This window comes from Equus caballus, chromosome 11 (assembly GCF_041296265.1).
Source record: "Equus caballus isolate H_3958 breed thoroughbred chromosome 11, TB-T2T, whole genome shotgun sequence".
Lineage (NCBI taxonomy): Eukaryota > Metazoa > Chordata > Mammalia > Perissodactyla > Equidae > Equus > Equus caballus.
This window is the reverse complement of record NC_091694.1, coordinates 57580170-57702065: the sequence shown is the minus strand read 5'-3', so window position 1 is coordinate 57702065 and position 121896 is coordinate 57580170. Positions and strand designations below refer to the sequence as shown.

Here is a 121896-nt window from a genome sequence, read left to right as displayed (position 1 = left end):
TGTGTGACAGGGAGGGATGAATGGCTGCCCTATGGCTGGAGTCGGTACATTTTGGATCCCTTTAAAAAATGGAAACAAAAAATTTAGCCTGTCAAACCACAGAAAGCAATACAGGCTTTTTACAGCACAGCTCAGGCATCTCCAGTCCTTTTCAGCACAGCCAGACACACGTGGTCTCTGGCTGAGCCTATGGGGGACGGATGATTTACATAAGAATAGAAGTTTCGGGCTGGACTCAAGGAGGGGCCTGTGCCAGTGGGGAGACATCCTGAGCAGCTATGCAGAGCCTGAGTAATCGAGCTGCCTTGTCACAGCAGCTGGCCGCTGACCAAGCCCTGGGCGGAGCAATGACTAACTGAGCCTCCTCTGGGAGGGAGGAGACAGTTAAAATCTTGTGGCAGCTGTAATCACCGAGGCGTGGTTCTCCTGTCTGACTTGGGCTGCACAGAGCCTGGGCTAAGGGGCAGAGGAAGGACGGCTTAGGCGGCGGAGACTTCCAGATGGCTGAGTTGGATCTGATGGCTCCGGGGCCACTGCCCGGGGTCACTGCTCACTCTCTGGTCACTCTCAGCCCAGACCTTGGGTCAGCCAACCCGGCAGAAGAAGAGGACATGGGCTCCCTGGGGAGTCCCCATGGGGAGGCTGAGGGACAGGGCAGCAGCTCTGCATCGCACGGGGGTCCTGGTGTCGAGGGGGAGGGGGAGATCCTGTGTGACTTCTGCCTTGGGGCCAGCAGGGTGAGGGCAGTGAAGTCCTGCCTGACCTGCATGGTGAATTACTGCGAGGAGCACCTGCGGCCACACCAGGAGAACAGCAAACTGCACAGCCACCAGCTGACGGAGCCGGTGAAGGAGCGGGATCTGCGCACCTGTCCTGCCCACCACAGCCCGCTGGTCGCCTTCTGCCACCACGATCAGCAGTGCATCTGCCAGGATTGTGGCCAGAGTGAGCACAGGGGCCACCCCTCAGTTTCCCTGGATGCTGCCCGCAGGGACAAAGAGGTGAGTGCTGGGGTCCACCTGGGAGACGGAGATGAGGAGACGATGAGCCCAAGGAGAGGCCGGGCCACCACTGCTCCTGGGGCTGCCTCTTTCACTTCAGGGCTCTGAGTTCACCTGAAAAAGAGTTTAGCCGTAGCACCTGGCTGTTGGTCCAGCATAAATATCTGTTGCACTTGGTTCTGGAAGCTAAAGAAGGTCACTCTGTCCCCATCTCGGTCCACTGTCCCTATTCTCCTTCTACCTTGGTCTGTGTCTCCTCAGGACTGCTAGTTTCCTGCTATTTCTTACTCACCTTTCAGGCATTGATACGTGTTTGGGTGTGGCGTGCAGAAGTTGTGGGACTTAGGATGGTGGGTTTTCCCTCCAGCTGGATCTGGGTGTCAATTAATGAAATGTAAGCCTTAGCAGAAATTCAAGAGTAAAGAATCTAACCCTTCCCCTAATTTCTCTTTTTGTCTTTACCCCAAAACAAAAGATCAGTAGAAAGTGCTCCTCTAAAGTTACTGAGAGTGAAATCCAAGAGCTTGAAAAGTGCTAAGATAGCATAGAATTGGAAACTTACATTCAGACACGACCTCAAGGACGGTTTACCTCAGGGAAAATAAATGTTCCTCATCAGATATCGGGTCAGGAGAGACTGAGAAAGACCATGCTCATAGCCTGTAATTTTATTCCCATCAGATAAGGGAAACTATTTCTAGAACAACTAGCTTTTCTTTGCCCGAAAGCTGAGAGCCTAGAGAATTTCTTGGGAATGGACTTAGCTGCTTTATCTGCTTTCTTTCTCACACCTTGACTTTCCAGGAGCACTCTGTTTCTCAGTAGGGAAATGCAGTTGGCTTTTGCCCCACATTCCTTATATTCATACTCCTGGCAGCCCCGTGTCTGCACTGCGTGTGGCCGCAGGCCCTTGGCAACTTCTTGGCCCTGTCGTCCTGGGCAGCAAAGGAAAGAGGTGTCTGGGAAGGGCAGTTTACTTGCCAGGGTCTTTCTTCCACGCCCTTTTTTAGGCATACATTTTATCCAGTGTTAGTGAGAATTGTTCTGGAAAGCTGTGTGTTCCAGATGTCAATGACTCAACGTTTCCAGCTCTAAAACCCACTTGTTAACTGTTTCCAGTGTTTCCTGTGTCAGGGAATGTCCTGGGAATGTCAGGAGAGCAGTTCCTACTCAATTCCCTACTCTCATAACCACAGAGGGGCTCCATATTGACAGATAGACAGATCAAAGAAAAAGCTCCATGCAGTGGAAGAAGTTAGTCTTTCTTGAGCATTGCCACGTGCTAAATGCTTAGCATGGATTTTCCCATCCAGCCCTCAAATAACTCTGTGAAGTGGCTACTCTTTTTATCTCCACCACATTTGTCCAAACTCATCCAGATGACTAAGTGATGCGGTAAGGAACTGGAGCTTCTGGAAAGCTACCCTACTGAAGGAACACAAGGGAAGGACCCCAAGATCACGATATTTTCACCTTGCTTTTTTTGCACCAAAACCCTGCCACATGTGTAATAGACATATTAAGACAAAGTGTACTGCTTTTCCTTTTGGGCATAATATCTGAATTTCATTATAACTGACTGGTCAAGTGATGCGTATCTATGCTGAAAAACGGTCTCCACCAAATACCGCAACAGATTATGCCAGGGAGAGGTCTCCTTCCCATCCCGGATCCCCCGTCTTCCTCCTGAGAGACAAACAGCACCACCTACACTTCCTTCTGTTTCCTTTCAGAGACGTTCTATGCGTGTAGCAGCATAGATACAATATGAGTTTTAAACGTAGTGTAAATGGATGTATTACAGAGACTTAGGGGAACTGTATTTCTGAGCAGGAAAGCCCGTGTAGAGCATGTTCTGAAGCCCAAGGTCAGACGTCCTGGGAGGGAGCTGTGTGAGGTGAAGTAGGGACAAGGGGGTCAGGGGCTCTGGGGCAGGTTGTGGTGCTGGAACGCAATCATGGTTATAGGTACAATGCACCAGCCCCATACCCCAGAATTTTAGTGATGGCCCCCGTTCACAAGCTCTGCTTTCTGGTCTGCATGAGAGAGCTCTTGTCCTTTCCATCCTGTGTCCTTGTTTTCGGCTCAGAGAGCAAATTTACTCTGTAAATGCAGCCACACTCTAGGTGGCTCTGCCAAAGCTTAGGAGCCTAAAACGTTTCTTGCAAGGAGCCCGAAGAGACCAGCCCAGAAGACATAGTACTTGAAGAGGCTGAAACAGCCACCAGGATTATTCTGAAAGTTTTATGAGACACGTTAAGGCTCCAGAAGCTCACTATTGCCTTCAGCCAGCCCAAGCCTGCTGGAGTCATTTGCTGAAGGTCACTTTGGGTCATGTTAAGGACTAATTACTCAGGCAGGCGTGTTGTGCATAGGAAACTGCAAATGGCAGGTCAGCCATGAGGACAAGAGCAGTCAGGATCCTGCATTGGGTCCGCAGAGCAGCCGATCGCTCAGTTAACCCATGAGCCTTTTTGGCAGCTCCCGTGGTCTCTAGCTGTGCCAGTGGGCAAAAACTCTGTTTGGGTTTTGGGAGTTCTGGGTGTTCTTTGATTATTTGTTCTACTCTACTGGGCTTCCAGAGCCTGGCTCTTCCTAACGGGGACCTCGGCACTTCCCTTTGCTCCAGGCCAACTTCCTGAGACCCCCTTCATTTTTAAGAGCAGAAGAGCAGCTGGTCTTAACTCCCCTTGCCTTCTCTGAATCTCAAGCTTGCTGTCGTGGAAACGAGACCACGTGCGTGCATGCCTGTGTAGGTTGTAAAATTGGTACTCCTGTGACTGCTTCCTGTTTGTTCTGATCCACAAAGTGTACGTGGTTCTTTTCTGTTCTTCCTCAAGTTATCACGCGTTATTGAGTGCTTCTCTTGGGCTAAATGTGAGGCTACACTGTCTGTCCTCGGGCAGCGTGCACTCGAATCAGGAGTCCAGGTGTGTCCCATAGCTCCTTGGAGGGCCAGAGGGCCCAGGCATGTCCCATAGCTCCCTGGAGGGCCAGAGGGCCCAGGCAGTGCAACTGCAGCATGTTCCAAGGAGGGAGCGGTCACTGGAAGTGAGGGCAGGGTGCCATGTTTGAAGGAGGGAGGATGTGAGCTGGGCCCTTTCTTAGATCCTGAAGTCCTTTACTGACAGGTCATTACATTCAACTTCAGCATTGGTTCCAGGAGGCTCAGGACTGGGTGCTGCCCCTGGACGTAATTTCCATGTAGAGCAGGAGCCAGGTTTCTGAGAGCCACAAGTGTCCATGCTTCTCTGGGGAGCTGCTAATAGCATTGTTCATAGCCCATTTGCTGGTAGCCAAAAGGCAGATGATTTGAGGCCACTCAGGAAAAGAATTTCCTCTAGAGGTTCTGAGGAATGCCTTGGGCTCAGTGTTATATAACTTGTTTTTCTTAAACACTCTAGCAGGCTGCATGTCTTTCAAGAGCAGGGAGGGTGTCTTATTTGACTGGACTGGTATGTGGTGGGTTCTCACCAGTTGACTGAGGAATGAAGTCAGGGGCCAGGTGGAACCCTGCTGCTACCACGCTCTAGAAGGGCCAACAGCACGTGGTTGGAAATACAGAGGAGCTGACACTATCTGGAATGTTCTTCTCTCTTCTCACTCCCTCTGCTATTCCTATTTGCATCTCTAACCCGACCTTTGGCCACCAAGCTCTGGTGCCACCTTTGCCCTGTAGATAGAAGCAAGAACAATTGTGTTAACATTTTCTTGTGGCCTTGCAGCAGAGGAGACACTAAATCATCTGACTAAGATTATACAGCCAGCAAGTGGCAGGTCTTAGGACTCCAAATATTGTGCCCTTTACACGACATTCGTCATTACCCTGCGGAAGTAGGTTGGATCTCTGTGCCCTGCAGTGTAGGGCTGTCTACACATGTTGACACCACTGTCCTGCTTTTGTGTAGGGCCCACCCTGACCTGAGACATGTGTATGGATGACATCTTGGGAAACCTTGGAGCCAGAGTCTGAGGCACCGTGTTATTTTCTAGTAACAAGAATATCTGGAGATACTGGTCTCCCAAAGTGGCCCCACCTTTTTGGTAATTGGGAGTGCCTTCCCTCGGGGTGACTCACTTGAAGAGAGGTCCCCATTAGGTACTTCAGAGTCCTTTTCTCCTTTTATGGCAGTGTGCAGACTTCGGAGTAAAGCCCCCTCGCCGGATGCTCTCGGGTGTCTCCCTATGGCTCTGGATCATGCTGGGGTCAACTGCTTTAATACATTCTCATGTCCATGCCTGTTGCTAGGGTGTGTTCAGTTGTCTCTTCCACCGCCTTTGAACAAGCGGCTCGTGTTTCCCCCCTCGCCTGGAACAGGTCACTGTATAAGCCTGTTAGATAGATCAGGGTTCCATAATTGCCAGATCCTCAGCCCCTCCCACTCTCCCTCCTCACTCCTGGGCCTCAGGTCTCAGGTCTCAGTCGTAGGAGGTCCCTGGGGCTCCCTCAGCCCCAAGTCAGTGCCCTACAGCCTGAGCGAATGTTACCTGCCCTCTGCAGATTGAGGCAAATGCCCTTCCTGCCTCGGCTTCCCTCACTGGGAGTCCCGGAAGTGCCCCAGGCTTCCGTGGGAGAAAGGAGAGATACTGCATTCGTGTTCTCTGAGTTCTGTTAGGGCATAATGATTCACGGCTTCCACTGCAGACATAACCTATTAAAAGCAGTGAAAACTATTTTTTTTTTTTCTGTCTCATGCCCTTGTGGAAGTAGGAAAGTGACAGGGCCTTTGAAGTTTGCCAAGGTTTAGGTTTTATGCCTCAGCACACTTGGCAGAAAGCACTTAGGGAGCCCCAGGAACGAGAGTGAAGCGGGGCCATGGGGTCAAAGCAGGCAAACCCGAGGTTCTCAGGCCAGCACTTGCCTCAGCTGAGAGGGCTCACTCTGCCTGCCTCCAGGAGAGAGTAAGAGCATGTGATGGAAAGTGGCCGTGGCAGCAATAATAATAAGAAGAAGAATAGTGATGGCAACACTGACACTGATGGAGCACTCACGATGTGCCAGCTACTGTACAAAGTTCTTGTTAACACACTCCATCTCCTTTGACCCTCACAATAACCCTATGAATTAGGCACTATAGTTATCCCCATTTCACAGGTGAAGGAACGGAAGTCTGGAGATGTTAAGTAGATTTTTCCGAAGTCTCAGCTGCTAAGCAGACAAACTGGAATCCCCGTCACCAGCTCCAAGCCTGTACTCCTTGTTAGGCTATTCTGGGGTTGGACTGCCTGGGCTCACCTCCACTGAGGGAGTGTGTGACCATGGCTAGGTGGCTCCATTTTATCATCTGTAAAATGGAGATAATGATATTTTCCTAATATGGGGGTGGCCAGGGTGATATGAAGTAATCCATATAAATGCTTGAAATGATGACCAACACAGCACAATGTACGTGCTCACCACATTTTAGCTGATCTGTGCTGAGAGCAGCCCCAGGAGGAGGCTGGTACACGGCTGACCCTTTGCGCCTCCACTTAGGGTGCTCTAGGCTGGTTTCTGAGAGCAGCTTCCAAGGTCAAACTTCCCTTCCGTGGCAGAAGGGCAGATAGTGCCATTGCTCTTGGGGACCTCATGTGTGCACTGGGCTCCTTCCTCCTTAATGCTGTCCTTTCCTCTTCCTAGGCTGAGCTTCGGCACACCCAGTTAGACCTGGAGCGGAAGCTGGAGCTGAATGAAAATGCCATCGCCAGGCTCCAAGCCAACCAGAAATCTGTTTTGGTAAGGCTGTTCTGGGTCACGTGTGAGGCTTCGGCACACCTGGCTGCTCCTGCAGGCTCAGCCAGGCCCATCCAGGGCTGTGGGATGGGGGCTGCAGGCCCAGCCTCCTTATCCGTGGGCTTCTTGGGGTATCTCAGCAAATGAGCATTGTAGGTACAGATATGATCAGCTATGCCATGGGGTAGCCTCACCTTGCTGTCGGAATTTGCTATGAAATTAGTTTAAGTTTCAAAATTGACAAGTGATTTACTTTTTAATAGTACAGAGTAGAAGCAAGTCTGGTCCTGTAATAACAGCATTCTTATCCTTGCATTTGCATGTGCTCTTTTGACCTGGACAAAAGGATGCGTGGAGGAGTGACGGGGTGTTTAGCTAGAGCTCCAGGAAGTATGCATAATCTTGGCTTCTTCCAACCTGAGAGGATGTTCTACATGTGAATTTCACCAGTCCTATGTCCTGGCAGCCAGAGAAGAGAGTTGAGAATTGCTGGATTAGTGGATGGTACTTGAGAACACCAATGGTGTGCCAAGCTGCTTAGTTTTAGTCTGTCTGGTTTATGGCCACTTTCCACATAAACTCTAAGTAGACCCAAATGGTTTCACAAATGCTTCTGATTAGTGGCAAGCCAATAACCACCACGGAGAAGAGAACACAAAACACCTACCCTATGGCGGTGGGTCAGCAGCATCATTTTTGCATACCAAGAATGATTCCATCCATCTACCCACCCATCCATCCATATCTAATACGTGTATCCATTTCAACTTAATTTCCTGCTCCTCAGTGTTTACAACTAATTAGCTGCTGAAGGATGAACACCTCTTTTCTACCCACATAATCTTATGAAAAGAAGAAAAATAATTGTCCCTTGAAAGCTTATAAACCTACAGAGAGTGTTGACTTCCAGGCTCAAGATAACTGGAAGAAGCACGTGGAGCATCTTGTCTTTTTCCAGATCTTTAATTTTCAGACACTTTGATCCCTACTCAGTTCGTCTCGTGATTGCATGGTAACTGGGGAAGGTAGTCATCACAATGGCCACCATATACAAGGGACCTGAAGACACAGAGAGAGATGACAAGACTTATCTGGGTCCTTAGATTGATGGAACAGGACAACCCGGGATTGTTGCGTTGACAGACATGTGCACCATCCGTCACCTCTTTAGACCATTAATTTTGGTGACTTTAATATCTTTGTGGCCTGTCCTTTCTGTATTTTTATTTGTCATCATTTGGGCAATAAATGATATCCTTCATACATTTCATTTATATGCAAGGAAAAAGTGTTTCTCCATAAGAAGGTCTGGGAATGAGAGGCCACCTATGAAAGCAGAAGAGTCAATCCAGCAACATCATTTGAGGCCTCCTTTCCACTACCCTCCCTCTGGAGGCCTCAGTTCTGGAGGGGAGTTTGGACCTGAAGTTTGTCTGTAGACTCTCGCCTTTTCAGCCTCATGGCATTCTGCTTCCATGAAGAACCTACATGTCATAATTATAGAGAGCAAATGGACTCCAGTCCTTTCCCACAACACCCTCACACTGGGTCCCATGCCTCGTCCTGCTCCTGCTTTCTGGCAGTGATCAGGAGTGGGCAGTGGGTACCCGGTGACCCCATGGCTCATGGAGCCTGGCCACCTGGAGCCTCACCGGGCAGGGGAGGGTGGGTTAGTGAGGGAGCTAGAATGTGTTACTTAGGTCAGAACCTGGCTAAAACACCAACAGCAATACTTCCCCCAAATTCACTTATAAGCAAAACTGACCTGTCTCCTGAGAGATTTCTCAATCTTGACTTCTTTGCAATATTGAAATATAATTTGACATTTAGATTTAAATCCAGCTATGATTAATTTTCTCAGAATTCACAGAATTTACAGTATAAGAAGGCAACACTTGTCAGTTGACTCAGAAGTTGCTAGGAAGACTTGCCCTCTTTCTCTTTTGGTCGCCTGCTCAGCAGCATCCTGTGTATTTAGTCCATCATGGCTGGAGGTGGTGCCCCTTGACCAGTGCCTGCAGTGACCAGGGGCTAACTGTCCCTTCTGTGGTCCTGGAAGGGCTTCAGTTTAAAGGGCTGAGCTGTAAGGTCTTGCCTGGCGACCCCCACAGTGCTGCAAGCTCCGCTGAACCACCCTGCTTGTCCTAATGAGCGTTCCAGTGTCCACAGCCAGAGGTCTGGCTGTGCCTGCTACACTGCCATGCGGCCGCCACGGGCATCCCCGCCCCCCCCCCCCCCTCCCGCCCCACTGAGTGGCCCTGGAGAATGGTGATTAAAGGAGCAGGCTCTGGAGGCAGACTGTCTGGGTTCAAGCCTTCACTGTGTCATCTTGGCAAATCACTTAATTTGGCGGTGCCTTGGTGTCCTTATCTAAGAAATGGGGACCATAGCAGTACCTACCTTTTAAGTGTTGCTATGAGGGAATCTGTGTGAAGTGCTCAGAACAGTGCCTGCACATGATAAGTACTTACTAAGTGTTGGCCATTATTATATTACTATTTTATTAAATTAAAAAAATGTGACCAGACAGGCAACAAGACCTCAGGAGGAACAGAAAACAGTCCCTGGAGGGGCTGCTTAGAGAGCTCTCAGAGGGGATGGGCATGGGTGGGGACAATGGGGAAACTGAGGCAGACAGAGAATGGGCTCTGGGCCGTGCAGTGGGGGAGAAGGGAGAATGAACAAAGGAAATTGTATCCAAGACCATTCTGTGAAGTTTAACAACGTAATGAGTGTCTGCACAACGAGATGAAACCGGACGCCATCAGAGGGAGCTGTTGGCACCAATACTTAAGAACCCCTGAAGAGAAGAAGAAACCATCTACATCTTGGATTGATGTCAATGTGCTCTCCACTGAAGACATTTATAAAGCCTGTTCACCCTGTGAAACGATAGAGTCCACATGTGCAAGTGCTTTCATGCAAATCCTTGATATTGAGCCCACAGATTTAGTTTTCTGTTTTATTTGACTGTTCTGCACAGGTAGGTTCATCCTGCTGCTCGGGTGCCGAGGGCACCTGCACCACCCCAAACACTTGCTGCCTGCAGGAGACACCGTAAGCTCAGAGGTGCTTTCGGCCCCAATGGACTCAGTGGGCAGTTTAACCGGACATAATGAAATGCTGAAAAAGCTATTTCATCCTACTGATTTGTACAAAGAAGCTGAATTATTAATTTACCACAAGAAATACACCTATCAAATATACAGAATACGTGCATTGTCCTGGTAGGAAAACTGATTTCAGAAATTTGTACAGCTGCTCCAGACTGTCAGAGCTGGAAGGGGTCTCAGAGATCACAAAATTCACTCTCTCCTCAGATGGACCAGGAGCTAAGTGAATGACTGGTAAATAAATACTTACACCCTGGAGAGTAAATCCTTTTTTCCAGGAACTCAGGGTTCATATGAGAATAAAAGCTTCCTTTTAAAATAGAAAATTGCTCCCTAATTTATGGGTTTCTCAGGTTTACATTTTTGTGTGTCGAGCTTTGATAAAGTTGGATGTCTCGGTAACGGGTTCTTCGCTGCCCCCCACCAGGTGTCAGTGTCAGAGGTGAAGGTGGTGGTCGAGGAGCAGTTTGGGGAACTCCTTGCGGCCATGAGGAAGGCCCAGGCTGACGTGATGCTCTTCTTGGAGGAGAAGGAGCAAGCTGCTCTGAGCCAGGCCAACGGCATCAAGACCCACCTGGAGTACAGGAGTGTAGAGATGGGGAAGAGCAAGCAGGAGCTGGAGAGGATTGCTGCCATCAGCAACACTGTCCTGTTCCTGGAGGTACCGGAGGAGGGAGGGGGCGGGAGAGGGTGTGTGGGGGAGTTTTGGGGTTGGGGGGGTGGAGGCAGAGGTGTCCACAGGACTAACGCCAGGGAGCACCCTCACTTTGCTAGGCCTGTGGCAGATGTGGGAATGGAAGTGTTCTTTGATAAATGGGGTGCGTAGGGAGCTGTGGGGACAGAGAGGAGCAGGTCTGGATTCATAGGAGCACAGCAGTGCAGGATGGGTAGGGAAGACTTCCCAGAAAGGGAGGCTGGAACCACGTCGTGGAAGATGAGAAATGTTCAAGGAGAAGTTTAGTCCAGGAGAGGGAACAGCATGTGCGCAGGCAGAGAGGTTTGAGAAAGCATGGCTGATTTGGGGAACTGAGGCACCTTCACAAGGATGGGGTGAGGGATGCTGGGCGCATAGTGATGGGAGATGAGGCTGGGCCAGGCAGGCAACTGGCTGTGAGAGAAGTTCTTCATCATGAAGTCACAGAAGCCAGTGGAGGACTTCAGGTGGAGAGTGATGAGATCAGATCAGTGTGCTTTATACACCCCTCCAACAGCGTACGGAGGCTTGCCTGGCGGAGGGGAGACTGGAGACCTGCTGCCTTGCTGAGAGGGCTGCGTGTGCAGGGGTGACTGAGGGGGGTCCAGCAGGGGAAATGGGACTTTTCATTACGATGTGCCATCAGGCATTAAGCCACAGGCCATGAGAGCTGGACCCGAGAACATGAAATCTTGTGGGGAAGGCACACTGGGTTGGGCATAAATTCTGTCATCTGTCACTAAATAGTTGTGTAGTTTTTAGCAAGTTGCTTAACCTCTCTGGGTCTCAAATTCCTCATTTATCAAACAATCAGGTCAGAGTAAGTAATTTCAAAGCTCATTCAGATCTATATTCCTAAATACAAATAATTTTTCTTGGTTGCATTTTTGAAAAAAATTCCTTTCTAGTTGCAACAAACATAAATGTTTACTGGGGGGCAAAAAAGCTTGGAAAATACAGAAAAATAGAATGGGAAATAATCACCCCTACTGCCACCACCCAGAGACAACCGTAGTCCACCTTGTGAGGAGTGGGCGAAAGAGGAGGAGAGGATGAGGAGACAGGAAGACAAAAATACGGACAGCATGTCTCTCTCTCCATCAGTTCCTTTGCTTTTCAACATCAAAACAGGAAGAAAATATGAATAAAAATTTGGCTTTCCATGTCATGAGTTTCCCCAAAGAGTATATAAATTTCTCTCTATTTTTGTTTCTCCTTTTATAACTTTAACATTAAAACTTTAATCTGTATAAAATATATTTTAGTTTAAGATAACATTTATTTTGGTTAAAGATAATTTCTTTCTCCCCAAATCATTAGCCAGCTGAAATGACAACGCCCATCCTTTTTCCCTCCACTGGTTTAAAATGCTGCTTTTATCATGTATGGTACTAAATCTACATATGGCATTAAAAAATGTTTATCTAGCTTTCTTTCTACGAACTCTCTGGTTTGGGCTTTTCTTCTCTTTCTCTGATCTATCTAATCATTTTGCTGCAACTGTTTTCCTCACTAAGATTCCCTCTCTACCCAGCCTGCTCTCTAATGCTTCAGCTGCGCTAGGATTTTGATAACGTGTTCCATCTGAAAGCAGCCTTTCCCGATCACCACGTGGCTTTGAAGTGTAAGGGACTTATTGTGATCATCTATGTGAAGACACTTTTCAAACTCTGAAGCACACTATGAGAATTAGAGAAAAGTGTGTATTGGATGGAACCGATAAGGAAAAGGCGGCGCTCCTGCCTGAGGACTTGTTTGTGGATCTTCTGGGTGCTGTACCAGGTCCTCCATTCCCTATGGTGGCTTGTGTTTAAATTATTAAAAAAAAAGTCCTGAGGGAATGACTGTAGCAGGAATGTCACCTCTGTTTGGGCTGTTGGCATAAAATGTGTTTTTGTTCTTTGGTTCCCAGTCTGGGCTGTGTATTTGAACATGGCCATCTAGTATCTCTTGATTTTTAAAAGCCCACTTTCCCAGTTTAAAAAATAAATAGTTTCTCTGTTGTTAGACTCTGAGCTGGATACTCACATTACCATCTTTCTCTGTGAAGTGCACATCACCACTGATGAGGATTATTTTAGGCTGGTTACTTTTAAAACTGCAGATGAGAAGGAGGCTCTGAGGAGTGGAATTCGCTTGCCCTTTGATGAGAGACATTGGAATTTGTGAAGGAAGTCTCCATCTGTGGGGGGTGTCTCCCTCTTTGCACCAGGAGGAAGGTGGGATGGCCTTATCTCTGGGAACTCTTAATAGGGAAGGCAAGGACTTAAGTTGTTTACTGTCTGGCAACCTCATGTAACTGACCCCCCCCCCCCCAACATCCTCCTTTGTCTTTAGCTGAAGATAATATTTAAGCGGTGGCTTCTGCCATTTACTTAATCCGGTTTGATTCTTATCTAAAAGTTATAGGACCACCCAATAACCAGACCCTACCGGCACTGATACCATTTTAACAACTTTGTTTTACATATTCTTTCCTTTGTCTTGCAAAGAGATAACTCACATACCTATGCCTTAAATTTAGCCCTACCCTCAACCCATGTTTGCAGCAGCAGCGGCAGCAGCAGCTGCTCCTGCCCGTGGGTCCTGTCCCCACGCAGCAGCTCTGACTGCCCATGGGTCCTGTCCCCATGCTATTCCACACTATTCTCTGAATAAAAGAGCACTACTGCCAGACCTTGAGAGTCCAAGAAATCTTTCTTTCGACTCTTTGGCTCACTGACCCTGCATCAACCATCAACCCCTTTTACAGACGCAGAATGTGACATAATGAGGAGGGCAGCCCAGTTTAAGAAATACAGAAACCAAGGCAACAAGTTCTGCTGTTTCCTTTCGTGCAGGAGTACTGCAAGTTCAAGAACACCGAGGACAGCGCCTTCCCTAGTGTTTACATAAGACTCAAGGATAAGCTCTCGGGCATCCGCAGGGTCATCACAGACTCCACTGCGCACTTAGTCCAGTTGCTGCAGAACTACAAGGAAAAGCTCCAGGAGTTTGCCAAGGAAGGTGAGGAGCTTTCTGGGCTGTGGAATGTGGTATCTCAGAGTGAGTGATGGGGAAGGAGAGAGAGCCAGGGGAGGGAGGGTGAAATCAGGGGAGAGTCTCATTTTCAAAGCTATGCTTTGGCTAGACCACGTTGCTAATGGGTGCATCTCGATGATGTTATTTTACGATTGAGACCCACAGAAGCTGAGTTAGTTACCTTGTGCAATTGGTTGGTATTTCTATGACTAGTTTCTGAGGTTGCTAATGCCTATACTTTTGAGTGAAATTCAAGTCAGTCTGGGATCTCTTTCCAGCATATTTTCCTTCATCCAGGAGGCAGTGAGGTCCTTCGAGCATGGTTCTCTGAGAAGTGACTAGGCTCCAGCCCCAGCTTCCCCCAGGGAGCCCAAGGAAGAGGGGCTGGGAAGTTCTGCTTCTTCAGTTCCCCTGACCTCCTGGACAGATGTGCATTCACAACTCTTTGATTTTCTAGAGGAGTATGACATCGGAACTCAAGTGTCTGCCATTGTCGAGCGAAAATATCGGACCTCAAAGCCGGAGCCCAGCACCAGGCAACAGTTCCTTCAGTGTAAGTTGTGAAGCACTCCCCTTCCCCAGGTGTTGGCGTCAGTGTAATGCTTTGCTGAAGTAAGAACTCCATCTCTCACGTAAGTTTCAGGTTCTAGCAACCTCGAGTCTATCCCTAAAGGCCACATTTTTAAATTTTAATTTTTTTACTTTCTAACTTTTCATTTTGAAACAATTTCAAACTTACAGAAACTTTGCAAAAACAGAACAAAGATTCCCATATACCTTTCATTCAGTGTCTCCTAACACATTACATAACTACAGCACATTGATCAAAACCAGGAAATGAACGTTGCTACAATTCTATGAACTAATCTACAGAATTTACTCAAGTGTCACCAAGTCTTCCAACCAATCTCCTTTTTCTGGCCCAAAGTCTGATCTGGGATCACAGAGTTTCCATGTCTCCTTAGTCTCCAATCTGGGTCCAGGCCCCTTAGTCTTTCTTTGTCCTTCGTGACCTTCCTGACTTTTGAGGATCCTGGCTAGCCACCAAATGGTTCCCTTTTAAGTCTGACTTGGCTAGAATTGCATAACCCATTGTCCTGTCCTTAAGCGGTATTGTTCTGGTCTGTTAGCATTTTAAAAACACTATTTCCAATCAACACATCATTACGGTTAACGAGCGGGTGGGGTTCCATCTCCTAGTAGGGAAGGACTATGGCTGTGTAGTCACGGCTCATTTTTCTGACATTTTTGGAACATGTCATTGAACCCTGCTTCTGCTTGTTTTCTGGGGGTAACCAGTGGCTAACTCCCGGACCCCCTTTTCTCCTGTTGTTTTGTGGAGCCTCAGGTTCTGATGATTATCTCCTGTTCTTGCCACAACCCCTACTTCTTCCCAGGACCTCTTGGCTTCCACACAATTTCTTTTATTTATTCTTTCCTGCTTCCTGACAGAAGTACATCTCTATTTTCCAAACAGATATAATTAGTACAAGAAGCCAAACACCTTTTATTCTTAACATTAAAATAAAAATGAAACATATCCTATGATAACGTCGACTGAAATAAAGAGTCTAGGTGACATTAGTGAACGAGTTTTCTCAATAATCAGCTTGAGGAGTTCGAACCCTGGGAAAACAGTCACGCAGAGCGCTCTGATGGAACTGCTCCGAGGGGTGTGAGGTTAAGTGCAGATGATATCTCTTTCAAAAACAGTGTATGTGCAGAGAAGAGGACCAGAGAAAAACCTTACAACTAGATTTAAAAAAGAGAGAGAGAGAGTACATCTGGGCTTTTCTCTAGGTGACACATTGAAGGTAACGTAAACAAGAATTCCTTGGTTGTGCATCAAACAAGTTCCGAGATGCTGACGTCCTCTGTGTTCTCTATGTGTAGAGGGGGCAAGGACCAGGGTCCCTCATTATTCCCTCAATCTCTAAGAAGTGCAGCTGGGAAACGGGAGAGCGAGGTGCCCTCTGTCTCTGCTGCTGTGGATCTGTCCAGCTGCCGTCCTCGGTCGTGAGGTGTGGGGCTGCAAGGACGCTTGACACAGGCTGAAGATGGCCTGCGCGGCAGCTCCACAGGACAGCGTGGATTCTATTGTACTGACTTAAAGCCTGTGCAGTTTGCTTGTTAGATTCGCCTGTTAGACCAGGGAGAGGGGTCCCAAAAATCTGTCCTCAATCATCTATCCTCTTTTGCATTACAAATGTCTTTTTTCACACACTATATTAACTTTTTCTCTTTGAATATTGTTATAAACTTTTAGCCTTTTCTACACTCAGATTGTTTCACTGGTCAAAGTTCTGCGGCTCAAATTGCCTGCTTGACCAGTGGAAGCCACTTGTAAGCTAGCCTCTTTCTCCTTTAAGCATTGACATTCTGCCCTTGACACTCTTAAAAGTATCATTGCTTTCTGGCACTAGCAGAATGCTCCAGGACCATTCTGGTTCTCTTGTCCCGAGACATAGTATCACCTGTCCTCCTAGGTGTCCTGGGTCCCCTTAGATGAGAAGAATCCTATTGTTTAACATCTGGATGCTGAGGATTCCCGAGGACTTGGCGGTGGCTGCGGCGCCGCTGCTGCTCTTGGGGCCACTTTTAGTAATGGAGCCGCAGTCTGTCTGCCCTGATGGTCCTCAGTTCACACTCATTTTTCCTTTGAACTATTGTAAGCTTGTTTTCTTCTAGGATGTGGTTTCATTGACTAGTAAGAATTTCTCTTACCAAAAGAGTTTGGAAAAGTCTGGGTTAGAATAAGATACTTTTTAAATTTAATGGATCTTTAAATAGCCTTTAATATGCTAATTCATTTGGCAAGTGTATACTGATCATCTCCTCTGAGCTAGAACTCCGGGGTAGAGTCCTACATAAAATGTGGAACTTACAGACTGGAAGGAGGACAGGCGTGAAACAAACACACAACTAAATAGATTACCACGGTGGTGAGTCCCATGAAGGTTAGGAAGCCACGTGCTCTGAGAGGCAGTGATGGGAAGGCATCTGATTCAGATTGGGCAGCTGTGGAGGGCCTCTCTGAGGACATGGACTCAGCCACAACCGGAAAGATCGGTGGGAATGACCCAGACTCAGATTAGGGTCACGATCATGTTGCGGAGTGTGTCTGTGCTGAAGTCCTGAAGTGGGTCTGAGGTCAGAGTGGCTGGAGTGTGGCGACCAAAGGGGAGAGGATAGGAGACGAGGCTGGAGACACAGGCAAGGCCAGTCATGCAGGCAGTTCAGGTCGGAGTGAGGGGTCACTGCTTTATCGTACGAGCAAGGGGCACCATTGTAGGGCTTTAAGCTGAGGCGACATGATTCACCTTAGCCCACACCTTGAAACAAGCACTGTGGCTCTGTCGTGGAGAAGGTATGGAAGGGGGGCAAGGAGAAACACAACCAGGGAGGAGCCTATTGCACTAGTCTGGGCGAGATTTGGTGGTGGCTTAGATGAAGCAGTGGGCCAGAGAGAAGCAGGTGGATCTACTGGGCTTGCTGCTGCCTTTGTGTGTGTGTGGGACAAGTCAGGTGGGGAGGATGAGGGCAAAGAAGTGTCAAAAATAATGTTAGTGTGCCTTGAACAACTGGGTGCATGGAGGTGCTAATAATCTCTTGACTGGGAAGAGAATACGTGTGGGGACTGTTTGAGAGTTCAACATGCTAAATATACGTCCAATAAAAAAAGGAAAAACCAATGAATGAATCAAATGTGGATATATTAGTGCCTATTTCCCCGAGCCCTCGCCAACACTAGGTACAATAGCGTTTCAGTACGTATTTGTTGAATGAATGAATGAATGAATGAATGAGTGAATAAATGGATTTTAGTTCTCAATTCAGTTCAGCAAATAATACATTAATGCCAAGCAATTTGATCTTCAGAAAGGAGGAAAGTGGAGTGACTTGTTAAAAGGAGTGTGAGACCGTTCAAAATGTATGTGTCTGGGTTTCCCCACCAACCAATTCTCTGCGACACTGGTTGGGTGTCCTACAGTGCAACTCAATCTGACACTACCTGGAGACAGCGTCAGATCCCACAGGTTAAGGGCTCAGTCCCACAAGACCGCCCGTTACTTCAGATGCCATTCACAAGTAGTGGGTCCCCAGATCACCCACAACTTCTGTCCAGTTTGGCTACAAATTGGAGGTTCCCGTGATCCCCTCCTCAGGTTCAATTAATTTGCTAGATCGGCTCACAGAACTCAGGGAAACACTTAGGTTTACTAGTTTATTTCTTTATTACTTTTTATTTTTATTTATTTATTTTTGAGGAAGATTACCCCTGAGCTAACAGCTGCTGCCAATCCTCCTCTTTTTGCTGGGGAAGACTGGCCCTGAGATAACATTCATGCCCATCTTCCTCTACTTGATATGTGGGATGCCTACCACAGCATGGCTTGCCAAGTGGTGCCATGTCCGCACCCAGGATCTGAACCGGTGAACCCTGGGCCACTGAAGCGGAACGTGTGCACTTAACCGCTGCGCCACCAGGCCAGCCCCTAGGTTTACTAGTTTGTTAAAGGATATGATAAAGGATACAGATGAATAGCCAGATGAAGAGAAACACAGGGTGAAGTCTGAGAGGGTCCCGAGCACAGGAGCTTCTGTCCCCATGGAGTTGGGGTGTGCCGTCCTCCTGGTGTGGATGTGTTCACCTGCCTAGAAGCTCTCCGGACCCCCTACTACTGGGATGTTTACGGAGGCTTCATCGCATGGGCATGACCAATCATTAACTTCATTTTCAGCCTTTCTAACTTCTCAAGAGAATAGAGAGTGGGACTGAAAATTCCAAGCTTCTCATCATGGCTTGGTCTTTCTGGTGACCAGTGCCCATTCAGGAGTCATCCGGGAGACTCCCCCGCCCCCCCCGAGTCACCTCATTAGAACAAAAGACACTCCTATCCCCAGGAAATTTCAAGGGTTTTCAGGAGCCCTGTGTCGGAAACTGGGGGACAGAGATGAAACATTAGAACAAAGATGCTCCTAGTGCTCTTATCACTTAGGAAATTCCAAGAGTTTTAGGAGCTCTGTGCCAGGAACTGGGGGCAGAGACCAAATATATATTTCTTATTATAAATCACAATGTCACACTTGTGTTCTCTGTTTTCTGGTTTTCACCCACCTCTTTCCCAGGCTAACAGTGGCCTGGGTAAACAGAGAACAGGAGATGGATGTTTTCTCACACTTTGGAGGGTGGCCAGGTTTGAAGTGTTCTGTCTGAATCAGATGTTTGTTCATAACCCGCTCTTCCTGCCTTCTGTATCTCCTCAGATGCGTGTGACATCGTGTTCGACCCCGACACAGCACACAGGTACCTCCGGCTGCAGGAGGACAATCGCAAGGTCACCAACACCACGCCCTGGGAGCACCCCTACCCGGACCTCCCCAGCAGGTTCGTGTACTGGCGGCAGGTGCTGTCCCAACAGAGCCTGTACCTGCACAGGTACTATTTTGAGGTAGAGATCTCCGGGGCAGGCACCTACATTGGCCTGACCTACAAAGGCATTGACCGGAAAGGGGAGGAGCGCAACAGTTGCATTTCTGGGAACAACTTCTCCTGGAGCCTCCACTGGAATGGGAAGGAGTTCACTGCCTGGCACAGTGACACGGAGACCCCGCTCAAAGCCGGCCCTTTCCGGAGGCTGGGGGTCTACGTCGACTTCCCGGGAGGGATCCTCTCCTTCTATGGTGTAGAGCCTGATGCCATGACTCTGGTTCACAAGTTTGACTGCAAGTTTTCGGAGCCGGTCTACCCTGCCTTCTGGCTTTCCAAGAAGGAAAACTCCATCTGGATTGTGGATCTGGGAGAGGAACCTGAGAAGCCAGCGCCAACTTCAGCGGAGGCTGCTCCCTAGACTCCAGGATCTGTATCTGAGACTTTTGCTAACCACAAAGATGGGGCAGCAATTTGGATTTTAACAGCAACTTGGAGGCAGAAATCTCTGCCAGTGGTGGGTGGCTTAGAAATCGTATGGGTCCCCGAGTGAGGAGAAGTGTCTTCAGCTTCTCCCTGTTGCCCCATGCTGCACTGTTCTCCATATATTTGTAGTAATCCTCAGGCGCCTGAGTCTCTTTCATCATCTTTGAGTGATATTCTGCTGTTCGGTAACCAGGAATCTTCAGAGCGATCAGAAAGATTTCAGAGAAATCATAATAAATTCCTAACTGATTGTGCATTTCCTTTGTCCCGGACACTGATCTGAGGGCTTCCCGTGCATTGACTCAACCCTCACAGAGGCCCTGTGGGGTAGATGCTCTTATCATCTCCATTTTGCAGATGGGAAAATAGTGGTCTGGGGGGTTAGTTAGCTTGCTCAAAGCCATTGTGGTGACATGGTGAGTGAGTGGCAGAGCTGGGAGTCAAACCTGGTCAGGCTGATGCCGGGATTTTAAGACCACACCGTGCTGCCTTCCTCATTAGATCATGGGTGCTGTGTGTAAGGGAAGAAACTACACGGTGAACTACATGGCCTGGAAAGTGAGTGTCTTAAACACTCAGTCTCTTTGTATCCCCACATCTGACTGGCCCATGCAGCTGTGCAGCGGCAGAGAGCTCACTCCCTCACACAGCTGCTCCTCCTGTGTTTGGACAGTGAGGATTATAAGAAATGTCTTAACAGAGTCCAAGTCTCAGTCCCTGTGACCTGTGGGGAGGGGTCTCATTTCTCTCTTCTGAAGTCACGTGGACTTGCCTAATTTCTCATTCAAAGGACAGTTCTTCAAATATTTGAATGCAGTTCTCACACACGTCCTCCTGGGATGTATTCTTGTTTCCACACTCTGTTTCCCACTTTCCTTCATGGTTTCCAGACCTTCCACTCCCCTGATCATTTCATCCTTCTCTCGGCAGATGTGCTGAGATTAATGGTGAATATTCATCAAGCCGTTAGGTAAATGATAAGCATATTTAAATGGGTTTCTGAGGACATAACCTGAAGCCCTGTCAGGCCGCACCAGAAAAATAACTCTGGGTCTTTTCCTGTGACCTGTGTCAAGGCAAGTCTCTTCCTCTTTGACCAGTCTGATGGGCCTGTCTCGAGAGTACTTCAGCATTACTCGTCTTGTGTCCAGAGGCTGTGCCTTTTATTTGTATGAGGACTTATACAGTGTAAGATTTGCATTTTTAATTGAATTTTTTACTTTTTAATTTTGTAATTTGAATTTCATTGAATTTATTTTTTATTTGAATTTTTAATTTCATCACATCATTGCTGCTTGCTGAGAACGTTTTGACTCATGATTCCACATCCAATATATTTGCTCTCCTTCCTAGCCTAGTGTCACCTACAGAATTGGTAACCTTTTCTTCTTACGTCTTAACCTTGTTAAGACGTATCATGATTAGGGTAGGGCCAAATATAGACTCTCTCAGCTCTCCGTCAATACCCTTTGGGTTTAGTTACTCTCTAAGTTGCGCATCTGTAGAACTGTGCAATAATGTAGCCCACCTCTTCCCCTTTTCCACTGGATGTAATGAAGGACTGTTCAGTGGCAGAGATCAAGATATGTTACGTCTGCTTTTCCTTGCTCTGCCTGTCTAACAATCCTCTCGAAAGAGAAACTGAGGTCAGCTTGGCCTGCCTGATTTTTATCGAACCCTTGTGGGTCATTGGTGCTTGTTACTTTCTTTTCTAAATGCTCCCAAAATATCTGATACACCATTTTAGAATTCTGTTGTGGATGAACACCAAGTTGACTAGTCTGTTGTTTCTAGAATCTACCTTATTTTTCTTTTAAAAATCAAGACAGTTCTGCCTGCCCTCATCCTTTACTGTTCTCCCTAATTTCTTGGAGGTTACTGCCTGGACTGGAGTCTCGTTGGTAATTGTGGCAGTGCCGTGAGACGAAATTTGTTTATGCCGGAATACTTGACTCATGTACAAGGAACCCTTACCTGTCTTGAACTTCATTTCCTTGTCCGCCCTTTTTGTCCACTTGTTTTCAGTTTCAAGACCTTCCTTCTTGATAGAAAAGATCAGAGCGAAATTGAGAGTAGGGAATGTTTGCTTTCTTTCTGTCATTGCCTCAAGTGCTAGGCACATCTTTTTTACTTTTTCTTGGTCTAAAAACTGAAAATTGCCTAAAACAAAGAAATAAAGAAATTAAACAAACAAAAAAAGAACAAAGGCTTATTTTATATTCTCTGTCATTTCCCCCAAGCTGTGTGTGTCACTCTCCTGTATTTACCCACTTCTATTTCCTCTCCCATTGTGCAGACTCATTTTGAAAAAAAAAAAAAAATCTGAACTCATCCAGAGCTCTTCTTGGTGCCGGACTGTTTTTTTCTATTACTAGACCATTTGTGACTGTAGAGTCAGAGTGTAATTTTAGCCATGACATAATTTATTCTTGTCTCAATTTTTTGAAGTCCCAGGGCATATGGCAATGTCCTCTAGGAATCCTATGAATTCTGAGTCAATTCCCACATTCTCCTGGGATCAGTGTTGAAGTGATGAGGTGTGAGTACTGGCACAGTCACGGGGCCCTTACGTCTTCAACCTGGTTCAGCATGTTTTTGGAATGACTGTCCTCAAATCAAATCGATTCAATCTATGTGACATTTATAACGTGCGAGCCACTGTGCTAGGTACTAAGATAGAGTCACCCGGAAGATAACAAGCTGCGTCTCTTGATCACAAAATGCTCATTTAAATTGAAAATTGTTCGTACGTGAAGAGCTAAATAGGAATCTACTATTCAAGAGGATAACAGATGAGGTAGTATACGAAATGCATTCCTCGTTTCCATGTCCCGGTGCCCTGCTTCTAATTTAACATTTTCTCAGGTCATCTTCAGTGACTGCAGTGTCATTGACCGACCTACTCCCTGATTGCTTCTCATCTCTACAACCCGCTGCTGCCATTCCAGGGGCTCCCACACCAGTCCCATTGGCCTCAGACAGAGGCCGGAAGGAAAGGCAGTGCCTACACTTCCTGTTTCTCCGAGTTCCCTGGGATTTGGCACTGAGTCCCCTCCCTCCACACCCGTGATGAGAACGGGGAGCAGATGGCCTTCGCAGGGAGGGTCCCTGTGCCATGTGGGGTACACGTGCAGGGCAGCCACTGTGTACGGCTCAGGAGAGTGACTGGCCGGCCAGGCTTTGCTGGGATATGCGTAGTCTTTATCTCTATTTCTGGTTTGCTCTGTCGTCTTGTCGAGAAAATATCACCATGTCCTGGAAGGAAGGAGGCCAGGTACTGGAAAAGAAGAGGTGGAACAGGTCATCTAACAAGGACTGAGGGTCAGCACAGCAGTGGACAGCCATTTGGGGTTAAAATCTTTTCCTCCAAATTAATAACTTGTGTGGTGGCCCTGATGATTACCTGAAAAGAGGTATGCATGTGTATATATGTGTGTGTCCCATATAAAAAATATAATCTTCAGGGGCTGGCCCCGTGGTGGAGTGGTTAAGTTTGCACATTCCACTTCAGTGGCCCAGGGTTTCGCCGGTTTGGATCCTGGGCACAGACATGCCACCGCTCATCCTGACATGCTGAGGTGGCAGCTCACATAGCACAACCAGAGGCCCTCACAACTAGAATATACAACTATGTACTGGGGGGCTTTGGGGAGAAGAAGGAAAAAAGAAAGCAGATTGGCAACAGAAGTTAGCTCAGGTGCCAATCTTTAAAAAAAAAAAAGAAACTTCAAAAATGCTACCAAGCTGCGTAAACTGGGATTAACCCCTTATACTATCTCAGCCACTTTGAGCTAAAGCAATTCAGTCTTTGCAGCCTTTTCAATTATAACGTGCTCTCCAGAAGCTTACATGAAAACCCATCATCTTCTCTTCTGTTCCAGCCATGCCTCTCAGCCCCTCCTCTCCTCCTCCTGCTCTTCCTTCTCCTCCATCTTTGCTCCAGTCAGTTTAAAGCTTAACTTTGAAATTAAATTTTATTTCCTCCGGGATGCTCCGGGCTTTATGCTGTGATCCTGAGACAATGTGACTGGCTTGGGTGTCAGGTTGCTAACCCTGCCCTGGCACACCGGGCCTCACAGCTGGAAGCTCAGAGAAGCCCAGGTGGGGCGGCAGGTGTGGTGGGAGATGGGGATTGCCCTAGGGGTCCCCATGCAGAGGTCCACGCAGAGGCGGGCTCCTGGTTTGTTGTATCCATCTTTCTCTGGGGGAAAACTAGGATACTTGGTTCTGTGCAATCAGCTTATTTGTCATATTAGTTGGTTAAATAAATTTAGAGTGGAACAACAACCCAAAAAGTAAGAGATCTGCTCATTAGTAATTTCGTTTACTCTTGAGCAACCAGTGTTTCCATTCGGCAATATTGTGCATTTCATTGTTCTCGTCCTTCCTTCAATTTCCTTTTCCTTTTTCTTTTTGTCAAATAAATTCTGTGCTTACCTCAGTAGCCACGGCTAATACTGGTCGGGGTCAGGATCCCACGCTGCATCCCATTTGGAGGGATGGAGACAAGGCTGCCAGGGGAAGACTACCCTTCTTAATCTTTTTTTTGCATTTTCTCTCCATCTCCTCTTCTACCACTCTTTCTCTCTCTCTTTTCTTTCTCATTTCTTCTACTTATGCTGTTCTTGACCTGCTCCTCAAATTGGCCTCTAGGACTCTAGGGTTTCTTGGTCCCCGTCTCAGAGAAGTGAATATCCAGCTTCACCCCAGACCACCGAGTCCTGCTCCCACTGGAGTGTATTATTTGTCACTGTAGTTTCCATCAGTGCAGCCTTCAACGTGGGCATTCTGCCAGTGGTATTTGGCTATCTCACGTAACCATTCTGGGCCTCAGTTTCCTCGTCCATAAAATGAGGGGCGTGGGACTCCCCACGTGTCTCTCAGAGCGCGTCCAACCCTGAAACCTAGACCTGTTCTTATTTACAGAACACCGGCGGTCACTTGTTGCACCCTTCACCAACAGATCATGTGTTCATCAATGACAAATGCATGGCTCGAGCCTATAAAAGCTACTAAAGCTACTGTAGCAGAATTTTTAGGACCTATGCAAACATAAAGCAGACAACTGTCACACAGGAGTCATCACTAGCCCTGGCAAGTCCCTGAGCACAAATAAGAACGGAGAGTAGCAGATTCAGCTGGTCAGACACAGCCGACGTTCTAATTCTCCCTCTCTCTCCTAATCCCCCTCTGCCTACCATATTTGCTAAAGTTTTGCTGAGGTCGTCAGATTCCTCTCCAAAGCTTAGATTTTTTAAGATTAATGAGAAGTAGAAAGGGCTTTAGCATTTTGAGTACTAGTTTTAAACGTCATTTCTTATCTCACTTCATCTTTGCAGCCCTGTGAGATGGATAATATTTTCCCTATTTCATAGACAAAGATGAAAAACTGGCGGCTCAGAGAGGTTTAAGTTACTTGGTAAAAGACACTCAAAAATAAGTTTTGAAAGAATTAAGTATTAGTGTTTATTTCTAAAATGGAGTTATGTTCATAAATTGTGAGACCAGAGCACAGCTTACATCAGCGGTTCTCAAAGTGTGGTTTCCTGACCAGCATCAGCACCGCCTGGGAGCTCATCAACCTAGACCTCGAATCAGAAACTCTGGGGGTGGGGCCCAGCAATCTGTGTTAACAAGGCCTTCAGGGGATTCTGACACACACACACACACACATGCACACACACACAGAGACACACAAACACACATTCTTAAGTTTGAGAACCACTGGTTTACATCTGTCTATTCTCTTTAACCTGTTCTGTTCTTCAACTACCAATAGCAAGTGACTGTGAGTTTTAGGACAAGTAGGAAGACGTTTTGGCCACCAGAGGAGCATTCTATCTCCTTGGAGATTCAGCTATTTTAGCTAAGTTTAGAATTTTTCTGTGCTCTCCTGGTTCTCCCCCTTCTGGAGAATAAAACATTTCTAGCCCATGCCCTTGCTTCCCCACCTGCTTCTTTTAAAGTCAAAGAGCAAACTGGCAACCTGGAAATTCATGGGTTTCTTGTGACCAAAGACTTTTCCTGTTTAACTTTGCCAACAAGTGTAATACCACATAATGGGAAGGTGATGGATAAAACATGACAGTTTTCCCACTTTCCCCAATGATAACAATACTTGTATAGCTTTTGACATGTTATAAAATGGGTTTTCAAATACATTCATTCATTTGACCTGTAGGGGAGGAAGACGTTTCCTCTACCCACTCTGGGTTCTTCTGGCCGGGGAACGAATTAAATTCACATGAGACAGAATAACAGGAGAAAATTAAATAAAGCTTTATAATATGTATACATGGGAGAGGCTCAGGCAACCTGAGCTACTCAACTTGCCAAAATGGCCAAAGCCACCACCTTAAATATCATCTTCAGCTAAAGACAAAGGAGGATGTTGGGGGTAGCGGAGTCAGTTGCAGGAAGTTACCAGACAAGTACAGTCAACAGGAGTAAGATTATTATGCAGATTTAAGTCCTTGCCTTCTGCATTGATTAAGAGTTTCTAGAGATAAGGTCATCCCCCCTTCTTCCTGGTATAGAAAGGGAGACACCTTTACAGATGGAGATTTCCCTTACAAATGTAAATGTCTCTTGACAAAGGGTAAGTAAATTCTACTTTTCAGTTTCTTTCCTGTCTGCAGTTTTTACAAGTAACCAGCCCAAAATAATCCTCATGCCAAAGAGACATATCTTGGGGTGGCCAATTCCAGTGCCCCACAGACCCTGACACCCACCTGTGACCTAGGTGGAATTATGATTTCATTCACAGAAGGGGAGCAGGCCGAGAGCAGCAGGCACATTGTCCAGGGGCAATACTGGCTCTACCGCAGAGCCCAGCTTCACTCCACACCCTCCCACTCCAGAACCTCAGCCCTCTTCTGACTTCTGCTGGCTGAGCCAGGGCAAGGTGGCTGTGGGTGGGAATCAGCCAAACCTCACGTGCAACGTCAGGCAGGACAGCAGGGCCAGGTGCGGGTGTCTGGCCTTCCTGATCAGATGCTCCTCTGCTCTTGCCTTTTCTCTAGATAGCTCTTCAGATAGAAGAGGTTGAGCTGTTAGAACTGCTCTCCTTCCCAGCTCTCCTGTCCCCACCTGACCCTTGTAGGAGACTGCCATTGCTGACCAACTCCAGCCGTGATTTCCATTGCCTTTCTCTAACTGCCAGGTCTCTGGACACAGGCACTAGATGCGGTCACAGTACTGCAAACCTTTTAGTTTAACCTAGGGCAATGACAATAACCATAACAACAACAGTGGCAGTGACAACTGGTCTCACACATTTGGTCTAATCCTAGAAGGTAGCTGTAATTTTTATTACCTGCCTTCGTCTCTACCATCGTCATCAATAAGTGGAGACACTGAGGCTCAGAGAGGCCAGGGAGCTTACTCAAGATCATCCGGCTCCTAAGTATCAGTGTTTGAATCCTGTCTTGTCTGATGTAGAATCGTCTCAGTGTGCCTTCGAAACTCTTTTCTGGGCTGCCCAACATTTCCAAGGGCATTTTGGCTACAGTGGTGAGCTGGTGGCTATTGCTAGATAGTAGTCTATTATAATAATTTTTTTCCAACTTAGCAGTATATCTTTATTAGTTATTTGAAATATTTATTTATTTATTTATTTGAGGAACACTAGCCCTGAGCTAACTACTGCCAGTCCTCCTCTTTTTTGCTGAGGAAGCCTGGCCCTGAGCTAACATCCGTGCCCATCTTCCTCTACTTCATATGTGGGACGCCTACCACAGTATGGCGTGCCAAGCAGTGCCATGTCCGCATCCGGGATCCGAACCGGTGAACCCCGGGCCACCGAGAAGCGGAACGTGTGAACTTAACCGCTGCGTCACCGGGCCAGCCTTGAAAAATTTCAAACCTGTGAAAAGCTGAAAGATTAGAACAATGAACACTCATACACTCTTCACCCACATTCACCAATTATTGGCATTTTGATACATTTGCTCTTTCTGTGTGTGTGTATATATACACACACACACACACATATATATATATATACACAGTATATGTGTGTGTATTGTTTGTGTATTGTTTTTGGTGGAGCCTTTTGAGAATTATTTGCAGACATTCATTCTGAACATATCAGCACTTAGTGATTTTTCAAACTGTTTTTTGAGCACTCTAGGTTCCTGGAGCAGCTGCTAATTTAAATTTTGTGGCTTTTGAAGCTGATATAAAACAGTATCTGTCATCTTTAACTTCAGCTTTAAAGGTGTTGCCTTCATCAGAATAGCTCCATTGTTCTCAATAATTGCCTTGCTAGCAAGCAGACTTTTGAACTTATAAATTTGTACTAATGTAATATCACTGTCTATGTTACATAATAAGATTTTATAGAAGATATGGTTTGCAAACAGGATTTTTCTACTGAAAATGTTTGAGAAGCCCAATGAGCCCCTGTCTCTTTCTGGTCATAACTGACAGCAGAAGCCTTCTGCTTGGGACCCTCCCGGGGGCCACAAGCGCTCACAGAGTTGGTTCTCATGGCCCAAGTCATTACTCCTAAATGGGTCATAAGCCAGGGCTAACTGGTAAAGAAAGACCTTATGTAATAACTAAGTCAGTTTCATGTCACTTTTCTTTTGAAAACTATGTGTACACACCTTCATTATTATTATTTTCAAACATTGGCTCCTGAGCCATCATCTGTTGCCAATCTTTATCTTCTTCTTCTCCCCAAAGCCCCCCAGTACATAGTTGTATATTCTAGTTGTAGGTCCTTCTGTTTGTGCTATGTGGGATGCCACCACAGCATGGCCTGATGAACCATGCCATGTCGGTGCCCAGGATCTGAACTGGTGAAACCCTGGGCCACAGAAGCAGAGCGCACTAACTTAACCAGTTGGCCATGGGGCTGGCCCCTCATTATTTTTTTACATGCATTTCAATGTATGTACATATGCACATATAGCCATTGTAGTGGACGTTGTTTGGCTGCCCAGAACAATAATCCTAACAACAGTGGTGATAATGACAACAATAGGACAATGGTTAGTGTTTACTGAAGGTTAAATATGTGCCGTACAATCTTCTAAGTGTTTTTCATAAAGTATCTCATTTAATCCTCACAACAACACTACAAGTAGGAACTATTGTCTCCATTTTACAGATGAGGACACTGAAGCACAGAGGATTAAGCCAGGTGCCTGTGTTCACAGAGCTAGTAACAGCTGGGCTGAGGTCCAAACCCAGGAGTCTGACCCCGACCCCACACTCTTCACCGCTAAGGTACTGACTCCCAGACACATGAGTGGGCATGTGACAGAGGTTTGAAGTCCCCAAATATATTCTTAGGCCCAGTGAAATTTTTTCCACTAAGGAGTGGCTCCCTGCAGAGGTTCTGGTTAGCATTCTGAAGCAGTTAAATAACTTAAATTTATGTTAAATATTTGGGTTTTTACTTCGATGATGAGTTAAGAAAATGAATATAAACATATTCAGGATCATTGAGACAGCCACCTTACAACCAAACAGCTATAAACATAAGTTTACGTCTAATTTTATTTTCACGAATATTTAAAAGTCATTAATAACAACAACAATTGAAGCTCAACATCTGGCTTCACAATATTTTTTTTCCTTTGGAAGGGGCCCACATATTACTCAAGTTTAACTAACACTATTCTTGTTCTAGAAATGAGATGACCAGCTCTTTCAGAATATACAGCAACTGCCTCCAGATAAGCAGTGCTGGGTTTAGGAGATTTACGGTAAAGTCATGTTTCCTAGGAGGTCAGTACAAAAAGTCAGACTTCTACCGGCAGTTTCTGGGGGAGAGAAGCTTTCCATCCATCGCAAAGGTTTACTTTTCCCCTGGGAGATGTTTGTAATAGAAAGGGCTCAGCTGGGGTCTCTGTCAGCTTCTCATGTTCCTCTGGTGTTTGGTGGAGTTGACAACGGACAAGGATAAAATGAGCTGGTCGTCTCAGGATCATGGAGAACCTGGAATCAAGGCTCAAGAATGCCCTCTATTTTCGTTGTGAGAGGGGAAGCGATTTTGTCCCCGTGTGCCAAAAGTGTGAAACGTGTGTCTTGGCTTGGAAGGTCTTCTCTACCAAAGAGTGGTTCCGAAGGATTGGGGAGATGTCCCAGAGGAGGTTTCTAGTTAGCATCCTGGAGCAGTTAGACAGCCTGTATTTGTTACACTATTTTCAAAACATCCTTCAGGCCACACAGGGGAAGGATTTCATCTGTAACAGGTCCCGGATCAACCTCAACAAGGAGGGTAAAATCGTGAAGTCCTCCCTGAACCAAATGTTGGATAAAACAGTAGAAGAGAAGATGAGGGAGATTTTGTGCTGGTTTGAGAACAGCACCCACCGGACTAAGGCCAATTACACACTCCTGCTGCTTCAGATGTGTGACCCCAAGTTACTGCTTGCTGCTGCCGATGTCATCAGAGTCCTGTTTCTGAGAGAGCAGAACAGCATCTCAGGTAAACAAGGCCACAGGTAGAGACCAGAGGGCCCCCAAGACCAGCCAGACTTCAGGAGCCTGTAAAGGGACCAGAGGTGTGGACAAGCTTAGGTAGATGGGGATTTTCCAGAGCGCAAGATAGAGTTCTTTGTCCTGACACCTGATCCTGTTTACCAAAGGAGAAATTGCTGAATGTGACTTCCTTCTAGAAAATTATAAAACAACAAATGCAGAAGGAAGTAGTGCAGAACTTTTAACTGTCAGGCCTTTAAAATGGATTTCTGCATCCCCTAGGCCCAGAAATGGTCCGTACCTTTACTGCTTCATGCTGGTGTGGCTCCTGCGTTCACGGGTTAGGGATTGGACTGGGTTTGGGAGGGATGTAAGGGGAAGCTACAGAATTGCTTTACCTTTCAGCTTGCACTGTACAAAACCCAGGCCAAGAGGTCAAAACTTAGGGCTTTTTTTTCATTTATTCCATCATATCCCTTGCTTGTGCATAAAATCCAACCTTGGAGTGGAGTTTATCCAAGCCTGGAGATAGTGAAAGGGCCCAATAAGGCTGGGGTGGTCGTTCTCAAAGTGCAGCTTGTGTCCCAATCACCAGGAGCGCCTATTAAAACGCAGAAGGCTGGGGTCCTCCCCCTGCGCTGCTGACTCAGCAGGTCTGCTGTGGGCTCGAGATTCTGCATTTCAAGCAGGTTCCCAGGTGATGCTGATGTTGCTGATCCGAGGACCTCACCTTGAGAGTCATTGGTGTAGGGTGTCAGTGAGAAGATCTTGGAAATGTTTGACCAGCTGGATCAGGGAAGCAAAAGAAACCAGAAGGGAGGAAAGAGACAAGAGATGACAGAGGGGTCTGGGAGTGGAAGGTCCAGCGTGGGGAAGCACAGGTTTCATGAGGGGTGGAGAGGGCTGGTCGGGTGGAGGAATTCAGAGTTTGAGCTCTTGAAGGTAGGGAATTCTCAATGTCTCTGAGACCTGATTTGTAGTCATATTTTGCACTAACAGAATCCAAAAGAATTTTAAAGCTAGACGACCTATGGAGCAGTGGATCCCGATATATGCCGCTTGGTATGTCATGGAAATAATAGAATGATATTCTGGAATGAAGAAGAGATGAAAAAAATCAGAGAATCCTATAAGTTAGATTAGAGACCAACCAGTCCAGCTCCTTAATTTTATATTGAGCCAAAGTTCACAGAATCGGAGTGACATGGCCTAGGTCACCCAACAAGGTGACCTCTCCTGAGCAGGCCTCCCATCCCGAACATCTCCCACTGTGCGGCGCTACCCCTCAGACAGGGGCGGGGAACTATGATAGATCCGGCATGTACACGCACACGCCGTGTTGTGTGGGCTCTCTCAAAGGCTTCCATCACCCACTGTGGGCATCGACTCCTTGGACTGGGGTTGTGTAAGTCCAGTTACAGGTTGATCCTACATTCCCGTCTTCCTAGAGGAGCTCCTGTCTTAAAAAACTCAATTTTCTAATTTGGCTCAAGGGCAGTTATTCATATTGTTGAAGAAAATTAGGCAAGAGCTCAGACAAACAGTCCCTCTTCCAGCTCCTGCCCACAGCGCTCTCTCTCCCTCCTTGTAGATAGAGCTCTGATAAATTTTGTGTTGTAGGTGGGCTGGCAAAACCTAACAGGGGGCTTTCTTTGATTTTTGTGTAGAAACTCAGAGTCCCCAAATGAAAACAGTTGTAACTGGCCTGGTCCATTTTGTGTAGATTTAAAGAAGCAAGTAGAAATAAAATCGTTTCTCTCCACCTCTTTCTCATTGCTTACGGAGAAACCTTGTCTTGGTCTTTTGTTTTTCAGGCCTCAATCAAGACTTCAACAATGTGCTTTTCTTCCCCGAGAAAGACTACAACCTCCAGTCTGAGACCTCACGTGTCTACTGGGCAGCCAGAACCAGGCACACATCCTTCCCTTTGTCCAAAGCTTCAGGGAAAAAAAGCTCGCCTGAAAATGTGGTGGGAGGTGCAACTAAGACTGGTGAGTCAGCTTGTAGCAAGAAAGTCAATAGATAGGAGATTAGAAAGTCTCAATGGAGTTGGAGGGGCTGGCAGGGCAGCAGCATCTGAGGATGGCAGCTTTGCGGAACTAACATTCACTTGACACCCACAGTGTGTGTGTTGGGCTCCCTGAAATTTATTCTCTCAGTTAATCCCACATCTGGTAGGGGAGAAGTAACCCTCAAGTCTATATTGCCACCTCTCCACCGGGGTTCCCTGGAAAGACACCTGAAAAGAGAGATCAGGAAGGAAACTATCAAGAGTGCCCTTTGAAGTCCCCTCTGCTCCAGGCCGCAGTCCCTTGCCCCGCCCTGACCTCTGGCACGGTGGGCTCCTCTGGGATTCCACCCCTCAGCGCCTACTTTCGCAGCCCTGGATTTACTCTTTAGGAGGAAACAAAGTAGTGGGAAATTTGGGCCTGACCTCAAGGCCCAGATAAGTTGGTTTTTGAAGCAAGACGTATACATGAACTAATTACAGGAAACACAAAGCAAAGATTCTAAAACATTTTTTATATGGAAAATTTCAAATTTCAAAAGCAGCTAGAACATTGCAATAACCACCCACATAACCATCACCAACTTCAAAAATTATCAACATTTATCAATATTTCATTCATTCCTCCTTTCAAAACATGTTTAAAACTTTTTCTTGTTGGGGTAATTTAAAAGAAATTCCAGACACAACGCCATTCACCAGAGCAGGGCAGGTGTTTTTATAGACATCTCTTCGAGCTGAGAAAGTTGAAAAGGATTTGTGTGCTTGGTTTGGGAGGTTCTACTTTCATTTTGACAGAAGAAATGATGGAAACCCTGGGGCCTAAGGGTAGACTCTGCTGAGCTCTATTTTGGGGGAAAGCTTTTTTTGTTTGTTTGTTGGAGGAAGATTAGCCCTGAGCTAACTGCTGCCAATCCTCCTCTTTTTGCTAAGGAAGACTGGCCCTGAGTTCATATCCGTGCCCATCTTCCTCTACTTTATATGTGGGACGCCTACCACAGCACGGCTTGGCAAGCCTGATGGGCAAGCTTGACCCTGGATCTGAACCGGCGAACCCCAGGCTGCCAAAGTGGGACATGCGAACTTAACTGCTGTGCCACGGGGCCGGCCCCTGGGGGAGAGCTTTTGGCGAGGACTTTCTCTTGACATGGACTTAGCACAGAGACAACCCAACCATGCACCTTTCTCTGGCTTCACTCTAGGACAATGGAAGAATTCCATCCAGTTTATTTCCGAGATGAATAGGCTGTTTTCTGGAAAAGCAGACATGCCCAAGGCAGAGTGCGCCTCCGCCGAACTGTTGGTTGACCTGGATGCTGTCAGAGACCTGTGTTCTGGGGTCAGCAAATATCGGGACTTCATCCGTCACCTGCCCATCCACCTTTCCAAGTATATTCTAAGTATGCTGGGGTGTATTGGGGGATTTCTCAGGAGACCTCCCATTGCGGCCCAGTTCGAAGGTTCCCAGGTCTATCTTTTTTTTTTTTCAGGTATACTGGATAAAAACACCTTAAACAGGTGTGCCTCTGTGAGCCAGCACTGGGCTGCACTGGTACAGCAGGTCAAGATGGACCTGTCGATGCACACATTCATTCAGAACCAGATTACCTTTTTGCAGGTATTTTCTCTTTAGGGGCGGGGGTGGTCTGGAGACCCGACTGTGGGCCTTTCTGTCTACTCAGCAGACCCTTCCCTGGCTTCCTGCTCCACATTTGCCACCTCCCAGGCTTCAGCAGTCACTTCCTTTTTGTCTGAACTCCTCACTAATCACCATTTACACTTCCTTTGTTAGTGTATCCAGCAGGGACAACATGTATGGAAACCTCTCAGGAAGAGAGAGGCAGGGCCTTTCCAAAATCTCACAAAGCAGGGAATTTTTTCCCAGATTCTGGATCAGCCTCATAGGGTACATAGATGTTTACAAGGCCACAAAGTACATATATATTTATTAATTTATTTTTAGTGAGGAAGATTGGCCCTGAGCTAACATCTGTGCCATTCCTCCTCTGTTTTGTATGTAGGATGCCACCACAGCATGGCTTGACGAGCTGTGTGTCAGTCCATGCCTGGGATCCAAACCCATGAACTGCGGGCCACTGAAGTGGAGCTTAAAATGTAATTTCCCCCCGATAGTAACCATCTCTGGCATTTTTACTTCTGTTTCTTGCTTGAATCCTAACCCTAAATCATGGCTTCTTGGTAGCTTGGATGTTTCCCACCAGAGATAGATGACAGAAGATGAGAAGAAGCAGGCATTGTAAGATAGACCAGACTCTGGAAAGCTGGGAACTGCTGACCATCTCCTGCTGGTCTTGCTCCATATGTTTGGTTTTCCTTATCCTCCTTAAACCAGTCTGCACACACAACTGGCCTAACTGACCAGGCCTAGGCCTCCCTTAGCCAGAGCGCACCCATCTTTCCGATCTTGCCAAGCACTAGATTTCCCCCTCCTCTTGAACAGTAGGAACCAAGAGTAGCCATTTTCTGTTATTTTTTTCCCCAGGGGTCCTACACAAAGGGAATAGATCCTAATTATGCCAACAAAGTTTCTATCCCGGTTCCTAAAGAGGCAGAAGACGGAAAGCGCACGCGTGTGAAAAATCCAAAATTGAAACTGAGAACAAAGGTGGGTTCCCATGGCATCTGGGACAAGGAACTGTCAATGTCACATTCTTATTGGCCATTGAAGGCTGAAGTCCAGACTCAGCTCTCACACAAGGATATAGGAAATGGGAAGATATAGGATATAGCATATGGATATAGGATATGGGAGGCAACATTTCCTAAAGAAGACCAGAGTTCTGAGCTGTGTGTCCTTAAGCGGGTCACTTCCTCTCCTTAAGCCTTAAATTCCTTATCTGTTAAATGAGTGAATTAATTTGGCTTTTCACTTCAAATCCCATGGCCATATCTTCTGTCTATTGTACCAAGTCATCTAGTGGAGAGCTCAGAGCCAGGAGCAATGTCAGTGATAGCTGGGATTTTCCTTGACATCTATCAGTCCATGCCTCTTGAGGCTGCAAGACTCCAGCTCGGGAATGAGAAGGATATGAGGGGAGGGCCTGGGCTGGTCCAGAATGTCCAGGGTCAAGAATGAATTAAGCTTCCTCACCTCTGACTTCAAGTTCATCCTGATTCTACGATGGAAGAGGAGAATTACTTAACCATAGACCTCCCTAGCGAATCTTGGGCAATAATAGAGAAGAGTAAACGGGAGACTCTGAGCTCTGTGTTCTGCCTATCCAGGCAATGGTGGTCATTCCTAAAACCATTAGATTCCTGACCCCTCTTCTCTGCTCAAGGCCTTTCTATTTTGAAATCTATTCAATGGGCCCAAAAAGAAGGATACTTAACAAGGGGTCGTCAGACTGAAGCTTCCCATAAGGAAACCGCAATGTAAATTAGAATCTGAGAAACAGAAGTGTCCAGAGGGATCATCTAGTTTATATGTCTGTAGAGGTCAGATAGGTCACATGAAGGAGGGAGATGGGAGGTGTGGGCAGTAAAGGACAATGCGACTGTGATAAATTGGAGCGTTCACTCCCCATCTGAAGGGGCTAGTTGCCACTCAGCTCCTGATAATTATTGCCATGGGAGGCTGTGGACCTCAACCTTCCAGACCATGTGAGCTTTCAAGAGAAGATAGAAATATGAATTATCGTGTGACATCTCTTGCTTTTCTTAAACGCTGGCAACCATTAAAAGTATTTTTAGAAATTATGTGGGCCAAAGAAAACACATTTGTGGACCTCATTTGACCTGCAATTTTTTATCTTTGAACTGACACATTCACTCATTGTATAGATGAAGAAACTGAGGCACAGAGAGTTTCAGGTCTCCCAGCCAGTGGAGTGAGAGAGATACAAGCTGAATGTTGACCTGCTCTTTCCAAGCCTGTCGCTCTGTTAAGTATAACAAAACTAACACCCTACTTCCTTAGGTGATGTAGTTAGTAACTGCCTGTCAAAAAAGGACTACCTGGACAGTGTTTGATATTTTAGAAATATATAACTTAAGAGAAGAGAGAGAAACAGCTAAAGCAGTACGGAGACCAGAAGAGAACAAGTGAAGTATCAAGAATAAGCAGTTAAGGGGTCTGGCAGGAAAAGGTGGAGGTGCGTGCTTCTGAGGGGTGGTGATCACAATGGGTGCTCTCTACCGAGCTGAGCAATGTGCCAGGCACTGTGCCAAGGGCTCTGTATACATCATTTACTTGATCTTCACCATAGTTGGGTAGATATCATTGCTTCCACTTTATGGATGTGGAATGAAGACTATGATCTTAGAAACTTGCTCAAGGTCTCATAGCTTGTCAGTGGCAGAGCTGGGATTTGAACCCGTCTTTTTCCTCCCACTGTCTCCACCATGTGGCTCCCAGGCTTTCAAAACTTAGTTGATGAGCAAGAGCCAAGGAATTCCATCCTGGGCTGTGAGAAGCCAAGGAAGCCTCATTTAATTCAAGGCAGGTTATCAAAGCTGCCTGGACACTGGAGGGGAAGCAGGTTGAGAGATTTTTCTGGAGAGACGTCTCGAGGGACATTAGTGCTTGGTTACAGATAATGAAGGAGAGTGAGCTGAGGAAAGTGGGCATCCTGAGGAAGAGTACAGGCATGGAGGAGAAGGCTAAGGTTTGGAAGGAGACTTAGGAAGAGATGTCCCTGGGAGGACTCCCAGATGCAGACGTGATGATATGGTCTTCTTTGCTTTCACAATAAACGCACCCTGGTTTTTGGTTTCCTGCTAGGGTGATTGGTATTCGTGCTGTGTGAGGGTGGAGACTATTGCTGGAAAGAAGAGTGGAACTGGGAACCCAGTTGAATCATCTATGCCCAAATTTGGCAACTGTTCAGAAAGTGTGTGATGGAGCGGGGAGAGGGATGGAAGGAGGGCAGGAAGGAAGAGAGGGAGGGAGGGAATGATTGGAAAGGAAAGAGAAGCACCCCTGCTGAGACTTGATAAAACTGATCTCCCCTCTCTGAGGCTCACGTGCCTCATCTGTAAAATGATGAGAATAATTCACGGGGCAAATGATGTACTTGGTGAGGCAGCTGTAAGGAAAAATCAGGGTTGCGTATGTATGCAAACTTTGAAGCATAGAGTGTGTAACAGTAATTTCACATACAGCTTGAGTTTCCATGAGTATGCTTTGTACGGTCAGGAATATGCGATATAAACATGAAACCTCAGCTTCCATGAAGTGGCCCATCAAAGGGCGCCTATGACTTTATTTTGTGAGCTTGTTTTTGGGAAAGTTGCGCTGTCAGCAACATCAAAAGTTCGTGGAATCAGAACACATAGAAAACACAAAGAGATAGAAGGAGAGTTAGCACCCTTCACTCAATATTTTCTAACTCACAGATTACGTCAGTGCCTGCTCACTGTCCCCTCGCCCCCACCACGTAGCAGCAGCTGCAGCCTGAAGAGGAAGAATCCACGGGCCCTTGTGCCCTTGCAAGGGGAGACTCCAGAGGAGGTGTGCCTGGGACCCTGGGTAAAGTTCCACCGTACTTTGACTCCATGTGTTCCTTTCTTAGAATGACTACAACCTGTGGGCTGCATACCAGAACCAGGAAACCCAGCAGGTCCTGATGGAGGAGAGAAATGTCTTCTGTGGAACTTACAATATCCGTATTCTCTCTGACACGTAGGTACCGGGGTCAGAATCCAGGTCTTCAGGGACTCTTGAATTATCCACACTGGCATCTTAGGATTCCCATGACCCGTGTTCACTTCCTCACCTCAAGCTCCAGCCCCAACGTGAGATCCCATTTGGAGAATAGGTGCTTGATTTTTGCTCCTTTCTCACTGGTGGGTGGAGGATATTTTCCCCTTACAAATTTTGGGTACACTGCCCAACAGCCTTTTGTTGATATTTTGAAATATCTTTATTGTTTTATTCTAATTGTAGAAGTAATGTATGCTTATGGGAAAAACTCCACCAGATGCCAGGAAATATATAGAGAAAACCAAAGATCACCTATAATCTTGTCACCTAAAGATAACTACTAATGCGGCTGGCACAGCGGCTAAGTTCGCACCTCCCGCTTTGGCGGCCCAGGGTTCGCCAGTTCGGATCCAGGGTGAGGACATGGCTCCGCTTGCCAAGCCATGCTGTGGTAGGCGTCCCACATATAAAGTAGAGGAAGATGGGCACGGATGTTAGCTCAGGGCCAGTCTTCCTCAGCAAAAACAGGAGGATTGGCAGCAGATGTTAGCTCAGGGCTAATCTTCCTAAAAAAAAAAGATAACTACCATTAATACTGATGTCTGTCCTAGAATTTTTTTCTTTGCACGTGTAAATACATATTTTACATAGAAATCGGGTTAATCTATACATATTTCTGTAACTCACTCCAGCAAAATACTGTGGAATCTTTCCATGTTAGATATGAAAATGGTGTTTATTTATTTAATTAATTTATTTTTATTTTTTTAAATTTTTCTCACTAAATCCTAAGTATTTTTATTTCCTCATTATTTTCCTTGGTGTTCCAAAAAGCAAACTTGGGGTTGAAAGCCCCCAGTCTTAAATGTAAATATTAGCTTCTCTTGGCATAATCTCCTTCAGCATTTTGGCTTTATATGCTGTTTCAGTGCCTCTCTCTTATCTAATAGAGATAATATATGAAGCCTAAATTGTTCCAAATTGTTTTGTTTTGTTTTGTTTTTTTTGAGGAAGATTAACCCACCGGGCTGGCCCCTGAAGCCCAAATTGTTGAAAGGTGGAAGAAGAGAAAAAGAATTGTTTTCTTGCTATAGCTTTTCTGACTTTCTATCTATTAGGCATATAAAGAAGGAAATAAATCATTTAGGTGAAAATTTGTGCTGAGAATATGAAGAAATACAAAATTGATGGGCTTTTTTTTTTTTTATAGTATAACATGCTTGAAATTTCTTCATAAATCCATGTGTGCAAAATGTTCATTTTAAAATTTTCATTAAATCAACTTGAATTTAGCCTTGACCCCTGTTCCACCAGATTGGCTTGTACTTCAACCTCAGGCATTCCTGGGGCCACCAGAATACAGGAGGTTTATATGAATTCTGGATAAATGGGAAAGAATCTCTAATCTTCAATTCATCAGGACCATTTTGTTTCGTTTATTTATTTGTTTGTTGAAAAAAATTTTTTAATGCAAACTTTTATTTAATTTTTAGTAATTTCCTTTTAATCTATTCAGAGACATGCATTATTTCTTATCTTTTGTTTTTACATTTTATTTATTTATTTATGTTTTTAAATTTTAAATTTTTCTTTTTAGAGCAGTAACATTGGATTATAACATTATATAACTTTCAGATGTATATCATAATATATTTCGAATTCTGTGTAGATTCCATCGTGTTCGCCACCGAAAGACTGATTACAATCCATCACCGCACACATGTGCCTAATCACCCCTTTCACCCTCCCCCTCCCCCCCTTGCCCTCTGGTAACCATCAATCCAATCTCTGCTGCTATGTGTTTGTTTGTCGTTGTTTTTGTCTTCTACTTATGAATGAGATCATATGGTATTTGACTCTCTCCCTCTGACTTATTTCACTTAACATAATATCCTCAAGGTCTATCCATGTTGTCATAAATGGTTGGATTTCATCATTTCTTATGGCTGAGTAGTATTCCATTGTGTATATACCACATCTTTATCCATTCGTCCCTTGATGGGCACCTAGGTTGCTTCCAAGTCTTGGCTATTGTGAATAATGTTGTGATGAACACAGGGCTGCATCTTTATGTATTTGTGTTTTCGAGTTTTTTGGATAGATACCCACCAGTGGAGTAGCTGGATCATATGGTCGATCTATTCTTAATTTTCTGAGGAAACTCCATACTGTTTTCCATAGTGGCTGAACCAGTTTACACTCCTACCAGCACTGTACGATGGTTCCCTTTTCTCCAACACTTGTTGTTTCCTGTCTAGTTAATTACAGCCATTCTGACTGGAGTGAGGTGATATCTCATTGTAGTAATGATGTTGAGCATGTTTTCATGTGCCTGTTGGCCATCTGTATATCTTCTTTGGAGAAATCTCTGTTCAGATCTCTTGCCCGTTTTTTAATTGGGTTGTTGAGTTTTTTGCTGTTGAGAAACGATGTTATTTAGGATAATTGCAGTGTGACATCATTTGGATATGCCATAGGAAGACCCTTTAATAGTCAACTTCCTGCCATCCTTTAGGACTTCACTCTTTACTCACAGAGGTTTGTGAAGGTCATCTCTGTTTTCTTTTTGGCCGTGAATCCTGCTAACAGATCACATCTTGACCAGTCAGTAGGGGGAAGACAGAGCACACAGGGAAAGGCAAAGTTGAGTTTTTATGGATGGCACGGTGATAAGTGCTCTTTAGAAGAGATGAGGACTGGTTGAACTCTAGATATGACAAGTGGAATGAGGACCAAAAGATCAAGAATTGCTCTCCATATTTAGAGTGACTGTTAACTGAAAGAATCCCACTTTCCTCTGTGGTCCTCAAGTAATTATAGTGTCCCCTTTCACAATAAAAAATGTCTCAGTTTGGACAATGAACTATTTGGTCATCCTGCTCATATTTTATCTACTTGTTAATAATCTTATGATTGGAAAATTAGTTCAACTCACCCTGTTTTTTTGGACTGCAAGCTCACTGAGGGCAAGGTCTGTATCTTATTCATCTTTGCCACGGTACCTGTTAGCACAGGACTTTGAACCTAACATCACTCGTAGGATATTGGTTAGGAAAAAAAAAAAAGAACAGAGGGATATACAGTGGGTATGGGGCTTCCCACCTGTGTTCCTCTGAGGTTTTCCATGATCAAATAAATTTGGGAAATCCTGCATACTCTATTCTCTCTCTTGGGGATTTATCAGACATTAGCAGATTTTTTTCTTTATAGTTTTGCCTTTTATCTTTAGGTTTTAAATCTACCTGAAATGGATTTTTGTTATGGTAACAAAATCTGCTTAATGCCACCAGGGCCCATTAATACTAGGCCTTGCTTTCTGCTACATCCCTTGTTGGAAGGCCCTGGATTTTTCACTATACCATTGCTGCAGGTGAAAGCCACCGTGCTAAGTGAGTTTCAGGAAGGACACTAACTCTTCTTTCATGGGTCATCCTTTTCCCCCTGCAACTCAGGTGGGACCGAAGCAGAGTCATTCACTATTCTGGGAGAGATTTGGTAGCTGTGTCATCCAATCGGAAGATCCACCTTCTGGACATCATACAAGTAAAGGAGATGCCCGTTGAGTTCCGAGGCCATGCTGGGAGTATCCACGCCCTCTTCTTGTGTGAGGAGGAAAACTTTCTTCTGAGCGGGAGTTATGACCTGAGCATCCGGTAAGTGGTCCACGGAAGCTGTGGTCCCCTCCCAGGGCCTGCAGTCAGCTTGTGGAAGAAACACGAATGCTTTTTCCTTTTTGTCTTTATTGAAAAGTTATCCTAAATGATACTGACTTCTAGAATAACCCACAACATTTTTTCTTTCTTTTGGCAAGGTAAAAACCAAGAATTTGTCTATTGTTTAAACTTTGAATGAGATAGATTTCTAACAATTCTCAGATCTATTTTCTAGTTGAAGACTATGAATCAGAAAATATCTTTCTTAGAATTCTTAGATGAAGGCATAATTTATATTTCTTTCTATAGACTCCTTCGGGGGAAAGATTTTTGTGGGTATGAAATATGGTATAGAAGCAAAATAGTGTTTAACGATGCATTTATACATATATTTTTAAACAATGTAATAAACACCCATGTGCTCATTACTCAGGCCGAGAGATAGAGCGTGATCATTCCCCAGATCCCACTGTGTGCCTTTCCCTTATTGCTTCTCCCTTCCTCCCAACCAGAGGTAATGTTATCCTAAATTTTAGACTAATTATTCCCTTGTATTTCTTTATAGATTTCTTTATAGTTTTGCTACCTATTTATGTATCTCCAAACATATTGATTACTTTTGTCCATTTTTTAACTTAACATAAATGGAATTGTATTTTAAAAATTCATCCATAGTTGATTCTTAACACTGAACTATGATTTTGAGATTCATGCCTATGATGTAGGTAGCAGTAATTAATTTATTTTCACTGAGATATTGTATTTTATTGGATGAATATATCATAACTCATTCCTTTATTCTTCTATTGATGGGTATTTGCATTGTGTCTCATTTTTTATCCTTTTGAAAAGTGCTACCATAGATGTTCTTAGATGTGTTTCCTGGTGCCTATGTGCATGAGTTAAAAAAAATTTTATTGAGATATAATTGATATATAATGTATTAGTTTTAGGTGTACAACATACTGATTTGATGCATGTATGTAGTGCAAAATGATCACCACAATAAGTTTAGTTATATCCATCACCACACGTAGTTACAAATTTTTTTTTCTTGTGATGAGAACTTTTAAGATGTACTCTCTTAGCAGCTTTCAAATATATGACACAATATTGTTGACTATAGTGCGTGAGTTTATTTTAAGGTATATTCTTGGTAGTGGAATTTCTAGGTAGAAGTACTAAACTATTTTCCAAAGTTCTTGTATTAAATTACACTCCCACTGGCAGGGTATGAGAAGATCCATTCTTATACATATGTGTGTGTAAAGAGATTTATTATAAGGAATTGACTCATGTGATCATGCAACCTGGAAAGTCTAAGGTCTGCAGCATGGGTCAGCGGGCTGGCGACCCAGGAGAGCTGAGGGTGAGAGACAGTCTGCAGGCAGTCTGCTGGAGAAGTCTCTCTTGCTAGGGGAAGCTGGTCTTTCTGTTCTATTTATGCCTTCAGCTGATTGGATGAGGCCCACCACGTTACAGAGGGCAACCTGCTCTACTCCAGTTTACCCACTTAAATGTTACCTCATCCAGAAACACTCTCAGGGTTGACACTGAAATTATCCATCACAGTATGTTTTGTAGCCATTTGTGCTTCATCTTCTCTAAAACTTGTGTTCAGTTTTTCTTTATTTGGCCCATTTTTCTGTTGGTTTATTTATCCTTTTCTTATTGATTCATAGGAGTTCTTTATATTCTCTGGATTCTAATTCTTTGTTTATTTTTGTACTGCAAATTTCTTCTTTGATTTTCAGACTCATCTTTTCACTGTCTGTGGTGTCCTTTGATGACAGAAATCTTTAACTTTAGTGTAGTAGATTTTGTTGATTTGACATGTTTAAGAAATCCTTCCCTACTTTAAAGTTGTAAAGGAATTCTCCCTGGTGTCTTTTTTAAAGTTTTTTTTTTTTATTTTTTAAATAATAGTTTGCCTTTCATTTTAGGTCTTAAATCTACCTGAAACTGATTTTTGTTAACATATCGGTAAGGGGTCCAATTCCTTTATTTTTTTCTCTCCGCATTTGGATATCCAATCACCTAAGTACCATTTATAAAAAAGAATGTCCTTTCTGCCATCGGTCTGTACTACGTGCCTTGTCATAAGACAAGTGTCCATATATTTCTATTTCTGGACTCACTATTCTATTTCATTATCTGTTTGACTATCATTTGTCAATACCACACTGTCTTAATTACTTTTTTTGGAGTCTTTGTATCTGGTAGGGCAAGTCTCCCTCATTCTTCCTCAGAAGAAGGAGTTCAGTTTCTTTCAGCTACTCTTGGACTTCTGCGCTTCCACCTGAATCTTCCACCTGAATCTTCCGTCTGAATCTTCCACCTGAATCTTTTTGGTGGGTTGGGGTAGGAGGTTTCTTTTCGTTCTTTCTCAGATCTCAGGTGCAGAGGATTGATTTGGTTATGCTTCTCTGTTCATATCATATTATTATTATTGGTCTGTACAAGCCTCCATTCCTGTTTTATTTATTTGTTCATTCTTTTTTCTCTCTATTCTTCATTCCTATTCTCTTCTTCCAAGGGCTACCGTCTAATCTTTTTTTTTTTTTGAGGAAGATTAGCGCTGAGCTAACATCTGCCACCAATCCTCCTGTTTTTGCTGAGGAAGACTGGCCCTGAGCTAACATTCATGCCCATCTTCCTCCATTTTATGTGGAATGCCTGCCACAGCGTGGCTTGACAAGTGGTGCATAGGTCTGCACCCAGGATCTGAACCAGGGAACCCCGGGCTGCTGAAGCAGAATGTGCACACTTAACCACTACATCACCAGGCTGGCCCCCTTTTTTTGTGTGTGTGAGGAAGATTGGCCGTGAGCTAACATTTGCTGCCAATCTTCCTCTTTTTGCTTGAGGAAAATTGTCACTGAGCTAACATCTGTGCCAGACTTCCTCTATTTTGTGTGTGGGATGCCACCACAGCATGGCTGGATGAGTGGTGTGTAAGCCCACGCCTGGGATCCAAACCTGCAAAGCCTGGACTGCTGAAGCAGAGTGCGCAAACTCAACCACTATGCCACTGGGCTGGCCCCCATCTAATCTTTCTTAATGTGTATCTTTTTATTTATATGTATTCTTTTAAAACCAATTGATATATTTTGATATGTTTTATACATGTGTTTATCATTCTCATCCATGGTATTATTTTAAACTTCTCTTGGTTTCTAACTTTTGCACCCTACCCTATGTTTCAAAGATTCATCCATGTTACCATCTAGTCAGTTGTTTTTAACTGTTGTGTGGTACTCTAAGGTCCGCATATACATTTTACCTACTTGCTGTCTCAGTGATGGACACTACTTTGCCTCCAAATAATGCTGCCTTGAGTATCTTTGTCCCTTCTCAGACACTGTGAGATTTCTTAGGGATATATACCCAGGAGTGGACTTGCTGAGACAGAGGGTAGGCAGTTCTAAATTTGACTAAGAAGTACCAGATTGAAGTCCAGAATGACTGTATGGGTCTACACTCTTACCAGTAGTGACCCTGTATCTCTATTTTCCTACCAATATAAGGCATTGCCCAGCTTTCAAGTTTTTGCTAGGTGGATACATGTATGTACAACCATTTCCATTTATGTTACTGTGGTTACTAACAAGTTTGTTTATTAACTTTTGGGGTGTAGTGGAGGAAGACAGTTCCTCTACCCTCTAGGTCCTTCTAGCTGTCATAAGATTAAATTGGTATGAGACAGAATAACAGGAGAAAATCTAACAAAGCTTTATAGCATGTATAACATGGGAGAAACACAGGAAAGCTGAGTAACTCGCCAGAATGGCTGAGGTTTCCACCTTAAATACCATCTTCAGCTAAAGACAAAGGAGAGTGCTGGCGGTGAGGGGAGTCAGTTATGGGAGATTACCAGAAAAAGCACAGTAAACAAGAGTAAGGTTTTTATGCAGATTTAAGTCCTTGCCTTCTGTGTTGGTAAGAGTTTGTAGAGGTAAGGTCATCCCCGCCTCTTCCTGGTACAGAGAGGGAGACACCTTTACAGAAGGAGATTTCCCTTGCAAATGTAAATGTCTCTTACAAAGGGTAACTTCTACTTGTTTTTCAGAGCTTCTCCCCTGTCTGCAGTTTCTTAAAAGTAACCAGCCCAAAATAATCCTCATGCCAAAGGGACACATCTTGAGGTGGCAAATTCTGCTCCCCTACCAGGGCTTCCTCTTTTGTGAATTGCCTGATTATGTCCTTTACTCATTTTTCTCTTTAGATTACTCTAATTTTCTTATTAATTTGCACTTCCATGTATTTTCTTCTATATTAGTCCCTTGTCAGTTTTAAAATTGCAAGTGTCATCTCCTATTCTTTCACCAATCTATTAGCTTTGTTCATAGTGTCCTTTGTTGAAAAAAAATTCTTGATATTGATGTAATAAAATGTATCAGTTTATCAGTTTTTGGGGGCCTTTGTCTCTGATTCTTCCCACCTCCAGGTCACAAAGATATTTTTGAATATTTTCTTCTGTTAATTTTATAGTTTTACCTTTTGCATTTTGTTCTTTAACCTATTTGCAGTCCAACTTTGTATGTGGTATTAGGAAGAGTTTCCATTTTATTTATTTATTTTTAAGTAAAGTGAGCAGTTTCCCCCACAGCAACTACTAAATAACCTATTTCCCCCATTGATTTGTGGTGTCATCTTTATAACATGGTAATTTCCTCATATATATATGAGAGTGTCTCTGTGAGCTTGTTTTTTCTGTTCTTGCATCAAAACAAAACTATCTTTTTTTTTTTTTAAGAAAAAGGCAATTTTTATTGAACAGTTTTTGGTTCACAGCAAAATTAAGAGGAAGGTACCAAGATTTCCCATATACTCCCTGCCCCCACACATGTGCAGCCTCCCCATTATCGACATCCCTCACCAGACTGGGACATTTGTTACAACTGATAAATCTATATTGACACATCATAACCACCCAAAGTCCATAGCTTACCTTAGGGTTCACTCTTGGTGTGGTACATTCTATGAATTTGAACAAATGTATAATGACATGTATCCATCATTATAGTATCATATGGAATATTTTCACTGCCCTATAAAAATACTCTGTGCTGTGCCTATTCATCCTTCCCTCTTATCCTAACATCTAGCAACCACTGATCTTTTTACTGTTTGCATAGTTTTACTTTTTCCTGAATGTCATATAGTTGGACTCATACAGTGTGTAGCCTTTTCAGACTGGCTTCTTTCACTGAGTAATATACATTTAAGTTCCTCCACGTCTTTTCATGGCTTGATAGCTCATTTCTTTTTCATACTGAATAATACTCCATGTTCTGGATGTACACATTCATTTCCTGAAGGACGTCTTGGTTGCTTCCAAGTTTTGGTGATTATGAATAAAGCTGCTATAAACATCTGTTTGCCAGATTTTTTGTGGACATAGTTTTCAGCTCCTTTGGGTAAATACTGAGGAGCACTGTTGCTGGATCATATGGTAAAAGTATGTTTAGTTTTGTAAGAAACCACCAAACTGTCTTCCAGTCTGGCTGTAGCATTTTGTGTCCCCACCAGCCATGAATGAGAGTACCTGTTGCTCCCCATCCTCACCAGCATTTGGTGCTGTCGGTCTTCTGGATTTTGGCTCCTCTAATAGGTGTGCAGTAATAGCTTGTTGTTGTTTAACTTGAGTTTCCCTGATGATCTTTTCATATGCTTATTTTCCGTCTGCTTATCTTCTTTGGAGAGGTGTCTGCTCAGATCTTTGGTCCATTTTTGAATTGGGTTGTTTGTTTTCTTATTGTGGAGTTTTAAATGTTCATGGTATAATTTGGGTAGTAGTCCTTTACCAGATGTGTCTTTTGTAAATATTTTCTTCCAGTCTGTGCCTTGTCTTCTCATTTTCTTGACATTGTCTTTTGCAGACCAGACAGTTTTTATTTTAATGAAGTCCAACCTATCAATGATTTCTTTCATAGATCATACCTTTGGTACCATATCTAAAAAGTCATTGCCACATGCTCCACTTTGGCAGCCAGGGTTTGGTTCCTGGGTGTGGAACCACACCACTTGTCTGTCAGTAGCCATGCTGTGGCAGAGGCTCACATAGAAAAACTAGAAGGACTTAAAACTAAAATATACAACTACGTACTGGGGCTTTGGGGAGGGGAAAAAAAAGAGAGGAAGATTGGTAACAGATGTTAGCTCAGGGTGAATCTTTCTCAGGAAAAAAAAAAAGAATATATGTATATATAAATATATATTAAAATATATATAAAATAAAAAGTCACTGCCATATCCAAGGTCATCTAGTTTTCTCCTATGTTATCTTCTAGGAGTTGTATAGTTTTGTGTTTTACATTTAAGTCTGTGATCCATTTTGAGTTGATTTTTGTTAAACGCGTAAGGTCTGTGTCTAAATTCATTTTTTTACATGTAGATGTCCAGTTATTCCAGCTCCATTTGTTGAAAAGACTAGCTTTGCTCCATTGTGTTGCCTTTGCAATCAGTTGACGTCACTTATGTGCATCTATTTCTGGGCTCTCTATTCTGTTCCATTCATCTATTTGTCTATTTTTTCACCAATATCACACCATGTTAACTACTGTAGCTTTATAGTAAGTCTTGAAGTTGGGTAGTGTCAGTCCTCCAATTTGCCCCCCTCCTTCAATATAATTGTGTTGGTGACTCTGGGTCTTATGACTCTCCATATAAACTTTAGAATAAGTTTGTCAATGTCTACAAAATAACTTGCTGGGATTTTGATTGGGACTACCCTGTTTTTAAAATTATTTTCAATTTGTTTTGTGTTTAGCTATGCATTTGGAGAATGTTTTAATATATGATGGTAGGGCAACTTCTACTCTTCATTTTCCTTTTTTATGTAACTTAGCTATGGTATATTTTTTTGAGTTTTTAGTTTATTGGCTTTAAAAAAATCTAACTAGACTTTTGACAGGGGTTACATTGAATTTATACAATAATTTGGGCAACACATTCATTTCTTTTTTCTTTTTTCGAGCTGGAAAATTTTCTTTATAAAAGTCTTGGGTATTCTTACTTAATAGCTACAAACTTTATAATTTTATTGCTATTGTAAATGATATCTTATTTTCATCTATATTTTCATACTGGTTATTGCTGGTATAGAGAAATGGTATTGATTTTTGTAGGTTGATCTTGTATCCAGCAACCTTGCTAACCTCTCTTATTAGTTCTAAAAGAATGTGTGTTGATTTGGTTTTTCTATGTAGACGATCTTGCCAACCGGAAATAATGCCAATATATCATCTTCTTTTCTAAGACTTACACTCCCTTTTCTTTCCTTTCATCCCGGCTTTGCCTGGGCCTTCCGGTTAAGCGGTCCCAGTAAGACGGGCGTCTTTCTCTTGTTCCTCTTTTCGAAGGGAGTGTCCATCTACAGCTTCTCCATTAAGCATAATGATGCTGTCATGACTTTGGTTTATAAGTTTACTAAGTCAAGGAGATTCCTTCTATGCCTATTTTTCTAAAAGTTTTTATCAAATAAATTTTCTGCATAAATTAAGAAAAACAACCTAGACACATGGTTGGCCCTGTTTCTAGAAACAGAAATTCAAAACATGCTTTTTTCAGATGACTGGGACATCGTTAAATGCACTGTGAATGCACAGTAGGCTCTAACAAACAGGTAAGGCTGTAGGACCTTTGGGAATATTAGAAGCAAAAGCTTAACACAGCCAAAGAAAAACAAAAGAAACATTTATTAATTGTTTATGTGCCAAGTCTCATAATAACTCTGTGAGGAAAGTACCATTTTTATCCCCAATTTACAGATAAGGAAACTGAGGGACAGAGTGCTTCAGTAACTTATCCAAGATCCCACAGCTAGTAAGTGATGGACTTGGGATCAGATCTCAGGCAGCCTGGCTCTAGAGCCCACTATCTTAACAGTACACCTCGCCCTGTCACAAAAGCAATCTGGCTGAAGTGGAAGTCTGTATCTGTGATAGTTGAGAGATCTCAGGCAAGTTTGCTTGTTAAAAAACAGTGTAAATCCTACATATTTCCATATATCTCTTAGATATGCTTTTGATATATGCATGAAATATTTTGGATTTAAGCGGCTGTGGTAAATTTTTTTGTTGTTCTGGTTTGAAGGTCAGCTCTACAACTAAATCAGTGCCATGGATTCTGAGCCTGGTGATCATTCCAGGGACCCATCCACCAACTAACATTTACCAAGCATTTTCCACTGTTCTAATGTTACATGCAGTAATGCAGAGTTCCTCAACCTCAGCACTATTGACATTTGGGGCTAGAAAATTCTTCATGTGGGGGCTGTGCTGTGCCTTATAGGATGTTCAGCAGTATCCTTGGACTGTATGCGCTAGAAACCAGTAGCACCTCCCTCCCCACTTGTGACAACCAAAAATGTCTCCAGACGTTGTCAAATGTCCCCTGGGGTTGAAATCACCCCTGGTTGACGATCACTGCATTAGCGTCTTTAATTCTTCACAAAAACCCTATGAAGTAACTACTATTTTTATCATTTCCATTTTATCAATGAGAAAATGAAATTTACACAGAAATTAAGTGGCTTTCCCTAAGTTACACCTAATTGGTGCTGCATCTGGGCTTTGGTTCCAGGCCTCTGAATCCAAGCTTAACCGTGAAAGTCTTCTGCCTTCCACTGACCTATTGCTCTAAAGAAACTCTATACAATGTGATCCCTTGATCTTCAGAAAATCTCAAAAAATCCTTTTTGGCTTGCTTCCTGCAGATACTGGGATCTGAAAAGTGGGGCTTGCCTACGAATCTTCAATGGTCACCAGGGGACAATCACTTGCATAGATTTATATAAGAACAGGCTCGTATCTGGAGCAAGAGATTGCCAGGTGAAAGGTGAGGAAGAAATGCCTTAAACTTTCTAAGAAGTTTCCCCAAATCCGTGGGTTGCTGAAATACTTGTTTTACTCATTTCTATAGGCAGTCATTTATTCTTTTATTCATCCTTCCATCCATTATATCTATTGATCCATTCAATCAACAACTATTTGCTGAAAACCTACATTATGCTAGACACTATACTAGATGCTAAAGAAAAAAAATGAATATGATATGGACCTTTTGAGGTGGCTTTTTATATTTTCAAGAGTCTTGTAGTCTCCTAATGGAGATAATATGCAAATACATGATGGGGGATATAATAAATATGTGAAAGACAACAGCTGCCATTTATTGAATACTAAGTTGGTGACAGGCACTGTGATAGGTGCTTTGCATATAGTGTCTTATTTAACCCTCACAAGAACCCTATGGGGTTTGACGCAGATGAAGAATCTAAAACCCAGAGAGAAAAACAGCTTGCCCAAGATCAAAGCTGCTAAGTGTTAGAGTGGGGATTTGAACCCAGGGCTGTCTGGCTCTAAATCACGTGCTCCTGACCAACATGTGCAATTCTAAGGGACTGTAGAAATAAGAGTAAAAGGGAAAGTACCACAGATAGGATGCTATTTGAGCGTAGTCTTGAGGATGAGTAGTTCTACAGGCAAAGGGAGATGGTAGGGCATTCCAGGCAGATGCAACAGCACAGGCAACTTCATAGATGGTTGAAGAAAACGGTGTATTCAGGGAATTTCCCATAGCTAGGTGTGGCTGGACTGCAGTGTGTGGTGTTGAAGATAAGGCTGGTGAACTTGTTTGGGGCCAGATTATCCAGGGCCTTCTGCATCACAGGAGGAAGTTGAACTTTATCCATAGGACTTGGGAGGTTGTAAATGCATTTTAAGCTGAAGAGTCACATGATCAAATGTGGGTATTTGAGGAAGATAGCTGTAGTGACAGTGTGGAAGAAGGATGTGGAGAGAGGTGACTGTGTGGAGACAGGGGACAAGTTAAGACCGTAGAGAATTGCTGTGGTGTCTTCTGAATATCTGAGAATAGGCAAGTGTGAAGAAACTCAAATGGACATGAATTTACATGAGCTGACCCAGACTGAAGGGAGATTTCTAGAGAGAGAATTGGCAGGACTTCATCACCAATTGGATGTGAAAAGTGAGAAAGATAGAAGGGCAGATGATGAGGCCAGACTTCTTAACTCAGGCCAATGGGCATATGGGGAAGTGCCATTAATGGAAATAGCGATTACAGGGTAAGAGGAGGGTAGGGTGAGGAGCGGAGGAGGAGATGATGGCTTTAATTTTGGACACGCTGAGTGTGGTAGGCAGAATAATGGCCAACCAAAGATAATAATCACGTGATAATCCCTGGAAACTGTGACTATGTTATCTTGTGTGACAAAGGGACTTTGCAGATGTGATTAAGTTCAGGACCTTAAAATGGGGAGATTATCCTGGGTTATCAGTGGGGGCCCATGGGCGATTACATGGATCCTTAAAAACAGAAAAACTTTCTTGTCTGTGATCAAAGGGAGATGTGATTACGGAAGAATGGTCAGAGAGATGCGATGTTGCTGGCTTTGGAGATGGAGGAAGGGGGTCATGAGGCAAGGAACGTGGGTGACTCCTAGAAGGTAGAAAAGGCAATGAAATGGATTCCTCCCACAGCCTCCATAAAGGAACATAGCCCTGCCGACAACTTGATTTTAGCCTTGTGGGGTCATGTTGAACTTCTGTAAGATAATACATTTTTGTTGTTTTCAGCCACTAAGCTTGTGGTAATTTGTTACAGCAGCAATAGAAAGCTCGTACATTGAGTATGGGATTCCTGAGGATGTCCAGGCAGATGCATGTGTGGCTATATCGTTCTGGGGCTCCAGATATGTTGATTTAGTGGTTATCAATTATAATGAAAGGTGGAAGCCCCAAGAGTGGATGAGATTTCCCCTGCAAAGCTTGAGGAAAGAGTGAAAAGAGGAGAAGCAAGAGACCTGGGAAACTACAGCACATTAGAGGCAGGTGGAGGAAAAAGATGTGGGAAATGGACAATGGAGTGGTCCATCACAAACACTCAGACCTGCTTAAGAAATCTTACTCCCTCTCTCTTCACCCTCCTCGACCTGATCCAAGTGTCATTGCTGTGACAGCTTTGAGGAGTGGAGCAGAAATGATGAAAAGATGAGGCTTTGAAGATGGAAGGGCAGACAAGCCCTCTAACCCAGCTGAGAGAGTCTTGTGGGGCCACTGGCAGGCTGGAACTAGGGCGAGGGGAGTTAGGCCCTCACCTCATGTGTAGAATTTCAGGGAACACCAAAAACTCAATAATCAAGGTATGCCTTTTAATGCAATATTTGAAAAGTCAAAATTAATCCACAAAATATACAATGAAAAAAGATCTCTCATTTTACCCTAATCCTGGCTGCAGCCACCAGGCTGCCTGCTTCCCTTGGCCTCTTCCCATGTGCCTGGGTTACCAAGATACAACAGAAAAGGAGACAATTAGAGACCTGAAAGGTACCCCCTAAATTTTGAAATCCTTTATACTAGGGTAACTTACCAATGAGTCTTTTAATTTACCTTTCAATTTTTCCACTTCTAATTTGACAAAAGGGCCAATATATGTGTATAAAAAATAAGTGAAGAAAAGCATACTTACGTAGTTAGAATTAACCAACGTAAATGGTTGAGAGCATGGCCTCTGGATCCAGACTCCCTGTTTTCGGATCCCAGCTGAATCCGTTCACCACCTGTGTGATTTTGAGCAGGTTGCTGAACCTCCCCATGCCTCGGTTTCCTCATCTGTGTAGTGGGGAATAATAAAAGTACCTGTCTTGTGAAGATGAGTTACTGTATGTCAAGCACTTTGAATGGTGCCTGGCTCACTGTTAGTGCCATGTAAGTACCAGCTGTGGTTACTGTTTTGTCTTAGGTTACACATTCAGTTGTCTGAGAAGGAAGGTACTTTGAGGGCTGATGAAGCTGACTTGAATGTTCTCATCTCTGAATTTGTGGTGCCCCTTTCTGTTTCCCCCTTTAAGCTCTGTTCTCCCACCCACCCATCTACTCTCATATCCGCCCAACACTTACAGTACGCTAGGCAGTTGCTCCAGCACTATCTAGCAGAAGCAGCATGAAACCTGCCTCCATCTGTGACAACCTCTCAATTAGTAAAATCCAAAAATCAGATTCAGAAATATTTAAAAATGTAAATGACAATAGACAGCTTTCTTTTCTTTGGGGGAAAAAAGTTGTGGGTCAGGAAAATAGCATCTGGGAGAAATGACAACGTTAAACATATGCCACGATTTTCCTGAAATCTATTCGATAGCAAGCATTTTTCAGGCTTGAGGAGGAGGCATATTGGAGATGAGTTGTCCAGCAGTTGGACCCCAAGGCTAAGTTCCAAGGTCAGAGCCAAGGTGTATGCATTGCTGGCCCTCCCAAGGGCCTATGATCAGGGAGTTCTGTGTTGCAGGTACATGGAGCTGTTGGTGAGCCTGTGGGGGTGCTGGGCCAGGCCAAGGCCTTCTGGGGTCTGACTTGATGAGGGAGCTTGGCTAGTCTTAGCTTCTGTGATGGGGTGTGGAACTCCACTGTCAGCTCCTTCATCCCCTGTCCTCTTCCTCCCCCTTTCAGAGTGGGATGTAGAGACAGGGAAATGCCTAAAGACATTTAAACACAAAGACCCCATCTTGGCCATCAAGATCAATGACACCTACATCGTGAGCAGCTGTGAGCGAGGGGTAGTCAAAGTGTGGCATGCTGTCACTGCCCAGCCGATAAAGGTGAGAAGGTGGTAGGCTATGGGGGGAATGGGGCACTGGTGGTGACGAATTGGAGGAGACTGATGGTCTCCCCCCAGGTAGCTACCTAGACCACCCTAGAGCAATCGAGTTACAGTCACCAAAAGGGTGGTCCTGAAGACCTGAAGGGGAAGGACCCCCCAAAAAAGGACCCTCCTGAGTCAGTGGTGGGTCAGGGCCCATGTGAGTCACATTGTCACGGGGGTGGTGGCAGAAGGCTGCATTCTGACTCTGCACCATATTTGTGCTCAGGGTCTTTCAACAGCAGCATAGGCAATGTACCTTTTCCTCTTCTGGAATATTCTACCCTGATTCTGGCATGGGGTAAGGGAATGAACAAAGCCACAGTTGTTTTTCTTCTCACTCTCTGATAAGAAGGGTACATTGGCTGTCTTGAAAGTGATTGAATGTTCACATACACAAAATATTGCTGGATTTGAAACCCCCTGGCCTTGTGGGTGGTGGTGAGATATCATTTGTACCAGGAACACAGGATCACACTGAAAAGCTGCTGGCCTGGCTAGTGGATTTTTTTCTCACCAGTCTTGTTGTCACTATGGTCTAACCAGCAGTGGCAGGCACTGGGATGTCCCAGGTGCCCTCTGGGTCCTGGCAAGGAGCTGGGCATGGAATATCTGACCCTTCGCCTTCTGCCAGCAGAGGATGGTAAATTCTGTCTCCTCTGGTACTCCAGGAAGATAGGCCTGCCCCGGCCATGGACCCACCAGGAGCAAAGTCTCTCCCTGATCACACTCCTCCTTAACTTGGGAGAGAGCTCTGGAGAGAGGGAGGCGTGAACTTCACTGGGCTTCTCAGAGCAAAAGTATAGTCAGCTCAGATAAATACCAAGTGAGTGTAGTCATGGACTGAGGGATGGCTTTGGCATTCATCTAAAGAAGCCTCCAGCATTGGCCCTTGGAGGAGTCACAATCTGAGTTGAAGACAGGCTGAAATCAAACGCATCTTTTCTTGCAGACTCTCAATGGCCATGAGGGAGCTGTGAAATGTCTCTTCTTTGACGACTGGCATCTCCTCTCGGGAAGTACTGATGGCCTGGTCATGGCCTGGAGCATGGTGGGAAAATATGAGCGATGCCTCATGGCCTTCAAACATCCAAAGTAGGTACCAGGAAAGCCCTGACTAACCAATCTCCTTTTCCTGTCAGAGCCTAGACTTTGATTTTTGGCAAATCAATCCTTTCTGCTCCCTGCTGACCTCTCTGCTCCTTATCCATTTCTGCTTTCCTCCACTTCCACCTGTTTCCCATCCCTCCCCTTTTTGGCCATTCCCTCTCCTACCCTCACTTCTTCCTCTTAAGAAATAATAATACTGGGTGTGGATTTTGAGATGTTATTGAAATGTTATACTTATGACACACGTAATACATTTATATCTGTTACCTACCAAACTTATAAATATTGGCAGAACTGTCCCAAATAAAGCCGATTCCAGTAAACTTAAAATTCTGGGAATTGTTCTTTACCTTAGGAAGCTTGTGTTCACAAAAGCTTAAAATTATCCAAGTGCCAAAGGTTTAAAAATAACTAAGGGCTTAAAGAAGGAGCTTATTTACAAGTCTGTAGGGCTAGATTCTATTCCAGGACAGCAAATGGATTTCATTTTACAATTCCAATCCCAATTTAGTGGTGGTGGCTGCTTGGAGCCAATTGAGAAGTAGTCAAAGGTCACATCTGGGGTTATTTGGAAAGAATATTGTGGTCAATTAATGATTCTGCCAAGGCCATGGGTTTTACAGGCTGCTTTATGCCATTCCTGTACTACAAGAATAATGTTCTTCCTCTGAGCGTATTATAAAAATTCCAGGAAACTAAATGTTATCCTAATTGATTAAAAGAGTAAATAGATCTTTCAGGGGATCCATCAGGGGATAGTTATTTAGTAAAATATGGTCCTAGGTTTTTTTATACTCTCATAGGAACCTCTTGAGCAGGCACACTGGGTCTGTGGGTGGTGGAAGGGGATTTGGGTACGTATGTGTATGTTCTCTGTGGTGTGTGACAGCATTATTGACGAGTGGGTGCTGGGAAGGGCCTGTGTTCAAGTGATTTATCCAACCCTTAGATGATTATCAGTAAGCCTCTTGGCTTGTCATCTGGGTTATCAAACCTTGACCTCAAGGAAGGAGTCAACATTTATGATGTCACCCGAAAACTATAACTATATCTTTTTAAAACATTCCAAGCATGATTCAGTAGGATCTAGTTTAGGTATTGGAAAATAATTTGTTTGCAGCAAACACAAGCAGTTTGGTAATCATTCTATCAATCCATGAGCCTCCTGCTCCACCTCAGCTATGACACCTTCTCAGATCATTCTCACTCCCACTGAATGACAGACCCAACATACCATTCACCTTGGTTCTTGATACCTTGCACAGTTATAGCAAATCCATAGACATCTGGAGGACACGGTCAATGTTCTCATTGGCAGGGCTCCTCTTCCCACTCGTCTGTATTAGTGCTGTATACGTGTAAGTGCTCAATAAATATTTCTAATTGATGGATGAGGACTAATTTAACAGATTGTCTTTCTGGAGAATTCTAATGATTGGACTGATACCCATCTTTTGAATGTGACATAGGTGAAAAAAACACATATAGTTGCTATGTGTCCTTCAGTGGAAAAAGGACTGGAGAAAGAGGTCTCCTGTTCTCTTGATCCAACATTTTTTCATCCAAAATTAAGATTCTGCATCAAGCGTGGGAGAGGATGGATATGAGGGATGAAATCAGAGGCTGCAAAGTAGGGCTGACAGGAATGATGATCCTTAGAAAAGTTTCTGTACTCTGTAGTGTCTTTTTTTTTTTTTTAAAAGTGTTTATTCTTTAATGTCTTTTCCATAGCTAGTGTTGTAATAATTTTTCTGCAATTTTTAAATTAAGATATAATTCACATAACACAAAATTTACTATTTTATAGTGTACAACTCGATGGTTTTTAGTATATTCATAATGTTGTGCAACTGTCACCACCAACTAGTTATACATGATTTCCATCAGTCAATAGTAATATTCTGTTTCATTTCTGATTTTAGTAATTTCAGTTTTCTCTCTTATTTTCCTGTTCAGTCTAAGTAAATTACTTGTCAATTATCTAGCTAATGGTTTATTGATCTTTTCAAAGAACCAGCTTTTGGTTTCATTGATTTTTCTGTATTATTTCTTAGTTCTCTATTCCCTTGATCTCAGCTCCAAGCTTTATTTTACTTTCTTCTCCTTAGTTTGAGTTTAGTTTGATATTCCTTTTCTACTTTCTTTCTTTTTTTCTGCTTTTTCTCCCCAAATCCCCCCAGTACATAGTTGTATATTTTAGTTCTGGGTCCTTCGAGTTGTGGCATGTGGGACGCCACCTCAATGTGGCCTAATGAGTGGTGCCATGTCCGCCCCCAGGATCTGAACTGGCGAAACCCTGGGCTGCCGAAGCGGAGCGTGTGCACTTAACCACTCAGCCACGGGGCTGGACCCCCCTTTTTTTTTTGAATATATTTTAATACGACAACTCTGGAAATCAAATTCTCCCCATCCCCAGAGTTCGTTTTGTAGTTGCTTGTTGTACTTTTTATTGTTTGTTTGTTTAATAAGTCTGTATTCTTTGCCTTGTTTGGCCACTAAAATCTCTGTTCTATTACCTTGGTGGTGTGCTAACGACAGGAAAGAGATTTACTTGAACACCTGGAAACAAAATATCTCTGATATTTTTGCCAACGTGTTCTCTGTGCCTGTTGAGGGAAGCCTTACACACTCAGGTGGGCCGTTTACAACTCCGCCTTGGCTCTTACTTCCTGCTTGTGCAGAAAGGCAAAGTCAGCCAAGAGGGCGAGCTCTTTGGTTAATATTTGCCCCAACAGATATCTATTGCCTTAGGCAGCAGTGACTAAAACATTTGCTTATAAATGGTTACAACAAACGCCTCACAGGTAGCAGCTTTACCAGTAGGTGAGTTCCTAGTAGGGTGAAATAAAGACAGGCTTTTTGAGCCAGTCTGCCAGGAGGCCACCAGACAGGTCAAATAACTCATTGTGAAGGAGGTCTGTTCTGCTTCCTCCAGTACCAGGTACGTGGGCCGTTATTTTCATGGCTACCACCGGGATGGGGAGTTAGCAATGGGACTAAGGTAACGTAAAGTGCCACAGAGTTGACTGTCTTTACTGAGAGAAGCCATTTTTCTTGCTAAGTTCTCCTTGGGTTGCTGCAAGCCTTTGGTTATTTTTCAGAGTTCTGAAAAAGTTGATTCTGCCAGTTTTTTTCATTGCTTTTACAGAAGGGCGTAATTTTAGAGTTCTTTCTCCATCGTTTTCACTGATATCACTCTCTACAATGTCTTTTGATTAAGAAGGAACAAACAAGGAGACATGTGATTTATTTCTGGGGCAGAGATAAAACCTAAAATGAGACAGGGCTATGCCAGGATCATAATAACCACTATTGTGTCAGGTACTGGGCTGTTTTTTTAAAAAAATACCTTTATTTATTTAATCCTGACAGCAATCCTCTGAGGCAGAAATCACTATCCTCTTTTCATAAAAGAGAAAACTGAAGGCTGAGAGGTTAAGTTACTTTCTCAAGGTTATACAGCCAGTAACCAGTGGTAGAATCAGATTTTGATCTCAGGTTTTCTGATCCCAAAGCCTGTGCTTTTAATCACTAGGCTGTAACGGTATAGGCTGAACTACCAAATGTCACAGGAACTATAAGAAACGCAGGCCCAGCCGGGTAAGATCAAAAGAGGTATAGAAAGAGAAAAACCCTTCGATCACAAGACCTCTCTCCTAGTGTTGGATTCCCCTATAGGGGGACTAAGATGCACTCAGGCCACCAATAAAATTATTATATTTCCATCTTGGAAAAAAACTAGAACCTTTTTGGACTTTCTTATACTTACTTTACACTTTAGATCAAGCAGTTGATTGATCTATTGATCTATCTTTCTATCACATGATGAGGGATTCAAGGCACATTGGCCTCTTTGCCGTTCTTTGAACTTGCTAAGGATGCTCCTGCCTTTCAAGGGCTTTGTTATTCCTGTTTTGCTAATGGTTGATGCCTTGAAAAGTCTTAATTTGGCCCTGGGACCTGACCAAGGCTAAGGCCAAATGGTGTGGGTGGATGTCCATTCTTTTAACACACTACGATGATCATACTCTGAAACGTGAGCAGACACTCACTTTTTCAACAAATATTTATTGAGGCCTTGCCATGGGCTTGGCCCTGTGCTAGGTGCTGGGCATGAAAAGACGAATAAGACATGGGTTGTGTCCCAGAAAATCTGAGAGTATATCTGGAGTTTGTGTATGTGTGTGGGGGCAGGGGAGGCGGAGATGAGCGATGGTTTTATGGAGAAGGTAGCATATCAGCTAGGCCGTGAAGGGACTTAGATGGGCAGAGATAGCAGCGATCAACAGCCTTGCTTTGCAGATAAGATCTAACCAATTAGACGCACCAAACCAACTTTTCAGTATCATTAACAGGAATGGGGCAATTACACTTCTCAGAATTGAACACTCTGCATATCAGGAGTCCAACCTGGACCCAGCAGTTGTAGAGAGGATTTTGTTGGAGGCCTCTGAGTCTTCGCCTGATGCCCTCTCTTTTCCTGTTGGTCATCACAAAGGGGAACTAGAAAATCTCACCCCTGGGTATAATGTCCTTCAAGATGTTTCACTGAAAGAGTGAAAGCCACTAATTTAAGATCTAAAAGAAACTGCTCAAATACCAGGATTTTGCTTCATATAAAGATGATAGTTTTCCTTTATGTTTTTTTCTTTCTTTATATAATAATAACATTTGGAGAGGAATCAAAACATTAAATAATTCTCAGCATGAGTTTTGTAGAAGTCAGTAGCTAGGAATCAAATTGTAAGAGAAAAGCATGATCATCTATGTATGAGACCAAAAAAAAAAAAAAAATCTGTGACATAAGCCTTTGTGTTTTGCCACCTTGTGGCACTGTGACCAAACTTCAGGAGAAATAACTGCAGAATGGAGAGGAGAGAGTATAGCCACGTCTTGAGGGCTGATGGTTTACATCCAGAATTATAAAATGATGGCAAACATCACTTCAAGGACGGTTTTGATCACTGCGTCCCAACCATACACAAAATACCCCAAACTACAAACAAACCCAAGCACTTTACGAGAAGATGGGTACTGCCTTTTGCTCTGTTCCCTTCCAGGGAGGTGCTCCATGTGGCCCTTCTCTTCCTCCGGGTCATCAGTGCCTGTGCAGATGGCAAGATCCGCATTTACAATTTCCTAAATGGGAACTGTCTGAAGGTGATGAAAGCCAATGGCAGAGGTGATCCTGTGCTGTCCTTCTTTATTCAGGGCAACAGGTGGGTGGTAGGTGTGGAGGTCAGAGCTGTGAGCAATTCTGTTTGGATGACTTTTTCTCCTCTGGGACACAAGCCCTGGATCTGCTGGCAGTAGGAGAGTGGGCAGTGCTCCCCTCCAAGTTTGGCTACAGTGGAGGGACCGTCTTACGGGGGACTAATCGGACACTGCATGAAACTAAGCAATCAGGGATCACATGACTCTTGATTTGTTCTGGATGTCTGGGTAGATCGTGCAAGGGGTGCAATACGGCTCTGCTGCCAGGACTACAGTTCTGCAGATGCGCACCCCTGCTTGCTCCCTGATCATGCTTTCAGTTGTGTGAGAGCTGCAGCAGCTCTCTCTGGTGCCCCCCTTCTGATGCAAAGAGACTTACAGGAGGGTGGAAGATGGCAGTAGCAGGGAGGCCAGTGTCCAATGGGACAGCACTGAGCAGGTGCTTTTAGAGAAACCAGAATCATGACTAACTAATCCTATAGAGTACTGTGTTTGTTATACGCTAGGTTCAGGGTGATATAGGATGGGAAACTACCCAAATAGAATTAACTTTTAAATTCTACCTCAGGCTCCCTTGAGACATCAGTTAATCTCCCTCAACCATAGTGCCTTCCTTTTATGAAACTTTACTAATACTATTTACCATCTGAAAGGGGGAGGGCTGGTAATAAGTCTCAATAAATTAACCCTTTCCATTTATGAAGTAATAATATCATTAAAAACATCACCTCTGACCTTTTCTCATCTGTGACATTCAAAGAGAGATGATTTCCGTTAGGATTGAGTAAAAATAAATCTGAAAGAGATTTCTAATTGGAATGACTCCCCAAATTCCATTCCAGTATTTCCAACCAGAACAAGTCCTTTTTATAGAGTTTACGCTAACAGCGAAGGCCTTAAAATGCAGCCTTTCGGAGCAGAAAGGACTCTAAACATAGTGTTTCATGTCTCGTCTCTGGTTATGGAGCTCTAGGTGCAGAGGGGAAAGCAGCATGCTCTGTGACCACTGCGAAGGACACAAACCAAGGGGTGGGAGGCAGTGTTGGGGGGCCCAGGTTTAGAACTGGTCTTCTACCAGGGCATAAAAGTGGGGATTAGGGAAGACAGCAATCTCCTGCTTTACGAAGTACAAATGTTCCCTCTAAACGTGGAGCATGCACAGAGACCCCGGAGTGATGGAGTGAGGGGGTCAGCGAGGGAGGGAAGTCCTCCTGATTAAGGAGTTTCCTTGTTCCCATCTCAGCAACAGGAACATGGCGTTTGGATGCCGTGCTTTCGAAAAAGCGTGGATTTCAAGGGATCTGTGCACAGAGTACCTAAGCCTCTGCCTTGGGCACCTTAGGTACTTGGTACTCACTCCAGGGATGGAAATTCATTTAAAAATATTGTAACCGGAGAAGCTAAGTAATCAGAACGTATGTGCCCTGCTCACATGTGATTTTTAAAGAAAACGGCCACAGAGCTGAGCGCCCTGCTGCACAGCCTGCCGCCTTTCGCCACTCCAGACCCTCCCACAGCCTACACTGCCCTGATTGTACGGTTGTTCCCTTGGCCTCAGGATTGGATGGGAAGGTAGTTGAAATGCACATTTGGAGGCTGGGGAGTGGTCGCCTCCATGCTCATCTTGTGGGCAATCTTGTTGTTTTGGTTCCAGGATGGTGATCAACACGGAAAGGAACATTCTCCTGTTCCAGTTTGAGCATGTAAAGTGGCAGTACTCCCTTGAACGAGCCAAACAAAAGAAGAACAAGGATAAAGAGGAAGACAGGGAAGAAAATGGCTTCACAGATGTTCCCTCCAGGTCTAGCACTCAGGTTTACAGCCTGAAGGACTCCGTGTCCAGTAAACAAATCGTGGCCCAGGAGTCCCTCACAAGTAAACCTCACAGGTCCCGCGTTCTCCTGAGGGCAGCCAAGTTACCTACAGGTAAGAGAGCTGAACCCAGGCAGTCTCAGGGGTACCCAACCGAGCAGGTGAGGGAGTGCCAGGGCTAGTTTCTTTGAGCGATATTTCGGCCAGTGGTTTCTTGATGACGTAAATTCCAACCTTTAAGGAAGGTGGGAGCCATTCTCTTTGATTCACCAATTTGTTAGCCAGCCCAAGGGACTGTCATGATTTTCAAGGCCTAAGTTTTCAAATAAATCAGAATCTCTGTACAGCAGATAACACTAGCATTTAATACTTGCCATTAAAACAAAATACAAGCAACCGACACCCTTCTCCCATACCCCTAATCCAAACATAGAGTACATAATTATTTCCTTAGGACAGAGACAAAATCTTGTTATACTGCAGAAAAATTTTCTATGCAGAATGTATTCTCTCTAGACCTCTGATTAGTAATGTGTGTATCTGGAAAATATTAGTTATACAGCAGATACGTGCGTGTGTGTGCATCTAGATGGGGGGGATGGGTGGCTCACGCCATTTATGACACACAAAGAAAAATTATGTGTGGGCTAGACTAGTGAGACTCCTTGCTTTTACCTGGTCTGTATTTGGCATGTTAAATTGGGTCCACAGATCTATAGAGAACATCGGTGGATCACCTCCAAGTGTATTTTACTACAAATGGTCAGCTATCTCTTGAGAAGAGAGGATTGTGGTTTTAGATAATGCATAAAGCTTGATAATCAGTAAGAAAGGCGAGAGGGAGGGCAGTCAGGAGGTGATCTCAACCTTAGGCTCCAGGTGATTATCTCGTTTCATATAACAGCACACAATAAAGTGATGGTTTGGGTGAAAATCAGTCATTATCAGTTATGCCCGTTATTCAGACCTAACTGAATTATGTAATTACTGCAGTTTCCTCCTCAATCTTAATTTAGCAGTTTTAACAGAGGCATCTCAAAGTCAAGGAAAGCCAAAATCAGCCCGAGGAGATGGCAAGAAGAGAGCAAGTCCTGCTTCCGAGGAAGCAAACAGCACGGATGGTGGGCAAGAGACTTTGGAAGCAAAATCTCCTCCAGGAGGTTAGATGAACGGTGATAATTTATTCTGAATCAGTCGCAAGATCCAGCCTCTCTCGCTTGCTCGCTCTGTTCAGTTTAGTTTTTCAGCAAGTCAATAACGCTGCTTCTCTTGGAGAATTCAGAATGGATAAAATGCGTGGTTTCTCCTAAGGGTGACTGGTTTTCCTAATTGTCCCCTTACTAACTTGAGGGGTCACAGAGCAGGAACCCTTCTCAGAGCTGAGTTTCCAGTTTGGGGCTCAGAGTCTGCCTGCCTTCCCCGCCATTCAGCCTCCGCACTGTTTGGACTGCTGTGTCATCAGTCTGAGTAGTGGGCGCAGCAGAAGAGCGGACAGGCAGTCGGCGGAGCTGGTTTCAGAGGGTGGTATAGGGAGCTTGTGAGGGAGGAGGTAGATTTGGGAGCAGGTGCTGTGCATGTGGGATAAGGAGATAAGGGAGAGAGATGGGGAAGGGGCTTTTAAGAAGTGTTACTGGACATCATGAATGAGATGACCCTTTGTTGTTTTTGAGAGACTTTGGTAAAGATTTAAAATGCCTTTCAAATATTTTTGGCTGATACAGTAGTGTTTCTTTGAATCAATTTGCCTGCAGAGACTAGCTTCAAGGTGAGGGTAAGGCAATTAAGTTTTATGAGGGCTATCCTAACAGTGGGCATCCTTGTATATATTTCTGTCTGTGTACCTGTATGGGGATACCTGCAGAGTAAAGTCCTAGGACTGGCACTGCTGAGGCAAAGGATAATCGCATTTAAAAACTACAAAGATATTGCCATGGCTGTCCTTAAAAAATGATGTATCAACTTACACCCCCACCAACAGTTCGTGAGAGCTCCCACTGCGCCCATACTGACACAGGGATTAGCCATCATTTTGCACTTGCTTATATGATAAGTAAAAATGGTATCTGTATTTCTTTAAGGTTGATCACGAACAAATTAAATGTCCATCAGAGGGCAATGACTAAGTGGATAAGAAAAAACCCATACTATGTCATATGATACCACAGCTAAAAAGTTGTATGATTAGGATCAACATATATTAACTTGGAAAGAAATCCACAATATATTATTATACCAAAAAAGACAAGTTAATGAACAATGAGCTCATCACAATTCCTTTTACAAAAGGAGACAAACTGTTTTGTCGTACACACAGACGCACGCATCCACATATATGTAGAGTGGTTTATTCTGTGATTGGACGGAGAGTGGAGAAGATTTGACATCTTAATTTCATTCATTTTATATGTTTTAATAAAATATTATTTAATTAACAAAGTAAAGGTCAGGCAGAATTTTAGAGCTTCATTCCATCCTAGTATGCCCATACACAGATATCTTGGGATAAAACCTATTTGGTCAAGGAAAATTCTACGCTTAACATGCGGTTGCATTTTCTTTGCTGGTTACAGATTAGTGTAGTGTGGGGTGCAGACTTTTACTTGCTAGGTCAGACCAGACAAATGACTTCTACTTTTCATGATTCAGTTATTCTTTTTGTAAAATGGGATAATGTTTTTGGTGTATCTGTGAGGTACTGTAGGGACTGAAAAGCTCAAATGAGAGAGATATAATAGATTTGCTCACCTATGAAGACATCCTCATTAACTCAAGGGTCTTAGCCATTTTGCAGGTCTGGACCATAATGTAGAATGCCAGAATCAATCTCTTGTCCTTGTCAGTGGCTTTTGGACCTGCTGCTATTGTTCAAAACATTTTGGCAGCTCCTGCTTGGGAACTGCCTTTTGGTCAAGTGACATTTTGCATTTCCCAGGGGTGACATATTTTTTGAAAGCTGTTGATTTTGGGAAACATCCAAACATCATTTGGAGTCAAGTTTGATTAATGAGGTGATCAAACTTTGCGATACAATTTTTATTGAAAAATATAGGTATGTTACGATAAATTTATAAGGCCTATTTTGTGTGAATCATAAATGAGGTGCGAAGGTCATTCTCACAGGGAAGTTTCAAAAATACATGCAGCATTGGGATTACATATGTTCCTTCCAAAATATGCCTATCTAGGGGTTAATGATAATACACACTATACACAAATCATATCATATTTGTTAAAAACTTGTTGTATTAAATATGTCACAATTTCTGGTCTCATAGAGCATTCTTGCTCACATGATGGTGGCATGCCCAGTGGGCAACAAAGACCTTAGTTTGGACAGCAGCTGGAATGGATTTAACTTTCAGGCATAAGTACTTAATGATTTTCACAGGACACTGATTTGTTTTTCTTTTCTTTTTTCGAAAAACCAGATAATGTGGAGAAAGTACAAAAACAAGGACAACTGAAAGCTCCTGCAGACTTGATAAATTACCCAAAGAAAAAGTCCTGGCCCATCCCTATGTCGCCCGACCGGTTCCTCCTGACAGTTAACGCCCTACAACAAGCCCATAATTCAGGGGAGTTTGCCTATCCCCGGAGGCCCCAAACCCAAATCATTGATGCCTGGGGACCTTCAATTTCACACCCAAGAAAGGTCCTGAGTTTCAAAGGAAAATCAGTCCAACAAGCAGTTGATCGGCTGAGATTCAGCAACCCTCCCATAGATGTCAAACGAACTAACATTCCCCTTGAAATCCAGAAACTGCAGCCCAACCTGAAGAACTCTTTGCACAGTCCCAGAGTGCAGTCCACCATACCCCAGCCCATGATTATCCGTTCCAGATTCACTGGCAGGCTAAAGGGTGAAGACCAAGCGACCAGTTTGGTTGATGGGACAGTGCACAGCTTTCGTCCCTTAACTAGTATGCAGGTCATTAAACCGAACTGCATGCTGGCTTGACCAGTGGGCATGACAACCCAGTCTGTCAAGAAAGAAAGGCCTCGCTTCTGCACAACCCTCAATCCCTTTAGAGTGAACACTGAGTTCATGTTGTTAACTGTGAAGGAGGAGAAAGAGCACAGGGAAGCCAAGATGAAGGAGTACCAGGCCAGAACGCCCACTGAAGTGGTCAATCTAGAAAAAGCCAGTAAAGCTGCATGGATCAGGAAGATCAAAGGCCTGCCTATAGATAATTTCATGAAGCAAGGGAAAACAGCAGCCCCTGAACTTGGACAAAACATATTTATCTGAACCAGCCCAGGGAAATTACAATGTCATACAGTAAACAGGATACCAAGTGGATGTTGGTGTTTGACCTCTGTTTTGTTTTTGATTTTTGACTGTCCCCTGGCAATGAATGTGGGGACTCATAATTATCTTCCTATAGGCCAAAGAATTCATATTATCAAAATAAGAAAACAGAAGGAGGCTGGGAGAGGTTGGCATCTGTATTCCCACTGAAAACCATTCTATGAGGCATACGGAAGCCCAGTTTCATTGATGGGGGATGGGAGAGTGATCACTGGAAATTAAACACCACTCATAACTACCAACTCAGGGCTATTATTTCTTCTAGCAAATGAACTGATGAGATTATATCAGAATAATGCATTGAAAGTCCCTGGTATTTTCGGCGGAAGCCTGATAAAGCTCAGTGAATTCAATAAGAAGCTAAAAGGGGAAGCCCTCAATGGGTTGACTTACTGCATTTGAGAACATTATGTGTTCTTTTCCTTCTCAGGACTAACTCCTATGGAAGAGAATTAATCACATTCATCCTTTCTACAAACAGGGCCACTAGTATTGAGTGTTGAGGTTTCCACTTAAACCTTCTGAGGCTGGTGTCAGGAACTAGGCATGTAATTTGGAAAAGTGCAGCCCACCACAGGAGCTATGGCCCATTGGTGATCTCTCGTCCCATCCAAAGGGGAGAGCTCCTAATCAGTTGCTCAGCATGGCCAAAGGATGGTAATGAATTTAAACAGAATGCAAACCAAAAACAACAAGAAAAACCCCCTACAAAACCCCACAACCCACACACTGGGTGGGCCACCAAAAACGTGGCATGGGCAGAGTAGATGCCCAGGCCACTTGTTCACAGCCTCTGCTTTTCACTCCCTGTGCAGAAATACAATTGTTTGCCAAGCTTTCTTTCCTTTGAGAATTTTCCCACCATTGTTAGGATATCAGGTTTAAAGTAGTACTAGCAAATAGCCATGTAAAAATTGTGATTTTAATGGAAAGAATACCGTCAACTGAGGAAATGTGCTAATACACATTGTTTCATGACTCTTCCAACAGCAGTTTGATGTTGGCCGGGCAGACAGGATATTGTTATAATCATAATTTCAAAGATGACAAACTCCCTGAATTTCAGGTCCTTCATCCGAGGCAAGATCACACTATTAGCGGCTAAACTTCAAACAGTAATAAAAATAACATCTCCTATTTACTAGGCACTTACCCTGCACGGGTACCACTATAATCCCCACCTTACGATTGAGGAAAGACATACACAGGGGTTAGAAAACTGGTTAAGCAGACCAGCCGGGCTCAAACCCAGGCGCTCAGACTCCAGGGCCCACGCTCTGAACCGTTCTGTTCCTTACTGTTTTCCTGGCGTCTATTTTCCTCCCATAATAAACCCCTCCATTGTTTACTATACAGTCCTCCTGCCAGTTCTTCTTAGTAACTTTTTAACCTTCGCACGAGCACATTTTTTCAGTTCTACAACTTAAGGTACAAAAGCGTAATACTGTACAAGAATACATGTTCTAAAACATGGTGTCAAACAAAATGAAACCATGGAATAATAAGGCCCCTCCCCCCCCAGCCCCCGACTCAGGACACCCACGCTGGCGGGAAGGACACCTCCGAAGTAGCAAGAGCTCCACCTGACAAACCACGAAGGTTGCCCCTTCTCCCTGCACAAGACTTCCATTCTCTGCTCGTGTCTTCGCTCCTGCTGGGAACCCCCGCGGCTTGCGCCGAGTCCGCATTCCTTGCCCCAGGTCCAGGGTCGCCCCGCCCCCTCTCTCGCCCTGCCCCCTCCCAGCTCACGTTTCTCGCCCGAATCGCCCCGCTCACACGCTCGCCCCGCCCGCGCAATTGCTCCTCCCCGGTGGGCCTGGAAGCGGAAGTGGGGCTGGCGTGCGGCATGTACTTTGGCTCCTCCGGGCTTGTGGTAAACGCGTCGCGGCAGTTCCGGTCGCCGCCCGGCGTTGCCTAGCCGACGTGGCTTCCGGAAGTGGGGCCGGCGCAGGGCCGCCATGTTGCAGCAGGTGAGGGGCTGTTGGCGTGGGGAGAGGGCGGCGGGGGCTGGGGGCTGGGGCCTCCACATGCAGGGTCCGAGGGCACGAGTCGAGTGTCCGGGGGCCGTTGTGTCCCCGCTCCCGCCTGCTGCGCGAGCCCGAGGAGGAGCGGGTGGGGCGGAGGGCCCCGGGCTGTGTCCGGGGGGCGTGGCTGGGCCCCCCGCGGCCTCGGCGGAGGGGGCCCGGGCTGCGCAGAGGAGGGCCGTCTTTGGCGGGTGGAGAGGCGCCGTCAGCGGGTCGCAGCGCGGGGATACTGCGGGCGGGGCTGCGGAGACGCCGTCGTGTGTGAAGTTGCGGGTGGACGGGCGACGGCGAGCGGGCAGCCCGGCCCCAGGGGGCGCCGATGTCGTCACAGGAGACCCGCCCGGGCCTCGGGGCCCGGTGTCCGCGGCGGACTGACGCTGATGCTGGTTCATGGCTGGTCCGCCTCGTGATCACGTCTGTGCCCTTAGAGTTAGTGACAGTCCTCAAGTTTACGACCAGAGATTAGTAAGAATAACTTAATCTCTTACTATTTAAAAAGTGTTTTTACTGTTTGTAGCGCACTTTCGCTTAGATTATCACGGGTAGTTTTTCCTTATTGTGCACTTACTACGGCCAGGCTCTGTTCAGGCCCTGGAATAGGGCTGTGGACAGTACAGACAGGTTTCTTGCCCTGAACCCCAGGTGAGTGGGAGGGTGCCAGGGGATGGGAGCTTGTTGAGGGGTCGGGGTGGGAGACAGGTTACAGCACTAAGGGTATTTTCAGACAGTGATAGCAGAAACAAGGCAGTGTGATAGCAAGTATCTGAGAATAGGACCACCTTAGGATTTATGGTCAGTGAAGACCGCTCTGAGGAGATGGCTGAGTGGAGGAAATCCAGTGATGGTTAAATTCGGCTCTCTGAACCTACCCCCAAGCTGGAGAAAAACACACACCCATACTGATTTCCCACTTTGAGTTTGTGACCATGAACCTCAAGTGAGCCCTTAATGCTGCGGCAGTCATCACTGCGTTTCCATGATCCCCTCGCTCTCCCGCCCTCCTAGGCCGCTACTAAAACCTCTCTTCTCTAACCTTCAGCATTTTTTCCTGATCTCAGCCGATAGCCTCGCTGCTTGTTTCACTGAGAACACGGAAGCCATCAGAAGGGAATTTGACACCCCCTGCCATCTCCGTCTTTGGGCATAACTGCCCGTTTCCTCTGTCTGTCTTTTCCTGTAGTTGAGCTGTCTGGGCTCCGTTCTTAAGCTGTGCCCTCTCCGTGTGCACTGGTTTCCATCCGCTCTTACCTTGGAAGGCATTGGTTCAGTAATTCTCCCTTCTCTCTTCTGCCTCATGCTTATCGTCTTTTTCCCTGTTTAAAAGCTTGTTCACATCAGCATGTAAACATGCTTTAATTTCTCCTGTCTTAAATAAAAACTCCATTCCACCTGCCCTTTCAGCTATCACGCCATTCTTTGCTCCTCAAAAGACTTGTCTGTACTTGTCTCCTAATTCTTCTGTCTTGCATCCATTCTGGTCAGGCTTTCTCCCTCCTCGCCGTGCCATACTGAAACTGCTGTTACTGAGGTCACTGGTGACTTGTTAGAAATACAGTGGTCACTTTTTGGTAATCATCTTGCTTGTGAGCAGCATTTGACACAGTGATTGGATCCTTCCCCGGAACACTTTCTTCTCTTGTCTTCCAGGACACCACCCTCACCTTCAGCCTAACTCCTTAGCACTTCCTTTTCAGCCCCCACTCCTTGTTCCTTCTCAATTTCCTGCCCTATAAATATTGGAGAGCCCGGAGTCTGTCTTTGACATCTTCATCCTTTTAGCTGCTCAGGACAAAAACTTTGAAATCTTTCTTAACTCCTTTTCTCTTACCCCCGCATTCAACCCATCAGCAAATCCTGTCAGTTTTATCTTAAAATGTGTTGGAATCTGGCTGCTTTTCACCACCTCCACTGCATCCACCTTAGACCAAACCGTTGCTTCTTGGCTCCATTATTGGATTAGCCTCCTGACGGGTCTCCCAGCTTTGTGCCTTTGTCTTTCCCCCTCCCCCCAGTTTCCCCTCAGGTTCTTGTATTAAGAATCTGCCAGAATTTTCCTTTTTTGTTTTTCCTCCCCAAAGTCCCAGTACATAGTTGTATATCTTAGTTGTAGGTCCTTCTAGTTCTTCTATGGGGGACGCCGCCTCAGTGTGGCTTGATAAGTGGTGTGCAGGTCTGTGCCCAGGATCCGAACTGGTGAATCCTGGGCTGCCAAAGCAGAGCATGTGAACTTAACCACTATGCCACCGGGCCGGCCCCCCAGAATTTTCCTTTTAACACATCAGTCAGAACATGTCAATCCTATGCTCAGAACACTCTAATGGTTCCCCCCTCACTCAAATGTTTTTTAAAGTTCTTAATACTAGCATCTGAACTTGTACGTCCAAGACTAAACTCCTGATTTCACCCTGAAATCTGTTTTGCCCACAGTCTTTTCTGTTTTAGTAAATGCAACTCCAAGAGTGCAGAGCTATTTGTCTTTTTTCTTGTTTCTGGTTGTACGACTTAAAAGAGTACCTGGCACATAGTAGGCACTCAGTATTTATTAATAAATGAGAAGCCAGTCTTTCAAAGAGCAGGGTAAGAGAAAAGAGTGTTCTAGGTGGACTGAACCACAAGTACAGAAGGACCCAGTGGGGCACAGTCGACCTCAGTCTTAGCTGCACATTATCATCATCTGGGGAGCTTTAAAAAAAATCCAGATGCCCAGGCCACACCCCACACAAATTACATCTGAGCATCAAGGTGGGACTCAGGTGTCAGGTTTTTTTTTGAAGCACCCCAGTAATTCCAGCCTGGAGCCAAGATTGAGAACCTCTGGTCTTGTAGATCTGAATCCCTTTTACTAGCTTAGGTGCTACTCCATTTCTACCCCCCTTCACTTACTGTGTGGGCTTCTTGGCCATTCCCTGTACATACTTTGTGTCTTCCCACTTCTGTGTCTTTGAAAATATAGCTAGTCAAGGGACTAGTGTGAACAGGAGTGTACTTGCTCTGTCAAGGCCCGGCTGATAAACTCTCCTTCAGGAGTTTCTCCAGAGCCTCTTCCCTCTCTGTGCTCCCATTTGCATTTATACTTTTCCTGGCACTGATCGCAGTCTGCTGTGTATTACAGGTGATCGCCTCCTTTGTGTATTCACTCAGGCCTTCAGCAAATGTTGTAGTGTCTGACCTGGTGCTCTCTAGACACCAGGATGTATTACAATGCAGCGACAGACCTCAGCTGCCAACAGCTTAGAGTCTAGATGGAGAGAGGAGGAGTAGACTTGCAGGAAGAATATCCTGAGATAATTGTTCTAATGGAGATTTTGTCCAAGTGCTCTGGGAACATGGGAAGGCCTGGGGACTTAGGGACAGTTTCTCAGCTATTTCAGTATTTGAGCTGAAATCTGAAAGATGATTTGGTGTTCGCCTGATGGTGAGCTTCGTAGGGGGTGGGAAAGGGAAGAGCTTTCTGGGTAGAGAACACATGAGAAAGGCAGAAAGCGGGGAGAGACCACAGTGTTTCAGAGAGCCGGTAGTAACGGTATTGCTGCAGTGCCCAGTGGGAGGGAGAGTCGGAAGGCCAGTAGGGGGATCAGATCTTGAGGTCTCCTGTGCTGTGTGTGAAGGAGTTAAATTTTATCCTGTACATGTAGGAGCACCATTGAAAAATCTAGGCAGGAAGTGACATGGTATGATTTCCACGTTAGGAAGATTACTCTGGGTAGTGAGGGGCTGGAGTAGAGCAGCGATGACACCAGAGATAAAGGCAGGTGAGTGGGGAGTGGCTGGCGCTAGGAAAGAGCAGATTCATGGTTGTGGTTGAGGCTGAAGGTGAATTGCAGTGAGTTGAGGTGTGGACCACCCTTAGAAGCCTAAGGCTGTGAAAGGAAGGAACGCTGTGGGAAGGGAAGTGGAAGATAGAAAGTGGAGATTCAGAATTGGAGTTTTTAAAGAATCTTTTGTGCTCATAAAGGACACTTGAAGAAATTTGTGTGCTGATTAGAAAGATCAATAGAAAGACTTGAAGATACAGAAAGTGTAAATAAAGGGGAAATTGATGGAACAAGCCCCCGAGGAGGCAGAAAAAGAAGGAATTCCAAGTACAAATAGTTGGTTTAGCTTTGGATAAAAAGAGAAAGAGTTGTGAGGAGGGATCAGGGAAACAAGGATGCAGTCGGGTGATTTTGTGAAGGAGCCAAAAACATTGAATTTGTCCCCCAAAGCCTCAGCGTTCTCTCTGACTTTGCAGGAGCAGTGTCTGCACCCCCGTGGTTTCTCACAGGGCTCAGCAGCCTGAATAGGGATGGAGGCAGCAGATACTTGGATTACCACGTGGGGTTTTTGCCAGATGGTTGGGCTGGGGGTGGAGGAACTACACGTGCTCTTTCCCTAGGTTGTGAATTCCACATGGCTGTGATCATGTCTGAATTTTGTCTTCCATTTTGACTAATGTGTTACCTTGCATGTAGTAGGCATGCAAATACTGAATTTCATTTTACTTCATGGATATTTAATTTTCCTATTAGGACAGTAATGACGACATTGAAGATGTTTCACTGTTTGATGCAGAAGAGGAGACAACAGATAGACCAAAAAAGTCCAGAATCAGGTATGAGAATAAATTTTAAGAGTTGTATTAGTATCCAGTGCTGTTCTGTTCGTAGACTGGTGTTAGCAATGGGATTCCAGGCAGACTGGTTGCGATGTGCTTGTGAATATTATATATCGCTAGTTTGATCTTTGGCCTCAGACAAAGGTGACATTTCAGATTTTCTTTGGGAATAACTAGCATATGGAGTTTTACTCAGCACTGAGTTTTCAAATTTGCAGACAAATCCAGTTTTGTGAACACTGGCGTTTTTAATTCTAGCTACTGTTTACCAAGAATGCACCATTTCTTTAGATAGTTTCTATAGATAGATTTTGATTTGTTGCGCAAACTTTGGAGTTGCATCTTTTGTATAAACTAACATGCAAATATCAAGCCAACTATATTTCTATTCCAAATTTAGTTCTCTCTAAAGAAATTCACATAATGAAATCAAATTCTACCTAAACCTTGAAAACATTATACCAAGTGAGAGATGCCAGTCACAAAGACTACATATTATATGGTTTCATTTATGTGAAATGTCCTGAATTAGGCAATTCTGTAGAGACAAAAAGTACGTTAAAGGTTGCCTAGGGCTGGAGAGGAGTGGGGTTGGAGGTAAATGGGGAGTGACTGCCGGTGAGTACAGGGTTTCTTTTGGGGGTAAAGAAAAAGTTCTAAAATTGATTGTGGTGATAGTTGCACAATTCTGTGAATATAACAAGAACCGTTGAATTATATACCTTAAATCAGTGAATTGTAAGGTATGTGGATTATAGCTCAATAAAGCTGCTAAAAAACCAACAACTCTACCTGGTGGTACTTTGTCTTACTGCCTGAAGTGATTTCTGAGGGCCTAGCTGTCCTTTTGGCATGATTTTTTTTTTTTTAGAAAGGTTTTATTTTTTTCCTTTTTCTCCCTGAAGCCCCCCGGTACATAAGTTGTATATTCTTCGTTGTGGATCCCTTTAGCTGTGGCATGTGGGACGCTGCCTCAGCGTGGTCTGATGAGCAGTGCCATGTCTGCACCCAGGATTCGAACCAAAGAAACACTGGGCTGCCTGCAGTGGAGCGCACGAGCTTAACCACTCGGCCACGGGGCCAGCCCCGCTTTTGGCATGATTTTTGCACGTGTGAAAATAGGATTCAATCCTCAGAGTATAGTCTGTATTTCTCCAAGCTTGATAAAGTTTCTTGTTACATATTCTGTGATAGTTTATATTCAATGAGGTGTTAAAGTCATGTTTACATAGTGTATTTTCTGTGACAACAGGGCGTAGTCAAATAATGGGACTTAGGAAAAAAGAGAGGTAGGCGGTTTGCTTCTTCCTCAAGTCATCTCTTTTATTTTGACAAAACTGCATGGTTATGTTATGGCTGAAGCATTTTTCATCTACATCTACAGTACCTGTAGTAAAATGTAATTGCATTTCTTTTATTATGTTTTGGTTTTCAGACACCCAGTGGCATCATTTTTCCATTTATTCTTTCGAGTCAGTGCAATTGTAGTCTATCTTCTCTGTGAATTGTTCAGCAGCAGCTTTATTGCCTGTATGGTGACAATTATCTTGTTGTTGTCATGTGACTTTTGGGCAGTCAAGGTAGGTTTGATTGTTTTTATTTTAAAATCATATTTAATATCATGAGATTGACATATAAACAGTAAAAAAAAAAAAAAAGACGGCATTTTGGATTGGTGTTGTTACTTCAGGTCTCGTGTGTTAAAGTGCCAGGTATATCAGATCACATGCAGGTTCCTACACTACTGACTTGTCTATGCCTTATGTCAACCTACATCAGCTTTAAAATGAGACAGAAAAGGAAACAAAATGTGCCTAGCAGCTACAGACCCTGCACACTGCTTCTAATCCATACCACTGATTTTGCTTCAGGTTACTCCAGCCGCGCCATGTGTAATGTCCAGATAAGACCCGAGGATAGTTTGTCCACAAATACTTAAGGAGTGCCCACCATTTGCAGAGGTCCCATGTGTACTCTAGGGTAGTGTTTCTCAACCAGGACCAGTTTTTGGTTGTCACAGCTGGGGTGGGGGAAGTGTGCCATTGGCATGTAGTGGATAGAGGCCAGGGATACTGCTAAACAATGCACAAGTCAGCCCCACAACAAAGAATGATGCGGCTCAAAATGTCAGTAGTGCTGAGGTTGAGAAACCCCATTGTAGGGGATAGACAGGAGTGTAAGAAATGGTTTTAAATTCAAAGGCAATGATGAGTAGAGAGATGGATGGATAGATATATAGGTACATAGATGGACGTGATAAAATAACTACAGTAAAATATTAAATGTAGACTCTAGGTGGTAGGTATATGGGGCTTCCTTGTAAAACTTGATATTTCTGGGTGTTTGGACATTTTCATAGTAAAATGGTGGGGAAAAAATCAAAGGCAAGAAAGAAGCAGAAGCTAATTTTGGAATTTCAGAGACATTTATATTGATTCAAAAATCAGTAAGATGTTACAAGTCTATTCATACCACCAACCCAGCCGTTTTTAGACCTTTCGATTCTTACAGAAATCAGAAGTGGTTGGCTTGGTGGTGGCCAGTTTCAACAGTCCACAAAGTGCTGAAAATGAAGGTTACAAAAGTCTCTTTTCTTTAGGATTTTCTTTTGTACAGTCATCTTTGGCTTGTATTTCTTTGAATTTCATTTGTTGCTTTGTGTTCTAAATGTTTACCGTATCCTGGTCACAATTTTGTTTTAAGGAATATTTCTTTTTGTTGTTCTTGTAATTTTTGTTTAGCCATATAGAACATGGCATTTAGTCAGTTCTTCCTGGTCATTTCCAAACTCTCAAAATTCAATAATTAAATCTTTTCAGATTAAGAGTTTTAAAAAATGTGGCCAAAAAGTATATTTTCTGGTAAGCTGGGGTTTTTTTTTACCCCCTAAAACAAGGGCCTAAAAAGTGTCACCTTTTTGAGTTAGCCCTGATGGCCTAGTGGTTAAAGTGTGGCGCCCTCTGCTTTGGTGGCCCAGGTTTGGTTCCTGGGTGTGGAACCGTGCACCTGTCTATTAGTAGACATGCTGTGCTGGTGGCTCACATAGAAGAACTAGAAGGACTTATGACTAGAATATACAACTATATACTGGGGCTTTGGGGAGAAAAAAAAAGAGAGAGAGGAAGATTGGCAACAGATGTTAGCTCAGGGTGAATCTTTCCCAGCCCCCCCCCCCCCAAAATCACCCTTTTTTCTTTGGCAAAATTACTTTTAGATATCCAGACAATTGAGATATGAAACAAAATTGAAAAGTCAAGAATGGGGAAATTATTGAGTGTGGACCCTTTGGGAAAGGGGGTAGGCAGGGTCCTGAACCTAGTTAGGACAGAGATGTGTCATGATTATTATAAATCTCAATTCACTTGTCAAAAGAAGAGATATAATTATTTAAAAAGATGAATTAAAAAATTTAAATGTTATAGCCTGTGGGACTTTTGGTTTTATTCTTTACTCTGACAAATAGAGTAAGAAAGGTTAAATAATGGTTTTGAAATTTTAAGGTAAAATTTAGTAAAATTTAAAACAAATTGTGTATCTTCTACAACATTGGAGAAGATAGGAGCAACTAAAACATAGTTCATAGAGCAAGAGGAGGAAAACAAAACAAAAGGATACTTTAACTATCGCAAGGTGATGGGAGTAGTAGCAAATTAGTTATAACAGTACATGTAATTTGATTAAACTCTCATTTTAAAGATAAGAATTCTAAAACTGGGTCAAAAATCAGAAGTCCAACCAAAAAGATCTAACTAAAATCATGACATTGGAAAAAGTAAAAGGTGGCAAGGATAATATCATACCAATTCAAACAAAAAGAAATGTGGCATTGTAATATTATTGTCAGACAGAAGAAAGATGGAACAGAAAGATCATTTTACGAATCACAGTGAAGATCATTCATAGAATGACATTATGTCAGACTGTGTATAGTGAGAAACTATGAGAAGCACTGGAAGATGGAACATTAGTGTGACAGGAGTCCAGTAAACCACTGTCTTTGACTGATCAAAGCAACGAAAGTAAATAAGGTCTAAAGGATCTGAATGAAATAACAAGGTCGATTTAATAGAAGTATCTGGAACTTTGTATGTACAAGGATAATACCTTCTTGTTCAGTTCCTGTGGAACATTTGCAAAAATTGATTAAATATCACTATGAAGAAAACCCAAATAAATTACCCAAAGCAGCTACATTTTTGAGTTGAGTCCAGCAAAACTAGAAATTAATTAAAAATGATTGTCAAAGTTGGGTTTTTTCTTTTTTTGGTGAGGAAGATTGTCTCTGAGCTAACACCTGTGCCAGTCTTCCTCTATTTTGTATGTGGGACGCTGCCACAGCATGGCTTGATGAGTGTTGTGTAGGTCTGTGCCTGGGATCTGAACCCGCAAACCCTGGGTCACAGGAGCGGAGTACTGCACACAAACTTAACCACTATGCCACTGGGCTGGCCCCAAAATAGCAATTTAAAAAAGCCAACCAGCTAAATATCTTGGCTTAGAAAGGAAACAAAAACTGTAAATATAGATTGTGTACATCTTAATGATAATGATCATCTATATTGAAACTTTTAGAATGTGTTTAAAGATGAATTCAGAGGAAAAACAATAGACTAAAGGCTTTTCTTATTAGACAGAAGTCCAGAAGTTTCAAAAACAAAAACAATAAGAAATTAGGAAATAATAATGATAAAAGCAGAAAGTAAAGTATGGGAAAATGGCAGAGTTTGAAAAATATTCTGAGATTTGTTATTTGACAATGCCAATAAAATCGAGCTCTGACTGTCTTCAGTCTTCATTGCCAGCTCCCCTCTTTGACTTAGCCTTTAAATGTTAGCGTTTCTACAGAATGCATTGTGGTCTTTAAGGCTCCTCCTCTTCTTCTGTACTCCTTTTCTAAGTAGTGTCATCTGTGCCTCTGATTTCAGTTGCTTATCTGTAAGCCGAGTTCACTATATCCCCAGTCCAGGTTGGTCCTCACAGCTCCAGATCTATCCATCTGTCTTCTTGACATTTTTACTTGGCTATCTTGGAGGCTCCTCAAATTCAATATGTGTAAAATACTGGTTTTTATCTTCCAGCCCCAAAATGCTGCTCTTCCATCAGTGTTCCCTTTCACACGGCCTGGAATCACTATTTTTTTGCTTGAGCAAACCAGAAATATATGAGTTGCTTTTTTCCTTTCTCATATCCAGTTAATCACCAAGTCCCAGAGATTTTACTTTCTTCCTCAGGGCCTACTGTTCTACCTGGAACATTTTTCTCACTCCCACATTGCCTTAACACAGGGATTCCTAATCTTTTTTGTGCCATGGTCTTGTGAAGCTATGAATGTTGTTAAACATATAAAATGCATAAGATTGCAGAGGAGGTCATTTTTACTGAAATATAATGAAAACATATTAAAGAGGCAAATTTCTCATTTACTAATAGGTACTTCTTTATTAATGCACTAAATAGAAAGATCTAGCAGCAGGTCTAATTATTTTGACAGCATCGATGAGCATAAATAATATTTTGTGATACCTGTAACAACTACAGTACAGTATGCAAAATATCTGTGGTTTTTATTGTGACAAAGTCACAGGTATTGTTAATTCTATTGTGGTGTATTGTCTACACTCATAATTTAAAGAAACCAAATTTCAACCAAAAGTTAGTGACAATAAAGATATAATTTTTTTTCCTATTCAAGTTCCCGGAACCCCTGAATATATTAGTGGACACAACTAATTAAAACTCCCCCGTGTTTTCAATTCCTGTTTATCCTTTCAATTTTTATTCCAAATGTTGATTCCTCAGGAAGACAGTTTCTCACTCCCAGACTAGATCGTATTCCTTGTTAGACTAGTGACGTCCCATACTTCTCCCTCACAACATTTATCATGGTTGGTAATGGTGCACATGGCATTGGTTGACCACCTCTCTTCCCACAACACTTGAAGCTCCATGAGGACAGAGATGATATCTGTTAGTCACCTTTTTATTACCAGCACATAGTAGGTGCTCAATAAATATTTGTTGAGTAAATAAACATTAGGAAAACTATCAAAGTAATTTGTTACCTTAGAGGAAAAGAGCTATTTGTTGAGTAAATAAACATTAGGAAAACTATCAAAGTAATTTGTTACCTTAGAGGAAAAGAGCTTGTTTCATTTGAGGTACTGAAGGAAGGAAGTGCCTATAACCATTGTCTTAGTCAGTTGTAACAGCTGTAAGAGAATACTATAAACAATAAGAATTTATTTCCCAAGTTCTGGAGGATGGAAGTCCAAGATCAGTGTGGATTCTGGTGAGGGCCCTCTTCTGGGTTCCAGACTGCCAGTCTCTCTTGTATCCTCACACAGTGGAGAGCAGTGAGGTCGAAAGCTCTCTCTTGACTCTTATAAGGACACAGATTCTGATCAGGAGGGCTCCACCCTCATGACCTCTTCTAATCGTAATCACCTACAAAAGGCCCCACCTCCTAATACCATCACGTGGTCGGGGGGTAGAGTTTCAACATATGAATTTTGGGGGGGACACAGGCATTAAGTCCATTACAACCATTTTTAGAGATAGACAGTTAAAAAATATATGTAACTCTAGTCAGGATATGTAGGAAAAAGTAGGTCCCAGTAGCTAAAGAGTAAGGAGTTTAGGATCACATTAGAGAATTGGAGAAAGGACAAGAGTTCATGAGGGAAAAGAGAGCGCAGTGTTATGGGTATGCTTACCCTGTCACCTGTACCCCTGCTGTCTTGCCATTGCTGTTTTATCTAATCTCTTTTCCAGGCCTGGTATGTAGTCATCTTTAACTGGATACTGTGGAGGTAAAGCTGATGACTTTTCGTTGGTGAAATGTTACACTAAGATATGACCTTATGACGGATCTTTAAATAATGCTTTTAAAATGTGTGTGTCTGTATTCATCTTTACCAGAACGTCACAGGTAGGCTAATGGTTGGCCTGCGTTGGTGGAATCATATTGATGAAGATGGAAAAAGCCATTGGGTGTTTGAGTCCAGGAAGGTAAATAGCCCTTTTTTTAAGCATCATTCAATGGATTATGTGTAGATTAATTTGGATATTTAAGGATGAAGTATTCAGGATTAAGAGTACTGTCCCAAATCACTTGGTATGTCAGCACTAAATCAGATGGCCTTCTAAAACTTCCTACATTTTTCTGTCTCGTTGAGACCGGAACAAGGTGTGTAGAGGAGAGAATCCAGTGAGAGGGCTTTGGCTCAGAGTTTATACGGTATGCTAGGCTGCCTGTCCGGGGCTGCCTTGCCTGGTACAACCGTCTCCAATAGCTTGTTCTGTCCTTGCTCCCATGGTCCTCTTCCGTTTGTGGGCAGGAAAAAGAGCAGGATTGCAACTGGACAGAAAATCTGCATTGATCAGAGTAGTCTATTCTTCAAGCTGTGCCTTCAGGAGCCCTGGTCTGTTTTGAGTTAGCCTGCTTATCTATAGTGAACATTCATTTTCCCTGTGGAAATCAGTTTGGGAACCAGAGGACAAAATTCTTGGAGACAGTACCAATTAAATTGCTTGCCTTCTGCTTGGAAGGGTCTTGGCAAGTCCTTTTCAGAAAGCAGCATTGTGCTCAGTGAGCCCATATTCCTTCATATTATAAAATCTACCTTGAAAGCAACTCACCACCCTTTTGAATTCCTGGGTATTTCTAAGATGTGGTCATTGTCCAGAATCCCTTGATTCTATTTCATTCTCTGGACCCTGACTTGACCTTTTAGTTTCCAGGATGTCTATAGCTTTAATTTTCTTGATCCTCCCCTAAAAAATATCATTCAAAGCTTCCTTATGAATAAGCAATATAAGTGCTTATAGAATAGAATAGAAGCCTATCAGAGACTGCCCTTACTGTCTTGGGTCATGAAAATCTGTCCATTCTGCCCTGAAAATGCAAAATTATGGATTTAAAACAAAGTATATTAAAACCACTTCCTAAAATTACAGTAGTAGTAGATCTATTCTTTTGGTGGGTGGGGGAGTTTCTCACTTAGGACTTGGGTTGTCTGTATTAATTTATTTGAATTTGAGGATAAGATGTTTTTCATTAAAAATGATAAACTTTTTACTGATAAATATCACAAAACATTGGTTATTAAATTCATGTTTTTTTGTAGGCATCCTCTCAAGAGAGTAAAACTGTTTCTGAGGCTGAATCAAGGATCTTTTGGTTAGGACTTATTGCCTGTCCAGTGCTGTGGGTGATATTTGCTTTTAGTGCTCTCTTCTCCTTCAGAATGAAGTGGTTGGTGAGTATCAGTGTAGAATACTAATAATCCATTAGGACGGCTGATGGGTAATCATAATAAACAACTGTCTGTGTTAACGTTATCTTGCATAGGCAGCTTCATCATATATTTCCCATGTTTTGGTCCCCAACTCTACTTGTCTCTAAGTACTGGAGAGCAGAGTTTTGTTAAAGACCTCATTTCACCACTTCTCCAAGTGCCTAGCAGAATTTTGATTTAGCCCACCTTGTACAGAGATTACCATATTTATTATATTATTACTTTGTTGAATGAGGATATTCATTATGCAAACAAACCTGTATAGCTTAGTTTGGATCTAACAGAATGGTCTTTTCTGAAAATGTTGGTTGATAACCTATTCAGGTTATCTTTCTTACAGTAAATCTTGCCAAAACTTAGTGACTTAAAATGTCAACAGTCGTTTTATGATCTCTCTCAGTTTCTCTGGTTCAGGAACTTGGAAGGGGCTTGTCTGGGAGGTTCTGACTTGGGATCTGAGGTAGTTGCAGTCAGACAGTGGCTGGAGTGGCTGGGGCTGGGAAGACATCTCCTCTTCATGAGGTCCCCTGGCCTCCCACGTGGTCTCTCCACGGGCTGAGCGTGGGCTTCTTTGCTGCCTCGTGGCCCTGGCAATTAGACTGTTTACTTGGAGGGTCGCAGCTCCAACTGAGAGTGTTTCAGCTTACAAGCTGAGTTGCTTTTTATAACTGGATTAGTTTGCTGGGGCTGCCATAACAAAGCATCACAGACTGGATGACTTAAACTACAGAAATTTATTTTTGTACAATTCTGGAGCCTTGAAGTCTTAGATTAAGGTGCCGGCAGGGTCGATTTCTCCTGAGGGCTCTCTCCTTGGCTTGTAGATGGCTGCCTTCTCTCCCTGTGTCTTTACGTGGTCTTACCTCTGTACGTGACTGTGTCCTAATCTCCTCTACTTATAAGGACCCCAGTCATATTGCATTAGGGCCCACCCCAATGAACTCATTGTACCTATTACCTCTTTAAAGACCCTGTCTCTAAATCCAGTCACATTCTGGGATACTTGGGTTAGGACTTCAGCTTATGGATTTTGAAGGGGACACACTTCAGCCCATAGCAACAACAGCCTCAGAAGTCACAACATCACTTTTGCCACATTTTTCAAGGGAATGGGAATTAGGCTCTATAGCTTGATGGGGGAGTAAGAAGCTTCTTGAAGAGCGTGTGGAACAGGTGATATTATTGCCACCATCTTTGGAAAATATAATCTGTCACTTGATCCGAACTGTGAGTCTTGTTCTTTTAATAGTTGAGTTTCTCACTTAATATTTATAAATATCAGATATATTTTGGCCTTAATTATGTTTTTTTCCCCTATTTTTTGTATTTCCTTGTCTCTATTTTGCTATATGTGTTCTCTTTTTCTTTGTATGTGCACATACATAAAGACTTTCGCTTTTGGGATTTGGATGGTTTATTGTCTAGTTTTTCTAGTAGTTACCTTTATTACATTTATATCATACCCTCTTTAGTGAATTAGGAAATGGATTTGATATCTATTGGTTTCCTGCTATGAAAGATGGTAAATGCTCATGCTCTCTCCCCCTTTCCTCCCTGCCTTCCTCTGGATTTTTGTTGGTTATAGTCTTATTTTAGTTATTTTAAATAACACTTAAATCTGTTTATTGACTTAGAGACTTGTTTAGAAAGGGAATGAAATAAACGCTCTTATATTCCCTCCTTTGTTTTTTCCCTTTCTAACACCTGAGTTTTGTTTGTTCCAGTATTTGTTGTTTATAGCAGTTGCCTTTTGAAATGGTATTTCTTACTGGTTGTTCAGTCTTTCATCTATTGTTAAGTGTATTGATCTGTCCTTTTATTCGAGCTTCTCCTTTTGCCTCCCGGTTGGCTATGTTTTATTGTTGGGTGATTTTTTTCCAAAAACTTGTAGGTGTTATTTTCCTTTGGCTCTGCCATGTTTAAGAATACGAGTCTATTGACTTTCTTCTTTTTTTAATTGAAGTATAATTGACATACAATTTAATATTAGTTTCAGGTGTACAACATAATGATTCGACATTTGTATACATTGCAAAATGATCACCACAATAAGTCTGGTTACCATCTGTCACCATATAAAGTTACAGAGTTTTTTTTATCTTGTGACAAACACTTTTAGGATTTACTTTCTTAGGAACTTTCAAATTTCCAATACAGCGTTATTGACTATAGTCACTGTGCTGTACATTGTATCCTTGTGACTTACTTATTTTATAACTAGAAGTTTGTATCTCTTGATCCTCTTCACCCATTTCCCCAACTCCCAACCCTCTTCCCCTCTAGCAACCACCAGCCTGTTCTCTGTATCTGTGAGTTTTTTGTTTGTTCATTTGTTTTGGATTTTTGGTTACACATATAAGTGAAATCATACCGTATTTGTCTTTCTCTGTCTGACTTATTTCACTTAGCATAGTACCCTCACGGTCCATCCATCCCTCCGTGTTGTTGCAAATGGCAGGATTTCATTCTTTTTTATTGCTGAGAAATATTCCATTGTGTATGTGTGAATGTATGTGTATACACATACACACCACATCTTCATGCGTTCATCCAGTGATAGACACTTAGATTGTTTTCCTATCTTGGCCGTAGTAAATAATGCTGCAATGAATATAGGGGTGCATATATCTTTTGAAATTAGTGTTTTCGTTTTCTTTGGATGATATGGTAGTTCTGTTTTTAATTTTTTGAGAAACCTCCATACCATAGTGGCTGCACCAGTTTACATCCCCACCAACAGTGCCTGAATGTTCCCTTTTCTCCACATCCTTAACGCTTATTTCTTGTCCTTTTGATAAAAGCCGTCCTGACAGATGTGAGGTGATACCACATTGTGGTTTTGATTTGCATTTCCCTCATGATTAGTGATGTTGAGCATCTTTTCCTGTGCCTGTTGTCTTCTTTGGAAAAATGTCTGTTTTGATCCTCTACCCATTTTTTAATCGGATTGTTTTTCTGCTATTGAGTTTTATGAGTTCTTTATATATTTTGGATGTTACCCCCTTATCGGATACATGATTTGCAAGTGTCTTCTCCCATTCAGTAGGTTGCCTTTTCATTTTGCTAATGGTTTCCATTTCTGTGCAGAAGCTTTTTGGTTTGATTTAGTCTCGGTGGTTTATTTTTGCTTTTGTTGCCATTGCCTTTGGAGTCAGATCCAAAAAAAAAAATCACCAAGTGTGATGTCAAGGACCTTACTGCCTATGTTTTCTTCTAGGAGTTTCATGGGTTCCAGTCTTAGATTCAAGTCTTTAATCCATTTTGAGTTAATTGTTGTGTATGGTGTAAGAAAGGAGTCCAATTTCATGGTTTTGCCTCTGGCTCTCCAGTTTTCCCAGCACTGCTTATCGAAGGACTGTCCTTTCACGGTTGTATATTCTTTCCTCCTTTGTCATAAATTAATTGGCCATATATGTATGGGTTTATTTCTGGACTTTTTATTCTGGTCCATTGATCTGTGTGTCTATTTTTATGCCAATATCATACTATAATGTTTTGATTACTAAAGCTTTGTAATATAGTTTGAAATCTGGGAGTGTGATGCCTCTAGCTTTGTTCTTCTTTCTCAAGATTGCTTTGGCTATTAGGGATCTTTTGTTCTATACTAATTTTAGGATTGCTTGTCCTATTTTTGTGAAAAATGCCATTGGAATTTTGATAGGGGTTGATTGAATTTGTAGATTGCTTTGGATAATAGGGACATTTGTACAATATTCTTCCATTCCATGATCATGGAATATTTTTCCATTTATTTGTGTCATCTTCAATTTCTTTCATCATTATCTTATAGGTTTCAGTGTACAGGTCTTTCACCTCCTTGGTTAAATTTATTCCTAGGTATTTTATTCTTTTTGATGCAATTGTAAATGGGATTGTTTTCTTAATTTCTCTTTCTGATAATTCTTTCATAGTATGTAAAAAGCACAGCAGATTTTTGTGTATTGATTTTGTACCCTGTAACTTTACTGAATTCGTTTATTAGTTCTAACAGCTTTTTGGTGGAATCTTTAGGGTTTTCTATAAATAAAATCATGTTGTCTGCAAATAGCGACAGTTTTACTTCTTCCTTTCCAGTTTGGATGCCTTTTCTTTCTTTTTCCTGCCTAGTTGCTCTGGCTCGGACTTCCAGTACTATGTTGAATAAAAGTGGTCAGAGTGGGCATCTCCTGTTGTTCCCGATCTTAAGGGAAAAGCTTTTAGCTTTTTGCCATTGAATATGATGTTAGCTATGGGCTTGTCATATATGGCCTTTGCTATGTTGAGGTACATTCCATCTGCACCTACTTCGTGAGAGTTTTTATCATAAATGGATGTTGAATTTTGTCAAATGCTTTCTCTGCGTCTGTTGAGATGCTCCTATGCTGATTATCCTTCATTTTGTTACATGGTGCATAATGTGGATGGATTTGTGGATGTGGAAACATCCCTGCCTCCCTAGACTAAGTCCAACTGGATCATAGTGTATGATACTTTTTTTTAAAGATTTTTTTATTTTTTAATTTTTTTCCTTTTTCTCCCCAAAACATACATACATAGTTGTATGGTACATAGTCGTATATCTTAGTTGTGGGTCCTTCTAGTTGTGGCATGTGGGACGCCGCCTCAGCGTGGCTTGATGAGTGGTGCCCTGTCCGCGCCCAGGATGGGAACCGGCAAAACCCTGGGCCACCGCAGCGGAGTGCGGACTTAACCCCGCGGCCACGGGGCCGGCCGGCCTGTGTGTGATCCTTTTAACGTACTGTTGAATTTGGTTTGCTAATATTTTGTTGAGGAATTTTGCATCTGTGGTTGCCAGGGATATTGGCTTGTAGCTTTTTTTTATGGTCTGCTTGTCTGGTTTTGGTATCAGGGTATTGCTGGTCTTGTAAAATGAGTTTGAGATCATTCCCGCCTCTTCAGTTTTTTGGAAGAGTTTGAGAAGGATAGATATTAAATCTTCTTTGAATGTTTGGTAGAATTCACCAGGGAAGCTGTCTGGTTCTGGACATTGTTGGCAGTTTTTTGATTACTGATTCAATCTCCTTGACTTTATTCTTGAATGATGACTTGGCTAGGTTAACATTTTTGGGTCACAACTTCTTTCTCTCAGCATTTAGAAGATATTACTTCGTCATTTTCTTATATTGAATATGTAGAGAAATCTGAGGCCAGGCCTCCTTACCTCCATGTATATAAGTGAGCGAATAATTTTTTTTTCCTGGACAAAGAATTTTTTTTTTATTCTTGAAGTTTTAAAATATCATAACCAGAATGTCTTTTTGTTTATCTTTCTATATTGATTTTTCTGGCAACTTTGTGTCCCTTTAATATGCAGGCACAGGTTTTGCTTTGAATCAGGAAAATTGTCTTCTGTTAAATCTTTAAATGGATTTATGTTCTATTTTTGGGCTTCTCTAAGTCTGAAGTACCAGTTATTTCTGTGATGGATCATTTTTACCTCTTCTCATCCACCACCTTTAATTGCTTTGAACTCTCGTCTTTTTCCTTTCTACTTACTCACTTAGCAAATGTTTTTAAGAGTCTGCCATATGCCAGAGCTGTTCTAGGCACTGGGGACAGGGTTAGGGGCCAGGTAAAAAGATAACTTCTCTGATAGAGCTCACATTCCAGTGGAGCAGAGTGTAAACAGGCAGTAAATAAGATAGCGGGGGATGTTAGAAAGATAATGACACAAGAGAATAGAGTGGAGAATGCAAGGGAGAGAGCAGTGGCTTACTTTAGATTGGGTGGCCTGCAAGGGCTTCTCTCTGTACTTCCTTAGCTCTGCCCGCTCCATTTTCGTCTCCTTCTGTTGTCTTATCTTACCTTCATGCTCTTTGAGTTCTTATCTTTAGCTTCTTCTGTAGGGTTAAGTATTCCCAGGAATGCTTTTATTTTGGTGAACTCTATTTCTTTCAGAATAGATTTTTCACCTATCTTTTGCATTGTGTTCTTTCCTTATTTTGGTTTTTTACTATAGTTTGCATAGATGCTTTCCTAAACCCTTTCCCTCTCCATTTTGCTCATGCTTCGGGTGGTAGCTCTGTCCAGGTCTTCTCATTATGCTGGTTTAGTGTGGGTGGATTCTCCTGGACTGCCTTCCCATGTTGTCTGAGACATCTAGGCTCTGTTGTGAGCTAGTTTGAATGATGTCTTTGGTGGCCTGAAGGCGCAGATGTGAGGAGGAGAATGCAGCCTGCCTTTGGTCACCTTGGCTGGTGGCCACCTGGCTTGCGCCTGGTTTTGCCTGGAGTTCCTGTTTCCTGGATGGGCGTATGCTCTGTTCTGATTCTACCCTCCTGCTTTTAGGAGGCGGCCCTGGAGCCTTTGTATCCATCCATCTGGGAGAGTCAGCCCAGTCTTTCTCTAGCAGTGTTTCCGTTTCTCTAAAACAGAGTAGAGATGTTATGTGAAAGGTGATTTGGGCTCTTCTTACGTTAAGACACAGGGTGGGGCCAGCCTGGTGGTGCAGTGGTTAAGTGTGCACGTCCTGCTTCAGCGGCCTGGGGTTTGCCAGTTCGGATCCTGGGTGCGACATGGCACCGCATGACACGCCATGCTGTGGTAGGCGTCCCACATATAAAGTGGAGGAAGATGGGCACAGATGTTAGCTCAGGGCCTGTCTTCCTCAGAAAAAAGAGGATTGTCAGATGTTAGCTGAGGGCTAATCTTTCTTGAAAAAAAGACACAGGGTGGGCTGGGGGCATCTCCTGAGCCCTCCTTGAGCATCTTGCCACCCTCTGTTCTCTTAAGGTGATTGGCTTGATGATTGTCCTATGCTTCCTCTCCTCCTCCTCCCCACCAGGGAGGCATCACCTTGGCAAGCTGCTGGGATTTTCCTGCCTCTGCTGGGTCACTCTTGGTTTGGTTGGGAGGCACTTTTGCTCTCGTCTGTTTTTGCATTTTTTTCTTAGCGCTGTCTATATCCTCTGCCTTTTTTTTTTTTTTAAATGTTTGCCAGCTGGCAATTTTTTCTTTTTTTTAAAGATTGGCTCTGAGCTAATATCTGTTGGCAATCTTTCTTTTTCCTTCTTCTCTCCAAAGCCCCCCAGTACATAGTTGTATATTCTAGTTGTAGGTCCTTCTGGCTGTGCTATGTGGGACACTGCCTCAGAATGGCCTGATGAGCAGTGTCATGTCCGTGCCCAGGATCTGAACTGGCGAAATCTGGGGCTGCTGAAGTGGAGTGCGCAAACTTAACTACTTGGCCATGAGGCCAGCCTCCGCCTCTGGCCTGCTGCCTCTAAGTTGTTGGGGGTGGTGACTATTAGTGAAATTTCCCTTAGAGCTTCTTTGGAGAGTTAGGAGCTGTATAGAGTGGGGCCAAGCTGGCTCCTTCTCTGACCACAGCCCTTTTTTATGTTTATTGGTCCTAGCTTATTTGCCTTTAAAAAAAAAACCACCATTTGCTGTTTATATCTTAAGAGGAGGGAGATCTTGATGTCTGGCTTCACTATACCATCTTAAAACCAGAAGTCTGCTTGTTTTAACTTACAAATACATTTTAAAATTTGTCATCATTGAATAACCTCGATGCCTCAGCAGGATCCATGCTCAGTCTGTGAATTCAGGTGGCCCTGGCATGTTGGTGAATACATACTAGGAGGGCCCCAATTTGAGCAGCATGGAAAGTTGAAGGAGATTTATGTAAATAAAAATATAGTGTTATGTTTATTTAGGTAACTAGCAACCTTATATAATTCTAATCTGTTTATTTCTGTGAAACGTAAGTTTAGAACAGAAAGTACAACTCCACTTCTTTTACTAGGAATTTGAACCTTTTCCTTAATTAAACGTTTAAGTCCTCTACTCGCTTAAAGTCAGCTGTACATCTTGTTAAGGGTTAAGGACAGTAAGTCTGGATTGGAAAAAGATATTCTGTTTAGCTTTTTACAGATGTAAACATTTCCCAGGTAATCCCTTTAATAGCATATTATGGGTTGATGAGTTGTTTGTTCTGAAACAAGGGTTAGCAAACTGACCTGCAGGCTAAATCTGGCCCAACACCCATTTTTGTAAATTTTTATTGGAATACAGCCTTGCCTATTCGTTTGCATATTGTTTGTGGCTGTTTTGAGGCTAGAATGGCAGAATTGAGTATTTGCAACAGAGACCATAATGGCCTGCAAAGCCTAAAATATTAATTATCTGGCCTTTTACAGAAAAACTTTACTAACCCCTGTTCTAGAATATTTTAACCATGGGATCTCCTCACGTTGTCCTAATTAACTTTTCTTCCATAATATTTAAAAAGTAGGCTTGAGTTTATTATTCTCAGTCCTTAGTGATCTTAGTAGGGTCACCTAAAGGATCCCTGATTTGGCCACAGGAAGAAACGACTCTGCCAAAGTGCATTTCCTCCCAGTGTTCCATCCCTCTCCACCCCGCTTCTTGCCCCCTCAGCTTGCCCCGTCTCTCTCCATCCCCCTCCATCCTTCTCCACACCTCTCCCCCCTCCTTCTTGCCCCCTCCTTTCCCTCCGTCTCCCTCCATCCTCCTCCATCCCCCTCATCACAGAGGGAAAACACCTGTTGAGTGCTGCCTTGAGGCACTGGTTTGCTTTCCCAGAAGCCAGTTAGCATAAAGCAGAGATTCACCTCTCCAGGCTCTGTTTATTGAACTTGATTTCTCTCTTGACCATTCTTTTTTGTAATTCTTAAAGGAATAGTTAACATTTGAGCCTCTTCTGAGTCTCATTTACTTTTTTTCTATCTTTAGTAATAGACCTATGGAAAATATTAGAGAATGGTCCCCACATTGCATCCCCAGGGGCTGGCGTGGTGCCTGGTATATAGCATATGTGTTTAATAAATATTTGCTGGGTGGGTGACGTCATGCCTTGTGCATAGCATGTATCAGATAGGTCTGTTCTGGCAAGTTGAGGACTCTCATTGGCACAGCCCCTGCTGCGCAGAGCTTCCTCCTCCTCCTCTTTCCCATGGCAGTCTGCCTTGTCGCAGTTATGGTGTGAAGAAAGGTCAATTAATTTTAGGCCAATAACCATTGATTATTTTTCCCTTTCCCAGGCAGTGGTTATCATGGGTGTGGTGCTACAAGGTGCCAACCTATACGGCTACATCAGGTGCAAAGTGGGCAGCAGAAAGAATTTAACCAGTATTGCTACATCTTATCTTGGAAAACAGTTTTTAAGACAAGTAAGTGTTTTCTGGATGTGGGGGTAATTTTAATGTGATCAGTGACTAATGCAATGATTTTTAATTCTTGTGGAGTTTAATTTTTATGAAATACTTTAAAAAATAAGTTTTTAAAGGCACTTATTTAAGTATGAGATGATGATGATAAAGGTATTTTAATTAGTCTTTGAAGGCTTTTAGGATATTCCAATGTCCTAAATAATGTGTGTCCTGAAATTATTTTAAAACCAGCAGGTTGAACTATCATTGCTGGTAACTTATTTAAAAAAAAATTGCCCTAAGTTCAGTTGCTTTCCATTCATTCTGGTGGCTCTAAATGAACAGTTTTGAAGAACGTATATTGTATGGTTTTGGGGTTTACAGTAGGAACAAGTAGAAACATAATAAGACTGTCTCATTAAAGATTTTTTTATGGTAATGACATTTTTTTGTTGTTGTTAGAACATACAGGGTTTACTAGAATTCCCCAATATGAAGATTTAAATCAGGGTTTTCAGTGGGTTAAGTAGTATTCATAGGTAAATAGTATTGGGTAAATCTCTTGGGAAAATTGAGTAGGTCTTTGTATGAGTGATACCTCACATTTGTTTCGTGCAGTAAGTTGGGCAAGTAATGTTTTTTGGGATGGTGGTTCTCAAACTTGAACCTGCATAGGAATCATCTAGAGGGCTAAAATGCAGGTTCCTGGGTCCCACCCCCAGAGTTCCTTATTCACTTGGTCTGGGACGGGGGTCTCATAATTTTCATGTCTGACAAGTTCCCAGGAGATGGTGATGCTGCTGGTCCAAGGATTATGTTTAGATAACTAAAGCCCTGCAGAATTAAGTGATTTCTCAAGAATATACAGCTAATAAGTGGTATACAGCTAAGGCTTAACCCAGCTCTCCTTGCTTGAAATTCGTTGTTATTTTCATTGTACTATACAGTTTCTCTTGTATAAAAGATAAGAAGTAGAGAAAACGAATGTTCTTGTGGGGACATCATTCTTCTCTTTAGGAATTTTTACATGGTCCCAGTATGCCTTTGCTGTGGTCCACCTTATGGTAATTGTCAAATGTGTGCTTAATAGGTTTTTTCCTTAGCATTTTCAGTGTTTCTGAAGTGAGAAGAGACATTGAATACAGGTAAATTGGAACCTGGAGCCTGATGTAACGTGGATAGGGTTAGTAGACTTGCATAATAGCTGGCGATGCTCTGCTGGAATATGACTGCCTTGCTGGACGTCTTGGTGGATCCATTGATTTACTTCTCCAGCATGTCCATCATTTTTAACATAGTTGGGCCATAAGGTAATGTAGTAGCTGGTTCTGCTTGCAAATAGGAAATGTTTTCCTAGGCCTCATGCTTTGAAGTCTGTTAAGTAAAGTAGCTTTTAATATTAAGGAGTTCTTTCTCTTTTGCAGAACACCGGAGATGATCAGACTTCCTGAAGAGGACTAGAGAAAGCTTGTGTGTTGTGTTACACTGGGAAACAACTGAAGAGATTCTTGACTCTGAACCTTTTAGAACTCAGTACATGTTGCAAAGAGGAGTGTTGGGTTTGTTTTTCCATTTACAAATTTACTTTAAAAAAGGAAAAGTAGTTTTCGTATTAAATTTTTGTTTTCATTCTAGCATTTTGGGGCTTGAAAGTATGGTGTTGTAGAAATATTGTCAGAATTTAGTTCATGGTATACTTATGTGTATGCACATAGTCATGTAATACCCATATATCCCAAATTCATGAAAGTGTTTGTGTTCACGTACGTATGTAATGGAGACCTTTGCATTTTGATCCATAGAACATAGGAGGATGTTCTTAGTCTACATCAAAGCTCTATGTATTTACGTATGATTTCTGTAGATTATTTTCGAAGAAAGTTTTGCTTCCATGTTAAGAGTGAGCACTTTGGCTTATATGTAAGTTAGAAATAATTGTTAATTTTACAACATAATATTTACTTCATGATGAAACTTCTTATCCTAGGCGTTCACAGGCAGGTAAAAGCCAAATTCGGGCCAGTGGCATTAACTAATTTCTAAGATTTTGTTTATTTTTATTTGTAACATATCATGTACTTAAGGCCCAATTAATATAAATGGAATTTTTATAGTTTATATTTAAGGGATACCTAGAGATTGCTGCTGTTCTATTTATTTTTTGGAAAACATAGCCAGATTTTGCTTTGGAACTTCCCGGAGGCTCTTCAGTGGTCCTTGGCTTAATGAAATCTATCTTTTACCACTAAGAGTATTATTCTTATAATGTCATAGTGAGAATAATCATTTAAATGCTTGGCATAATAAATGCCTAAAAGACATTTTATTTTATGAATCTATTTTTTCTTGGTATAATGGGGATATTGTAAATCATGTATTTGTATTGATGGTATTTCTTAAAGCAATATATGTAACAATCTACAAACTAGTGTAGGCATCTGTAAATTCTGTTGTAGGTATGGTAGTCCCCCCGTATCCGTGGGGGATATGTTCCAAGACTCCCAGTGGATGCCTGAAATCACAGGTAGTACCAAACCCTGTATATACTATGTTTTTTCCCCTATACATACATATTCGAGGTGTGACAGCAAAACTAACATGAATTTCTTTTTCCTTCATAATTTCGTGGATAGAAGATTCGTTCTTACTGTAGATCTTAGCAACCTCAGCATACGAGTTTTTTTTCTTTCCTTAAGTTGAAAACTTTTACCTTTTCACTTAAAGGAAACACTTCACAACTTCTCTGTGGCATATTCGAATTGCCAGCATCACTACTCTTGTGCTTTGGGGCCATTATTAAGTGAAATAAGAGTTACTCAAACACAAACACTGTGATACTGTGACAGTCGATCTGATAACCGAGAGGGCTACTAAGTGACTAACAGGTGGATAGTATATATAGTGCGGATGCATTGGACGGAGGGATGATTCATGTCCCGGATGAGAAGGAGCAGAATGGTGCAAGATTTCATTACGCTACTCAGAATGGTGTGCAATTTAAAACTTGTGAATTGTTTATTTCTGGAATTTTCCGTTTACTATTTTTGGACCACGGTTGACTGGGGGTAACTGAAACCGTGGAAAGTGAAACCTTGGATAAGGGGGAGCTATTGTATACTGTAAACTTTATTGGAGTCTTTTAATCAGCGCGTTATTTCGTGAATGTATTTATACATCGTTAAAAACTTTGAAAAGGTGTTTTGTTTAATGGAATAAATGTCTTTATTGGAGTGATAGCTTTGAAGGTGCATACCTATATTTGTATAAAACTCTACTGTTTACAAGCACTTTGACACATGTAATCTCTTTTGATCCTCATGACAAACCTGTTAGGTGTGATGCCCATTTACAGATGACAAAATGAAGCTTCAGGTTATTGAGTGACTTGCCCAAGGAAATACAGATTGGAGGAAGACCCATCAGGGGGTATTACCGTTTTTAGAGTGAATATTTGTCTCTAAATATCCTTTCCTTTCTTAAGAATCATTAATTTATTAAGTCATTAATTTATTAAGTACTGGTTTGCCATTTTACTTATACTCTTCTGGTGAGGAAGGTGGATGCTGCGTAAAGATATGTTTTAATTTAATCTGAAAGATCGAACCTAAATCTTTAGAGTTGAGAGTCTAACGGGACACATTAGTATAGTTCTTGAGGTACCTATGTTGTTATTTGAACCTGCAGTCCTAAGCAAATACGCATGTGGCATATTTTGGAATTTTGGAATATGCATGTGGCAGGATCTACCACTTATCCCCCAATATCCATTTTTCCCTTCTGTGTGCTTCCCACCTATTGGCTGGGACATGGCAATGAAGACAGATTTTCTGCGTGCGTGGCGCTTTTTCTTCCTGCTAGCTGAATGTAGACATAATAGAGGGAGCTTGAGCAGCCATCGAGGCCAATGGGGTGGAAGCCTTGTTTTGTGAACAGCAGAGAACTGAGGTAGAGCTTTGTCTGAGTTCCCTCTGATGGGATAGCAGCTCTGACCTGCCTGCTGAATTTTTAAGTGAGAAACAAACCTCTGTCTTGTTTAAGTGTTAGTGTTTTGGCTTTTCTGTTGCTCATAGGCTTAACCGAATTCTTCATGAATATAGTACATTATATTACAGTAACATCCCCCATAATTGTTTCCATGAATATAGTATTTGAGATGTAAAAATTCAGTAAATACATATTTGCCCTTTCCTCTGTGTACTAATTAAGCTACTATAGGTGCTAATGAGTCCAGCTGTTCCAGATGCTATTGCTACATAAAAATTCACCCCAAAACTTAGCAGTGTAAAAAGTCGTTTTATTTTGCATACACATGCTGTGGGACAAGAATTTGGGTGGAGCCCAGTAGGGACAGCTTTTTTCTGCTGTCTGGGGCTCAGCTGAGAAGATTTGAAGGCCAGGCTTCACATGCTGGCTGGGGGCAGGAAACATCTGGGGCTTTCTTCAGCCACAGGTCTTGGAGGTTGATGTTGGCTGTCAGCTGGGACCTCAGCTAGGTTGTTGTTGGAACACCTACGTTTGTGACCTCTGTGTAGGCTCATTTGGGCTTCTCTACAACCTGGCATCTGGGTTCTAAGAGCAAGCTTCCCTAGAGAGCGAGAAAAGTGTGTTTTTATGACTAGTCTCGGAATTCACATAATGTCACTTCTGCTGTACTCTCTTGGTTGAAGCAGTCAGCAAAGTCCCTTCGAGTTCAAGGGAAGGCTAATAGACCCCACTGCTTGATGAGAGGACTATTAAGGTTACATTATAAGAAGAATATGTGGGATGGGAGATAATGTTGGAGACATGTTTGGAAAATAAGGTGACAGCACACCTACTGTAAACATTTCATCAAGACTGAAAAATTACTTGAAAGAGGCTGAGGGTAGTAAGTGTTGTTTTCCCTCTTATCTTCCCTGGTTCAGCCTTGAATACAGGTGAATTGACTGAGTGGTGCACTTAAAATGAAAGCAATGTCATATCCTCCAGCCCCCAGAGTACTTTGACCCAAACCTCTGAAGTAAATAGGAAGGGGTGAGTGTGTGTAGAGGTGTCGGCACGTTCATTCCACCATAGCGTGGGTACTGTGATCCTTTCAAATTTGTATAACTCTAGAGCTCATCAAAGTTCTTTTGTATATATCATCTCATTTGATTCTCCCCATAACCTCGGGATGAAGGAAAGACCGTTAATAGCCTGATGTTACAGATGGGTAGCTAAGAATGAGATAAGTAAAATAATTTACTGAAGGATGCACATAGTAGAGACAGTAATGCTAACCAAATATTCCATTTATTCTGCATTTCCCAGCTTCTTTAATTAATTGAGGCCATGTGATTAGTTATGGCTAATGAAATGTAATTGAAAGTGACCAGTGTCATTTCTGGGTGAAGAAGGTGAAACTGCCGTTAGATTCTCTGATCTTTCTGTCCCCTCTGTCACAACCAGCAGTCCTTAGGATGGTGGTGCCTCAGCCAGCCTGGGTCCCTGGGTGACTTTTGTAGATCAGAATCTCCTTAGTTACTCCTGTTGGACACACAGCCTAAGTGAGACGTAAACTTTTGGTGGGTTAAGCCACTTGATTTTCTGGTTAGTTTGTTTCCATAATGTAACTTAATAGCCTATTCTGACTAATAAAGTTGCACAACCAATAAGTAATATTCAGAAAACTTTTAGGTCTCAATTCAATAAGTTTTCCACTGCTCCATGTTTTTGCTTTTGCAAAGAAAGAAACTGGATTCCTTATCCCTTGGTGCAGTGTTGCCAGTTGTGGGAAAAATTGACCAGGTGAAAACCGTCAACTAAGAGAGTCCACACTCCCTTGAAAGGACCAGAAGCTTCTCATTTCCAGCCATTGGTTGCCACTCAGGAATGTGGTCCCTGTGTTGCTAGGATTTTCAGTTTTTTCAAGAGAAGTGGAAAATCTGGATGTTTATATGAAATCTGATCTTTTAGTGCTTGTAAGTTAAATGTAAAAGGAAAAAAAACTGTGTGAAGCCAAACAATGTCTGCACGTCAAATTCAGCTGTGCTAACTTTTGCCGTAGGGCAGTGATTTTCAGAAAGGTTCTGGAATCACCTGCTCAGCCCTAACTACCAATTTGCAAGGAGCCTCCTGAGCTACTGTTTGCACACCACTGCGAGGAAAGTGAAGCCTGTCCATTCCTGGTTTTGAAGAACGCATTCTCAAGTTGTATGTTAAGTAAACTCTTCAATTAAAAGTAAAATGGAAATAACATTGAATTCTTGTGAGAAGCAGGAAGCACTCTTTAAAACCTTTATATTGTTCTTAAGAAAGAAGGAAGCATATCACCCGAAGAGGTTATAGTTTGGTGCCAAGAAAAAGAATAATTTCATACATAACTTTCCCCCACTACAATTAATTAAAAAAGATAATTAAAGCACTCATGGTCAGAAAATCAAGTAGTACAGAAGGGCTACAAAGAAATGCAGGTCTTATCCCACTCTCAATTCTGCTCCCCAGGAGCAAACATCTTCAGCTGCTTCCGTATTTCTGTTTTGGAGTATTTACCTCCATAGCTCTAAGTAATATGCTTATTGTGCTTACAGTGTTTCTCAGCTTATCAGCTTTATATATTAGCTGTTTACTTCCTGCTATGAAAATGAAGATTTCACTCAAACCCTCCTCCACATCAGTTTGAGTACTGTTTTCTTTGTCCAATTGGTTGTAATATTAAAGGTGTAATATAAACCTCCATTTTTCACTCCATCAGTCATCTGTTGTAACTTAATTTCCTCTGTTAGTAATTTGTGCAACTACAAGTAACAGAAAAATCCTACAAATAATAGTGGCTTACAAAAAAAGGGGTTTGTGTGTTTTTCTACAATGGAAATCTGAAAGTAGGCAGCTGCTGGTATTGATGCAGCTACTAAACAAGTCCTTAGAAAGCTGGTTTTTGTCCCCATGCTCATTGCCTCAGCGTCACAAGATGCCTGTCACAGCTGAAGATGACTCATCTATTTTTAAGGAAGGAAGAATGGAGGCTCCAGTTGTATCTGTTCCCTTTTATCAGAAGAGCAAAAGCCTTCTCAGAAATCACAGACTTTTGTTTCCACGTACATCTCATTAGCCAAAAAGGTGTCACCCAGGTATAAGAAGTCTGGGAAAACAGGTATGCAGGTAGGCACATTGCTGCCTTGAATAAAAGTGAGATTTTTGTTAGTGGGGGAAAAAGGAGAAAGAGACATGGGCTAGGCAGCTGGCAGCCGATGGCACACTTCCCATGTGGGGCTTTATGTAGAGGACACTGCCTGTTGGGGCTAATGCTCTTGGCATCATTTTTACAATAAATAAATAGCTTTTGATCTGGATGGCAATTCTTTAGCCAACTCTTTTTTTTTTGAGTTCATAATAGTTTACATCAATGTGAGATTTCAGTTGTACATTATTTCTTGACTGTCACCACATAAGTGCTCCCCTTCACCCCCTGTGCCCACCCCAACCCCACTTCCCCTGGCAACCACTGAATTGTTCTCTTTGTCCACGTGTTTGTTTATATTCCACATATGAGTGAAATCATCTGGTGTTTGTCTTTCTCAGACTGGCTTATTTCGCTGAGTGTAATTCCCTCCAGGTCTTCCATGTTGTTGCAAATGGGATGAATTTGTCTTTTTTTTATGGCTGAGTAGTATTCCATTGTATATATATGCCACATCTTCTTTATCCAATCATCAGTCAATGGGCACTTGGATAGTTTCCATGTCTTGGCTATTGTGAATAGTGCTGCAGCAAACGGGTGCATATGTTACTTTGGATTTTTGATTTCAGATTGTTTGGGTAAATACGCAGTAGTGGGATAGCTGGGTCATATGGTAGTTCTATTTTTAGTTTTTTGAGGAATCCCCATACTGTTTTCCATAGTGGCTGCACCAGTTTGCATTCCCACCAGCAGTGTAATGTTGTATGTTCTTGGTACTTTTGTCGAAGATTAGCTGTCCATAGATGTGTGGTTTTATTTCTGGGCTTTCAGTTCTGTTCCATTGATCTGTGTGCCTGTTTTTGTACCAGTACCATGCCGTTTTGGTCACTATAGCTTTATGGTACATTTTGAAGTCAGGGATTGTGATACCTCCAGCTTTGTTTTTTTTCTCAGGATTGCCTTAGCAATTTGGGGTCTTTGGTTGCCCCATATGAATTTTAGGATTCTTTGCTCTATTTCCGTGAAAAATGTCACTGGGATTCTGATTGGGATTGCATTAAATCTGTAGATTGCTTTGGGTAGTATGGACATTTTAAGTATGTTTATTCTTCTAACCATGAGCAAGGAATCTCTTTCCATCTCTATGTCATTATCAGTTTCTTTCAGTAACGTCTTATAGTTTTCATTGTGTAAGTCCTTCACCTCCTTGGTTCAGTTTATTCCTAGGTACTTTATTCTTTTAGTTGCGATTGCAAATGGAATTGTATTCTGGAGTTCTCTTTCTGTAAGTTTGTTATTGGAGTATAGAAAAGCAACTGATTTTTGTAAGTTGATTCTGTACCCTGCAACTTTATATAAGACTATACTGTCTGCAAACAGCGAGAGTTTCACTTCGCTCTCTATTTGGATCCCTTTTATTCCTTCCTTTTGCCTCATTGCTCTGGCCCAAACCTCCAGTACGATGTTGAATAAGAGTGGTGATAGTGGGCATCCTTGTCTTGTTCCTGTTCTCAGGAGGATGGCATTTACTTTTTGCCCATTGAGTATGATGTTGGCTCTGGGTTTGTCATATATGGTGTTTATTATGTTGAGGTAACTTCCTTCCATCCCCATTTTGTTAAGAGTTTTTATCATAAATGGCTCTTGGATCTTGTCAAATGCTTTCTCTGCATCTATTGAGATGATCATTTGGTTTTTATTCCTCAATTTGTTGATGTGGTGTATCACATTGATTGATTTGCGGACGTTGAGCCATCCCTGTGTCCCTGGTATGAATCCCACTTAATCATGATGTAGGATCCTTTTGATGTATTGCTGAATTCGGGTTGCCAAAATTTTGTTGAGGACTTTTGCATCTATGTTCATCAGCGATATTGGCCTGTAGTTTTCCTTTTTTGTGCTGTCCTTGTCAGGCTTTGGTATCAGAGTGACGTTGGCCTTGTAGAATGTGTTAGGAAGTGTTCCGTCTTCCCTAATTTTTTGGAATAGCTTGAGAAGGATAGGTATTAAAGCCTCTCTGAAAGTTTCTTAAAATTCCCCAGGAAAGCCCTCTGGTCCTGGGGTTTTATTCTTTGGGATACTTTTGATTACTGTTTCACTCTCTTTCCTCCTCAATGGTCTATTCAGATTGTCTGTTTCTTCTTGACTCAGCTTTGGGAGATTGTAAGAGTCTAAGAATTTATCCATTTCTTATAGGTTATCCATTTTGTCGGCATATAGTTTTTTGTAGTATTCTCTTATAATCTGTTGTATTTCTGTGGAGTCTGTTGTTATTTCTCCTCTTTCAGTTCTGATTTTGTTTATCTGAGCTTTCTCTTTTTTTTCTTTGTAAGTCTGGCTAGGGGTTTGTCAGTTTTATTTATCTTCTCAAAGAACCAGCTCTTTGTTTCATTGATCCTTTCTACTGCCTTTTTTGTTTCAGTAGCATTTATTTCTGCTCTGATTTTTATTATTTCTCTCCTGTTGACTTTGGGCTTTGTTTGTTTGTCTTTTTCTCACGCAGTTAGGTGTAATTTGAGATTGCTTATTTGGGATTTTTCTTGTTTGTTAAGGTGTTCCTGTATTGCAATGAATTTCCTCTTAATACAGCTTTTGCTGCATCTTATATGAGTTGGTATGGTATGTTACCATTTTCATTTGTCTCCAGATATTTTTTGATTTCTCCTTTAATTTCTTCAATGATCCATTGCTTGTTCAGTAGCATGTTGTTTAGTCTCCACATCTTTGTCCGTTTCTCAGCTTTTTTCTTGTAATTAATTTCTAGTTTTATAGAATTATGATCAGAAAAGATGCTTGTTGTCAATTTTCTTAAATTTATTGAGACTTGCCTTGTTTCCCAACATATGGTCTATCCTTGAGAATGTTCCATGCGCATTTGAAAAGAATGTCTATTCTGCTGTTTTTGGATGGAGTGTTCTATATATGTCTATTAAGTCCAACTGGTTTAGCTTTTCATTTAATTCCACTGTTTCCTTGTTGATTTTCTGTCGGGATGATTTATCCATTGATGTGAGTGGGGTGTTGAGGTCCCCTACTATTACTGTGTTATTATTAATATCTTCTTTTAGGTTTGTTAATAGTTGCTTTATGAACTTTGGTGCTCCTGTGTTGGGTGCATAGATATTTATAAGCATTGTTTCTTCTTGATAGAGTGTCCCTTTGATCGTTATATACTGCCCTTCTTTGTCTCTCTTTACCTGTCTTGTCTTGAAGTCTACTTTGATATGAGTATTGCAACACCTGATTTGTTTGCCATTAGCTTGGAGTATCGTCTTCCACCCCTTCACTCTGAGCCTGTGTTTGTCATTGGAGCTGAGAAGTATTTCCTGGAGGCAGCAAATTGGTGGGTCTTGTTCTTCAACCCATCTCGCCACTCTGTGTCTTTTTATTGGAGAATTCAATCCATTTATGTTTAGAATGATTATTGATGTATGAGGGCTTAATGCTGTCATTATATCACTCATTTTCCAGTTTTCTTGCATTTCTTTTGTTTCTTGTCCTGTGTGTTTTGGTCTACCCATTGACTTATGTAGTTTTTTATGATGTGTTTCTTTGTTTTTTTCCTTATTTATTTTTTGTGTCTCTGTTCTGCCTTTTTGTTTAGTGGTTATCCTGAGGTTTGTATTCAGAATCTCGTGTATAACATAGTCCATTTTCTGATAGTCTCTTATTTCCTTAGTCTAAACCGATTGAGTCCCTTTCCTCCTCTCCTCCTAAGTTGTTTTTCTCACATCTTATTCCATCTTGTGTTGTGGGTTTGTGGCTAAAATGACAGGATTATCTTTGTTTTTGGTGTTTTCCTTCTCTTTATCCTAATGCTATAGTTGAATATTTGTTATCCTATTCTGATTCTGTCTGTCTGTTTATCTCCTTAATCTGTGATCTGTGACCCCTTTATCCCTTTTTTTCTTTTTTCAGGTATGAGGGCCTTCTTGAGGATTTGTTGGGGGAGGGGCGGAGTCTCGTGGCTATGAAGTCCCTTAGCTTTTGTTTGTCTGGGAAAGATTTAATGTCTCCCTCATATCTGAAGGATATTTTTGGTGGATAGAGTATTCTTGGCTGAAGATTCTTGTCTTTTACAGTTTTGTATATATTGTTCCATTCTCTCCTAGCTTGTAAGGTTTCTGTGGAGATATCTGCTGAAAGCCTGATAGGGGTTACTTTGTAAGTTATTTTCTTCTGCCTTGCTGCCCTTAGTATACTTCTCATTCATTTTTGCCAGTTTTACTACTATATGCCTTGCAGTAGGTCTTTTAACATTCAGAAATCTAGGAGATCTGGAAGCCTCTTCCATACATATTTCCCTCTGTTTCCCTAGATTTTGGAAGTTCTCTGCTATTATTTCTTTGAACACACTTTCTGCTCCATTCTCCTTCTCTTCACCTTCTTGAATACCTATAATTCTTATGTTGCATTTCCTCGTTGAGTCGGATATTTCTTGGAGACTGTCTTCATTTCTTTTTAGTCTTAGTTCTCTTGCCTTCTCTGTCTGGAGCATTTCAACGTGTCTGTCTTTGATTATGCGGATACACTCCTCTATGATGTCCACTCGAGCATTCGGGGAATCCGTATTTTGTTTTATCTCTTCCCTTGTGTCTTCTATCTCTAATGTTTCTGATTGATTCTTCTTTATAGTTTTAATCTCTTTTGTGAAGTAGCTCCTGAACTGATTGAATTGTTTCTCTACATTTTTTTTTTACCTCATTGAGTTTTTTGATGATAGCTATTTTGAATTCATTGTCAGTTAGCTTACATATTTCTCTGTCCTCAGGACTGAGTTCTGGGTGCTTGTCATTTTCTCTCTGGTCTGGAGATTTGATGTAGTGTCTGATGTTGGAAGGTCGTGTCCTTCTCATTCTGATATTATTCGGTTGCAGTTAAAGCCTATCGCCACTGAGCGGGGGTCGAGAGCCACTTATTCTGAGCCCTCCACCTTCAGCTGATATCCCAGGCAGTGGAGCTGTGGGGTGCAGGGCGGTTGGGGGGAGGGGCGCTTTCTCCTGCATACACTCTGGGATTTCTCAATCAGCTCTTGGTATCTGGTCTCCTGGGGTCTTGGCTTGATGAGGTCACCACCCTGTGAAAGCTTGTGCCCCATTAGAGGGCTTCCCTCTAGGCTGCAAGGGCCCTAGGGAGTCCTTGGTGATCCTATGAATGAGCGACCCCTCCCCCGCTCCTTCCCTCACAGAGCCTCCCACGGTAGCGATTTATAGTCTTTAGGGGAGGGCGCGAAGTTCTCTCTTATCCTGTTCCAGCTCCTCTGAGTGGGGCTCCAGCCTCTCCGCCCTCTGTTGTGTGGCTGCGTGTCTCTCTGAGGTTTTTGTCTTGTTAGGATGTCTTTCGTTGGAGTATGGATGTCCCTTTTTGTTGTTTTTTGGAGGGGAGAGAGTCCCCGGCGAGTCACTCTGCCATGATGCTGATGTCACTCCTCTTTAGCTAACTTTTGATGCAAAGCTATTAAAGTACAACTTGGTGAGACAGTTCTGTGAGGGCATAGGCTGATGTACTCTTAAGTGTGTATCCTTACTTTAATGTGATTCAGGCATTGGATTTAGAATATTTAGAGCAGTGGTTCTCATGGGGTTGGTGCCACACCCAAGGGAGGGTGTTTAATTTGGGAAAGGAGGGGTTGGTTAAAACAATGATTGGTTATTTTAGTGGGTGAAGCTTAGGGGTGCTAGGTGTTTGTAGCACATAGGATAGTTTTGTACAACTGAAAATTGTCCTGCATCTCTAATAACTTCTACATATCCCATGAATAATTGTGTACATGAAAATCCTGTTGACAGTGAGAAAGGAAAAGCACCCCCTAACAGCTGTCAGCTGGAGGCTGACATGGCCCTCACACCTAGGCTGTGGTGGTCTCCTGTTGGACACAGACAATTTTATACAACACCAACATCTGACAAGGCCACTCTCTGACTGTGAGGGAGCAAGACAAAAATAAGGACACTCTGTTACCATGTTGGCGCATAGAAACGAATGCTGTGCAAACCACAAAAACCAACCAAACATCCCCCTCTCCTGCTTTACATGAATGACTGCTGCTGCTGTACTAAATACCACTTTAGACCACTATGTTCTGCCTACCTCCTAGATTAACATTATTAAGATATCCACTCATAGAATTGCTCTCCTTTCTGGAAGCACCCAATCCAGAGTAAAACTATGATTCATGGAACCCTTCTTGAAATCACGTAACAGGCCCAGATCCTATAATAAGCCCTACCTAGCACCCAAGACTGACATACCTCATGGTGTGTAATCTCCCTTGTGCAAAATGTGCTAATAAATAGGGGCTGGCCCTGTGGTTGAGTGGTTACGGTTCCACGCGCTCTGCTTCAGTGGCCCAGGTTTGCAGGTTTGGATCCCAGATGCGGATCTATACCACTAGTCAGCCGTGCTGTGGTGGCATCGCACATACAAAATAGAAGAGGAGCAGCACAGATGTTAGCTCAGGGCTAATCTTCCTCAAGCAAAAAAAGAGGATTGGCCACAGATGTTAGCTCAGGGTGAATCTTCCTACCGCCCCCCACCCCCCCCAAGTGCTAATAAACTCAACTTTGTTCAACCCCAGGTCTGTTGCTCATGGTCTTTAGCTGGTGAGCATTGACAATAATTATCTGAGCCTAGACTATAAGCTCATTTTACATATAAAAGCTGAATTTTACATTCTTTTAGTTGCAGATTTTCCATACTTATCCGAAACTGAAACTCTCAAGGGAGGGAAGGTTGTAGTCTTTGTTCATTGAGTTTTTCACCATCCTGAAAACTCTCGTCACTAATAGCAACATTCAAATTGTGAGTCGAAATTGCTGCAGCTGCATTAGTCTGCATTTGTGGTAGCCACATTCATGGCAATTACATGTATACATGCAAGCATCTGACTACTTTATTGTGTCGTTAGTCGTGGCCATTTTTCATATTGAATTAGATATTACCATAAGTTACTTCCTTTTATTTCTCTTTTATATTATAGACATTCTATTGATTAAAAAAAGTGCCCAAGTTCTATTGTCTATCCATGTGTAAATTTTTAGAATAATAAAAAGCTTGTTTAAAAATATTTGTAATTAAAAAGTGGCTGTGGGTCTGAAGGGGTGAGAAACACTGGCCTGCAGTTATTGATAAACAGTCTGTTCCTTAGATGCTCTTCACTCAAGTGGAGCTGGAGAGCAGATAGATTTGAGCTTGTGCTCTGGTGTTCTAATATTCACTGTTGCTTCCTGAAGGAGGATGCCATAGACTTTGGAAACCAGTGCTGATACTCTACCATGAAATTTGAGAAGCTAAACAGTTTCTTCATTTGGATGGTATACCATAGGTGGAATGTCTAATGTTCTGAGTGAATTCAGTATATGCTGCTTGCATTAGTTTAAGAGAAATCCTCTGTATCCCACTTCTATTAAAAGAAATCCTGCAGAAGCATTTTGAGAACAGTGGAGTAAGCATCTCTAAAAAATCTGATCCTCCATAAAAGCAATGAGAACACTGGCAGAAATGGTCAAAATCAACTTTTTCAAACTTGAGAAATTAATCGAAGGATTGCAACAATCTGAGGAATATATGTTCAAGAAAAACGGTTGAATCTCTAGAACAACAACAAGTTTTGTGGTATTTTAACTTGTTCTGATTCCACGCCCCCCCCCCCCCCCCCCCGCCCAGTTGTGTGGTAGCCTTGATAACCAGCAACCTTGAACCACAGTAGCTGTGAAAATCAGCAGTCTAGCAGCCATTGGAATTCTGCCATATAGGTTTGGAGTTATTCAAGAAGTCCCATCCTCAGAGAATTGTCACTATTTGATCTGTCTGGCAACTCTCTAGAAAAGAAGTCCCAGTCACAGGGATTATCTTTATTTAATCTGACTCAATGAGAAAAACCCTATCCCCAGGTTGTTTGTTGGAAATAATCAGTGGAAATTGTTTAAATAGCACAGTTGCCTGAGATAGTGATACCATTTGGGGCAAACAAGAGACTGGGCAAAAAACTTACCAGAAAAATTTGAGGTGTGAGATGTCCATAGGAGGCTTTGAAAAGCCCCAACATATTCCCCAACATGTAGAAAACCACATGAATGTGCAGGATTTGCATGCCTAGGAAGGACCTGAAAAGGCCCTAATCTCTCAGCTCTGGATAACCTTGAGGCTCTGCAAAAAAGAAAGAAAGGCTTAGCCAGGATTGTAAACTGCTGGACTGTTGAACACGTGCTGCAATACACATGAGCTCCTCAGCAGAGGGTGGGAGACTTACTGATTCTGGTGCTTAAGGAAATTCCTATCTAATTACTGCTGAAGACTAAGCTAACTGAGGAGAGATTTCAGTGGCTACACGTGACAAAGGATACAGACTTTACAGAATTAGTTCAGGAAATTCGCTTAAAAAGCTTGCAACAACAACGATGAACCTTAAAGGGAGAAGGCAACAAACCTGATTTCCAGAGTTGCCTCCTTATATTATTTAAATTGTCCTATTTTCAACAAAAAATTATGAGATGTGCAAAGAAACAGGAAAGTATGGCTCATACACAGAAAAAAAAAAAATCAACAGAAATCATCCCTGAGAAAGTTCAGACATTTAAAGTCCAGACTTTAAATCAGTTGTCTTAAATATGTTCAAAGAGCTAAAGTAAACCATGGACAAAGAACTAAAAGAAATTAGGAAAATTATTTATGAACAAAATGAGAATATCAGTAAAGAGATAAAATTATAAAAAAAAGAACCAAATAGAAATTTTGGAACTGAAAAGTACAATAGCTGACATGAAAACTTCACTAGAGGAGTTCAACAGATTTGAGCAGTCAGATGAAAGAGTCAGAAAACTTTAAAATGGGACAATTGTAATCATCCAGTTGGAGAAGCAGGAAGGAAAAAGAATGAAGAGTGAACACAGATTAAGGGACCTGTTGGATATCGTCAAGCATACCAACATACATGTTATGGGAGAGAGAGAAGGAAGAAGGAATAAGGAGAAGAGAGAAAGGAGTAGAAAGAATACTTGAAGAATTAATGAAGGGAAACTTCCCAAATGTGATGAAGGACTTCAAAAAAAAAAAAAAAAAAACCCATTAGTCTACACATCCAAGAAGTTCAACATATTCTAAGTAGGATAAACTCAGAGATCCACATCTAAACATGTCGTAGTCCCTCTCAAAAGTCAATGACAGTGGGAGAAAATATTGAAAACAGCAAGAGAAAACAACCCATCATATATAAAGGGTGCTCAATAAGATTAAAAGCTGCTTCTCATTAAAAAGCATGAAGTTTGAAAGCTGTAAGATGACCCATTCAAAATAGACTTTAAAACAAACAAAAAACTGTTACAAGAAACAAAGAAGGACATTACATATTGATAAAAGGGTCAATCCATCAGGAAGTCATAACAATTATAAACATAGATGTGCTTGACCACAGAGCCCAAAATACATGAAGCAAAAGCTGAGAGAATTGAAGGGACAAATAGACAATTCAATAATTATTATCACTAATGATTCGCTATTAAGAATTTTTTATGATTAAGTGAGATAATCCGTGTAAAATATTCGGCATAGTCCCAGGCACATGATAAGCACTCACTAATGGTAACTGTTATTTAGAATGAAAAACTAAGTTGCTTCACTCCTAAAAGGTGATGTGGTAAGGAAATCTAACAGTAGTAGTTGGAAACTTCTGTATCTCACTTTTAATAGGGAATGGATGATCTAGGCAGAACAGCAAAGAAATAGAGGATTCAACAGCACCCTAAACCAACTAGAATCTAACAGACAACTATAAACCACTCCACCCGAGACCAGGAGAATACACATTCTACTCAAGTGCACATGGAACATTTTCAAGGGAACACCATATGTTAGGCCATAAAACAATCCTCAGTAAACCTAAAAGGATTAAAACCACACGAAATATATTCTCTGACCACCATGGAATTATATTAGAAATCAACAACAGAAGGAAATTTGGGAAATTCACAAATGTGTGGGAATAAAACACACTGTGAAATAACCAATGGGTCAAAGAAGAAATCACAAAGAAAACTAGAAAATACTTTGAGATTAATTAAAATGAAAACATAACATACCAAAACTTATGGGATGCAGTCATAACAGTGGTTGGAAGGAAATTTTTAACTACAAACCCCTATATTAAAAAACAAACCCCTCATTCATTGCTGGTGGGAATGCAGAATGGTACAGACAATTTGGAAGATAGTTGATGGTTTCTTATAAGACTGAACATACTCTTTCCATATGATCCAGCAACTGCACTCCTTGGATTTATCCAAATGAAATGAAACTTAGGTCCACACAAAAACCCACACATGGATGTTTACATCAGCTTTACTCATAATTGCCTCAAACTGGAAGCAACCAAGATGTCCTTTAGTAGGTGAATGAAGAATTAAACTGTGGTACATCCAGACAATGGAATATTACTCAGCACTAAAAAGAAATGAGTTATCAAGCCATGAAAAGACATGAAGGAAACTTAAATGCATATTACTCAGTGAAAGAAGCCAATCTGAAAAAGCTACATACTGTATGATTCCAACTATATGACATTTGGGAAAAGGCAAAACTACAGAGACAGTAGAAAGATCAGTGGTTGCTAAGTGTTGGGGTAGAGGGGAAGGATGAATAAGCACATCACAGAGGATTTTTAGGGCAGTGAAAGTACTCTGTATGATACTATAATGGTGGAAAAATGTCAGTATACCTCTGTCCAAACCCATAGAATGTACACCACCAAGAGTGAGCCCTAGTGTCAGCTGTGGACTTTGGGTGATTATGATGTGTCAAGATAGGTTCATCAATTCCAAGAAATGTACCACCATGGTGGAGAATGTCAATAATGGGGAAGGTTATGCATGTGTAGGGTAGGGAGTATATGGGAAATCTTTTTACCTTCCTCTCAATTTTGCTGTGAATCTAAAACTACTCTAAAAAAGTAGTCTTAAAAAAAAACAACAGAGGATCTCAAATCAATAGTCTAATCTTTCACTTTAGGAAACTAGAAAAAGAAGACCAAAGTAAACCCAAAGTAAACAGAAGGAAGGAACTGACTCGGAAAAGAAGATGACTAAATTACTAAAGAGGGGACATCATGGGGCCGGCCCGGTGGCACAGCAGTTAAGTGCAGACATTCCGCTTCAGCAGCCTGGGGTTCACCGGTTTGGATCCCGGACATGGCACCCGCTTGGCACCACATATAAAGTAGAGGAAGATGGACATGGATGCTAGCTCGGGGCTAATCTTCCTCAAAAAAAAAAAAAAAAAAAAAGGGGGACATCACTACCAAGAAAAAGCAATCCTTACGGAGTACTTTTGTAAAGTGACTGGCTGTCCACAGAATATAAAACATTTTACACCTATTTGTGGTGTCAATATTCTGTTATATAAGCATTCAAACGTGCTTGCTCCAAAAAGTGTTTTCCATGACTTGTTTCATCCTCACAACGTCCTTAGAATGCAGGAGGTGTTGTATGTAGGAAAATGTAATTGTGAAGAACTTGTGTTTGATTCAGGCAGACCTGGGTTCAGGCAAATCCTGGTTTGACTTTGAACAAGCCACTTATCCCATTTTTACAGATGAGGCAGTAAGCTGAGCGTCATAAGTAAGATCACCTACCCTTTTAGGGGGAAAAGGGATTCAGAAGGATTAAATGAGATTACCCAAGTAAAATCTTCAGCATAGTCCCAAGCACATGGTAAGCACTCGATAACGGTAACTTATTCAGAAAGGAAAACAGAGTTGCTTAGCTAAAGGTAGAGCTAAGGAAATATAACCCCTGGTCGAGTGGCTTCTCTTTAATTTAGATCACCATCCAATATATGGTGTGGAGAATGCCAGTGGAGCAAAGGAGTCAGTTGCAGGAAAGAATGCTGATTCTCTCTCTCCTTTTTTTTTTTGTTGGAGGAAGATATCCCTAAGCTAACATCTGCTGCCAATCCTCCTCTTTTTGCTGGGGAAGCCTGGCCCTGAGCTAACATCTGTGCCCATCTTCCTCTACTTTATATGTGGGATGCCTGCCACAGCATGGCTTGCCAAGCAGTGCCATGTCTGCTGATTATCTTTTTTTAAATTTTGCTTAGAAGGAGTTAGAGATCATAAGATTATGAGTTACTTATATTTTATATTTAAAACATATCCTGTTATTTATGCATTTCATATAATTGTTGAAATCCAGCAACGTTATGTGGATCAGTCTTCATACAGTAAACATTTCTTCTAGGATGTTGCCTTTCTCTGCCTATCCTTTTCCTCTTTTTGCTTGTAACTTGCACATTGTCCACTAGATGGCAATACATCAACATAAAATGTAAATAAAACAGCCATGCTGTAGCACCTTATTAACTTGGTTTAGTGGGAAATGATGGTTTTCCTAGAAAATTAGTCTGCAGATAGTAAGTTAGGAGTAAATCCATGTTTCCTGTTGTGTAATTAATTAAAATCAGTGAGGATGAATGAATAGATGCTGAATGAATAAGTACAATAATATATTTAGTACCTACAATGTATCAGACACTGGGAGAGGTACTGCAGATACAAGGAGACATAGGAACTGTATGTGATATGGGTCTGCCTTCCTCATAGCTGACTTACTTACAGACCTGTGTGTGAGAAAATGTTGTTTGTTGTCAGCCACTGAGAGTTTGGGGGATGTTTGTTATACAGCACCATCGCAGCAACATGGCTGACTAACACAAGATTTAATTTCTTTTTCTTTTCAATATGGATAACCAATTATTGAAATGTCCATCCCTTCCACATTAATCTCCAATACCAACTCTTCCATAAATTAAGTTTCTGCATGTATGAGGGTCTGTTTCTGGGCCCTGTTTTCATTTCCATTTTTCATTTAAATATCCCTGTACCATACCACGCTAACTTAGTTAATACAGATTTATGTATAATAATTATTAATCTTGTAAGGAACCTTCCCCCAATCTGGTTCTTATTCTTTATGAGTATTATGAGGGTTTTTTTTAACTTTTTGTTGCTATCATCAATGTTATCTTTTACAACCACATTTTCTAAATGTTTTAAATTTACTACTGTAGGATTTTCATGTAGATACTTTGGGATTTTTATGGAGACAATCATACAAACTCCAAATAAAGACAAATTTGTTTTTCATTTCCAATCTTTATATTATTTATCTATTTATGCCTTACTACACTGGCTAGGAACTCCAGTATCATGTTGGAAAGATGTGATAGCAGGCGCCCCTGTTTGTTCCCAGTATTAAAGGAATGCTTTTAACATTTTACCATTAAATATGATACTTGCTGCAGGATTTTTGTAGATACCATTTATCAAGATAAGAAAGTTCCTATCTATTCCTAGCTTGCTGAGAGATTTTATCAGGAGTGCGTGATGAATGTTATCAAATATTTTTTCTACATTCATTGCAAAGGTCATTTTGTTTTTCTCTTTTAGTGGTGAATTATATGAAACAATTTTCTAATGTCAAACTAACCTTACATTCACAGGAAAAAGACAGTGTGTTCATGATGCCTTACCATTTGCATATATAGCTGGATTGGGTTTGCTTTTATAAAGGAACTTTTTCATCTATGTTTATGAGTGAGATTGATCTGAAAATTTTCTTTTTCAAACTGTCCTGTCGAGTTTTGACATCAAGGGTATGATTGTCTTGTAAGGTGAGTTGGCAGGCACTCTCTCATTCCCTATATCATAGACGTCTTTGTGTAGCAGTGGAAATTCTGTTTCTTTAATAATTGGTAATACCACTGGACCAACTGCCTGAGCCTGGGTGCTTTCTCTGTGGGAAGGGCTCACGGTTACAGTAGCCTCATAACATCAGCTTGGGAGTATTTCTTCTTTTTTCTTTCCTCTGGAACAATTTCTCTAAAATGAGGATTATCCGTTTCTTGAATGTTTGGTAGAACCTGCTTGCCAAACTCTGGGCATGGTGGTGTGTGGTGTGCATGTGTTTTAAATTCCTGATTTAATTTTATTATTATTAGTCTGTTCAGCCTTTCTATTTTTCTTGAGTCTGTTTGGTTCTTTATATTTTTTGAGAGAGTTGTCCCTCTGTCCAGTTTTGAAATCTGAGAATGAAACATGATCAGGCTGGAGTTTGAGACAGCTCTTTTGCTCAGGTCAAGTCACAGTCACTAGAAAACACACACATTTTCCATTTAAACTTGAATATTAGGTATGCGTTTAGGAGGTTGGACTTGGAGGGAAGAGCTTGGCATCTTATTTGGTCTCACCCTCTAAGGACGAGGCCTACCTTGTTGGATGCGGGGCTGGATCACTTTCAACCTTGCGAATCTCTTTGAGCATGTTTTCCTCATCTGAAAAACAGGGATGGTGATACCTCCCTCACAGAATTGTGCAGATTCAATGATAATATACGTGCAAGTGCCTGGGGATACATAGATTAAGATTCAGTCATAAAGGGGTCTTTGGAGAACTCCTGGACCAGGCATTCTTACACATCACTGGTGGAACTCTAAATTGGACTAGTCTCTATAAAAGCTCAGAAATAACTTTCAAAATCATAAAAGTGTAGGAAAAAAATATATGCTGTGGGACTTCTACTTCTCCCCAAGATGTGGTAGCAAGGACTGCACTTAACTCCCCATAGTAAACAATTAGAAAGCTGGACAAGATGCATAAATTAACTTTTTTTCAGGCATTGGACAATAGGCCGTGCATGATTGTGGTGCCTGAGAACGGGAAATAAATGAAATAAGCCTGATAATTGCCTGGGCTTTCTGCCTGGAGGCAGTGTTTGGCAGTAGGATCAGGGAGGAGGAACCCAAAGAGAGCCTGGCATCTTTTCTGAGTTGAGGAGATCAAAGATGATCTGAAGAAGCCAGCCCAGGGTAAGTGAGGCGATCTGAAACTGGGTCATCTGGAAAACAATGGGAGTCCTGGAGATGTTTAACCGGCAGAAGGAAGACTCAGGGGGAAGCTGCAAACTGTCCTCACAGCTTAGAAAGACTGTCCTGTTGAACAGGGGCCCTTCATGTTCTGTATGGCCCTGGAAGACAGGATTAGGACGGTTGGACGGAAAACAGAGGAAGAGGCTTTTGGCTAAGCCCAGGGAAACCCTGTCTAGCAATTGTGGTTGATCAGGTGAGTGGCCGCCTTGCCGGGTGGGCTGATGAAGGGACTGAACAAGCCTGCTGGGTTGTGGCCCAAGGTACTCCTGTAGTGGGCCGGGGACTGAGCTAAAGCCATCCAGGGCCATTCTCAATTTTTTTCATGGCTTGGTTTTCATAGCTTGGCCTCTAGAAGAGGCAGGTGATACCAACTGACTGTGTTTTTAAAGCAGGTTGAGAAAACTAAGAGTCCTTGAAGACCCCAGCCCATACAAAAGATAGAGCACATAGGGCTTTAAAACAGAGCAATTTCCGCCACTCATCACTTGTATTTATATTTTTATTTGATTACTCACCTCTGTGTACCTTTTCTTGAAGGCAGGGACCATGTGGTATCCACAGTTTCATGTCCTCCCGTCATAAACCATGTGGATTCCAGGTGCTTCCTCAATACCTGAGTAAATGCCTGGCGGGTTGGCCTGAAGAAGGGTTGGTAAACATGTATCTCTTGCTCTCCTCTTACTCCGTGCCCCTGGCAGACATCACTAGTCAGCCATGGAACTCCCTCCCCTGAGCTCAGTCTTTGCCATGAAATTCTTTGGAAAACACAGATTCTAGACAATCACTTCTAATTAATTGGAATTAGTACTGACAATTTAACTATTTGCTGTCCTGGGGCTGATGAAATGCTTAGGATTCTCTAAGGCACAGTAACAACTTGTCCTGGTCAGGATAGATGTTTTAGTCCAGCAGCTGGGGACCCCAGCTGTCATCTGCTTTCCAGACACACTGTGTGGGCACTGCCGGCTCTCTGATGGTTTGGCTAAGCACCAAGGGGGACGTTTTAGGGACACTGAATGCTAGGCATGCCTTCTGGATGATGTAAATGAAAAAGTCTCTGAGCTTGGATGTGATGTTGATATAGAGTGCAGGGTTACAACTATATAGGGCAGGAGTTGGGACATGATCATGTCTCTGAACCCCTTGTTTTTGGGTAGAACCCCACCTTCTGACTCTTAGTGCCTATGGGGTCGTCTGTGAGTGCCAGGAATGTTCTTCTTAGCTGAGGATTATCTTCAGCCTAATTTGTGGTGTGGTAGAAATAGAAGGGGCATGAGACTTGGCTCTGGGATCACGTTCTGTCTCTGCCACTTACTGGGTGAGTGGCCGCCAGCCGTGTCTTCCTCCTCTTCAAGGAGGGATGGCAATATCACCTCAAATAGTTATTGGGAGACTTAATGAGACAACCTAGGTAATGTGTCAAGCATACAGTGGATATTAAAAATTACCAGGAGTTAGGTAATCCTTATAGGCCAGGCACTGTCCTATATATTATATTCATTTAATATATTCACATATTACATATATTAACTTTAATTATAAAATTATATTAATAGATACAGTTAATTCATTTAACATTCATAACAACTCTAAGAGGTAGGTACTGTAAGTATCACTCTCATTTGCTAAGATGAGGAAACTGAGGCATGCAGCAGTTGAGTCTACTCAGGGTCACATTGCTGATTCTTGGTAGAGACAGGATTCAGAGCCGGGAAGTCTGACCCAGAGCCTGTGCTCTTAACTGCTCTACCTTTCACCTCAGAGGCCCGTCCCTGTCTCCCCTGCATCACCATCGACACATATTTATTGGCCACCTGCTCTTTGCAAGATACTGTGTTAGACCCTAGGGAGGACACAAATATCAGTTAGATACATTTAGGAATGAATGAATGGGGCTGTGGAATCGAGTAGGACACAGTCCCAGGACCACAGAAAGCTCATAATCGGTGCAGAGTGATGGGCGAAGGGAGAGAAATCCCAACAATCCACAGGAAGCAGTGTCCCATGGAAATGACAGGCACTCACTATCCTCCCAGGAATCTGTGGGGAAACTGTTAAACCGGCGGGGCTCATTTTTAAACTGGCCTCTTTTGAGTTTGCTGGGCGTGAACTCACTCACCTGGACCCAGTCAGCACCTGGTGAGCTGATGCCGTGGAGTTTCTAAGCCTGCACACCTTGGGTGAGAAGCTGCGCCTGCGTACTTCCCCAGACCTCACGAGCCCTGAGATGTGCCCCCTGAATCCTGCAGGCCAGCGGCCTCCTCTTCTAGTCGTGTGCAGTCGTGGCCCCGCTCCTGGATTTTATGCCCGGGCCTGCAATACAGAGATGTCTGGCCGTCACTTCAAACTCAGTCTTTCTGGGATCATTGCTAACTGTTAGGGACTAAATTGCGTGTGGGCCCCCTACCCCAAATTAGTATGCTGAAGTCTTAACCCCCAGCACCTCAGAATGTGACTGTGTTTGGAGCTAGGCCCTTTAAAGAGGTGATTAAGGTAAGATGAGGGCATTAGGGTGGGCTCTAATCCAGCATGGCTGGTGTCCTTATAAGGAGAGTAGGACGCAGACACGCACAGAGGGAAGGCCGTGTGAGGAGGGAGAGAAGGCAGCGTCTGCAAGCCCACAAGCCAAGGAGAGAGGCCTGAGGAGAAGGCCGCTCTGCCCACACCTTGATCTTAGACTTCAAGCCTCCAGAACTGTGAAAAAATAAATCTGTCTTGTGAAAGTCACCCAGTCTGTGGTACTTTGTTATGGCAGCCGGAGCAAAGTCATTCGCTGACCACCCCCGCCATCTCACCTCTCACATCAGCTGCTAAGCCCCTTGGATTTCCTTCACAACCATCACCAGTATCTCTTCCCCATTCTTGCTGTCACCTCTGCGCTGGCGCCCTGCTGTGGGCGACCCTGAGCCTCATCGTGCCTGTAATTCATCTTGCTCGTGTCTACAGTCCACCCGGAGACAATAAGAGACCCCACACTAAGGGGGATGGTGATGAAGGCTGGGTTTTAGGATAATTATGGTCTTAACTCCTTGGTGTGGTGTTTGGAGACTTGTCTTTTATTCCTGAACTTTCTAGATTCTGGTTCTCCACAAACAAAAACAATTTAAGAAATACTCCATTCTCACTCTTTGAATCCAAATGACTTTGGTGACATTTCAGCATAAAATCATATCTAATGTAGCTCGTGTCTCAGCTGCCCAAGGAGCCTCATATGCTTCCTGAGTGGAAGGACGATGTTGCTCTAGTTTACAGTGTAGGACTCTCTCGGGTTTACCCTAAATTGCCTGCATTACCCTCTCCCATATTGTTGTCAGCTTGTCTCTTTCCCTGTCGACTGGAATTGTGTGCTCCTTATTTCCAGTTTTTTCCTTTTTCCTTCATGTTCTCTGTCTTCAATTACATACAGTTTTTGTCATTCTTAAAAGTAATAAATAAATGCTTGGGAGTCTGTAAAGTCCTTTAAGCAAGTGAAGAAATCCTCAGCTGTGTATACAGATCTTATGAACATTTTAACGTCCGGGACTAAGTCGAGAAGCGGAGAAGTGTTTCATGTTACATGTTACAGAAATCCTAAGATTTGTTTTTCAAGATTAAGTAAATCAATGTTTAGAAACATATGCAGTTCTTTTAAAGTGGCCCTCCTTACTTGTCATTTGCCTTGTCAATATGTACATCATAGATAGGGTTTTCTTGTGAACTTGGAATTTCTGTCTGTGGTGAAAACCACGCCTGGCTGAAACTTGGAGAACAACGCCTCTGCCCTTTTGATGGATACAGAGCGTGGTGGTTAAAGGCCCAGGTTTTGGAGTCAGACCACCTGGGGCTGAGTCTCGTCTCCAGGTTTACAGGCTCTGTCCATCATCTTGGACAAGTCGCTCAGTGGCTCTAAACCTCAGTTTGATGGCTACAAATGTGAGCAACCAGAGCACTACAGTCACGCATCGCTTAACGCTGGGGTACATTCTGAGAGAGGCGACGCTAGGCGATTTGGTCTGTGTGACCATTGTAGAGTGTACTTTCACAAAGCTAGATGGTATAGCCTACTCCACACCGAGGCTGTATGGTACTAATCTTAAGGGAGGACTGGTGTTTTTGTGGTCATCGTTGACTGAAACATCCTTATTCGGCCAGCGCGTGACTGTAGTAGTCGTGGTGACCTAATAGCCTTCATCTACTTCCACGGACTCCTCCAGACTTTCATGCCCTCAGGCCATCCATGCCTGTGGCCAAGGGTCTCCTGGCCTCCACAGCCCCTGCCATCATCCCGACAGTCATACTGGGACAGTGAAGATTGGTATGAGGTAGTCTAGCGAGCTTGCCAAGAACAGGCAGCCTGGGCTCAAGGCCACCACTTCCTGGTTGTGTGGCCTGACGCCAGGCTAGGAGAACATTGCCGGGGGGAAGGGGTTCATGTTCCATCAACAGCGAGGGGAGCCCTGTAGCCCCACTCCAGCCAGAGCAGAAGACTTTATCTAAGCCTGAATGACCTCCAGGAGAAATAAAATAAAGTTTATCCCCAGCTGGCTCAGACAGACTGACCACTCTGGACAGACCACTGTGAACAGGGGCAGCTTCAACACATGGACTGGCCTGTCACATCAATTGTTCTGGGCAGAGCTCGCGCCCTGACTGCCCCACACCTCCCTCTCCAGACAGGTGTAGCCACACCAGACATACAGCACCTTGGACACGCCTGGACCCCGGGCGCCCCTGCCTGCTCTGCCCTGCTCTGTGCCACCTGCTTGGGGAAGGGACTGGCTGAGATGGCTTGCAGCCTCTGATTGGTAACCTGCCATCTTCTGCCATCCGGATGTCCACCTGGGTCAGTGTGTACTTCTGAGCCTGTCGTGCAGCCAGACTTCTCACATTCTGCTTGTAGCTCCTAAAATCTATTTAGTCAGGAGTAGCTGTGTCATTCTGTCAAGATTTTGATCACTCCTCTGAGAAGCGTGAGATTGTTAATTGAAATAAAATTGAAGGAGAAATATGAATAAAGAAAGAAAATGCATTGATACTTTAATGCTGTGAGGACCTGCTAGAGAGGCACATGGCTGCTCTGGGCACAGCTGGTCAGAGAGAGGGGGTCAGACCGAGGTGCCTCGCCGTGGAGGGATGGCCGACGTACGGTTAACTGAGGAAGGCAAGGTGAAGAGTGATGCGCACAGAATCACTGCGTTTTTATTACAAAATCTTTTTTTAAAGATTTTATTTTTTTCCTTTTTCTCCCCAAAGCCCCCCGGTACATAGTTGTATATTCTTCGTTGTGGGTCCTTCTAGTTGTGGCATGTGGGACGCCGCCCCAGCGTGGTCCGATGAGCAGTGCCATGTCCGCGCCCAGGATCCGAACCAATGAAACACTGGGCCGCCTGCAGCGGAGCGCGCGAACTCAACCACTCAGCCACGGGGCCAGCCCCTTATTACAAAATTTTTAAAAAAGACTCTTCCATGTATGTGCATATCTCTTTGTAAGAGCGCAGAGAAAGGTGTGCAGAGGCCCATACCAAATTGCCCACCTGATTAGATGAGCAGATGGGACGTGGGCAGAGTGGGGGAGGTTAATGCTTTTTTTAAGTAAACTTTTTTATTATTCTACTTGTTATACTGAGCACAATTATAACTTTTCTAATAAAAAATCTGGTAAAATGAAGAAAAAGGATTCAGCTTAGATGCCACCTCTTCCAGGAAGACTTCTCTGATGCTCTCAGGCTCTCTTTGCTCCCACAGCACTCCCTGCGGGCCTCTGTTATAACTCCCGCACTGAATTGCAATCATCTGTCTGTCCTTGTTCTCCTACTGACTGGGAGCTCCTTCAGGTCAGGATCTACGTCTTATAATTTCCTGGCACAGGAATAGTCCTGGCACCCAGCCAGGTCTGGCATGTAATAGATGCTCCATAAATGCATGTTACATGGACGTGCTATGAACTGAACTGTGTCCCCCCTACCCCCTGAAATCCATATGGTGAAGCCCTAACCCCCAGTGTGAAAGTACGTGGAAATGGGGCTTTGGGGAGAAAATCAGGCTTACATGAGGTTCTAAGGGTAGGGCTCTCATGATGGGATTAGTGCCCTTATAAAGAAGAGATACCAGAGAGCTTGCTTTCCCTGTCTGTCTGTCTGTCTGTCTGTCTCCCTCCACTGAATGGGGACACAGCAAGAAGATGACCATTTGCAAGCCAGGAAGAGAGCCCTCACCAGAAACTGACCAGACTGGCCCCTTGATCTGGGACGTCCTGTCTCCAGAACTGTGAGAAAATAAGTTTCTGTGGGTTAAGCTGTGCAGTCTGTGGTACTTTGTTGTGGCAGCCCTAGCTGATGAGAAGATGGGAAGGACGAACAACATACTCCAACCTGAGAGAAGATTCTTTAAGCTTTAAAGGGGGTGTTTGCTGGTGATTGACCATCTATTCACCTTTAGAGTCCAACCTCCGCTCCTAAGCCATGAGCCCAAGGTAAGGGGCTGCCTCTGTGAATGGTGAAAGGAAGGTTCTCTCGGCAGGGCGCTGAGACTGCGGTATTCTGGTTAGTGACAGAACCTGGGTCTCCGGGCCTCCCTCCCTCTCTGCCCCTGGATTCAGCGCGCACTTGAGAAAATCATGGAAGCACTTTCTCCTCCTAGCTCCTTCTCTTATGCTGAGACTCAGGCAGAGGTTTCCCCGTTTCAGTCTTCAGCCTCATGAACTTCTGCCTTTCCTGTGTCTGCAGATGTATTCAGTGTGAATAGGGAAGGGCTGTGTGGGGGCAGCGGGGTTGGTACTCAGGTCTACATTTGACCTGTTTCAGACCCTTTACAAATCTCCTGCCCCTGTCTTGCTGGAGGAAGGCAGGCAACACCAAGAACGAAGCATTTAGCAGATGCTAATTCCTAGTTGAAAAGGACCCTTTGTGCAGCTAATTGACGCTGTGAGAGAGAAGCCTCCAGCTATCTGTCGGAAGGAAAAGAGAAAGCATTTTACCTCTATGCTTTGAAAACATAAGTTATTTGAGAGATTTAAAGTCATGAATCTTGGTCCTCTGGATGGAATCTTAGGACTGGACGGCCCTTTGGGCCCTGATGTTCAATCCCCATCTGAGGCTTGAACCCCCTCTATATTTCCTATTATTTCCAGAAGTGAAAATCTAAATAAAGAAAATGCATAACTGTTTTAAAGAAGAAATGCCCAATTGTTTTCACATAGAAAGTTTTTTAAAGCATAGTTTAAAATTCAGTCCACTCTCGGGATATTTTTAGTCTCTTGAGAATGTTCCAGATCGCTGACTCAGTAAGCCCAGGCTCTTAAAAATGCGTGTTTTTAAACTCCACAATGTCACATTGTCTGAGCTCCTTGCCATTTGAGTCTGACCGTACAGTCTGAAGTCGGCCTTGGTTTCCTATGGGCTGTTCTCAGACCTTCAGAGCATCCAACTGCCCCCAACTCAAATCTGATGACCGGGCAGGTTCCTAGCATAGCACAGAGAAAAGGGAACCCGCAGTGGCATGTGAGAGAACAGAAAGTTACTGTGTTAGTGGCAGTCGGAGCCAAAGGGCTCCTGAGCTAAACAAAGTTAGCATCCTCACTTTGCACAAGTGACAGCCCTGGGAGGAGACGGCATCTGCCCAAGGTCTCACACCGTGCATTTGCTGCCCTCTCCTTCAGCCTCCCGCAGCGGGGCCAGTAGATGGTGCGTTTCCCTCTCGATTAGGCGTTGCTCGTAATGTGGCACCTTCCTTTGGTCGAGTTATGTTCGCTCCTGGTAGTAGGATTGGTTTGCCTGAAAGACAGTGGCTGCCTTAGGAACTGGTAAGCAGGGCGTGTCACCAGTGTTTCCGAATCCAAACTATATTGCATTAACAAAGATGTCTTATTGATCTTCTCTGGGCTACTTAAAGTTTATATAATATATATATATATACACACACACACAAATACATATATGTAAAATGTTTATCCAATAGTCAATATGCACAAGACGCTGGGCACCATCAGACGGGACAACATAATCTTTTTTGTGAAGCCCTAAGCATTGCAGGGTTGTGTGGACACTGTTATACTTCTGGTCCTGGTGAATTCCCCCTGGAGCCTTGGCCCCTTTGAGTCCTGTCTGGGAAAGTCCTTTTGGGATCCCAGGGAGACAGACAGAGGCTGGTCTTACAAGAAGGACCTTAGATCTCACGATTTCTAGCTCAACGAAGGAGACTGCCAGGGCAGGTATGTTACTGGCACATTGGGTTCTTATTGTTCCCCAGGATGGAAATCAAGAGAGACAACAAATAGGAGTGGAAAAGTAAAAGTTGATTAGCTGGTGCACAGGAGAGGCTCAAGGGAGCAGGCCTGGAAAGGAAAGGGGCAGGTGACCAGCTCATTAGGGAGCGGGATTGTGGAGCTTTTATTAGGCAACGACTGGGGAGGAGGGCCTTGTCATGGCATGTAGAGGTGGGGTTGTGCTTGCGCCTGCAGTGTTGTGCAACATGCCACCACATGCGTTGCATGTATCATTAGCATGCTAGCTCTCCACCCCTGGGTGTGATTTTTAGTATGGTAATGGGGCTAGGGTCACTTTCAATGGACTCCTGGGTGCTAGGGCGCATGCGTAAGCCCGAGAGAGTCCAGAGGCTGCGGAATGTGGATCTGGGTGGCCTCTATCTGATTCTCCTGGCTTGAGGATTGTTAGGGCCTTATTTTGTTAGGTCAGGGGTCTTGCAGATGGCCCTGTCTCAATAGGCTGGTTCCTGTCTCAGGTATACAGCCTGACTTAAAGAAACTTTGGCAAAGATTTGACAATGAGACCTGCGACCCTGTCCAATATTACAGTGTCTCCCCCAGTCTTTTCCTAACCCCAGCCCCTTCACCATCATAACAACCCACATCCCAAGAAAAATAGAAGAGGAGGCTTCAGTGGTTTGTCTTTCTTGGCTCTTCCAATAACCATTGTTTAAGTCAGTGGTTCTCAAAGTGGGGTCCCAGGACCACAGCACCAGCAGCCCTTGGGAAATGATCAGAAATGCAGATTCTGGTACCCACCCCAGTCCTACTGAATCAACAACTCTGGGGATGGGGCCCAGCGGTCTGTGTTTTAACGAGTGGTCCAGCGATCCTGATGCTTGCTGTAGTTTGAGAGCCACTGCTCTAAATAACCACTAATGAAACCATAATCTCCAATTCCTTGAGTCTTCCTTGCACTTCTATAATGTAAGTCTGGTATTAAGCTTTAGAGATATTGGATTGCCTAACTTTTACATACTAGATATTGTAAGTAAGCTTTTCCAGAGTCACAAAACACTATTGAAAGAGGAAATGAAGAGTGTTATGGTGGTGTTCTCAAGCCATCAAGTGGAGACAGGGAAGCCATTCTGTAAACTCAGGCTATTCAGATTTGGAGAAGGAAGGGACTGGGACCATTTTCTGAATAGAACAAAGAGAAATGGGGAAATGGGACCAATGAGAAAACCCTCTTCTTCCAGTTTATTAACTGTGTAGAGACCTAAAATTGTAGGACTACCAGAAATTCTA

At 43.0% G+C, this 121896-nt stretch overlaps 3 protein-coding genes across 11 annotated transcripts; all 3 read left to right on the top strand.

The window, feature by feature from the left end:
* Window positions 1-209: 209 nt before the first annotated feature.
* Window positions 210-19715, top strand: TRIM16 (tripartite motif containing 16). Its single transcript, XM_001918385.5, has 6 exons — window positions 210-1001; window positions 6622-6717; window positions 10255-10488; window positions 13362-13527; window positions 14000-14095; window positions 18811-19715. The coding sequence occupies exons 1-6, from the start codon at window positions 501-503 to the stop codon at window positions 19392-19394; spliced, it is 1677 nt and encodes a 558-aa protein (XP_001918420.2). The 5' UTR covers window positions 210-500; the 3' UTR covers window positions 19395-19715.
* A 9380-nt stretch (window positions 19716-29095) lies between these two features.
* FBXW10B (F-box and WD repeat domain containing 10B) lies at window positions 29096-67678 on the top strand. 4 transcript variants are annotated; one of them, XM_014728851.3, is made up of 14 exons: window positions 29096-29900; window positions 31708-31884; window positions 33104-33301; window positions 33392-33519; window positions 34405-34527; window positions 37436-37545; window positions 41019-41219; window positions 49939-50060; window positions 53693-53841; window positions 54835-54977; window positions 60053-60211; window positions 61861-62132; window positions 63035-63178; window positions 65447-67678. In XM_014728851.3, the coding sequence occupies exons 1-14, from the start codon at window positions 29399-29401 to the stop codon at window positions 65974-65976; spliced, it is 2958 nt and encodes a 985-aa protein (XP_014584337.3). In that variant the 5' UTR covers window positions 29096-29398; the 3' UTR covers window positions 65977-67678. The 4 variants fall into 4 exon arrangements, with proteins under 4 accessions (XP_014584337.3, XP_014584344.3, XP_023509306.2 ...); XM_014728858.3 differs by having other exon boundaries at window positions 29173-29900; window positions 63038-63178; XM_023653538.2 differs by lacking the exon at window positions 60053-60211 and having other exon boundaries at window positions 29173-29900; window positions 65447-67676.
* Window positions 67679-68083: 405 nt separating this feature from the next.
* On the top strand, window positions 68084-93591 carry LOC100073135 (trans-golgi network vesicle protein 23 homolog B). Of its 6 annotated transcripts, none has more exons than XM_023653540.2 (7): window positions 68084-68297; window positions 72860-72942; window positions 74381-74525; window positions 79864-79953; window positions 81072-81203; window positions 90248-90376; window positions 91780-93591. In XM_023653540.2, the coding sequence occupies exons 1-7, from the start codon at window positions 68286-68288 to the stop codon at window positions 91804-91806; spliced, it is 618 nt and encodes a 205-aa protein (XP_023509308.1). In that variant the 5' UTR covers window positions 68084-68285; the 3' UTR covers window positions 91807-93591. The 6 variants fall into 6 exon arrangements, with proteins under 6 accessions (XP_023509308.1, XP_070084319.1, XP_023509307.1 ...); XM_023653539.2 differs by lacking the exon at window positions 68084-68297 and adding an exon at window positions 68438-68816; XM_070228217.1 differs by lacking the exon at window positions 68084-68297 and adding an exon at window positions 68562-68993.
* Window positions 93592-121896: the final 28305 nt, after the last annotated feature.

What these genes read in the sequence shown, in the direction of transcription:
- FBXW10B (XM_014728851.3), top strand. Translation starts at nt 29,399, where the DNA reads ATGGAGAACCTGGAATCAAGGCTCAAGAATGCCCTCTATTTTCGTTGT. An exon ending in AGAGCAGAACAGCATCTCAG is followed by an intron (nt 29,901 to 31,707) that starts GTAAACAAGGCC and finishes TTTGTTTTTCAG; the next exon opens with GCCTCAATCAAGACTTCAAC. An exon ending in ATCCGTATTCTCTCTGACAC is followed by an intron (nt 37,546 to 41,018) that starts GTAGGTACCGGG and finishes CCTGCAACTCAG; the next exon opens with GTGGGACCGAAGCAGAGTCA.
- LOC100073135 (XM_023653539.2), top strand. Translation starts at nt 68,742, where the DNA reads ATGGCTGGTCCGCCTCGTGATCACGTCTGTGCCCTTAGAGTTAGTGAC. An exon ending in GGGTGTTTGAGTCCAGGAAG is followed by an intron (nt 79,954 to 81,071) that starts GTAAATAGCCCT and finishes GTTTTTTTGTAG; the next exon opens with GCATCCTCTCAAGAGAGTAA. An exon ending in GAAAACAGTTTTTAAGACAA is followed by an intron (nt 90,377 to 91,779) that starts GTAAGTGTTTTC and finishes TCTCTTTTGCAG; the next exon opens with AACACCGGAGATGATCAGAC.
- TRIM16 (XM_001918385.5), top strand. Translation starts at nt 501, where the DNA reads ATGGCTGAGTTGGATCTGATGGCTCCGGGGCCACTGCCCGGGGTCACT. An exon ending in CCAACCAGAAATCTGTTTTG is followed by an intron (nt 6,718 to 10,254) that starts GTAAGGCTGTTC and finishes GCCCCCCACCAG; the next exon opens with GTGTCAGTGTCAGAGGTGAA. An exon ending in CCAGGAGTTTGCCAAGGAAG is followed by an intron (nt 13,528 to 13,999) that starts GTGAGGAGCTTT and finishes TTGATTTTCTAG; the next exon opens with AGGAGTATGACATCGGAACT.